We start from the raw sequence: 135,425 nt of genomic DNA, 5'->3' as shown, positions 1-135,425 counted from the left end.
TTTAAAGACAGTCCTTAAGACATCGCTTTATTATAAAGAACCTCAAACCCACCCAGTTTTATTGAGTGGGATGTCTGTCTGCGTGTAAAGTTCAGATGAGAAAAATCACTCCATTTCGAGGAGGGTTCTTTTTTTTTTTTTTAAATTTTATTTATTTATTTATTTATTTATTTATTTATTTATTTATGGCTGTGTTGGGTCTTCGGTTCTGTGCGAGGGCTTTCTCTAGTTGCGGCAAGCGGGGGCCACTCTTCATCGCGATGCGCGGGCCTCTCACTATCGCGGCCTCTCTTGTTGCGGAGCACAGGCTCCAGACGCGCAGGCTCAGCAGTTGTGGCTCACAGGCCTAGTTGCTCCGCGGCATGTGGGATCTTCCCGGACCAGGGCTCGAACCCGTGTCCCCTGCATTGGCAGGCAGACTCTCAACCACTGCGCCACTAGGGAAGCCCTCGAGGAGGGTTCTTAAATGAGAGGAAAGGTTAAATACAGTCGATCCAGTTTTTCTGAGAAGTTAATGCACTCTCCCTATAACCCAGCACGCATGGAGAGGTCCCAGTCTCCCAGGGCCTCCTGCCCGTGTCTCCTGCCCCTACTCCCTGTCGACAGGCAGGCCCGGCGGCCACACCTCCTCCGAGCAGCTGGCGGTCGGATCCGGTGGTGCTGAAGGCCCTGCCGTTTTGATGGACACGCCAGTCTGCACCCACGGAAGTGGCGGCATTTCCCCCTTCCACCAGCATTGCACGTGAGGCCAGTTTCCCACCCTGTCACCCATTCAGTGTGTTGTCAGACTGGATTTTTGCCAGTTTGATGGGTGTGAGATAACAGAAAATTTATATTGGGCTCTGTCCTGGGTTCATGGAACAGAGCTCCTGAAACCCTTGTCAATTCCCCAGTGACAAGAACAACAGGAGCATCTTTTGTCCTAATGAGGTGACTCTGGGTGGCTCCTGGGTGGGGGCAGGTCATCAGAAAGACCAAGCCAGGATGAGGACCTTGGAATTTTCAGGCCTGCCTCCCATCCTCTTGAGGAAGGAGGGGGCTGGAAATGGAGTTAGTAATTGGTTACACCGATGTGAGGAAGGCTCCTAAAATCCCACTAGTGTGGGTTTGGAGAGCTTCCAGTTTGGTGGACACATCCACATAATTGGAGAGTAATGCACCCCAACTCCCCGGGGACAGAAGCCCCTGCACTCAGGACCCTCCCAGACCTCGCCCTGTGTATCTCTTCATCTGGGTTTTCATCTGTGTCCTTTATCATATCCTTTAATAAACTGGTAAATGAAAATAAGTGTTTCCCTGAGTTCTGTGAGCCACTCTAGCAAATTATTTGGACTCAGGAGGGGGTCACGGAAACTTTCAATTGGTGGCCAAGTTGGGCAAAAGCTATGGGTAACCTGAGGAACTACTTCTTACAAACTGGCTTGGGGGTGGTTCATGTCTTCACCTCTTTTTATTGGGTTATTCTTTTTCTTCTTGATTTGTAGGAGCTCTTTATATATTATATATTAGGAAGATTAGCCCTTTATGATATATGTTACCATTTTTTTTCCATCTTGTCTTTTATCTTTTGACTTTGCTTATGATATTTTTTCCCAGGCATATGTTTTTATTTTTACCCAAATTCATCAATCTTTTATTTTTTGGTCTCTGGATTTTGACACATATTAGAAAGGCCTTCTTCACTCCAGGGTCATAAAGAAATTTGCTGTGTTTTCTTCTAGTGATTTCGTGGTTTCACTTTCTACTTGTACATTTTTAAAAATTCATTCATTCATTTTTGGCTGCATTGGTTCTTTGTTGCTGCACACAAGCTTTCTCTAGTTGTGACGAGCGGGGGCTCCTCTTCGTTGCGGTGCACGGGCTTCTCATTGCAGTGGCTTCTCTTGTTGTGGAGCACGGGCTCCAGGCAGGCAGACTTCAGTAGTTGTGGCACACGGGCTCAGTAGTTGTGGCACACGGGCTCAGTAGTTGTGGCTCACGGGCTCTAGAGCACAGGCTCAGTGGTTGTGGCGCGCGGGCTTAGTTGCTCCATGGCATGTGGGATCTTCCCGGACCAGGGATCAAATGGAATCCCTGGTGGATTCTTAACCATTGCACCACCAGGGAAGTCCCTTCTACATGTAAATTTTTTATCTCCCTGAGGCGAGGATTTAATCTGATCTTTTTCTACTTGGGTACTTAGTTGTCCCAACATAATTTATTAAATGTCTGTCTATTTGATGACTCTTTTTCAAATATCTGATAAGCCTCCCAGAAGCTCTATAAGATTGGTATTGATTCCATTTGATAAATAGATCCAAAATGATACAATGGAGATAAGAGCTATTTTATCAGTGGTTGGGATTCAATTAGATACATGTATGTAAATCCCTTAGCACACAGTAATTGCTAATAGATGGTATTTTAAAAAATCACTGCACTCAATGAGAATCACTCTGAGACACAGAATCACAGAATCAGCCCGGGTGGTGTGGTGGCCACAGGGCAGCAGGCAGATAAATGAACAGGAAAGTCTTCTTGCTTGTGTTGTTGCACTAATTCGGCCCCATTGCTGAAAATAGTTATAAAAAGAACAGAAGTACAATCTATACTTCTTTATTCAGTGCCTCTCAATCTCTCCTTATACTTCCAAATGATTTTCATTTAAGTCCATTTTTTTACCTTTTGATTTGAAATTCCAACTTTATCACATACTAAATCCCCATATGTATTTGGGTCTATTTCCGATTTTCTAATTTTGTTGCACCGCTCTGTGGGTAGCACATAGTCCCTTGCACTCGTTTTAGTTATTAAGGCTTCGTGGAATGCTTTACAAGGGTGCTTTAGGGTTTGCTCGTTACTCTTCTTTACAGGGTCTTCCTGGCTGTCCTCTTTTGTTTAGTTTTCATATCATTTTTTTGAAATCAGCTTTTCTAGAAGCAGAGAAACAAGCTTGTTGGTACTTTTAATTATAAGGCTTGCATTAAATTTAGAAGTCAGTTTAGGGAGAATTGGCATATCCACGATGTTGAGTTGTCCCAGCCAAGAGCATGCAAGTCAACTTGGGGTATTTGAGGTTTTTCTCATACATATTTCACACATTCCTTGTTACAGGTATTCACAGATACTTTAACTTTTTTGTTGTTGTTGCTATTGTGAGGTTCTCTCTCCCATATCTTCTATACGGTACACACACACACACACACACACACACAATCTGCCGATCACTATAGACATATATGAAGTCTACTGTATATTAACACAATATTAATTAATTTTAATATATTATTAATTTTAATATATTTTAATTTATTTTGGGGGGGCTTTTCTTTTAACTTGCTCCAGTTTATTTTATTTTATTCTTTTGCCTGCGTTGGGTCTTCGTTGCTGTGCAGGGGCTTCAGTAGTTGTGGCACGTGGGCTCAGTAGTTGTGGCTCGCAGGCTCTAGAGTGCAGGCTCAGTAGTTGTGGCGCACAGGCTTATCCATTCTGCGGCATGTGGGATCTTCCCGGACCCGGGCTCGAACTCATGTCCCCTGCATTGGCAGGTGGACTCTTAACCACTGCACCACCAGGGAAGCCCTTATTTTAATTTTAAAAGAAATCTGCTAAACTCTCTTATTATTCGTGCTCATTTAAAATGGATTCTTTATTGAATCTGATTTCCAAAACAGTGATCGTTTTTATGACTCTAACTTCTTTCTCTTGCCTGATGGCGCTGATGATGGGTATCTAGTTCAGTGTTACGCAGGGGTAATGGTATTGGGGATTCCTGTCTTGTTTCTAACCTTAATGGGAATAAGTCCAGAGTCTCCTCCTTACGTACAGTGCTGAGTTTGGGGCTGGTATTTATATGAGTATAATGTTATACATGTTGCTAACTTAAGGAAGAATCCATCAATTCCTATCTTATGAAGCATTTTTTTTTTAAATTCAAGAATGTTGAATTTGGGAAAAGCTTTTTCTGAATTAATAGAGATAATCATGAGGGTTTTATCCTTAAATCTATTAATATGATGGGTTATATGAATAAATTTTCTAATATTAACTTGCCTTTTCACTTTTGCTTCGAACTCTACTTGGTAATAGATTATTTTTTAAGAGTTGATGGATCGGACTTCCCTGGTAGCAGAGTGGTTACGAGTCTGCCTGCCAATGCAGGGGACACGGGTTCGAACCCTGGTCGGGGAGGATCCCATGTGCCGCGGAGCAACTAAGCCTGTGCGCCACAACTACTGAGCCTGTGCTCTAGAGCCCGCGAGCCACAACTACTGAGCTCGTGCGCCACAACTACTGAAGCCTGCGCACCTAGAGCCTGTGCTCCGCAACAAGAGAAGCCACCACAATGAGAAGCCCATGCACGGCAACGAAGAGTAGCCTCCGCTCGCCACAACTAGAGAAAGCCCGTGAACAGCAACGAAGACCCAACGCAGGCATAAATAAGTTAATTTTATAAAAGAGAGTTGATGGATCCTATTTGCTAATATTTTATTTAAGGGTTTAGCATTGATATTTGTAAGTTACACTGATTTCTAGATTTCTCTTTGTGTGCAGTCTTCATCAGGCTTTGGCATCAATAGTATACTTCTTCAGTTAAAAAAAGTTGTACGTTTTCCTTCTTTGTCTATGTTATGGAGTATTTTAAAGATGGGTAGACTGTCCCTGGGAAACTGTCTGATTGGGTGGGATTTGGGGGTGGGTCTTAAACTACTTTTTCTATTTCCTTTTTGGAAATTATCTGTTTGGTCTTCCTATGTTTATGAATCAACATTTTCCTAGAAAATGAAATTTCATCTTGGTTTAAATTTTATTTTAAACAAATAGTTGCTTAAATTAATTAGTACAAATTAGTCATTTAAATTAAAGACTTTTTTTGTCTCTGTGGTTATTTCTCAACTTGTCATTTTTATTGTGTGTATTTGTACTTTCTCTCCCCTTTTCCTTCACCCAATTAGCTAGTCACTTACTTATTTTTTCCAAAGTGCCAGATTATTTCTTTCTACAGCTTTCTATTCTCTCACCTCTTTTGTCTTTCTTAACTCCTTCCTTTTTTTTTTTAAACATCTTTATTGGAGTATAATTGCTTTACAATGTTGTGTTAGTTTCTGCTGTATAACAAAGTGAATCAGCTATATGTATACATATATCCCCATATCCCCTCCCTCTTGCGTCTCCCTCCCACCCTCCTTATCCCACCCCTCTAGGTGGTCACAAAGCACCGAGCTGATCTCCCTGTGCGATGCAGCTGCTTCCCACTAGCTATCTATTTTACATTTGTGAGTGTATACATGTCAGTGCTACTCTCTCACTTCGTCCCAGCTTCCCCTTCCCCCTCCCTGTGTCAAGTCCATTCTCCACATCAGCATCTTTATTCCTGTCCTGCCCCTAGGTTCATCAGGACCATTTTTTTTAGATTCCATATATATATGTGTTAGCCTACGGTATTTTTCTCTTTCTGACTTACTTCGCTCTGTATGACAGACTCTAGGTCCATCCACCTCACTACAAATAACTCATTTTCGTTCTTTTCTATGGCTGAGTAATATTCCATTGTACATATGTGCCACATCTTCTTTACCCCATTCATCTGTCGATGGACACTTAGGTTGCTTCCATGTCCAGGCTATTGTAAATAGTGCTGCAATGAACATTGTGGTACATGACTCTTTTTGAACTATGGTTTTCTCAGGGTATATGCCCAGTAGTGGGATTGCTGGGTCATATGGTAGTTCTATTTTTAGTTTTTTAAGGAACCTCCATAGTGTTCTCCATAGTGGCTGTATCAATTTACATTCCCACCAACAGTGCAAGACGGTTCCATTTTCTCCACACCCTCTCCAGCATTTATTGTTTGTCGATTTTTTGATGATGGCCATTCTGACCGGTGTGAGGTGATACCTCATTGTAGTTTTGATTTGCATTTCTCTAATGATTAGTGATGTTGAGCATCCTTTCATCTGTTTGTTGGCAATCTGTATATCTTCTTTGGTAACTCCTTCCTTCTCTCCTATCAGTTATTTTTGTTTTTCATTTTCTAATCTTTTAATTCAGTGATGAATTCATTTGTTTTCATTCTTCCTCTTTTAAAAATTGATATATTTGAATTTAAGGCGCTGTGTTTTCCATGAAGCACTGCTCACAGGTCCTAACATGTAGTGCTTTCATTATCTTTGATTTTTAGGAATTGTGCAGTTGGCTTTATATTTGCCCTTTGACCCAAGTTGTTTAGGAAAAAATTTGTAGATTTCCAAGTAGGATGCCTTTTCTGTTTCCTTATTTTGTTATCAATTTCTGGTATTATTGCATTATGATCAGAAAATCTTGTATTTTCCTACAGTTTGGAAAGTTACTGAGGTTTTCTCTGTGGCTAAGTGTACGGTCGGCATTTGTGAATGTTCCAGGGCCACGTGGAGAGGTGGTGCCTGTCCCTTAGCTATGCTGGAAATGCCTCCCTCACGTCCACCTTTCTGATCATCTTGTTGGGCTGTGAATATGGTTGCTTTTGCACTGGTTCTGCCACGGACTAAGAGGCAGAGTCAACGCCCCTCTTACCAACAGAGCCAGCCTTTCTCTGTGTCTCCTGACATGAGGATGTATATTTTTTGGGGGTTTTTTTTGGCCATGCCACGGCATGTGGGATCTTAGTTCCCTGACCAGGGATGGAACCTGTGCCCCCTGGAGTGGAAGCGTGGAGTCTTAACCACTGGACCGCCAGGGAAGTCCCTGAGGTTGTATCTTAAACAACGGTCTACTCCTTTCCTCCATGCAGTAGCCTTGAAGAAAGAACATGCTCTGTCTGAGGTTTCTGGGAGGACAGCGTGTCTTCCTTCCCCCATGCCATCTTATCTGGCTGCCTGGGTCTGTAGAAATCTCTGCAAAGGAAGGGCAGGGGCGAGGAGGAGCCGGGGGTCAGAGGTGGCCGCTGGGCCTGGGGAAGCAGCCCTGGGGCCCAGACAGCAGCAAGGACCCCAGAGACAACAGCGAGCCCCTCACTCAGAAAACCTACCTGGGGCCTCTGTGCCAGCTGCGGCAAGAGCAGGGCAGACAGACACTGGCAAGCTCACCACCGACACTGTGTGGGCCCAGCTCTGTCGCCTTCTGTCACCTTCGTTCTGGAGCTCCTGGCCTGTCCGGTCAGGGACAGCTGACAGAGACGTGAGGGCGGCCAGGCCATGTCAACTGCCAGGCCTCCTTCAGGGCCGTGTTCCTCAAATATTGCTTCCACATTCATTAAAGGATTCAAGGGAAAAAAGGGTTTTCTATTTATTAAGTACTCTTGATGTTCAAAACAAAGCATTTGGGGACTTCCCTGGTGGTCCAGTGGTTAGGACTCCGTGCTTCCACTGCTGCGGGCATGGGTTCGATCCCTGGTCAGGGAACTAAGATCCCACAAGCTGCGTGGCAAGGCCAAAAAAAAATTTTTTTTAAATAAAAATACAAAGCATTTATTACGTGTGATTTTTCTGAGCCAGCCAAGTTCCTGGTCAGCACACTAAACATGTAACATTTAAGTAATCAACGAATCACTGCTTTTCAGTGACCAGGCCATGGATGCGTCTATTTCAGACTTTAGGGCAGCATGCCTCCTTCACGACACGGAACAGGCTGCGTCTTAGGTCGGGTGTGAGCCAGACTTGGCGCAGGTGGGCTTTCTTTGTCGGTGGCCCCAGAAAGAGGAGGAAGAGCATGGGGGAGGGGGAGGGGGGGGCAAGGACCAGGCGCGCGACAGTGACTGTCTTTGAGCTGGCTGTCTCCGTGGGCTCGACCCGCCGCCGGGCCCGCTCGGGAGCTGTGCACCCCACACTGTGAGGTTTGCACATTGATCCCCCAACTCACTGAGGGAGGGCCTGGTGGTGTCAGTTTCCCACCACTTCCTACTCAGCCAGCTCCGGAGGCCCCAGCGGGTCCTGGAGCGGGGACCCTACCCGTGCCAGGGTCGCCCAGCTGCAGTTGAATCAGAGCGACCTGCAGGCATGGGGCCTGGGGCACCCTATGCGTCTGCTGGAGTCTGAGTCACCACGCAGGCCACTGTGACCGGACGATTACGGGGGAAGAGACACACCCGGAGATCTGGGTTAGCTGACCCCGCCCTTCCTGCTTATGCCCATGGAGCTTGGTGCCTTTGGAGGCTGGCATTCTGGGTGGCTCAGCCTTCCCGCCCACCACTCTCTTCTGCCCCTGGCCCCCGATATTAGGTGTGCCAGGAGCTGGCACAAGAGCCACTAGCCCTGCTCCCACAGCGGGCTTCTGCCACCGGGGAAGAGGGCGGCCCCCTGGGCTGGAGAACAGCCCGAGCAGGTGGAGGGAGGACGTGTGGGGACCTCCCGCACGGTGGTGGTTCCCGCCCCTGCCTCCCGTCCGCGTCCGGCAGGGACCCAGGTGAGGGACAGGAGGTTTGGGCACGGAAAGGCCTCTTGGGGGATAACCTCAGCTTGAAAGGAGAGGGCGAGAATCCAGGCTGTCGGAAAGCCAAGAAAGAAGCAACTGAGCTAAAAATAGGAGCATTGAACTGAATGTCCGGAAATGCCACCCACAGTGCCAGGCTGGATTTCATTATCGCTAATTATTTAAGTCGCATTACGCAGAATAAAACCTGGGAAGAGGATACTGTGTCTATACAAACAAATGTGGAAAGTAATGCACGAAGCCAGTAACAGTGAACAGTGAACTGAGCCCATTATTGAGACTAAGAGGAGGGCAGGTGGGCTGGGGCTTCCGCCCGGTTTGTCCCCCAGCTCTGCCCTTTAACCCGCTGTGCCTCGGGTTCCTCCTGTATAAAATGGGATGAGGTGAGGCACCACCTCCCGGAGCCGTGGCTTCCGGGAGCTCCTGAGCGCCACTCACCGTGTTCCCGGAGAGGCCCAGCACCGGGGGCTGTTCTCTGAGCTGCCACCGGGCGAGCACTTCCTCTGTCTGTTCCTCCACTTCCCCATCTGTGAAATGGAGATAGGAATACCTGTCTCAAGGATTTTGAGGGAATTAAGTGCATAGCACACGTTTTGGAGGGGAAAATTCTATCACGATCCCTGCTTTCAGCTGAGAAAATTGAGGCTCAGGAAAAGGGAAGAATGATTTGGAATCCAAGTATCCTGCTCAGAATCAGCTACCTAACCAACGGTGCAGTGCGGCTCTGTTCTTTTTTGTACACAGTTGGGCTCCTTACAGACAAGTGGAAATGCAGATAAGGTGGGAAAAGGGCGAGGAAGTCACTGCCAGGGCAAGGCAGTTTGATGCATTTTTGTCCAATCTCTTTTGAAATAGTTTTTTTCTTTTTTTTTTTTACTTTTATGTGGTGGTGATCATATCACACTTTCATGTTTGTTAAAGACTTTTTTTTTTAAGCTTTTTAAAAGCCAATGTTTATTCCTTTTAAAATGCTCCAGAGACTTCAAAAAGGTCCAAAGGCCTTAAAGATATCCAGGTTTCAGATAAGATAACAGGCAGGCGCTGACTGTTGGTTTCTCTGTTGCTAAAGCCTCAGTTTCAACCTGTTCAATTCTATCCCTCCACGACTCTTCCAGCTGGGGAGTGGCGGATTCCTCCGACTTTCAGCATACGTCATCAAAGGTACCACGCCAATAAGGAGGGGAAATACAGTGCTAGTAGCAATCATCGTCATGGCAAGGGAGAAAGTTTTATGATCCAGGGATCCACTTTAACAGTCAACATTATACGATTTTCCAGACTATCATAAACACCTTCTACACACTATTTTGATGGTGACATAATCGTTCATCAAATAAACACAGCATAATTTATGTAACACAGTCATTTTTATTTATTTTCATTGTTTTCAACGTTTGGCTACTGCCAACAACGCTGCCACGTGTGTTTTTATCCATAAAAGTTTGGGAGAGACTGTTTCCTTAAAGAGATCTAGAAATGGAATTGTTGGGTCAGAGGATGAAAGGGTGCTACTGCTGTTTGAAAAGGTGGCATCTCAGAGAATCCACCGAGGCAGAGAAACCGCTGTCCAGGTGTGCTCGGCTGCTTGCTTTCCCACACCCTCACCTTCCTCAGCCTCCCCCCACCCCCCAAACAAGTTTTTATTAATTTAGTAGAAAAAAAGTTTATATGGCATTTCCTCTATGACTCATGAGGGAGATTATTTCTCCACATAATTATCACTACTCTTATTTCCCTTTTGTGGACTATTTGCTCCCCTGAGGCTACCATTTAGGGAAGGCTTGGTTAAATGTAAGGAAACACCTGCCCCAGAGGGTCAGGACCACTCTGCCTTGCCCAGCCGAGCGCTGCCCGTGGCGATGTTCCTGAACATCTGGTGAGTGAAGGAGGTGGTTAGAGGAGCTGGCACGCTGTGGAATGGTAAAAGCAATACACAGTTCACCTGGTGGATTCTTTGGAAACTCATGTGTTACATCTTGAAAGTCAGTTGAGTTTATCAAACTTCTATTTTGAGACCATGTAGATTCATATGCAGGTGTATGTAGAGCTCCCATGCACCCTTTATGTAATAGGGAAAAACAAATCTGACTTCATACTGGATCTTTCTTTTACTTTAATCTTTATGTTCTATTGCTTTTGTTACAAGTTAATCAGTAAAGGGATGTTGCCTACAACTTAAGGTAAACATAATGGCCCATCTCTGGGAACCCTGCCTCCCATGCGTGAGCTTAAGCTAAAACACCTTTTCTTCAGTTCACCAGAAACACCCTGACCAGGCCCACCTGTAAATGGCTGCAGGAAAGCAGAAATTGACACATCCCCTCCGGGAGTCTGGCTGGAACCAGGAAATATTTGCAACAACTTACGGCCTTTATAACTTTACCTCCTCACCTCCCCCTCTTTGCTCTATAAAAGAAACTAGCATCCAAACCTGGGCAAGACGGTTCTTTGGGACACGAGTCCACCCTCTCCTCTGTCTGCTGACTTTCCCAATAAAGTCGCTCTTCCTGCCCCAACACCTCATCTCTCGATTTATTGGCCTGTGTGCGGCAAGCAGTACGAGCTTGGACTTGGTAACATTTACCCAGTTTCCCCCAGAGGCAGCGTCTTGTAAAACTCTAGCACAATATCACAGCCGGATGCCGACACTGGTGCCGTCCAGACTCACAACATTCCAGGCACACAAGGTCCCTCCTGCTGCCCTTTTACAGCCACATCCACTCCCTTGTTACCCCCACATGCCCCTTAACCCTTGGCAACCAATAAACTGTTCTCCACATCTATAATTTTGTCATTCCAAGGCTGTTCCATAAATGGAATCATATAATATATAACCTTTGGGGGTTAGAGTTTTTTCTTTCTTTTTTCTTCTTTTAAAAAAATTTTTGGCTGCGTTGGGTCTTCGTTGCTGTGCGCGGGCTTTCTCTAGTTGCAGTGAGCGGGGGGCTACTCTTTGTTGTGGTGCACGGGCTTCTCATTGCAGCGGCTTCTCTTGTTGCAGAGCACGGGCTCTAGGTGCGCGGGCTTCGTAGTTGCAGCACGCAGGCTCAGTAGTTGCGGCGTGCGGGTAAGTAGTTGTGGCTCACGGGCTTAGTTGCTCTGCAGCATGTGGGATCTTCCCAGACCAGGGATCGAATCCATGTCCCCTGCATTGGCAGGCGGATTCTTAACCACTGCACCACTAGGGAAGTCCTAGAGTTTTTTCATTCAGCATAATTCTGTCAAGATCCATCCAGGTGGTTGTGTGTATCAATAGTTCAGTCTTTTTTGTTGCCGCGTGGTCTTTCACAGTGCCGATGGACCACACATCGTTTAACCAGTCACCCGTCAAAGGACACCTGGGTGGTTTCCAGTTTCAGCTACCAGTAATAAACCTGCTGTGAACATGTGCTGGCTTACTTTCGGTTTTAGCACAGCCCTCTGTGGAGAGGGCCTGAGCAGTGGGGCAGAGCAAACCCAAGGGGGCCTCCCCTTAGACAAAGCATCTGCAATATCCCAATACATAATTGAACAGGCTCTCTGCAGCCTGAAGACAATGTAATGGGCTACCAGGAAAGACCATTTGGGCTCAAGTTCCAGCAACCTTTAAAAAAACAAATGTTGTCTCAGCAGAAAAGGATCTGAAAGAAAGAAGAATGGACATCGATTAATAGAAATAGCATCATTTTCACCAATATTGAAAGGAATTGCTAAACCAATATGTGTGCTGAATTCAAGCATTTTCTAAATTCCCATGTGAAAAAAAAAAAATCTCTGATAGGTCTGCTCGGGGGAAAAATAGCCCAGGAGTCCCCTTACTGCCTTTGAGCCGGATCGTTGCCTGGTACAGAGCGGAAGAGCTTTGACCTCCCCTTCCCTCCATCCAGAAAGAAAATTCTTCCAAACAAGAGTTGGCCAGTGGGGCCAGGCCACAGCATTGCCGTGAAGGAAGAATTGTTAGTGTCTGTCTTCTCAGAGTCTCTCTGGACTTAGTTCCCTGTTAGAATAGACTAAAGATGTGGAGACCTGGCCTTGGAGTCTACATTTGGTATCTTCTGTTTCATATTTTATTTTCATTTTTGTTATTTGAGTAGACGTGAAGTGATATGTCGTTGTCACTTTAATTTGCGTTTCCCGGGTATCTAATGGATGTTGAGCATCTTTTCATGTGGTAACTGGCCATTCGTGGTGGTCCTCTCTCTCTTTTACCTTTTATTATCTTTTTATTTTGGCCTCACCGCGTGGCATGCGGGATCTAGTTCCCTCACCAGGGATTGAACCCGTGCCCCCTGCATTGGGAGCGTGAAGTCTTAACCACTGGACCGCCAGGGAAGTCCCTCTTTGTAGGTATTCTACTGAGGTTTTCCTGAGTTTCTCGATCTGTAAGTCAAGAATTCAATGCTTTCCATCGAATTTGTGGATTTCTGCCCTCTTCTCACTGTCTTCCTGGTAAGCCCTGTGGAACCTCATCCAGCGAGTGCTGAGCACAGCTGAGGCTGAGCACTTACACTGACCCCACGCAGACTTCTGGCTCCCATCCTTACCTCCTTCTTCTCCGCTGCCCTGCCTCACCGGCTCCAGCTGTCCTAGACCCTGACCTCTGCCTGCTCACCCAGCCTCAAAGCATAGCGCTGCCCTGTGCACACACATTTAGCAGCTGTGTTCACACTCAAACTATTTCACATACATTTACCTTATTTCAATTGCAAAAGTTACCCCAAACCTACTTTCCTTGCATAAGAAACATACATGCAGTTAAAGTAAGGTTTTATCTTGTGGCATTCTCAGAAGGTGCCTACTCCGTGGAAGGCCCTGTGTGGCTGGGTATTGGGGGTGGGGACACAAGTAAAAGGCAGCCCCAAGTTCAAGAATTTTACAGTGTCATGGAGACAGGAAACTAGTGGGAATGCAGAGAAAGGTGGCTGCTTCCAACCGCGGGGCAGAGTCTGTGGGAGTCGGCCTCCCAGGGGCGCCTTGAGGAGGACCGGGGTGCTGGAGAGTCTAGGTTGTACTGAGAAGGTATATAATGTTGTTCTACTTCATGGCAGCAATATTACTTCATAAAACCGATGTAACGAGAAACACAAGACCAAGAGTGTTGCAAGGGGTAACTGCCATTCGGCTCAGTGGTGGGAATTAACCCGGTGTCCTGATTCCCCCGAGGCATCAGGCCTCTGGTAGAAATAACAGTGCTAGGCTATGGGCGGCAGTCCCACACAGGTGAGAAATGGACACGCTCGTGTCCACTTGCTGATGTCGGTGACTCCCGGGGTCCATGTGTCGGTGTCAGCGACCCCCAGGTGGTCCCCGTGTCCGGGTGTCTGAGACCCCCGGGTGGTCCCCGTGTCCGCACGCGGCTGTCAGCGACCCCCGGGTGGTTCCACGGGCCCCCGGTCAGCGACCCCCGGGGCCGTCCTCGACGTCGGGCACTCCTGCGGGCGACGCTTGTGGGCGCCCCGCGGCGAGTCCCGGCTGCCCTCCCCACGCCAGCCCCGTCCGCCCGAGGGCGCCGGCCTGGGGGGCGGCTCCCGGCCGTCCAGTCCATACGGTACGGGCCCCACGCGGCACCCACAGCCGCCCACGTCCGGCCCGCGCGGACTTCGGGCCCGAGGCGTGGAGGATACCTCCGCCGACACTCGCGCAGCCCGGACCGCCTTTCAGTCGGAGGACCGCGTCCGCGCGGCGGAAAGGCCTCCCCTTTAAGGCGCGCGCCCCGGAAGCGGTACCACCGCGCGCCGGCACCGGAAGCGGATGCGGCCGGCGGGCGGCGACGGCGGGCGGCCGGTTCGGGAGCTACCTCGCGCGGCCGGGCGGGCGTCGCTGTCGCGGTTGCGGCGCCGCTTAGGCTCGGGCTGGCCCGGCGCGGCCTCGGGCTGCCCATGGGGCGCAGGAGGCCGGGCCGGTGACGCCGGACGCCCATGGACGCCCCTGAGGAGCCGGTGTCGCCGGTGATCTACACCATGGAGAACAAGCCCATCGTCACCTGTAAGTGCCCGGCGGCGCGGGAGGGGGCAGTAGCCGCGACGTGCAGCCCGGCCCCGGTCGCCGGCCCCTCGGCCCCCGCGGCCCGGCCCCCGCGCTCCCGGCCGGGCCGCTTCCTGGAATGGAGGTGTGGCCGGGGCGGCGGCTGCGGCGGGGCACTGACCCCGCGGGCGACCTCCGACCTCCCCGGGGCCGACCTCGTATCTCTCTCTCCTGGAGGCGATCTCTGATCTCCTCGGGGACGCTCTTCCGGTTGTCCGGCTGCAGTTGGACAGCGCTCGGGGCGCGGGGCGCCCGGGACGGAGGGCGCGCCCCGAGGGGGCCCCGCTGTGCGCCCCGTCCGGCCGCAGGCTCGGCAGCTCGCCCCGCGCGGGCCGGTCCTTCCCGGCGGGGACGGTCTCCTCCAGGCGCACTGTTTCCTCCGGTTCTGCAGAGGGTCTCTCGGCTCTCGGTTGCGAGCGTGGACGAAGTTTGCGTGCGGTTGTCGTGTTTGTTAGGAGATGGGGGTTTGTACTTCAGTAACGTGTTAAGTAGTGTAAGACGCAGGGGACCCGTCGGCCGTGCCCAGCTGCACTTGCCTGGGCACAGCGGCTCTGCCGGGCCGGGACCGCGACCCAGGGCTCTTCCCCGCAGGCCGCTCAGGCACTTCCGAGACGCTGGCACAGAGCAGAAACCCATTTCACAGATGAGGCTGCAAAGGTTCGGTGAGCTCATCCACGCTCTGGACCACTGGACTGGTGCCTCTTCATTTTGAGTGTCGGGTTTTTTTTCTTTTGACGCCACATTTACGCATCCACAAAGGAATTGTTTTTCTGTTACAGAAAATTTTCCTCTAATTTTTACAGCCATAACTTCGGAATTAAATACTTTGAAAAACACTGAGCTTATGGAAAGTGTTGAAATGTTGGCTGACATTTTGATGACTTGCAGACAGTTGTTTCAGACTGTTAGGATTTTTGACCTTTGACAGTGTTCTTATCTTCAGTTAATTTTTTCAGATGGTCTTCCACACTTTGAAAGGAAGCACTCTTTCTACAGCAACATCCGGGCAGGCACTTAGGCCTTAGTAGATGGTTCTGTAGGTCTTAAGCCCTCTCTTGTTTCTTTCTCTTTCTTTTTCATTTTTTTTTTTTTTTCTGATTAATGGATACTCTCTTTGTATGCTTTCTCTTGTCAGATCCCTGAGAAATTGTATATTTAAAGTTGAAGTCTGTTGCTTTATCTTTAGCTGATAAATTTTCTCCGGGAAATGGACGGTGTCACATCTAAATTTGGACACTTGCATAGTTCGAAGCTGTTTTCTCTTTTCACCAGGACAGCTGCAAGTCTTGCTCCAGCCTACACCTTTAGTCGAGAGAACAGGTGTGTGTAGAGCTGATCGGGAGGCCCTGCAGTTAATTCCCAGGTGCTTTCTGTACCCTCAGGGAAGAGGAGCCGGGCTCGGGGTGGGCTTCCTGTTAGGTTTCGGTGTCTTCCAGACCCTGGAGACTCCTCCCCACGTGCCCTGCACACTGTGAGTGCTGGGTCACTATTGCCCGTAGAGACGTTAACAAGTCTAATTATGCCTCATACATGCCCCTTAGCTCTCACCTCGTAGCAGTGCTTCTGTGGGCGTTATGTAAATACACATCTGAAGAGAAAGTTCAACCTTGACTAAACAGGTAAATCGTTATCCTAGTAGTGTTGGAGATATGGGTCTAGTGTTTAGTTTCATACCCGCATGCATGACAGACAGCTAAAGGATAGTTTCCTTTCCTACAGATTTATTGTAAAAGCTATGGTGGTGGAGGTTTTTCCGGTGTTTAAAACTGTTGTCTGTACTGATGGTATCTCTGTTTTAAAAGGCACAACCATTCATTCATTGGAGTCTCAGAAAAGAAAGTGGCTTCAGTAAACTTTCAGAGAAAGTTACCTTGAAAAATAAAGATCCCTTTAAAAGTTAAAGATTTTTTAAGTTTTAGGAAGGCTGACTTCATTTTGGTGTGTCTGGGACTGAAGCTGCGGTAAAAGCACTTGCTGTCCTGGTTTCACGTTATACTTTCTTTATCTTGTTCCATTCTTTCAGCTGTACATGTGTTGAAGGGAGCTGCTAGTGTAAGCAATATAGACAAAGGTAGTAGGAAAGTTGCTTTAAAAAAATCCATCTGGGGCTTCCCTGGTGGCGCAGTGGTTGAGAATCTGCCTGCCAATGCAGGGGACACGGGTTCGAGCCCTGGTCCGGGAAGACCCCACATGCCGCGGAGCAACTGGGCCCGTGAGCCACAACTACTGAGCCTGAGCGTCTGGAGCCTGTGCTCCGCAACAGGAGAGGCCGCGACAGTGAGAGGCCCGCGCACCGCGATGAAGAGTGGCCCCCGCTTGCCGCAACTAGAGAAAGCCCTCGCACAGAAACGAAGACCCAACACAGCCAAAAATAAAAAAAAAATAATAAAAAGGAATTCCTTAAAAAAAAAAAATCCATCTGGAGGCTTTGCTGTTGTGTACATAGCTCCCTTAGTATGCAGCATTTTAGTTTTCTGTCTGTTTAATACTTTTCCAGCCATTGCACCTGAGGAGGTCTGTGTTTGTTCATTGTAAAATGATAGCAGAGTTTGTGCTCGTTTTCAGTTTTTTTCATAGGATTTAGAACGTTTTACTTTGAGTGAAAGCTAATTGTGCATCAGCCTTTCTGAGAAGAATGTAGAATGTTACCAGTTCAGGTAAATTTAGGAACTGTTCATTTGTGGCCATGAGAAGAGTGGAAAGTCTCCAGAGATTAGGGGTAAACAGAATACATCATTCCTTGAAAACCTTGCTAAATTTTTTAAATAATATTCTGAAGCTACCTAAAAGTATTAATGGCCGTTAGTCTGTAATTAAAATTTCCCGCAGCTGCTGCCTGCCTGCCTCTTGGTGCAGAGTGACGGCCTCTGTGGAGGGTCTGCTTAGGCTCCCAGGCCTGGTGAAGCTTCTGAGTACTGGAGGCTGTGTCTGAAATGCACAGGGGTGTCCAGCGAGCAGTCTGCGGCACTAGTGGTGTGATGACGTTGGGCGATAAATCACCTGGTCATAGCAACGTGAATACCTGTAGTATAATTGACTAATCATGGAAGATGCACAGTGAAACTGAAACAAATCCAGCAGATCCATTTGATCTAAATTTAAGTTAGAGCTTAGATTTTTTTTTTTAACCACTGGATCAGTTCTCTGCTTTGGAATAAAGACTGAGGTTTCTGATCCAAGGGTATGTTAGGAAAGAGATGTTCCTTTTCCAGCTATCTCATTTAGTAGACAAAGCTATTGTAATTCCACTGATTTGTGGCTTTTCTTTATTGGCTGTTGGCATCCTACCTAAGATAGCACATAACTATCAACGTGGAATTGTGTAGTATCTGAAAAACAACAGTGTTCATTCGAATGATCTGTTCTCACCCAGTCACATCGGATGGTGCTGCTTTAATTTTTCTCAATCTCTATATTTAGGGTTCCGGATCCGACATTATGTATTTTCAAAGGGGGAAAAAGGCAGCATAACTGAGCAGATCCGTAATGCTTTTTACCTGGTTGGGTTTTGTTTTTTTCCCCCCTGTAGGTTAAAGTTTTTAAATTTGCCCATTGCAATTTTCTATCAAGCGTGAAAGTCTGGTGCTTGTGATTTAACCACTCTCAGTTTCATTGCCGGAAAAGTAACTTAAAATGTCCTCTTTTTAAACTGATACACATAAATGCAGGTCTTGGTCCATATTGAATCCTTAAGCCAGTAGGGAATCAGCTATTGAGAAGTGGGAGAAACATTTCTCCCTAGGAAACCTCGGTTCCATGGGGTGTATTTGGAGGGCAGGGACTGAGGCATTAGTACCTGTACTTCCCTTCATTTAGAAATCACTTCAGACTTCCCTGGTGGTCCAGTGGTTAAGAATCTGTCTGCCAGTTCAGGGGACACGGTTTCGATCCCTGGTCTGGGAAGATCCCACGTGGAGCAGAGCAACTAAGCCCGTGCGCCACAACTACTGAGCCCGTGCTCTAGAGCCCGCAAGCCACAACTACTGAGCCCGCATGCCACAACTACTGAAGCCCGCGTGGTTAGAGCCCATGCTCCGCAACAAGAGAAGCCACCACAGTGAGAAGCCCGCGCACCGCAACAAAGAGTAGCCCCCGCTCGCCGCAACTAGAGAAAGCCTGCGTGTAGCAACGAAGACCCAACACAGCCAAAAATAAAAATAAAAATAAAAAAATAAATATTTAAAAAAAAAAAAGAAGAAGAAGAAATCACTTCTACCTGTGCGTGGTTAGAAACAGGCAAGACTTACTGTGTGTCTACTTACTCATCTGTGAAATAGAGACAGGGATGGTACCAGTCTCAGAGGGTTGATATGGGGATTGAATGAATATGTGTAAAGCACTCAGAAGAGTGATGAATGTGCAAAAAGAATGTTAGCTACTCAGGAGAGACTTCTCGGTTTTCTCTGTTCATGGTGGCCTTAGTGTCTTCAGTAATTTTTTCATGGCACCTCTAGGCTAGAATACTTAGTAATCCTATTTATTAAGTAGTTAGGTTCAAATAATTTTATTAAGTATTATGTCCTAACAGTTACTTGAAAAAAAATACACATAAATTGGAAGAAAATTTTTATTTCATTCTTAGATAACCACAATAACATATTAGGGATGGTTGCACCTGTTGGGCACTGCACAACTTCTCTAACCTGGGAATCAGATTGGACACTGCTGCTTTGTTTATTTGACGGGGGGTGGGGTGGGGGGTGGGGGTGATTCTTGGCCTTTCATTACAGCAGTTACCCTGTTTTGTGATGATAATGATGTCATTGAAAGAACTGTAGCACGATGTAGTATTGAGACTGATTAACTCAGCTGGGGCCTGGGACATCTTCAGTATTGCTCTTTCCCCTCAGAAATTTGGAACATCCTTTGGGCCCTCTCTGGGTTTGCTGGGGTACCCTGAGGCACCTGGGTACACATTTGGGAACCCATGTTACTAGTATGTTAGCCCAACTCTAGGGTGGATTCAGTTGAACCAATAATTCAGAAGTGAAAAGCTTCCTTTTCCACTTGAACGTCAGCTCATGTGCCTGATTTACAAGATGTGTTTCTGAAGAGTTTCTAGTAAAGTTTGGTTTATGCAAATGAGACTCAGGGGTCTGATTTTTTTTTTTTATTTAAGCACTGATGAATCTCTGAAGTAATCAAGCATGGCAGACATAACACATGAGCCGGTCTTTCCCTAGAAAGGAACTGACAGCATGGTGGTTGGTCCACACAACAAGAGGTAGGAAAGGCCACCTTGGTTACCTTTTATTGAAAAGGCCAGTGACTTACGAAAGAATTTTTTGTCTAAAAAAACTTTTTTGCCAGTTGACGGAGTGGAGTGTCTTTTCACATGGATTGCACAACTTGGTGCGTGGTCTCCCAGGGGCTCCCTGTTGATCTCCAGGCCCTCTGCTCTGGCCTGGGGGCTTCGGATCTAGATGACAGACCACGGGGTGGGGACCACGCAGCCTCAGATTCTCCCGATCACCCCTCTCTCTCACAGCCTCCTGGGCTTTCTCTCCTCCCTTTGTATCACCTTTCCTTCTGTCTTTCCTCCCTTCTGTCCTCGCCTTCAGTGAAATTGTTCCTTTGGAACTGCTCTTAACGTGAATTTTAAATGTATTCACAGTATTTTGCACTTAGAGAATATTTGGTTTTTAAATTTAAAATTGATGACCTTGTAGTCATTCCCAACTTCTTTTTTTTCTCTCACAACCGACATTCAGTCTACCAGCAAATAGCATTCTGTCTTTGAATTGATCTAGAATTCAGCCCCTTCTCCCCACCTTCACTGCTGCTCCCCCAAACCCCGGCCCCCTTCATCTCTCCCTGGGACCCCAGCAGCCTCCCAGCTGGCCACCCCATTTCCAGCCTGGCCCTTGAAGCTCATTCTCTCTGGGGTTGAAGGCAGTCTCTCTAAGAGAGAAGTACAACATGTAATTCCTCTGCTCAGGCCCCTCCAGGGGCCACCCACCTTCTCAGCGTAATATTCCCAGACCTTCCCATGGGCTCTGAGACCCTCTGCGGCCTACCGCCCCCTGGCCCCAACACTGGCCTCCTGGCTGTGCCTTTACCACTCGGTCCCTGCAGCCCCTGTTCCCGTGGTGCCCGCATTGCTCTCCTGACCCCCTGGGTGCTTCCCTCCCGCTCCCGGGGCTGCTCATGTGCCACTTCCCAGGCCTGCTTAGGGTTTGGCATCGCTTTGACTTTGTTCAGTCTTATTGGCTCAGCACCCCCATGATAGGACATTTGTTTTTTCATGGTTGATTGTTTCTGTTCACCCCTAACCCAGGCTGCCCGCACACTAGAATGTGAGGTTCAGAATTGCAGGAACTTTATCTGTTACGATCACTGCTGTGTTTCTGGCACCTGAACGGTGCAGAGCACGTCGTTGGTGCTCAGGACGTATTTGTTGAAGAAATCAAATCAATAAGTGAGTAAACATTATTGTAAAGGAAAAACCGTGTTGTATGTCATTGAATGCTTCCATAAGGTAGGCGCTTCTGATGGTGTAAAGTTACTTTCTTTAAATACACGTCTTCATCGAGATCGTTTTGTAGAGTTTGAATCCTGATCGCTCAGACTTGTTTTTAGGTAAACTGCTGTGCCCTTAGTTTGTTTTTTTCTTTTTGATAATGGGACATTCTCTGTTTGGAGTTTTTGAATTGAGGAAATACATGTTAATCCAGTAGAAGAAAAGCTCAGTGGTATGGTAGGGACCATAATCTTTGACATGGTCCTTCTTTTTTTTTTTTTTTTTTAAATAAATTTATTTATTTATTTTTGGCTACTTTGGTTCTTTGTTGCTGTACCCGGCTTTCTCTAGTTGCGGAGAGCAGGGGCTACTCTTTGTTGCGGTACGTGGGCTTCTCATTGCAGTGGCTTCTCCTGTTGCGGAGCACGGGCTCTAGGCGCGCGGGCTCAGCAGTTGTGGCTCACGGGCTCTAGAGCACAGGCTCAGTAGTTGGGGCGCACAGGCTTAGTTGCCCTGTGGCATGTGGGATCTTCCTGGACCAGGGATCGAACCCGTGTCCCCTGCACTGGCAGGCGGATTCTTAACCGTTGTGCCACCAGGGAAGCCCCCGACATGGTCCTTCTGAGTTGTGTTCAGATATGTTTTCTTTACTACAAGTCAGTAGAAATTTAACTATGACCAAAACAAAGCTTTCTCGGGTCGATGATTCAGCTTCTGCTGTGGAACATTTAGGATTGAGGGACTGTCAACCTGGCATTTGGATGAAGCCTTGAAAGAAGATACAGCTGTAACTTTTCGAAATGAAACTTTAACCTTAAATGTGTATAAATAAAAGCAGGAATACATTTTCATTATAAAGAATGGAATCTGGAAGTGTAATTGCTGGGTCAGAAGGGGGGAGCAGTTTAAATTTTGAAACCTGCTCCTGAACCACCCTGTGAAAAAGCTATCCTCTGCCCCACTGGATGGGAGTCATCTTTTTAATTTTTGCCAGTCTGATGGATGACTTTTTCTGAACAGCTTTATTGAGCTCTAATCTACATACTATAAAATTAATATCCATTGTACATGTACAATCCTCTGACTGCTAGTAAATATTCAGAGTTGTGCAGCCATCACCGTAATTCAGTTCTAGAACATTTCCATCACCCCAAGAACTTCTTAGTAGTCAATCTCTGCTCCTATCCCCAGACATAGGCAGCCACTAATTTGCTTTCTGTCCCTATAAATTTGCATTTTCTAGACATTCCAAAGAAGTGAATCACGTAATATGCCGTCTTCTGTCCGGCTTCTTTCACTCTGCAGTGTTTCTGAGGTTCATCCGTGTTGCACCAACTATAATTTGCTCCTTTTTTTATTGCTGACTAGTATTCCACTGTGTGGATGGACCACATCTGGTTTATCCATTCGCCAGTTGATGGACATTAGGATCGTTTCCAACTTTTTGTCATGAGTAATGCTGCTCTGTACATTTGCATGAGTTGTAAGGTTTCGCTATATTTTCTTGATATATGTCCTTTATCAGATATATGATTTGCAAATATTTGGTCCTGATCTTTGGTTGTCTTTCAGTTAATGTGTTTTGAAGTACAAACATTTTAAATTTCGATGAAGTCCAGTTACCTTTTTTTTTTTTTTCTATGGATTGTACTTTCGATATCATACCTGAGAACTCTTTGCCCAGCCCAAGGCCATCAGAGTTGTTTTGGTGTTATATACCTGACAATTAATGAGGTTCTTTTTATGTGTTTATTCGTGCTTGGACCTCTTCTGAATTGCTTGTTCATCTGGGTTTACTTTGACATATGAGAAGTATGGCCAAAAACATACCTAAAAGATGAATTGGTATAGCACTAGGAAAGATGTACATTCTATTTTTGTATTTTATACCATATGTATTAGTTTTCTAGGGCTGCTGTAACAAGTTACCAGAAACTGGATGGCTTAAAACAACAGAAATTTGTTCTCTCACAGTTCTGGAGACCAGAAGTTGAAAATCAGGGTATCAGCAAGGCTGTACTCCCTCCCAAGGCTTTGGGGTGGGGGGAGGCGGGGTGGGAATCCTTTCTTGCCTCTTTCCAGCTCCCAGAAATCCTTGGCATTCCTTGGCTTGTAGCCACATCACTCCAGTCTCTGCCTTGTCTTCACACGGCTTTCTCTCTCCCTGTGTTTTCCCTTCTGTTTCTTATCTGACCTGACAAGTGACCTCTTGTCATTGGATTTAGGTCCCATCTGTATATGATCTGGAATGATCTTATTTGAGAGCCTGAGCTTAATCACATCTGTAAAGACGCTTTTTCCAAATAAGGTTCATTCTCAGGTTCTGGGGGGGTCAAGACGTGGACAGATCTTTTGGGCGCCCCGTTCAGCTCCTTCGTTACAGTGTCTGCATTGGCATTCAGGTGCACATCGGCCGGCATCCATCGTGTGTCTTTGGTTTTGTATCACTTCTTCTGTCCTTGGAGGCTTGTCCTCATTGTGCTCCGGACCAAGGAGCAGTTCCCTGGTATCTGGAATTTTGGGCTTGAGATGTTGATACAAGGTGGGATGATCTCTTAGGAAAAGATGAACCTTTTCTGCAATCTCTCTTTCCCTCTTTTTTCCCCTACGGAAATAAATGCTTTTGTCTTCCTGCACAAGTGTTACATGATGTTTCATTCCTCAATATTATTTTAGGCCTTTGTTTGCAAAATTTTTTAAAAAGTGAGCAGAGAAATTATGAAGAAACTGACAATAGGCTTAGACGTTGGTTTCACCAGGGAGTGGGATATGTTTGGAAGTTTTCTTATTTTTAACAGATCTGTTTAGTGTTTGGAAGTTGTTGCATAAGTTTCAGAGCTGAAGTTTTAGGTAGAACCTTGGAACTAACAATAACCCCTGTGGTAACAATTTTTACTACATCTGTAGCTCACCGTTTGTAGGCACTCTCAGTCTGGCTGGGTCAGCTCAGAAGTTTCTAGGCATTGAGGTGCACAGTGGGAAGGGCCGTCAGGTCATTTTGAGGTTGAAGACTTGAGGGCCAATTTCGCTGTGCCTGACCAGGACCCCTCAGTGTTTGGTGGCGCGGCGAGGACCAGCAGCCAGGTGGCGACTCCTCCTCCACCACGACCTTTCTTCGTGGTCGGGGTGTCAGACACTGTCTGCCCACACGGAAGGGGGGATTGTCCCTAAAGTCACCCCTGGGAGAAAGCCTTTGCCATAGAGTTAAGTAAAATAAAAATATCACTTCCTTTAGTTCAGCAGTCGAAGAACTGAGTAGGGCAGCCGTACTGGAAATTTTTAGTGTAATCTTCCTCATTCTAAAATTAAATTCATACTCTGAGAACTTGACAGCCAGCACCGTCATTGCATCTGCTGTAGGATATCCTGTCCTTTGGGGGCCCTGAATTGTCTAGCGTAGAACGTGAGGGAGTTGGGCTAGATTCGCCATCCGCGAAGGTGTACTCAGCATCTCTTCTGTGCCAGGCGCTGTTGCAGGTGCTTGGGTTACACCTGCGAGCAAAGACCCCAGCCCTCTTAGAGCTTACGTTCCAGCAAGAGGAGATAGACAGTGTACATACATAGTAAATTATGTAATGTAATAGGTGATACGTGCTAGGCAAAAAAGGAGAAAGAGAAAAGGGTAAGAGAAATGGCAGAGTTGTTAACATTTCAAACTTTTTATTACAGAAACTTGCAAATATGTAAAAAGAAATAGATTTGTGTGAAGAAACCCCACAAACCTGTCACTCAACTTCAACAATTGAATGAATGTCAATCTTGCTTCTTTATGCCCCCCATTCCTTCCAATCCTGTTATTTTGAAGCAAATCTCAGGCATCACACATTTATTGGTAAATGTATGTGTTATGGACTGAATATTTGTGTGTCCCGCCCAAATTCATATAGTGAAGCCCAAGCCCCTAATGTGGTGGTATTTGGAGATGCGACCTTCTGGGAGGTCGTCAGGTTTGGCTTGGGTCATGAGGGTGGAACCTTGTGGTGGGGTCACTGGCCTCATAAGAAGAGGAGGAGAGAGTGGAAGGGCGCTTGCACTCTGCAAGTCAGGAAGGAGAGCCCGCCCCGGGGGCGCAGGCAGGCGCCTTGCACTGCAGCCTCCAGAACGAGGAAGACACTTGTGTTGTTTAAGCCGCTCCATCTGGGGTGTTTTGTCACGGCAGCCTCAGCTAAGACAGTATGGATCTCTAAAAGATAAGGACTTCTAAAAAGCATAACTGCAAAACTTTTATGGCATCTAAATAAAACAATTCCTTAGTATCAAATATTCAGCGTTTACATTTCCAACACGTCTGAAATGTCTTTTTTTAAAAAATTCTTTGAATTATGTTTTTAGATAAATGTCTTCAGTCTCTCTTGAAATCTTGATTTCCCCCCCATCCCTCTTTTGTTCCTTGCAGCTTCTTGAAGAGCCCAGGGGGTGTGTCTTGTGGTCCCCTCCCTGGACTGTGCCAGCTGTGTCCTGTGGTGTCCTTGAACACCATCCTCTGTCCTCTGTTTCCTGTAGGGTGTCAGAGCCTGAGTTTGGGTCAGAATGCAGTTTGGGTTTTTCTGGCAAGACTTGCACAGGTGGTGGTGTGTTCTTCCGTCAGCAGGCGCAGTAATGTATGGTGGTCTCTTTGTGATGTTAGCAGATATTTATTCTCACATCATTAATTCCCTAAGGGTTGCAAAACCGTGCTATTTATTCTAATTTTACCGTTTACTATCTGAAAGATTTCTGTAAAGAGTGTGTATTTGTGTACACACACACACACACACACACACACATTTGTTTATGTTACTCGGTTACCCAGTGGTATAGTTTGTATAGGAAAGGCAGACCAAATGCTTGATTCTTCTCCTTTACATAACTTCTCAAAATGAGTTAGTTCACTGGTATTCTTTATTGGTGACCAATTAGGTTTTACTTATTTTTATTTTATTTTATTTTTATAGTATCATTATGAACTTAAGGATGTAAACATACTTGGTTTGTTTCAGTCCATCGCACTTGTTATCCTTACTGATGGGCAGGTTCCCTCTTTGCCAGCGGGCTTGTGAGTGTAGGAATCTTTGTTAGTTTCCTTGCTCTGTGGTATGACGCAATGTTCCAGACTCATTTTATGCATTTCCTGCCCTGGACCTGGAGTAGCCATTCTCCAGGGAGCCCTGATTCCTTCTAGTGGGAGATGGTATTTGGAGACCCCAGTCTGTGTGCTTGGGCTTCAAGTTGCTGCTGGGCTTTTTCAGGGGGCAGAGCTAGGAATTTAAAGGTGGAAGCACCTCCTGAGTTCACTTTGATCTTTTCAATTCAAATTCAGGACTTCAAGGTTTTATTTAACCGCTCTGTCCTCTATATTTGCTTTCTTCCTGCTCTTTTATGTTTTCTTTCTTCCAGTTTTCAGGGATGCTTGGGGATGATAGTGTTAGAGCGAGGTTCTCAGACTGGATCGGAATCCAGTGGAGCGCTCGTTGGAACCTGAGGCCAGGCCCCACCCCAGAGTTTCTGACTGAGCAGGTACGGGGTGGGGCCTGGGAGCCAGCACTTGCAAGAGACACCCGGACGGTGCTGGTGCTGCGGGTCCGGGGAACTGCTTACTCCACCTTCCACAGCCTCTGAATAACACTTTAACTCTGCCATCAACAGTGTGACTAGTGAAGACAGACTTAAAACCTTTTCAGTAGTTCTTTGTGGAATTTGGATATGTTACCCCACTAGGAATGAATAGTCAAATTTCTGCCAACTGCGCATACATTTAATAACCTCATTTGTTTTATTTTTTCCTGATATTTTTAGGGAAAGCTTTTTTAAAATTTGTTTTATAAGTATATAAAATACATGCTTCCAAAGGCAAGTCTACCAACACGATACATTTAAAACAATCTAGCGTATACCCCTGTCCTCTCTACCCTATCCCTGCCCTTACCTAAATAGTCTCCTTCTATAGGAGACGTTCATACATATTTGTATTTCCCTTTCTTACATAAGAGATTACAAACTACACACACATTTGCCCACTTTGCTTTTTTCCCTCAACGTTTCCTGGTGGACATAGTGTGTGGAGATCTTTCCCATTGCTTTTTATAGTCCCCTAGAACTCTGTCGTGTCCGTGTGCCGTGGTTTATTCCACCGGTCTCCCATGGAATTTGAATGGTTTCGTCTCTTGCTGTTTGACATAGTCTTGCATTGAATAGCCTTGCGTGTGCGTCTGTCTTCTCATTTTCCCTGTGTACCTGTCGGGGTAGAGCGCTGCAAGGATTGCTGGGACTGTGGTAAACACTTAGTCTTGCTAGATGTTTTCAAACCCCCTTCATAATGGCGCACCTTTTGAAAACTGCAGTTAGACCACATTGAGAAAGAGAAACAGACCTTAAGGAGGTGAAGGGGAAATCCAGGGAAAGAGCGGTTTGGGAACCCTTCTATCCAAAGCCTCGGGTCAGGGGCGTGCCTGGAGTGAGCAAGAGCTCTTCCTGAACTTGCAAATGCTGTGATTCAAACTGCTACAGTCTTACTGTATTTCCTTTATTTTAAAAATATGTAAACCTTCAAAGGCTGATTCTTCAGTCTTCTCATATTTAGATGCATTTATCCAATCTTTTTTTTTCTGTTGGAACTCTTCAGTTTTAAGTCTAGTGTGGTGTCTGAGTGCTAGAGAAGGTGACTGCTGTCCCCCTGGTTAGAAGTGTGTACTCAGACCTCCTTAACGCTTGGCATGTGTGCTAACTTGTTTCATGTCCAGAAAGAAAGACTTCGGGACTTTCTATCTTGTGAGTGGTCTCTGTGTATTGGTTGTGGTTCCTTTTCTGCAAACTCCCACAGTATGAAACTTGATTAACACTCACACATTGTACTTTGTCCCTTTGGTCACACCTGCGGGGTGGTGACTGTTGCGTAGACTGGGTACCAGGAGTGAGGGACACAGGGTGGGGGAGGGGAGCACGTGTGTCTGTCACAGTCAGGCTCGGGGGAAAGCTGGATGGAACAGCCTAACATGAAAGCTAGTGATGACATGGCAGGGCGTGCTGAGTTGTGATTTAACATCACCGTCATTTTGGAAGGCCTGACGCAGGGGGTCTGTGACAACTGACGACCAAGTGTAGGCGATTCCCATCATGTCGACTGGAGGAATTACTGTTCTTTAAGCTTGGCCTCTGCGGCGCAGAGCTGTGGGAGGGTTCATTTGCTTTTCTTCCCAGTATGCACCTTCCAGTAAAGGCAGCGCAGTGTTTACGCATAGAAATGGGCCATCCGTTGCCTGGTTGTTTTCGGGCATAGGCTGAACCTTACTTTCTATCAGTACTTGCAGAATCTGGATACCATCTGGGTCTTTTTTGTTCTTTCTCATTAGCCTTCACTCCCTGCCCCGCCCCCCCCCAAATGTGAAAGCCTTTCATGTACAGATACGCTGGGAAGACCCCTGGGGAGGGCTTCCGTGTTCCAGGAGTACACATTTGATATTAGTTTTCCCCATGAAAGAGCTACCAATTTGAGGCATTAATTCAATTTTATTACTACATTGACACTACACATAAATTATGGCAAATACGTTTTACATATTATTGAATAGGCTGCAATGACTTCCCAGTTTGTGACTTTGGACATTTTTTTGTCCATTTGAAGGTCTGTTGTACCAGAAGCTGCTGAGGAGAAATTAAGGAATGTACGGTCTGAGGGTGAGCGCACGTGTGCTTAGGGTTAAAGACAGTGCCCTCCTTAACACTTCTTGTTTTCAACTGGGAGTCAGCTGCCTAACTGTGAAGCGTAGCTTTATTTTGTTAACAGCATATTTAAAGAATGGCTGTTTTTATAAACTTTTATATAAAGCAAATGTTAGATAAATTATATATTTCCTCTGATTTTTTTGAAGTAAAATCATAGCATCTCTTGCTTGGAAGGGCCTGAGGTAGGTTACCTAGTCCGAGTCCGGCCACTGCACAGCGGCCCAGTCTCCAGAGACCCAGCTAGGAGATCGTCAGGTGCGGATGAGCCAAAGGCAGACCCTCTGTCGACACCACCCTTCTTCTCGTGGAGCCGCAGTCCACCCACTAGTGCTGTGGGGCCTGTGGAGCCCTAAGGGATAAACCTGACCCTTTGTGTTTAAGGTAAGACGTTGCCCACTAGATAGTTGAGGGCAGCCATCGTATTAACAGACTAAGTGGTCTGGATGTCTTCAACAATTTAAGATAGAACGCGAGATGCATTTTATTAGAAAAGTTACTCTTTCCTTTTACTGAGATTACTTACACTAAAGAATTTGAAGAAGAATTGTACTGTATGAGAGTATCAACAAATATTTAAAATCTTTATTTAAGATCTTTTATCCAACATAAGTCTCCAAATAAAGATACTGATATTGAAAATATGTGGTCGCAGCTGTTTAGGAAAGCTGTACCTCAGCGGCAGATTGGCTGAACACTGGGTTTTATTTGCCACTTTCTCATGGTTGTAATTTCCTGATCCTTTCATACTTCTGTGTTAGGACCTTCACAGTTTGCATGTTTAAGCACTGGTAACAGTGGGATGCCAGTGACAGAAAGGTGCACTCTTGTTGGTGGAAGGTCTTCTGGAACCTATGTTTTCAGCCAAGCGGTGTCAACACAGTCACTGCAGATTCCGTAGGAAACAATAAAATGAGGAGGCAGAGAAGCAGCTCGGAGCGGCAGCCAGGAACGTTGAGTTCAGAGTGGGCTGCCCGGTGCGGCTCGGCCCAGCTCTGGTGCCCGGGAGCCGCTTGACTCAGCCGGGTGGGCAGATGCTGGGTGCCTGGGCCCCCACGTGTGGGGTGGCCCTCGGTCCCGGGGCTGCTGGGAGGGCTCGGGGCGCCTGTGCAGAGTGCTGTCCGCGAATGCACGGTAAACAGACGGGCCCTCTCTTGACTTTCGTTAGCTAGTTCTCACCTGGGGCCAAACCCTCTATAGTTAGCACATCCTCCCGGATCATCAGATCAGATTACATAGTTTTTGGGGGGGGGGCAGGGGGGCGGCAGCGCAAATCAAATGCTTTTATTTTTCCCTTTTAAGTCTGTTATACTCTTTTCATAGTTGTGTCAGTTTTTTGCGGCTACTGTAACAAATTACGTAGACTTTGTGCCTTAAAGTAACACAGAGATATTCTCTCAGAGCTCTGGAGACCAGAAGTCTGACGGTGGGTCTAGTTAGGTTAAAATCAAGATGTGGGCAGGGCTGATCCTTCCCGAGGCTCCAGGGGAGAATCCGTTTCCTGCCTTTTCCGGCTTCTAGAGGTGCCCGCGTCCTTGGCTCTCTGGGCCCCTCCACCTTCAAAGCCAGTGACACCAGTTCAGTCTTTCTCGTGATGCCATCTCTTTGGTTGTGGCTCTTCCGCCTCCCTCTTCCCTACAACAAGTTGTGATGGGCTGTGAAAAGTAGATACTGTACAATAACGTGGAATGGAAGAGATCGTGGGGCAAGCGAAATGAACCACCGCCAACTACACCAAAGGCCGGTCTTCATCCAAAGAAGGTGATGTGTATATGGTGGGGTTGGAAGGGAGTCCTCTATTAAGAGCTCCTTCCGGAAAACCAAATGATTAAGTCCAACAAGTACTGCTCCCAGTTAGACCAGCTAAAAGCAGGCCTTGTTTGTACAATGGGCCTGTCCAGATAATCCAGGATCATCTCTTTAAGGTCAGCTGACTAGCAGCCTTAATTCACCTGCAGCCTCAATTCTCCCTCACTGTGTAATGTAACATGTTCCCAGGCCCCAGGGAGTAGGCCAGTTACGTAGATTTCCGACTGCCCGAAACATGCGTCTGGGAGAGAACCATTGGAAGTAATGATTCTATAAGTATGAAAACCCTGTGTCCTTCCCAAATGAGAGGTGACTTTTTTCAGTTTCCCCCGAGGCATAATTGGTAGCTCTGGAGCATTCAAACCACGTTTGGTAACTTACGCTACTTTTTCTGCAGACTGTTTAGTGCCAAATTCAATCTTATGTCATAACCGAGTCCTAAAATCTTTAAAAAATTATTACATAAACATTATAGGAACATTAGCAACAACGAGTGTATGGCTTTTTGAACATAGATGCAAACATTTTTCTTCTAGATTAAGAGAATATGTGCCTTTATTTTAGTCTAGTTTGGACATCCCACATTCCTGAGATGCAGACTGTGAGCCCCTCTGAAATCTCCTCCCCCTGATGGAACCACTTTGCGCGGTTTGGTTTGGATGTAGACTTTCAGGAGGATGAAGCACTCACTGCTTGCTTGTCTGCGGGAGGCGTTTTCACACCGAGCAGGGCTGTGGACTCAGTCCTCTGCTCTTTACGTATCAACGTTAAGACTGATTCTGTTCTGGTTGCAATTGACTGTTAAGAATTGAAAATCTGAATTTTAAAAATGCTTTGACACTAAGTAACTTTGTGGATTTGCAGTTCTAGTGGACCCTAAAATAAAAGTTTTGTGCGTAAAATGATTGAAAGTTTTCATTGCTCTTTAGGTTGGTGAAGGGTGCAACAGATGATGTGTAACTGACAGTTTGTGCCTGGCCCTGGCCACAGCCGGCCGAGCTGGGTCTGCCGCATCCTCATGCGTCTGTCTGGGCCTGTTACTTAGCTTTGCTTAGACTCTCATCTTAGTGATAGCATCTCGGGTCTAAAAGACTGTCTAGCCTACACATTTCTATTTTTAGGTATAATCGACTTCTTTGAAAATTAGCGTTGTTTCAAAAATAACCAGCTTTTTACTGTCTTAGTGTTGATCATCTAAAATCCAAATAAGGAAATTCCCTGGTGGTCCAGTGGTTAGGACTCGGCACTTTCACTGCTGTGGCCCGGGTTCAATCCCTGGTTGGGGAACTAAGAACCCACAAGCCGCACAGCGTGGCCAGAAATAAACAAACAAATAAATAAAATCTGAATGATACATCTTTATCTGTAGTTATTTATGTTTTGTTGGACATGTGTTAGTGTCTTTTTACGTTGGTAAAAGTTAACTACTTTATAATTGTCCTTCTGTTTTAAAAATTTTAAGAAAATGTTAAGCTGAGTTTGTTGAAATATGACCCATTTATGCTTAAGTCACTGAAAATCATCTTTCTGAATTCTTCCCCCCACCCCGTGTTTAATTAGTTCTTATCTGCTTTTAACATAGAAAGTTTAAAATTACATGATTAATACATGAATGTATGCTTCTAAAAATCTCAGAGCATGCAGTCATAATTCAGGAAATCGTGAAGGTCTGCATCAGTCATCTGATTGCATGGAACAGCAAATCTAATCACAACTGGCGTAAATAAGAAAACAGGTTCAGATAATCAGAAACCCGGGGCTCTGCCCCCCTCTCTTGGGGAGCGTCTGAGCTGGGCTTTCCTCAGCCTTTGGGCTTAGGCCCAAGCCTGGGGTCAGGTGCCAGCAAGCCTGGGCACCATCCAGACGGAGTGCCTGCGTCCCTTTGCAGAGCAAGGCCACTGTCCCTTGATGTTTCCCTTTACATTTGAGTGGCCCCTCTGCCTGTCGTCAGTCATTGCTCCTGCCCGGGTGCTGCCACGCGCCGATGCTGACGGTCTGCAGATGCCCCTGGAGCTGCCTGTGGGTGCCCTGACTTGCCCCAGCCTCATATCCACGTGTCCCCAAGTGAGTGACAAGACACACACACACACAGGGAGAGAGAGATTTATATTGGGTTGGCCGAAAGGTTCGTTCCGTTTTTTCCGTAAGATGGCTCTGGTAGCGCCTAGCTGTCTTTAACTTCATTTGAAACAATTTGGTAGATTGTATTGTGACAGCTGTCATATCAGCGTGCGTTTAAAAAAAAAAATTACCAAAATTGGTGAATTTTTGTGTAGCCATTTTAATATTGAAGGTGGAAGAAAACCAACATTTTCGGCATATTATGCTAGATTATTTCAAGAAAGGTAAAAACGCAACTGAAAACACAAAAAAAGATTTGTGCAGTGTATGGCGAAGGTGCTGTGACTGATCGAACGTGCCAAAAGTGGTTTGCGAAGTTTCGTGCTGGAGATTTCTCACTGGACGATGCTCCACGGTCGGGTAGACCAGTTGAAGCTGATAGCGACCAAATCGAAACAATAATTGAGAAACAATCAACGTTATACCACGCAGGAGATAGCCGACATACTCAAAATATCCAAATCAAGCATTGAAAATCATTTGCACCAGCTTGGTTATGTGAATCGCTTTGGTGTTTGGGTTTCACATAGGCCAAAAAAACCTGGACCATATTTCTGCATGCGATTCTCTACCGAAACATAACGAAAACATTCCGTTTTTAAAACAAGTTGTGATGGGCTGTGAAAAGTAGATACTGTACAATAACGTGGAATGGAAGAGATCGTGGCGCAAGCGAAATGAACCACCGCCAACCACACCAAAGGCCGGTCTTCATCCAAAGAAGGTGATGTGTATATGGTGGGGTTGGAAGGGAGTCCTCTATTAAGAGCTCCTTCCGGAAAACCAAACGATTAAGTCCAACAAGTACTGCTCCCAGTTAGGCCAGCTAAAAGCAGCACTCGACGAAAAGCGTCCAGAATTAGTCAACAGAAAACACATAATCTTCCATCAGGACAACACAAGACTGCATGTTTCTTTCATGACCAGGCAAAAACGGTTACAGCTTGGCTGGGAAGTTCTGATTCATCCGCCATATTCACCAGACATTGCACCTTCAGATTTCCATTTATTTCGGTGTTTACAAAATTCTCTTAATGGAAAAAATTTCCATTCCCTGGAAGACTGTAAAAGGCACCTGGAACAGTTCTTTGCTCAAAAAGATAAAAAGTTTTGGAAAGATGGAATTATGAAATTGCCTGAAAAATGGCAGAAGGTAGTGGGACAAAATAGTGAATACATTATTCAGTAAGTTCTTGGTGAAAATGAAAAATGTCTTTTATTTTTACTTAAAAACTGAAGGAACTTTTTGGCCAACCCAGTATTAATGGGATTGTGCTTCGAATTACTTTTTTTTTTTTTTTATAATTTTTTTAAAATTTTTATTTATTTATTTATGGCTGTGTTGGGTCTTCGTTTCTGTGCGAGGGCTTTCTCTAGTTGTGGCAAGCGGGGGCCACTCTTCATCGCGGTGCGCGGGCCTCTCACTGTCGCGGCCTCTCTTGTTGCGGAGCACAGGCTCCAGACGCGCAGGCTCACGGGCCTAATTGCTCCGCGGCATGTGGGATCTTCCCAGACCAGGGCTCGAACCCGTGTCCCCTGCATTGGCAGGCGGATTCTCAACCACTGCGCCACCAGGGAAGCCCTGAATTACTTTTACAAATTATTTTGATGTCTCCCCTCTCTCACCAAAAAAAAAAAAAAAGAAAGAAAGAAAGAAAGAAATCTTAGTTGTTGAAATAAATAGTCTGAGTTGACTCTTTTAATAGGCCTCTTGGGTAAGAAAAATAAACAGCAGTTTTCTGAACAGGGTTCTCTGAACACATCAATCTTAAGCCTCATTTTTGCTTCTAGTAGCTGTTTTCTAACAACTGAATCCTTATTGGGTTTTCTCATGCCCCTGTTGCCCATGGGATCAAAACGAAGTGGCTCTTACAATTCAGACCTCAGAACTCGAATGGGTTTTCTGCTAGGTGGTTGGGCTATTTTGGGGAGCTACAAAGTATACACTGTTAATTTAATTACCTATCACATAAGCCTAGATTTAATTCTTTTGGGGTTTTACACCTAAGCTCTTTCCTGTCCCTCTCTTTTAGAGCTCTGACTCTCTATAGCTCATTTTCAAAGACATCTCTATTTTTCATAATACTCAATATAAAGACTTAGGAGTATTATCGTTAATAATAGCTATATATTCTGAGAAAATCATGGAGGCTTTTCTTCATGTTCAATCAATGTAGAATTTCAATGGGTGAGAAGAATTTGACCTTCAAATGTAAATCAGGGGTGCTGTATCAGTTGCCTAGGGCTGCCATAGCAAAATACAACAGACTGGGTGGCTTAAACAACAGAAACTTGTTTTCTCACAGCTCTGGTGGCTGGAAGTCCAGATCACAGTGTCGACAGGGTTGGCTTCTGAGGCCTCCCTCCTTGGCTTGGAGGTGGCCAGCCTTCTTCTTGCTGTGTCCTCATGTGGTCTTTTCCCACCCCAGAGTCTGTGTATCCACATTTTCTCTTATAAGGATGCCAATCAGATTGGATCAGGGCCCATTCTAAAGCCCTCATTCTAACTTAATCAGCTTTTCAAGACCTTATCTGCAAATACAGGCACATTCAGAGGTACTGGGGGTTAGGATTTCAACATATGAATTTTGCAGGGACACAGTTTAGCTCCTAACAGGCGCTGAGATCAAATGGTCACTTGTTAAGTCCCCAGTTATTGTCAGATGACGTCTTCGCCCTTGACAGATGTGCTAATTGACCTATAATCTTTTAAAATTAAATTTAGGACACAGATTAAAGATTTATTTCATGATTGAATATAAGAAAAATTGTTACTTTATAGTCCCCACTTAGACAAGTTTTATATCGTATAACAGGATTTCCTGTGGGGGACACTTGGGAGGGGGCGTGTAAGAGGCACTTCATTTGTTTACTCTGTACATAGGTTTTTCTTTTATTTTCTTTTTTCCCTTAACATCTTTATCGGAGTATAATTGCTTTACAACGTTGTGTTAGTTTCTGCTGTATAACAAAGTGAGTCAGCTATACATATACATATATCCCCATATCCCCTCCCTCTTGCGTCTCCCTCCCACCCTCCCTATCCCAACCCTCTAGGTGGTCACACAGCACGGAGCTGATCTCCCTGTGTGATGCAGCTGCTTCCCACTAGCTATCTGTTTTACATGTGGTAGTGTATATATGTCAATGCTACTGTCTCACTTTGTCCCAGCTTACCCTTCCCCCTCCCCGTGTCCTCAAGTCCATTCTCTACGTCTGCATCTTTATTCCTGTCCTGCCCCTGGGTTCATCAGGACCATTTTTTTGTTTTAGATTCCATATATATGTGTTAGCATACGGTATTTGTTTTTCTCTTTCTGACTTACTTCACTCTGTAGGACAGACTCTGGGTCCATCCACCTCACTACAAATAACTCAATTTAGTTTCTTTATATGGCTGAGTAATATTCCATTGTATATATGTGCCACATCTTCTTTATCCATTCATCTGTCGATGGACACTTAGGTTGCTTCCATGTCCTGGCTATTGTAAATAGTGCTGCAATGAACATTGTGGTACATGACTGTTTTTGAATTATGGTTTTCTCAGGGTATATGCCCAGTAGTGAGATTGCTGGGTGGTATGGTAGTTCTATTTTTAGTTTTTTAAGGAACCTCCATAGTGTTCTCCATAGTGGCTGTATCAATTTACATTCCCACCAACAGTGCAAGAGGGTTCCCTTTTCTCCACCCACTCTCCAGGATTTATGGTTTGTAGATTTTTTGATGATGGCCATTCTGACCGGTGTGAGATGATATCTCATTGTAGTTTTGATTTGCATTTCTCTAATGATTAGTGATGCTGAGCAGCTTTTCATGTGCTTCTTGGCTATCTGTATCTCTTCTTTGGAGAAATGTCTATTTAGGTCTTCTGCCTATTTTTGGATAGGGTTGTTTGTTTTTTGGATGTTGAGCTGCATGAGCTGCCTGTATATTTTGGAGATTAATCCTTTGTCAGTTGCTTCGTTTGCAAATATTTTTTCCCATTCTGAGGGTTGTCTTTTCGTCTCGTTTATGGTTTCCTTTGCTGTGCAAAAGCTTTTAAGTTTCATTAGGTCCCATCTGTTTTTTTTTGTTTTGATTTCCATTTCTCTAGGAGGTGGGGCAAAAAGGATCTTGCTGTGATTTATGTCATAGAGTGTTCTGCCTATGTTTTCCTCTAAGAGTTTGATAGTGTCTGGGCTTACATTTAAGTCTTTAATCCATTTTGAGTTTATTTTTGTGTACGGTGTTTGGAAGTGTTCTAATTTCATTCTTTTACGTGTAGCTGTCCAGTTTTCCCAGCACCACTTATTGAAGAAGCTGCCTTTTCTCCATTGTATGTTCTTGCCTTCTTTGTCATAAATTAGGTGCCCATATGTGTGTGGGTTTATCTCTGGGCTTTCAATCCTTTTCCATTGATCTGTATTTCTGTTTTTGTGCCAGTACCATACTGTCTTGATTACTGTAGCTTTGTAGTGTAGTCTGAAGTCCGGGAGCCTGATTCCTCCAGCTCCGTTTTTCTTTCTCGAGATTGCTTTGGCTATTTGGGATCTTTTGTGTTTCCATACAAGTTGTGAAATTTTTTGTTCTAGTTTTGTGAAAAATGCCATTGGTAGTTTGATAGGGATTGCATTGAATCTGTAGATTGCTTTGGGTAGTATAGTCATTTTCACAATGTTGATTCTTCCAATCTAAGAACTCTCTCCATCTGTTTGTATCATCTTTAATTTCTTTCATCAGTGCCTTATAGTTTCCTGCATACAGGTATTTTGTCTCCTTATGTAGGTTTATTCCTAGGTATTTTATTCTTTTTGTTGCAGTGGTAAATGGGAGTGTTTCTTAATTTCTCTTTCAGATTTTTCGTCATTAGTGTATAGGAATGGAAAAGATTTCTGTGCATTAAATTTGTATCCTGCTACTTTACCGAATTCATTGATTAGCTCTAGTAGTTTTCTGGTAGCATCTTTAGGATTCTCTGTGTATAGTATCACATTATCTGCAAAGAGTGACAGCTTTACTTTATCTTTTCTGATTTGAATTCCCTTTATTTCTTTTTCTTCTCTGATTGCTGTGGCTAAAACTTCCAAAACTATGTTGAATGATAGTGGTGAGAGTGGACAACCTTGTCTTGTTCCTGATATTAGAGGAAATGGTTTCAGTTTTTCACCATTGAGAACAATGTTGGCTGTGGGTTTGTCATATATGGCCTTTATTATGTTGAGGTGAGTTCCCCCTATGCCTACTTTTTGGAGGGTTTTTATCATAAATGGGTGTTGAATTTTGTCAAAAGCTTTTTCTGTATCTATTGAGATTTTCATATGATTTTTTATCCTTCAATTTGTTAATATGGTGTATCACATGGATTGGTTTGTGTATATTGAAGAATCCTTGCATTCCTGGGATAAACCCCACTTGATCATGGTGTATGATCCTTTTAATGTGCTGTTGGATTCTGTTTGCTAGTATTTTGTTGAGGATTTTTGCATCTGTGTTCATCAGAGATATCTTTTTTTGTGACATCTTTGTCTGGTTTTGGTATCAGGGTGATGGTGGCCTCGTAGAATGAGCTTAGGAGTGTTCCTCCCTTTGCTGTATTTTGGAAGAGTTTGAGAAGGATAGCTGTTAGCTCTTTTCTAAATGTTTGATAGAATTTGCCTGTGAAGTCATCTGGTCCTGGGCTTTTGTTTCTTGGAAGATTTTTAAATCACAGATTCAATTTCAGTGCTTGTGATTGGTCTGCTTATATTTTCTATTTCTTCCTGGTTCGGCCTCGGAAGGTTGTGCTTTTCTAAGAATTTGTCCATTTCTTCCAGGTTGTCCATTTTATTGGCATGTAGTTGCTTGTAGTAATCTCTCATGATCCTTTGTATTTCTGCAGTGTCAGTTGTTACTTCTTTTTCATTTCTAATTCTGTTGATTTGAGTCTTCTCCCTTTTTTTTCTTGATGCGTCTGGCTATGGTTTATCAATTTTGTTTATCTTCTCAAAGAACCAGACTTTAGTTTTATTGATCTTTGCTATTGTTTTCTTTATTTCTTTTTCATTTATTTCTGATCTGATCTTTATGATTTCTTTCCTTCTGCTAACTTGGGGTTTTTTTTGTTCTTCTTTCTCTAATTGCTTTAGGTGTAAGGTTAGGTTGTTTATTTGAGATTTTTCTTGTTTCTTGAGGTAGGATTGTACTGCTATAACCTTCCCTCTTAGAACTGCTTTTGCTGCATCCCATAGGTTTTAGGTCATTGTGTTTTTTTATTGTCATTTCTTTCTAGGTATTTTTTGATTTCCTCTTTGACTTCTTCAGTGATCTCTTGGTTATTTAGTAAGGTATTGTTTAGCCTCCATGTGTTTGTATTTTTTACAGTTTTTTTCCTGTAACTGGTATCTAGTCTCATAGTGTTGTGGTCAGAAAAGATACCTGATACGATTTCAATTTTCTTAAATTTACCAAGGGTTGATGTGTGACCCAAGATATGATCTATCCTGGAGAATGTTCCATGAGCACTTGAGAAGAAAGTGTATTCTGTTGTTTTTGGTTGGAATGTCCTATGAATATCAATTAAGTCCATCTTGTTTAATGTATCATTTAAAGCTTGTGTTTCCTTATTTATTTTCATTTTGGATGATCTGCCCATTGGTGAAAGTGGGGTGTTAAAGTCCCCTACTATGATTGTGTAACTGTCGATTTCCCCTTTTATGGCTGCTAGCATTTTCCATATGTATTGAGGTGCTCCTATGTTGAGTGCGTAGATATTCACAGTTGTTATATCTTCTTCTTGGATTGATCCCTTGATCATTATGTAGTGTCCTTCTTTGTCTCTTGTAATAGTCTTTATTTTAAAGTCTGTTTTGTCTGATATGAGAATTGCTACTCCAGCTTTCTTTTGATTTCCATTTGTGTGGAGTATGTTTTTCCATTTCCTCACTTTCAGTCTGTATGTGTCCCGAGGTCTGAAGTCGGTCTCTTGTAGACAACATATATATGGGTCTTGTTTTTGTATCCATTCAGCCAGTCTATGTCTTTTTTTGTTGGAGCATTTAATCCATTTACATTCAAGGTAATTATTGATATGTATGTTCCTATTACCATTTTCTTAGTTGTTTTGGGTTTGTTTTTGTGGGTCTTTTCCTTCTTTTGTGTTTCCTGCCTAGAGAAGTTCCTTTAGCATTTGTTGTAAAGCTGATTTGGTGGTGGTGAATTCCCTTATCTTTTGCTTGTCTGTAAAGGTTTTAATTTCTACATCGAATCTGAATGAGATTCTTGCTGGGTAGAGTAATCTTGGCTGTAGGTTTTTCCCTTTCATCACTTTAATTAAATATGTCCTGCCACTCCCTTCTGGCTTGCAGAGTTTCTGCTGAAAGATCAGCTGTTAACCTTATAGGGATTCCCTTGTATGTTATTTGTTGCTTTTCCCTTGCTGCTTTTAATATGTTTTCTTTGTATTTAATTTTTGATAGTTTGATTAATATGTGTCTCGGTGTGTTTCTCTTTGGGTTTATCCTGTATGGTACTCTCTGCGCTTCCTGGACTTGATTGACTGTTTCCTTTCCCATGTTAGGGAAGTTTTCGACTATAATCTCTTCAAATATTTTCTCAGTCCCTTTCTTTTTCTCTTCTTCTGGGACCCCTATAATTTGAATGTTGGTGCGTTTAATGTTGTCCCAGAGGTCTCTGAGACTGTCCTCAGTTCCTTTCATTCTTTTTTCTTTATTCTGCTCCCTGGCAGTTATTTCTACTATTTTATCTTCCATCTCACTTATCCGTTCTTCCACCTCAGTTATTCTGTTTTTGATTCCTTCTAGAGTATTTTTAATTTCGTTTATTGTGTTGTTCATCACTGTTTGTTTGCTCTAGTTCTTCTAGGTCCTTGTTAAATGTTTCTTGTATTTTTCTCCATTCTGTTTCAAGATTTTGGATCATCTTTACTATCATTACTCTGAATTCATTTTTAGGTAGGTTGCCTGTTTTGTCTTCATTTATTTGGTCTTGAGGTTTTTACCTTGCACCTTCATCTGTAACTTTTTTTTGTTGTTTCTTTTTTTTTTTTTTTGATGGGTGGTGCTGTATTCCTGTCTTACTGGTTGTTTGGACTGAGACGTCAAGCACTGGAGTTTGTAGGCAGTTGGATAGAGCTGGGACTTGGTGCTGAGATGAGGACCTCCAGGAGGCCTCACTCCAGTTAATATTCCCTGGGGTCTGAGGTTCTCTGTCAGTCCAGTGGTTTGGACTCAGAGCTCTCACCACAGGAGCTCAGGCCTGATCTCTGGCCCGGGAACCAAGATCTCGCAAGCTTTGTGGCACTGTGAAAAAAAGAAAGAAAGAAAGAAAGAAAAGGTGCAATACAATATCAAAGAATAAAAAAATAAAATTGGAAAGATAAAAGATATATTAGGAAAAATAAAACTATAATTGAAACAACTGCCACAAGGTAAAATAAAGCCACAACAGAAAAAAGAAAAAAAAAAAAAAGAAAGAAAAGGGGGGTCGAACAAGCCAAAAGGAGAGATCACTAACAAAGTATAAAGAATAAAATAAAATTAGAAAAATAAAAGATTTATTAGGAAAAATAAAATTCTAAAAGAATTAACAACAGTGAATCAACAAGGTGAAACAGAACCCCAGTCTAAAAGAGGGAAAAACAACAACAACAAAAAGAAGCCTTGGCTATGAGGGCGGAGTTCAGGTGGGGGTGGAACTTAGGCAGGGGTGGGGTTTAGGGTGGGGCGGGACCTAGGCGGGTGGGGGGGTGACGTTTGAGCGTGGGGCGGGACCTCTGCTTAGGGCGGAAGGGGAGAGGCAGCACGTGGAAGGAGGGCCTCTGGAGTGTGGAGCTCCGGAGTCTGGAGGTAGGGCCCTGAGTGGGGGTGTGTGGGCGGGGCTTGGTCCCAGTGCCTTGGAGGGGGTTTCAGAGGGGGTCTCCGAGTGTAGGGGGGGGGGCTTGGGCTCTGCGCAGCAGGAGGGAGGCTGGGAGGGCAGAGGATTAGGCCCGGGAGCCCAACAGGCTCCCTGGTGCCTAAGTGGACAGGGCAAGTACTGGCCCCGTTCCCATCCGTTCCTTCGCACCCCTCGCCACCATCTCTCCCAGGATCTCCCCTGTCGCTGCTGGACCCCTAACCGTGGGTGGGTCCCGCTGGGTGTAGGAACTCCTCCCCTCCCCCAGCCGCCCTTCAGGGGTGCAGGCCCCGGAGGTCCGGCCTTTACTTTTGCTCCCCCTTCCCTCCCTCCCATTCCCTCAGGACCCTCGTGGCTGAAGGAGGCCTCGGTGGGCACAGGATTGGGCCTGGGATCTCAGCAGGCTCCCGGGCAGGGGCAACCTGGCCACGCTCCCTTTTGATCCTCTGCCCTCCCAGTGGTCCCCCAATTTCCCCCTTCAGGCGTGGGATCCCTTCCCCTCCCCCAGCCGCCCCTCAGGGACGCCAGTCCCCTCCCGCCTCCACTTCTCCTCCCCCTTCACTCCCCCCATGCCCACGTCCTACCTGGTTGTTGGGGGTTCCTCTCGTCCCCTTAGGTGTCTGTGGTCCCCCACTGGTGCCTGGTAGGTGCCCTAGTTGTGTGGAGACACGAATTCCGCGTCCTCCTAGTACGCCATCTTGACTCCGCCCTCTGTACCTTTATGTGAGACTTTATTGCAAGGACCATATATATATATATATATATATATATATATAAAACCAAGTGAAAGAGGAGAAAGCTTCTATGTGTTTGCCCTAATTTCTATTTAGCAAAGTGTAGTGATTTTTATATGTTAATCTTAGAACCTTTAAAAGAGACAGCAGGGGTTGGCACTCAAAGATAAGAAATCTGAAGCTAACTGAAGGTTTTCTTACTTTGATTTCTAAGACAACTACCAAATAAATGAACATGATGAAAAATGATGAGTTAAAACATAAAAGTTGTTTTTATGTCAACAATAAATTATTAATAGGAACCCTTATTAAGGATTTACTTTGTGTCAGGCCTTGTTCAAGGATTTTTGTGTTGACTCACTCAGTCTCACCACAGCCCCGTTGGAGGCTGTGCTTATTTTCCCATTTCACAGGTGGTCCCCGAGGCACAGAAAGGCTCGGTGGTCTCCCCGTGCGTCCGCAGCTGGTAGGTGGTGGAGCTCAGGTGGGAGCCAGGCCATCAGCCTTTCGGCGTCTGTGTCCAGTCACCGTGCCCCACTGCCTCTCGGATAAGCAGCTCAGCTGCCCAGAAACACCGTTCCTCTCAGCAGTCACTTGACAGTGTTATGTGGTTTGGGGATCGTTTCGTTTTGTTTTGGTTTGGTTTTTTTGGGGGGCTCATGATAGCAAAATAAGCAAACGTGTTAATGGCCCACATCAATTCCCAATGATTTCTTTCTTTAAGATCAATACAAAAGCAAATGGAAAATGGTTTTGCTTAAAGTTAGAGGATCCTCTGAGTATAAGAATTTGAGTCATCTACTGAAAGGTTCTTTTTTTTTTTTTTTTTTTTAATTATTTATTTATTTATTTATGGCTGTGTTGGGTCTTCGTTTCTGTGCGAGGGCTTTCTCTAGTTGCGGCAAGCGGGGGCCGCTCTTCATCGCGGTGCGCGGGCCTCTCACTATCACGGCCTCTCTTGTTGCGGAGCACGGGCTCCAGACACGCAGGCTCAGTAATTGTGGCTCACGGGCCTAGTTGCTCCGCGGCATGTGGGATCTTCCCAGACCAGGGCTCGAACCCGTGTCCCTTGCATTGGCAGGCAGATTCGCAACCACTGCGCCACCAGGGAAGCCCTGAAAGGTTCTTTTTAAGCCTAAGTACGATATGGTTATGCTATCATTTTATGAGAGCTAAGTGGATTTTTCAGTTCCATCAAAGCTAGGATGAAAGAGCTGAATTCACAGCTTAGCATGCGAAGTCAGACACTCCTGGGTTCCTCACTGGTCTCCGCAGCCAGCCAGCTTCGTGCTCCCCCTCCTCGGCCGTGAGGTCGGGTCTGCCTCCAGGACTTCCTGTGTAGACTGGACGAGAGCAGGCGTGTCCGGTGTCCTGGGTGGCATGGGCACAGAGAGCGTATTGTACGTCTCGGATCCTAGTGGCATTTGGATGCGTATCGAACTTATTTTGGTGAAGAAACTCATGTTCACTTGTCCGGGTTTCCTACTCTGCCTGGAGTTTCATGGCTGTTTTGTCCAAGTTGAAGAGAGCAGCGGCTGTGTGAGCTGACACAGAGGCGAGGCTGGCTGGAGCTGGGCCCGCTCCGCCTCTCCTTAGCTTTCAGACCCCAGGCAGGTGACTCCACTTTCCTGATCCTCCTCCTCCTCCTCCTCGTGGGGAGAATCATACCCACCTCAGAGAGGCCAGGCGAGGGTTAGTTAGATCACATGTCAAGTGCTGGTTTTCTTGAGACCACTTATTTAAAGATATGAAAAAATCTTGTTTTGTGATGTCATTCTGCTAAATTATTAAGTTGCCTAAAAATACCAATTCATAAATTTTAGAGCCATTTTTCCTATATTTACCTAAAAATGCCATTTTTATTCCTGTTGTAGGTGCTGGAGATCAGAATTTATTTACCTCTATTTATCCGACGCTCTCCCAGCAGCTTCCAAGAGAACCGATGGAATGGAGAAGGTATGGCGCCTCTGGTTTTTGCTGCATCTCCCTCGTTTTGTAGGCATTTGTGTGAGCAAGTGAAGTAGTAAGAGTTAAAGGCTAAGTTCTCAGGAAACTGAGTGGAGCCACGTAATCGTGGGCCTTCTTCTCTAAGGAATGTGTTGATTTTCTTGACAAGTCATAGGACGGTAGAAATGGGACACTTCTTCTGAGCTGAAGGCCCACTTTTATAGGAATGGCTTCTGATCCCTCATGGCATTTTGGAAAGGAGACGCACACTCCGATTCCACATTAGAGCAGGTGCCTCTGTCTGCTGTCTTATGAGGCCTTCTCTCTGCCCTGAGCTCCTGGCTCTTCTCTTAAGGATGAGAAAGTGTACAGAAAGATGTTACTTAAAAATTAGGAAGGAGGGGCTTCCCTGGTGGCACAGTGGTTAAGAATCCGCCTGCCAATGTAGGGGACATGGGCTCGAGCCCTGGCCCGGGAAGATCCCACATGCTGCAGAGCAGCTAAGCCCGTGCGCCACAACTACTGAGCCTGTGTGCCACAACTACTGAGCCTGCGTGCCACAACTACTGAAGTCCGCACACCTAGAGCCCTTGCTCCGCAACAAGAGAAGCCACTGCAATGAGAAGCCCGCACACTGCAACGAAGAGTAGCCCCTGCTCGCCGCAACTAGAGAAAGCCTGCGCACAGCAATGAAGACTCAACACAGCCAAAAATAAAAATTAAAAATACATAAATTTATTAAAAAAAAATTAGGAGGGAAACCAGATCAATCCTCCCGTTTGCCCTATTGTTTGTAATTGTTCCTCTAATGACTTGTTCTGAGGAAATAATTGACTTTGAATTATCTTACTGGAAGACTAATTTCTGGTAAGATTAGATATTATTTGTAGAAAATGTTTGGATTGTGACTTGTTAATACCGGTAATCTGATTTTAACCAAGGCATATGAAGAATTTCTTGTTGTTACTTATGTTCGTGTAATTCTGATTCTTGCTGTGTTATTCCTTTCTGATCACCAGTTTGTAATCTACTAACGTGAAGAGTTAACATTCTAGGTGACTTATCCAGGCTCTCTAATGAATCTAGTCTAATTTTTGTGCCCGATTATAGTGTTACAAGGAATGTATTTAATTACCTACATGTAATATGAAGAATGTACAGAATGTGGGAGAATTCTCTTACAGAAAAATTATTCAACATCTCAAGAGGCACAGTGCTGTGAACGAGAGAAAACAGTCCAGCAAACGGAAGAGTTTTAATACCTGAAGAAATGGAGTAATCTGTAGAGGGTTTCCAATAGTATACGTTATTTAAACATTCAGAAAGATAGAAGAAACAGGAAAGGGGGTTATGAGGAAAAAAATGAAATAGAGACACTGCATAGATTTAATACGTATTTTCATCTCTTCACCTTCTTGAAAACTAAATGAGAAAAAAGAACGAGAAATGTTCAAGGGCAGAGAAGGGCAGAAGTGGCGGCAGCAGAGACGTGGACGCCTCTTTGGGAGAAGGAGGATGGACAGAGGAATAGGAGGGAAAGCTGAGCCCATGTGTCTGCAGAGGTGGCTCCCTGAGAAGCAGGCGAGTCCCTGACAGGTGACAGGGCCCAGGGCCCAGGACCTTGGTAGGCGAGGGGTAGAAAGGGGTGATAGAAGGACTGGGCAGGGTTCCTTCTGCCGTGTGTGTGTGTGTGTGTGTGTGTGTGTGTGTGTGTGTGTGTGTGTGTGTGTGTGTGTGTGTGTGTGTGTATAAAGCTCTTTAGTACTATTTGACATATTAAAGTGTATATATATTACTTTGATGAAATTTTAAGTTAATTGATTAGATCTTCGGGGAAAAAAATTGAAGCAGAAACTTTACTTGATGCAGTGAACTGCTGTGTAGCTGAAAAGCAAAGTAGTGAGTTGGGAGATTGCGCTTGGAAACTCTGGAGTTGAATGCTGAGAGCTGGAGTTGGAGGTGTGAAAGGAAAGCTGAGCCGTGAAGGCCAAGTCCAGAAGTTTCAATGTCCCTGTAGAAGCTGTTTCAGAAGGAGAGTATAGAGAGGGTGGAGGACAGGTGATACTTGAAGAACTGGCATCAAGATTTTCCCAGCAGTGAGTTCGGAGATTGCAGGGGCCGCTGAATGTCAAGCAGAATGGAAACAAAACAAAGCAAACAAAAAGCCATGCCAAGCAACAAGGAGAAAAGAAAAACCAAATTTGCAGTCTCTTAACAGCATTTAGAATGTAGCATAAAATATAGCATTTAAGAAGAGTCTTGAGGGCAAGTACTTCTGAATCTAGAGTTCTGTATTATTCACACTCATACAAGCAGGAAGACTGCCTCAGCCTCCCCCGGGCCTTGGGAGAGACAGGATGCCAGCTGGGCCCAGGATGGCCGGGGGCCCTGATCTGCCACTCTGGCCGCACGGCACCACACGTGTTCTCTCCAGAGTGCTGTTCACATCTTATATTTGCTGCTTGCCACTGGATGGAGATCGTTGGGAAACATTTTCAGACATGTATGATCAGAAACTGTACTACTCTCTGTGAAATAATTAAGGAATGTATCTCAAGAAAAAGGGAAATGAACCATGAATTCACAGGATAAAGGAAGCAGCTGCCAGCAAGCAAGTCATAAATACTGTGCTATGTTATGGTGTCAATGCTTTTAAGAATTAAAAAATCTAAAATTTCAGATTGTGGAGGAAAGCAGAGAGAAGACAGTGTACTATCTTTGTCTTGTTCAAGGAGAGGTAGACATTTACTGCAGTCTTTGAGAGGGAAATTTAAGTTTATGCATATTAAAAACTAAAATGTAACCAACAGCAGAAAAGAAATAGATGGTTAAGCTTTCAAACTAACAGAGAAGAAGGATGGAAAAAGAAAACTTGATTAATCTCTCAAAGGACAGAAAAAAATAGAGAGCCTGAAATAGAAAATCCACAAGTTCAAGCATAATCACATTAAATTTGGTTGGTTTCAGCTTATTAATCACCAAGACTCCTTAGATTGGATAAAAAGTACAAAATCCAGCTATAGATATTTAAAAGAGATACAGCTAGTAGAGGTGGAAAATAGAGGTATGGAAAAAAGATGTATGTAGCATAATTTATTTTTATAAGTATAATAAAACAGCATCCATACCCTCTGATAGCCATAGATTAGATGAGTGCAGCTTGTGGGATTTCTCTATGTGTCCTTTGTTCTTGGGTTGAGAAAAAATGGAGGAGGGTGGTTACCACTATTTTATTTATGCTATGTGAACGAAACCTGTTCTTTTTCACCAGACAGTTCTCTTTTTTGGATAATACGGGTTGTCACAAAAGTATTAGAGCAGTTTAAAGCTTTGATAGCTTCACACAGCACTTTTGACAATTGGGAAACTCTTTTCTTCTTTAAAAGTGACTGTAGGTTAACGTCCGTTTTTCTTAGAAGTCTGTGTTGCAGGCAAAGTAAAGCCGACAGATTTATGGGGAGCCTTGACGTGTCCACGTGGGCTGTGTTTAAACTAAGTTACAGCGTCTTTTCGGGTAGCATATGTAATCGCTACAGTTCAGGCTTAGTGCCCTATGTGTACTTCTGAACTCATAGATAGGATTAAATTGTTGTTGTCGTTTCCTCCTTTTCTTTCTGCTAAACATTCTCATTTTTCTCAGTGACTTGTTAAAAATTGTTTATAGGTCCTATGGCCGAGCTCCAAAGATGATTCACCTAGAATCTAACTTTGTTCAATTCAAAGAGGAGCTGCTGCCCAAAGAAGGAAACAAAGCTCTGCTCACGTTCCCCTTTCTTCATATTTATTGGACGGAATGCTGTGTAAGTATTCATTTAAAGGGAAAAGTTACAAGAACGTGTCTTGGAATGGGGTTAAGATTCAGAGGTCTGGGTTTTGCTAAGACAGCTATACTTTTTGAAATTTACTTTTTCATTTTAATTTTTTGGTAGTCTTCTCTTTTATCCATCCTTCAGCCAAGCGTGTGGCTTTGCCGTGGCCTATTTTCTGCTCTGGCCCAGCGCGGGGCACTCGTGGTGATCACCAAATATAGTCTTACTTGTGTTTCCAGTTCTTGTGAGCCATCTCACTGTGGCCTAGTGGGCACTAGGTATTTTTAATATTTACTTTGAGCTTTGTTTTCATAACACCCTGTACTCACCATCATGACAGTTACTGTACTTGCGAATCCTTGTTTGTCTCTGGTTCTGGTTTGCGGGCTCTCTGGGGGCAGGGGACTGTGTCTTCTAACTCACGATCTGTGTCTGGTGCAGGAGGCGCTCTGGGATGCCCATTGAGGGAGGGGACGCTGCAGCTGCGGGCACTGTGGCCTTTACTCGTACTTGGCAGTTCTGTATTCGTGAACCCATTCTTGACGGAATTCTTCTTTCATGAACGAATAGAAAATTCTGTGGGTCATTTCTTCCTGTCTGTTTGACTCTAATAAAACAAGCATTTAGCAGTATACAAAATATATAAATCGTTACATATTGTGACATTTTAACCTGAAACTGAGGATGCAGAAGTAGTTTTTGTAGTTTTAATGAGAAAGGACTTGAAGCTCACGCCTGTTCTCCCCTTCACACCGTGCACCTGTTGCCCTTGCTGACTTTGCTTTGTAGCCTTTCCCAGTGGAGTCACGTGGGATGTGCTTCCTCCCGAGAACAAGTGTGATAGCACATGTGAGATGCGGTCCACCAGGGGAGCTCGTTGGGGACTTGGCGCCCAGGGTTTTTATTGGGCCAGGCACATAGGCAGCCTCCGCCTGGCACACAGCAAAACTCCAGGGGTGGCTAGACTCCCGGGGGAATGCAGATGTTCAGCATAAGCCGTGTTGTTTGCACGGTTTACGCCCAGGGAGGCTCCCCTATCGCACAGTGACGGGAACCCCTCCAAAATCCAGACTAGATTTAGCCCCCAGTGATGATTCTTCCTGCACCAGTCATTACCAAGGCTTGCACATACCACTTCCCCAAATTTATCAGTCAGCGCTCTACTCTAGGGAAGAGCCTGTGTGGGCTTCTGTTTTATTTAGTGCTTTATAGTCAATTACCCTTACTTATTTTGATGTTCAAGTTGTCCCAGATTTGGCCAGTGAGAGTCACTTCAATCTGGCTCCTGTGTCCTTTGGAGCACTTTCTAACTTTCCGGCACAACAAGGTATTCTGGGTTCTTGTCCCTTTGCTACTCTTGTGCTGGCATCAGCCATTTTTTCACGGAGCCCTGGTTCCCTTGGCACTGTGGGAGTGTCCCCGCTTCTATGCCTTTTGGCTACACAGGGCTAGGGAAGCATGCGTCTTAGAAATCATGAGTTGATGCTGACGCCTCTGATTTTAGCCTAACCCCACAGGGCTCTTTCTTGCCCTACCCTGTTCCGTGTTTGTATCTACCCTGGCTCTGACGCGTCAACACGTTCACTCACCTGCTCAGTCCTCCAGTATGCATGGGATAGTTTCAGAATGGCTACACCTGTGCTACAGCCGGGGACAAACCTGCTGTGAAGAGTTCAGAGTTTGTGTGCAGTTTGTGCTTTCCCTAGACTGACAGTCCACATCCGTACCTGCTCGGGCTGGTCCTCTCTCAGGGGTCATGCTCTTCAGTGTTTGCCTAGTTGCTCTGGCATGTTTGTTTTTCCACATGGATTTTAGTATCAAATTACTTTTCTAAGTATTTTACTTTTTAGTTGCTATTGTCAACGGGGTTTTCTCTCCCATTATATCTTCTAGTTGGTTATTTTTTTTGTATATGAAGACATTGATTTTTTTCATGTTAACCTTGCTGAATTCTTTTATTGCTTGAGTTAGTTTTATCATTGGTTCTCTAGGCCCCAAAGTCTAGGGTTTTCCAGATATCCTATCCTGTCACCTGCAGAGAGTCTTATTTCTTCCTTTTCAGTTCTTATGCCTCAAATTGCTTTTCCTGTTGTAAGACATTGTCTAGTAGCAGTGGAGACAGTGGGTATCTTTTCCTTGTTCCTGACTTCAGTGGGAATGCCTGTGGTGTCTCCCCACAGTAGGGTGCTGGCTATGGGAATAAGGTAAATTTGAGCGAGTGTGTGAAGGAACTTCCATCCGTTCCTATTTTCTCGAGGGTTTTTATTAGGAATACACTGTTGAATCCTATTAAAGGCTTTCTCATACCTGGTGGAGATAATCATATGATTTTTCCCACTTATGTCTACTAATGCGTTGAATTACATTAATGGGTTTCTTATTATTGAACCATACTTGCATTCCTGGTATATTCCACTTGGTCAAAGTATTATTTTCTTAATGTGGTATTGGTTCACATTATTTAGGATTTTTTGCATCTATCAATATATTCACAAGTGATTGGTCTATAACTTTTTTTTCTGCTGTGTTTATCAGGTTTAGGTATCAATGTTATACTTGATTCATGAAAATAACTTGGAAGTTTTTGTTTGTTTTCTATATCTGAAACAATTTATGTAGCACTAGTACTGTCTGGTCTCTAGGGTTTGATGGAGTTCTCCTGAGAAACCATCTGGGCCTGGTACTTTCTTGTGGGATAGTTCCTTGATCACTTTCTGTATCCCTTCCATGGAAATTGGTCTGTTTCAGCCATTTGTCAATTTTGATAAACTGTATTTTTCTTAGAAATTATACATTTCAGTTTTAAAATTTCTTTTCATTGAGGTGTATGAAGTGGTCTTTTTTCAACTTTTAAAATATGCTCTGTGTCAATAGATATTTCCCCATCATTATTTCTTTGTATATTTGTGTTTTCTTCCTTTCTTCCTTGATTAAATTAGCTAGTTGTTTCTTTCCCCCCCAGAGAAACAGGAGTTTTATTTATTAATCTGATATACTAGTAGCATGTTTTCTATCTCATTAATTTCTGCTTCCATTTTTATTATTTCCTTCCTTTTGTTTTCTTATAGTTTACTTTGTTCTTTTCCTAGTTTTTTTAAGTTGGGATTGCATTTATTTTCATTCTTAAATTTTTAGTGATATAGGTCTTTAAAGATGTGAATTTAAATATATCCCCGTGTTCTGTTACTATTTTTCAGAAATTCTCTATTTTCTGTTTGTATCGCCCCTTACACTCAATAGTTTAACAGAAAGTTTTTTAATCTCCAGAAGGAAGTTTAAAAATATTTTCACTTTAACATTTCTAATTTTATTGCATTGTGATTAGAGTAGTGTTTTCAATATTTTCTGCTATTAGGAAAATTTTTTTTCTTTGTGACCTAATAAAGTGTTTGTGGATGTTCCATGTGTACTTGAGAATGTATTTTCTTTGTTTTTAGATTGTAATATTAAATATGTACCCATAAGAGCTATTGTACTGATTATGTTGTTGAGGTCGTTTATATTTTGTTTTGTCCACTTGATCTATCTTTAACTGACAGTGGTATGTTAAAGTCTTCTATTATTAGAATGTTTCTATTTCTCCTGCATCTTCTGTAGTTTCTGTTTCATATAGGTAGTTGATATATTATTTAGTGCATGGATATTAATAACTATTATAATCTTTATGGAATGAAATATGTCATTAAAAACATGGTTTCTGAGTAGTGTTTCATGTTTAGGAAGGCCTTGTCTATCTGAAGATAATAAGTGATTTTCTCCTATATTTTCTTTTAATATTTTTATAATTTGTGTTTTATATTTGGATCTGTATAGCTTCAAGTTATTTTTGTATATGGTAGGAGCAGTGTGGGTTCAGTGTCTAATTTGTAGTCTAAATGGGGAGCAACTTGACCCAATATCATTTCATAATCTACCTTTTCCCCACTTATTGAAAATGTCACCTTTATTTAATTTATTTATTTATTTATTTATTTATTTATTTTTATTTATTTATATTTTTTGGCTGCATTGGGTCTTCGTTGCTGCGCGCGGGCTTTCTCTAGTTGCGGCGAGCAGGGGCTACTCTTCGTTGTGGTACACTGGCTTCTCATTGTGGTGGCTTCTCTTGTTGCGGAGCATGGGCTTTAGGCACGCTGGCTCAGTAGTTGTGGCACACGGGCTTAATTGCTCCGCTGCATGTGAGATCTTCCCGGACCAGGGATCAAGCCCATGTCCCCTGCATGGGGGATGGCAGGCGGATTCTTAACCACTGCGCCACCAGGGAAGTCCCGTCACCTTTATTTTAAAGCAGTGTCCTTTATGCACAATATTCTGGACACATCAGTTCTATTAATCATTGTCTGTTCTATGCCTGGACCAGACATTTAATTACATTTAATTACATTTTTATAATATGTATTGATATCTGTTCTTTTAAAATAAATCTCTTGGCTAGCATGCATTTTCTCTTTCATATGAATTTTAGAATCCGATTGTTAGGTGTACAGATTTTATTTTCCAAAAATGTCTGTACGAGTATCTCCCATCCCACGTGTTCTTCTCTGCACGGCAGTGACATTCCTGCCATGAGAGCCTGGGTCTGTGTTTCCTCCAATTGAATCTGGGTGGGTCTGACTGGCAGAAGGGAAGCTGTGACTCTTGAGACTGTCCTAAAAGGGAATATATCTTCTGCTGCATCCTCTTGGGATGCTTGCTGTCAGATCCCGGCCACCATTCTCAGAGGAAGTCAGTGCCCCTGTGGGAAGGCCCTCTGGAGGTGTGCACTGCCAGCCCTGGCAGATCCTGTCAACAAGCTAGCGTCCACCAGCAGACGTCATTGCCTTCGCGCTCCCAGCCTTCCAGTGCCACAGATGACACCATGTGGGGCACACGAGCTGTCCACCAAATCTCCAGGGTGCAGGTCTGTGAGCAAATCTTCTGGACCACTGCGTATTGTAGTGGTTCGTTACAAAGCCATAGGTAACTGGAACAGTGACTGAAAAGAAAACAACAAAAGACTGAGGTGTTTTGATTGGGATTGTTTTGAAAGAGTTACACGTTCATCTGAGAAGAATTTTAATGATCATGAATCTTCTCCTCTGGGAACCTGGTTTGTTTCTCCATTCTTTATGGCTTTTATATGTTTTCATAACATGTCATAATGTTTTTCATAGAAGTCTTGAATTTTTTTGCTAGGTGTAGTTTTTGTGGGCATTATGGATGATTTTTTTTTTTTTTTCCTTAAACTTGTTTTCTAGTAGGGAGCCTGTGGGGTTTTTTTGTTTTGTTTTAGTTTTTTTGTTTTGTTTTATTGATAGTCTTTTAAAATTTTAATTTAATTTTAATTACTTACTTAATTTTTTTGGCCGGGTTGGGTATTTGTTACTGTGCACAAACTTTCTCTAGTTGCGGGAGTGAGGGCTACTCTTCGTTGCGGTGTGCGGGCTTCAGTAGTTGTGGGACGCGGGCTCAGTAGTTGTGGCTCGAGAGCTCTAGAGTGCAGGCTCAGTAGTTGTGGCACACGGGCTTAGTTGCTCCGTGGCACGTGGGATCTTCCCGGACCAGGGCTCGAAGGTGAATTCTTAACCACTGCGCCACCTGGGAAGTTCCTATTGATAGTTTTGATTACCATCTGTTAAGAAAATTTTTTGGAGCAAGTTGACAATGTTTAGGAGTTTAGATTTAAAAGTAAAACTCTTTGTTATTTCACTAGTTGCTTTAGGGTTTATAGCAGCGGCCCCCAGCCTTTTTGGCACCAGGGACCGGTTTCATTGAAGACAGTTTTTCCAAGGATGGGGGTGGGGTGGGGGGATGGTCCAGGTGGTGATGCCAGTGATGGGGAGCGATGGAGAGCAACAAACGAAGCTTCGCTCGCTCGCCCGCCGCTCACCTCCTGCTGTGTGGCCCGGTTCTTAATAGGCGTGGACCGGTACCAGTCCTTGGCCCGGGGGGTTGGGGAACTCTGGTTTACAGTATGCACTGGAAGTTACACCTCTTTCCTCCAAGTCATATTATACTACTTGAGACATAGTTCCTTCCCTTTCCATCCTTGTGAGTCCCCCTTCTCCGGCTTGGAGAAGCCAGGCACTCATTATCGTCTGTAGGTTTGCTTATTGGAATCATCGCTGCCTGTGAACCTTTTCCCGTCACTGCCGTCCTGCTGCCCTGTGGCGTGGGGGCCCCCCCCACCCCCGGCTCCGGGGCTGACGCTCTGCTGGATCACCCCCTCCCCACCTCATGTGACCCATGACCCCCCTCGGAGGCCCTGTTTGCCCTACTTGGCCTGGGACACCCCAAGCCAGCCCCCAGTCCTTCGTCATCTGCTCTGTGATGCCCTCCTCACCTGGCTTGGCTCTGGCACCGGGGCGGCTGCTCCCCACTAGGACCCCCTCGTCCCCCTTCCTTCCCTGTGATGGCGTCTTCCTCTCTTCGCTGTGGTTTCCTGAGAGACCCTTAACCTCAGTGGCTCAGCTTGGGTTCCTCTTCTGCAGAGTCAGCGAGTCTTTTTAGGAACGTTCACTGTTTGCTCACCGTCGTGAGTGATGGACTGGGTTCTTTCCTCCCGATTCCGCCAGAACTTTGGGGGACTCTGTCCAGCCGGCTGCTCAGCGAGACCTCTTCCCGAGAGTCCCCACAAGCTGCCACAGGATGTCCCCAGGAGAGGGGCTGGTGTCCCCTTGGGGTGCGGCCACCTCTCCTCAGTGTGGATTCTGGTGAAGGGCGCCCTGAGCTGGCCCCGGGACGGCCTTGGAGCTTGTCAGGGTTCCTCACCGCCCCTTGTCCGCCCTGTGATTTGTGTCTGCGCCTTGATTTTAAAGCTGCCGGGGTCTGTGGCTGCAGCCCCCTGGCCTTTTGGTTTCACTTTCCAGGCGTCATGCATCTGGGTTCCGACAGAACACCAGCATTGTAAAATCTAAGCTTCCAGTCCTAAGCACTGCCATTGTATGGAAAATATGCAGTATATGTGTATGTTACTGTTGGATATTAATTCACAGAAATTAGATTTTTGCAGGATGGTTTTCCTTTTAATTTTTAACCAAAAGATCTTTTTCAGATTGTACTTATTTCAAATTTAAACTGAGGACATAGCAGTTCTTAAAATTTTTAAGTACTGCCTTTTGGAGCTTTTCACTTATTAATTAAACGAAAGGAGGGACTTGATACAGAATTTGAGATTTAACTCATTCATGGATCAATCACATGAGTGTTACTCGATAGAGACTAAAAAATCCGGAGAAAATATAGGCAGGATAGTAAGGAATCTTTCTATTAAAAGAGGGGAAAGCATATATTTAGACAGTAGCTATTAATTATAGTTTCCAAAGGTTTTCAAGTGCCTGATATTGACATGAGTTAAGCATCTTGGTTTTTTCACTCTGAATCTGCTAAGTGGATTGATGGAGCATAACGTCAGTTGTAAACAGTTACAAAGCAAGGAGGACTTCTGTTTCCCTGCTTCTCCCTGGAAGAGAACCGAGGCTCGCCTCGTTGGCGTTCGTGCAGGCGGGGGGCGCTCTTTAGCAGGCTGGGGTGTGGTGCTCTGAGTCAGGAGCAGCTTTGACTTTTAGGCCCAGGCCGGCTCCCCTATCGAGCCACGTGAATGAGAACAACTTTCAAAAGCCCTAGAGTGTCCTCTTTACTCGGGTTCGCCTCTGAAGCTGCCTTGCCCCTGACGTGGCCTGCACGTGGCCTTGAGGTTGGAGTGGTTCTGGGGGCTCCCAGAGTGCTGAGGGGCTGCAGAGGAACCATGGGGAGGCCGCCCCCCCCCCCGCCCCGGGATGGCAGCTGGCCTGAAGTGGGACGAGCCACTCGCCTCTCCCATCAAGGCGGGGCTGTGACTGTGTTGGGACCCTGTTGTGCTTGGGCCCAGGGCCTCTGGCCCTGCAGACCTGGGGGGCCTTTTAAAGTCCCAGCTTACTTAGCAGACTGTGTCGCTGTGGGCAGCTTGCTCGGCCTTCTGCCTCTCCACCTCTTCCTCTGTAGCGCTGGAAGACCTCCCCTCGGCGTCCCGGTCTGGGGGACGGTGCACACGTGGGGCGTGGGGCTGAGCCTGCCCGGAGCGCCAGCAGCCGGGACCAGCGCCGGGCTTCCGTGCTGTCTCCCCGTCCCGGAGCAGAAAGGCACGCTGTCTTCTGTTCTCGGACACGTTTGGCATGTAAACTAAAGGATATTAATTAACCTGCTTTCACAGTGAATTGTTTATTTTCAGGATACTGAAGTGTATAAAGCTACAGTAAAAGACGACCTCACCAAGTGGCAGAATGTTCTGAAAGCTCACAGCTCCGTGGACTGGTTAATAGTGGTAGTTGAAAATGATGCCAAGAAAAAAAACAAAACCAATATCCTTCCCCGAACTTCTATTGTGGACAAAATAAGAAACGATTTTTGTAATAAACAGAGTGACAGGTAAGTGTATGTTTCATTTTACCTCTTTGGGCTGATGTCTGGATGACATAGTTCACTGGCTTCCAGGTAGTAGTAAGTATTTGCTCTGTGAGCATGTGTCCTATGCCTGACACTTGAGCATGTGATGGGTGCTGAAGAGAAGACCAGGTCCCTCTCCTCGTGGAGTTCCTGGCTGGCTGGCGAGAAACTCTGAACAGTCATCTGCAGCGGGTTGCCTGGCAGGGGAGGCCCCGAGGCCTGGTGACCGTGGGAGAGACCACAGTGGGTCCCCTTGGAAGGCCGGTGATGGGTGTTAGCACAGGAAGGGCTCTGAGACGTCTGCAGCCTGTGTACAGCAGGGCTCCTTGGGCGTTCCTTGGTGCTGGGACCCTGTGTTTTGTTTACCTTAACACCTAGTAAGAGTTCCTTAAGCCAGAAGTTATAAAATGCTGGTTTAATCTAATTCAGAAACTTTAAAAGGGAACCTGAGACGTTGGTGGCTGCTTCAGTGCCTGGACTGACTTTCCCCTCTTGCTCAGCCGTGTCTGGGCCCTGTTCTCTCCTGCTGGTAGCTCACTTCCCGCCTCTCCAGTGAGTCCACGCCTAGCCGTGCCGGCCAGTGCCTCTCTTAACACCCGGCCAGTTTAGCGCTTGAGGTGCTGGGGCTGCAGTGGTGAGCCTCGTCCCTGCTCTGGTACTGCGTGGTCTAGTGGCAGAGGCGGGCATTACTTCACACCCAAGTCATCACACCTGTGGTCACCACAGTGGCAAATGCTCAGACAGAAGGTTCCAGAGTGCGGCAAGAGCTGGGAGTAGGGGAGCTGGCCTGCTCTGGGGGCTAAGAAATGAAGGACGTGCGAGGAGTTAAGGGAAGAGATCCTGGGTGTGTGCGGCCAGGAGTCCCAACCAGAGCCTGCCACGTGGCTGCCACGTGACCGCATCCTGTGTCAGGGCCACCTGATGAGCTGACAGTTCTTCGGGGAGGGAGCCATGTGTGGGCTTCCTTTCTATGTTCCACACAATACTGGGTACACAGTAATGTTCACACTTGCTTTATTTAAAGTTTGAATTAGGGCTTCCCTGGTGGCGCAGTGGTTGAGAATCTGCCTGCCAATGCAGGGGACGCGGGTTCGAGCCCTGGTCTGGGAAGATCCCACATGCCACGGAGCGGCTAGGCCTGTGAGCCACAGTTACTGAGCCTGCGCGTCTGGAGCCTGTGCTCCGCAATGAGAGGCTGCGATAATGAGAGGCCCGCACACCGCGATGAAGAGTGGCCCCCGCTTGCCGCAACTAGAGAAAGCCCTCGCACAGAAACGAAGACCCAACACAGCCATAAATAAAATAAATAAACAAACAAAAAAAGTAAAAAAAAAAAAAAAAAGTTTGAATTAGATGGTTGAGCTTACAGTTTATCTTAGGGAAATCTCACTCAATCTGGACTTCTGGGGATTTTTTTTCTGAGGTCTGTTATTCATACGTTAGTTATCTCAAAGGAATCAGTTTAACATTCTGCTAGATGCTCCATTACTGAGTGTCCTTTTCCTCTCTGTGGTTAGGTGTACTAACATTTTTGTTCTGAAAGAAGAGTGGACGGCCGTAAGGCCTGGAGGGAAGAGAGCAGCTTTACCATCTGAGGGGAAGTGGGCCACAGGGAATGCTGAGATGGGGGAGCCCAAAGTCAAACCCGAACGGCCTCTGAGTGGTGTTGTTTTGTGTTGTTTTGTTTTGTTTTTTAATTAATTAACTTATTTATTTTTTGGCTGCATTGGGTCTGCGTAGCTGCATGCAGGCTTTCTCTAGTTGCGGCGAGCAGGGGCTACTCTTTGTTGCATTGTGCGGGCTTCTCATTGCGGTGGCTTCTCTTGTTGCGGAGCACGGGCTCTAGGTGTGCGGGCTCAGTAGTTGTGGCATGTGGGCTTAGTTGCTCCGTGGCATGTGGGATCTTCCCAGACCAGGGCTCGAACCCATTTCCCCTGCATTGGCAGGAGGATTCTTAACCATCGCGCCACCAGGGAAGTCCTTGAGTGGTTTTTAATATAACAAAAGAAATCATATTTGTTTGGGATTTTGTTAAGTAAATAAATTGCTACTAATGGGGTGTGTTAGTCTAAACTTATGAAGAGTTCAAATTGTGTAATAATTTTTCTGAAGTGCTTATTGATTACTTTTGTCTACGTTATAATTTTATCTAATTTCCAAAAGTATGTTTCTGCTAGGCTCATTTAAAACTAACTTGCTTTTAATGACTATTCTTTGTACGAAAAATTTAACTTACTAAAATTTTTAACATTTCATCTTCAGTATTTAGAGATGCCTTCTAACATTTTGATTTTCATGAATTTGCAAAGCCACCTTTGACAAATCTGTACTCTTAAAGTATAGATTTCACTTAATACAAAATGTTTTCTCTGAACAGTAACTGTGTTTCTACGCTATTATTGTTAGTTAGTATAGAGTAGTCCATAGTATTAAAGCACTATAAGTTATTTATACAGTCCTCTGCTGGACTTATAAGTTATTGCTTACTTATTATTATAAAATTACAAACATCATTCTAGCTCAGATGTTATCTACATCCTTAATTATTTCCTTAGGATAACTCCCTAAAAGGAAAATTGCTTGGTGAAAGTTTTGTGCGTTTTCAGGCTTTTGGTAAGCGATGCTGAGGCAGAGGGTCGTGTGCTCCTTGTCTGTGCCAGCAGCGTCCCCGTGGCTGGCGGAGACCCCGGCCTGGAGCTCCCCGGCCTGGAGCTCCCCGCCGTGCAGCCACGCGCCCTGTGGGCGCTGCTCTACGCCAGGTCGGACTCCGCCAGCCCTGACTGGAGGGGCTGTTGTGGGTTCTCCCTTTCTCAGTTAACGACGCTCGATGTGAATTTCTGAAGCATAGTTTGTTGTGTTAATTGATAAGAGAAGAAGAAGATGTAGTAGAAACAGTAAATGTTGAAGGGCATAATAAGGGATGGAGAGTGTAATGAATATATTTTCTGATGGATAAGCTCCAGGTCACTGCAGGAAAATATCGTTTTGGTGATTGGTGTTTGCGTCAGTTTCCTTTTTCATCTACCCCTTGTAGGTATAGAGAACTCTGTCTGGTCAGGAATAAACATGGATTATAATCCTTGAGAATGCCTTAAGGAGAAACTACTGAGCTGATAGACCCTCGCAGCTCATATAGTGAATAAATACACGTTAGTCCTTTGAGGGAGGAGGCTTAGGAGTGAGCTGACTGGACCCCTTTATCTTTCAGGGGAAGAAACAGAATCTAGTGGGGATGGAATGACTGGATTAAAGCCAGCCACCGACTTAAAAATTTTCTTCTTGGTACTGATTACTCACCTGGTGGACCGCCTAGACTATGGCTGTTTCACCCTTTGTCCACTGATTTATAATCCATAGCTTTAGTCCTCCCTCCAAGAGGTATGATGGGGCCCAGAGAAAATGAAACTTAGAATCTGTTCATTTTGCTACTTGCTGGTAGTTCAGGTAAAATATTTACAGAGGAGGAATGTTGAAACTCATAGCATCAATATTTAAAAGTTATTTCTGTGTTCAGATGTATTCATCTTTCTGAATTATTGTTATCAAGGATAAAGAAAGTTACCTCTTCCAATCTCCCGGATGAATGTGTTGCCTTTTCCAAATCCATTGGAAACACTTGTAATTTTATGCCTGTGATATTTTTACACCATGCATACAAAGTCTTTTTGTAGTGAAATTGTATTATACCTACAAGTTAAGCAATATCTTTCTAAGCCTTTATTTATCAAGTATTTATTAACGCTGCTCTCGAGGAGCTCACAGTCTGGTGGGAGAAACAGACCAGCAAAGAGAGATGGTGTTTCCAGGGCACACTGACTGCTGTGGTCGTGGAATCGTGGAATCGCAGTGGGGCCAAGCGCAGAGCCGCGGGGGCGGGGCTGGGGGAGAGGTTCAGTGAGGGTGTGTCGGCTGAGCAGGGCTGTGCGGGGAAGGTGCTGGGTAAAAAGATGGGAGAGCATGAGAAGCTGAGTGGGCTTGAGCTGGAGATAGTAGGAACCAAAGCTGGACAGCTGGGTTGGTCCGTGTTGTCATGGGCCTCGTGTGCCATGTTAAAACATCTAAAGTTTAGTCTGTCAGTTACAAGGAACCAAAAGGTTTTTGAAGGGGGGCAGGGCAAATGGGGTTTGGGAACTGAGTGAGATACAATCACCTTATTTTACAGAGAGCCCTGGAGACAGGATCTAAGACTCAAGACTCATCATAAATCCCTCTCCCCCTTTCCAGTCCATTCTACAGCAACACTCTTGGGAACAGCACCGACTGCTCATGTGGCATTAGACCAGTTCACGATGAAGCCTTTTCCTAATCTGATTTCTCACCACCTGCCTAATGTTTTTTACCCGTTAAAGAAGGAAGAAAGGAAGGGGAGGGAGGAAGCCAACCTGCAGCCCAGGGAAGTGGTGGCCGTGGGGCAGCGGTTCTGTGCTTTGCGGTGGCTTCTCCACAGTCCGTCCATCTCGCCACAGGTGTGCCGTGCTCTCCGACCCCTTGAAGGACTCCTCCCGAACTCAGGAATCCTGGAATGCTTTCCTGACCAAACTCAGGACGTTGCTTCTTATGTCTTTTACCAAGAACCTGGGCAAGTTTGAGGATGACATGAGAACCTTGAGGGAGAAGAGAACTGAGCCAGGCTGGAGCTTCTGTGACTACTTCATGGTGCAGGTACGTGGCTGATTATATAGAACTAGGCTGTCTCCTTCTTCTCTCGTTCCCTCTTTCATTCTTCATGACTAAGGCAGCTCTCTTTTGGTAATTCATATTGACATAGTTTTTAAAACCAAAAGACAATACAGTAGGTAACAAATGATGCTTCATTCTCTTGGCTTCTTAAGCAGAGGATCAGAGATGGTCTGCTGAGTAATCATTCTGTCAGCTGCCCTGCTGCTTCACAGCTTGGCATCTAGCCTTTTATGAAGTGGCCTTGTCCTCAGAGTAATTCTGGTTTTGTTAGTGTCTCGGGCCTCCTGGGGCGTCTACCGTGGACATGGCTTAGGCAGAGGAGCCCCAGCAGTGGTGATGATCCTGATGATAAAGACGTCCACTCCCTGCCTGGCGCTGTGATTAAATTGTGACTTCCCAAGAACGTTTCCTCTGTAGTTTTGTTTTATAACCTTGGGTTCCAATAAAAGATTGTCTTTAGCTGGTTTCTTTACTCTAGTTTACAGAAGTATGGTCTGTAATCAACTCTTTCTCTCTTTTTAAAAAAAAATTATTTATTTATTTATTATTATTATTATTTTTGGCTGCGTTGGGTGTTCATTGCTGTGTGCGGGCTTTCTCTAGTTGTGTCGAGCAGGGGCTATTCTTAGTTGCGGTGCACGGGCTTCTCATTGCGGTGGCTTCTCTTGTTGCAGAGCACGGGCCCTAGGTGCGCGGGCTTCAGTAGTTGTGGCTCGTGGGCTCAGTAGTTGTGGCTCACGGGCTCTAGAGCACGGGCTCAGTAGTTGTGGCGCACAGGCTTAGTTGCTCCACGGCATGTGGGATCTTCCTGGATCAGGGATCGAACCCGTGTACCCTGCATTGGCAGGCGGATTCTTAACCACTGTGCCACCAGGGAAGTCCCAACTCTTTCTCTTTTAAGAAGAAAAGTCTTAAGAGAACAAAGGGATGTGTAATAGAGTAGTTTGGGGGAGGAGACCTTCTTAATACTGCAGAGTGATAAGAATGTTGCTCTTAGGGTTCCTTGTTCTTGTTCACCGTGTTTTGACTGAAAAAGTGTAATTTTCATATTTAAACATCACTTGTATATTAATCATTGAAGAAATAATGCACTTTGAATAAGTAAAAAACCAATTCTCATTAGAAATTTTGAAGTTTATCTCTTATTCTGATGCTTCTGTCTTAGTGGTATTTGGATGATTTTGGGCACATAAGGGAATTTGAATGTGTTCATAATTCCCTGTATGATTGACCAATGACAGATCTTTCAGATTTCCCTGTCTCTTTACCCTTCAAGCTTATTAAGCTTATTTTTTAAGAGTAACAAACCAGGAAAGAGGGAGTCTAAATGAACCCAGTGGTGCTGGTTTAGAATCAGTGTGAACCCATGGTTGGATGGCTGCTGGCTAGATAGATTCACAAATACAGAGGTATGTGTAGGTGAGGGTTAATACATATACATATATTTCCTTGCTTTCTCCTCTGATGGGGCCTAGAAAAAAATGACACCTCAGTAGCAATGAACACACTCAGTGCCAAGTTCTTGGTTTCTAAACTGCATTCTCCAATAAAAGGTGCCAGGGCTCCTGTGGAAGTGGTTGATTGCAGGGCTGGTGTAGGGAAAATACAGTATCGTGTAGAACCAGAAAGTTAAGAGGTGCACAAGAAAGGTGGAGGTCTGTCAAAAGAAGATATGCACCACCTCCAGGAGCCCCCTCAATGGCCAAAGCGGGAACAGTTTGTGCAACAAAATAAGTACTAACAGACTTCGGTTTTAACCCGTGGGGTAAAATTCATATCCATGAGTCTATATAGATATAAATAAATAGGTAAATGGAGGAGAAAATTCTGCTCTTCCATATAGCAGAATTCTAATGAAAAAGTGTGTGTCTGGGGTCCAGGGAAATACTGAGGACGAGAGGCTGACCAGTCAGGCCCCGTCTGCTGGTAGGTCACGCAGAGACTCGGGGGATCATGTTGGCCGTTCCCTGCTTCTTTCTAGTCTTCTCTCTGTGTGTGCATAAATGTTGACATGTGGGGTCATTAAATTGATCTTTTCTTGGTATAGCACAAGCGTTATTCATTATGCTGCATGCTTTTCTCTGTTGTAATCTTTCATAGCTACTTGTTTCAAAACACTGATTTATATTTTTGCTTTTTTTTTTTTAACTTTTTTTGGGTAAATAGGAGGAACTTGCCTTTGTTTTTGAGATGCTGCAGCAGTTTGAAGATGCCCTGGTGCAGTACGATGAGCTGGATGCTCTGTTTTCTCAGTATGTTGTCAACTTTGGTGCTGGGGGTGAGTAATGAAATTTTAGAAACAAATTCTTTTCTCAATATAGCTTTCCCCACTTTTGAATAGTATGGAAGCTGCTGTTTATTTACCTAATGATTAAATCATCTTTTGTTGTTGTTTTTTAAAAAACATTAAATACAATATATTCGCATGGTTCCTATAGGAAATGAAATGAGAATTAAGAATTAGTCACTTACACTTGTAGAAGACTCTTGAGTAATGAAAGTGTTTAAGAAGTTGTTTTTTAGATATAAAGTGTCATTTCTACAACCTACAGCTGGCTAGTGAGGCTTCTGATTCTGTGTCTCCTTGCTAGCATAAGAGTGGGAATCTTTTTCTTCTGTTGAGAGGTTGTCTTTATAATATTTGAGAGTTCATTACAGTGAGTCCTACATGACACCATTGTAAAGGGTGTTCATCTTTCTTTTAAACTTTTAAATGATGTCTTAAAGTCTTCTAAAAATACAGAACTAGCACAGTGACCCATATACAAAGAAAAAGTTTATAATTGTGCTCACTTTTCTTTGCTTGATGTTTATTTTGAAAGAAATGGCATCATATTATCATGACCTTTGTCTGTAGCTTGTTGTTCTTACTAACAGTCCATCACAGGCATCTCTTCAAGCTAACAGATCAGGTTCTAAGCTATTTCTGATAATAGCTGCAGAGTGCTTCACGGTGTGGATTCGTTAGACTTTATTCAGCCCACTGGTGTTGGACATTTGGGTTGTTTCCGCTCTTGCTACCACAAGCAGCGCTGTGATAGACATCTTTGTTGGGGGTTCTTTTGAGAAGCTTTGTCACAGTGTCTGAAGAAAGGCATGATTCCAAGGAGCCACCGTAGTGTCTGCTAGGAGACCTGTAGGGAGTGAGGTGCTGGGACAGTCAGCGTGGGCTGTGGGCACTGCCCTTGTTCTGGGAGTGATGAAATGTCACCCGTTGAGTCCCACTCCAAAACAGTTTTTATGCAGTTCAGGTTTGGATCTCCTTACTTTGCTGAGACACAAACATAAGCATATAACCAAAGCAAAGTATTTACCAATTAAGTTTTAAAAATTTAGAAGAGGTAAAATTCCATTTCTTATATCTTACATATCCATATTATACATATATATCTCAAATAGCTCACATGTTTCTTACATTGTATTTCACATAATTTCTTTGTTCTCTCAGTTTTAAAATAAACCTGGAGCAATTTAAAATCCAAAAGTAAGCCTGGACCAACTTTAGCAGCTAAATAATATTGTTCATTTTTGTTCATTCATACAACAGATACTTCCTGAGAGCCCACTCTGTGCCAGGCCCTGTTCTAAATACAGTAGGGAACAAAACAAAATTCCTTCTTTTATGGAGTTTACGTGAAGGGGAAACAGAAACAGAAAAACAAAAGTGTGACTTAAAGTCAGGTAGTGAGACTAGTAAGTGTGGCCTGCAGAAGAGGACATAGGTGCAGAGGTAGGGTGACGGTAGGTGCTGTTCAGTGTTAGACAGATGGCCTGGGAGGCTCTCTGAGGAGAGGCCTGACTGAAATGTGGGGGGAGCCAGGAGAGTGCTGGGGATGGGGGCCCCGGCAGAGGGACCTGCTGGGGAGGGGACCCTGATGGGTGGGGGACACCTCACTTAGTGGGCACTGAATCAGCTGAGTCTAAGTTCAGATCAGTAAAGGATGCTCTGCTGTATTTGGCACTTCAGACATATAGTAACGTCAGTGTGCCAGTGTTGAGTCACTTCCTGAAGAGAACATAGAATTAGATGGCTGTGACACCTCTCTTTTGGAGTGAGAAGGGTAGATTAAAAAATTTTTCATAAAGATTGAGTGACTTGTTATTGTAGATTCTTATATTTATTTTAAGATCACATTTGAGTCTTAGGGCTGTAAGTTAAAATCGAGGAGTCTTATTGGAAATTTTTGACAGTTAAAGAATTTTTCTCCTCTGCTTCCTGCTACTACGTCTTCCTTGTGCCTGCCGTCCCTTCCTCTAGGAGCGTGACTCAGGTATTGACATGGTTGAGCTGAGGCAGGCACGAGGCTTAAATAAGTCAGGCAGAGTGTGGAAATGAAGGAAGATGAGCCGCACAGCACGCTCAGCCTGCTCCCGCCCGGGCCTCGCCCCTCCTCCTGGGGCCGACCGACCGCAGAGCCTGAGGTGTCCCTGACCCTCGGCCTGGCAGCCTCTGGTTGCATCCTGACCTGCTCAGGACCTTCTGGGCCTGGTACGGCGTTGTGCCCCGTGGCCGACGTCCTGTCCCCCAGTGCTCGTCACCAGGTGCCAGGTACCCAGTGGGTGTTCTTGCGGTCACCACCCTGTCCCGCATCCCTAGACGGGGTCCCCACAGACAGAGGGGTGGGCCGGCGCTTCGGGCCTATCCAGTAGCTGAGCCGCCTGTCGGTACACGAGGGCTCACGGTCCTGCGCAGTGAGGTGGAGGAATCTGCGGTCAGCGCCTTTCACGATGTGTGTTTGTTTAGATGGTGCCAACTGGCTGACTTTTTTCTGCCAGCCGGTGAAGAGCTGGAATGGATTGATCCTCCGAAAGCCCATAGATATGGAGAAGCGCGGATTGATACAGAGGCAAGAAGCCACCCTGTTAGATCTGCGCAGTTACCTGTTCTCTCGCCAGTGCACCCTGCTCCTCTTCCTGCAGAGGCCGTGGGAGGTGGCTCAGCGCGCCCTAGAGCTGCTGCACAGCTGTGTGCAGGAGCTGAAGCTCTTGGAAGTGAGTGGTCTCTTTTCCCCATTTACCCGCTTCCCGACTGTTGGCGTAGAAAACGCGGAACCTTCGATCCCAGGCATTGAACTGTATGTGCTTAGGAAAGAGTTTTCTTTTTGTCAATGTCCTTAATTTTTACTATATTATTTGCATACTTACTCTTTACACTGATTAACTAATTGCTCGAAAATGTAATTTCTGCTCTCAACACGGTGGAGCTCACTCACCTTGGCCCAAAGCGAGCCTCTTAGATCACTTTCTTTTTAAGGTAACTTTGGCTTATTCTGTGGAAGCTGGTCTTCACCGATAAAGATTACTTACCTGGTGGACACACAGAATTAGGTTTTGTAGGTAGACGTTTGTTTTATTTCAGAACTGTCTTTTCAGATAAATGATTTTGCACATGAGCATGCCGGTAACAATGCGAGTGATACACAGCAAGTTGTGCCATGTTAATTAGTAGCACGAAGTTTCATGGATGTACGTTATGAGTACGTGTGTGCATGTCTGTAGGAAAGAAACCAGTTAGCGAGGGCTTAAGTTGTTTATTTATGGTGAAATACTTGTCTTTATAGACTAATATCCTCCAGGGCTACTGAACTCTTTTCTTGCCCATAGCATCATAAACATTTTAGTGAGGTAAGGGAACTTTAATGACTGTCCAGTCTGAGGGTTCTCACCTTTTTTGTTTCAGTGACCTCTTTACACGGAAAAATGCACATATGCACATACAAAATGTTACACATAATTTCAGAGGATTCATAGGCACCCCCATTCCCTGGTTAAGAACTAAGTGGATGGTCTAATTCCATCTTGTAAATGAGGAAGGTGGGTCTGGAAGTGGTTCGATGACCTGTAGGTAACATAGCTAGGCACAGAATCAGATCCTCCCAGCCAGGCCGCTGTCCTTTCTGTCGTGCTCCACACCAGGGCTCGCAGGGGCTCAGTTACAGAAGACCCAGGGTAGCCGGCGGTAGGGGTAGTTTTCATGTTATAGTAATTTCTGTTTTGTGTTCCCTAGAAAACTAAATAGCTGGCTCAACACTTAGTTTGAAATGACCTTAAGGGGTCTGCACGTTTTTTTTTAAAACCCAAATGAAGAGACACTGTTTTAGTTAATTTCTAAGGAAGAGATGCCTAGCCTAGCTGAGTCACAAACTTGAGAATTTAAGACTTTTTATCAAATTATTTTTTTTCCTTGGACATCTAATCAAGCGTATGAGGAAAAATAACATTTTCAACCTTGAGATGATATTCTTGTGGCTGCCTGTCACCGAGTGGATTTCGATAATCTGCTTTGGCTACTCCTGTGTAGCTGTACAGACTGGGGTGGGCGGGGGCTTTGCTTCATTTAATGGGGCAGGGCCGCCTGTGTTCATGGGTGCCTAGAGAGCTTACTGACTTAGAGATTTTGTCTTGTTACTGGATTGGGGAAAAACATGGGATGTGTATTAGAGTCCAAGCAGTTCAGCCGTGGCGCTTTCAAATTGGGGTCACCCCAGGAGGGACTTTCAGGACGTGCACGGATGTGGGCAGGTGTGGGAAGCCACGGACGGTGGTCGGAGCCAGCCTGTTCAGTGCTGGGCCCAGCCGGTCACAAACTATCTTTTTCAAATTCTTTTTCTTGCCTTAGACAGTTGACTAGTCAGTCAACTGCCAGGCTGCAGAGAGCAGAGGGAGCGTCGGGGGGCCTGTGGCCCTGCAGGAAGGAGCAGGGTGCCGCCCACACTTCTTTCTCCTCCCCTCCAGGCCTTCTGGAAGCTGGAAGGCAGGGCGCCCGGGGACGGGGTACACTCAGCTCCCAGGCAGGCGGCCGGGACAGCCAGTGTGGAGCGGATGCCACTAGCATCTTTGCCCGCCGCGTGTGGGGACGGTGTCCTACTCACTTGCTGTGCGGTGGGTCCCCTGGCTTGGCCTGTGTCCCGAGTTCTGTAGAAGTCGCTGGAACGGGTCAGTTTTTACCCTCTTGGCTGGAAAGAGAACTGAGTGAGTGGTGGCGGGCGGCGTGAGCCGGGGCGGGGGCAGCGGCCGGGACGCCTGTCCTCCAGGGCGGCTGCTGCTGGGCCTGGGTGCTCCCTGCAGCTCCCGCCCCGGCTGGCGCTCTTCCCTTTCCCCAGCGAGCGGGTGGTCGCTCCCTGCGTGAAGGCGCTCCCCCCGCTCTTGGCGCTTGTCTGCTGCTGCTGCAGAGCGAGCTGGGTGCTGAAGTCGGGGAGGGAGCCGCACTGTGGTCCCCTCCTCCCCGAGGACACGGCTTCCCGTTCCCTGTCCCCCTCGTGCTGTGTGACCGTGCCCCGCTTGGTGTCCCCTGGTGTCAGGGCAGCAGACGGGGCGGCCGGGCCCGTTGAGGTGCCTCAGCCACCGTCGCTGGTCCCGGCGGGCGCCTGGCATGCCCCGGGCGCAGCGCTCCTGTGGGGCCGCCTGTCCTGTCTGCTGTGCTTCAGAGGTGCCTTCCGCTCTCGCCCCAAGCGTGGCTCCTGTCCTGAGTCAGGCACCCTTCGTGAGGGGCAAGCTGCAGGGCGACAGTGCAGCTCGGAGGCCAGCAGCGTGGGCCCCGAGCAGCCCACCTGCACGGGACGCCCCCCGCCTTCCCGCTCGGCCCTGTGGATGGGCGCCCAGCAGTGGCTGCCTGTGGGTCGGGGACCCACGAGGTGATGTGAGTTCAGGGTGGTCAGCCCGTTGTCATCCTTCAGGCAAGTGAGGACACTCCTTACTGGCGTCTTCTTGGCTCTTTCTTTGAAAAGATGACACTGCAGAGGGCATGCAGGACTTCACACACAGAATTCTTCTCTCAACTTTCTCAACTGAGATTCTTTCTCTAGGTAGTTTGGGGGCAGGGGGTTGTTACAGCTTAAGCTTTGCAGTTGGCAGTTAACCCGAAAAGTTTATTCTTAGAGTTTCTTTAAATTTTTATGGAAACAATGAAAATTCAAGACTCAGAATTGTTTACTTTTTCTGTACATTTGATTGTACCCTCCAAACTAGACTCATTTCCTGTGTCTGGCTAGCTTTCTGGTGACTATTGTTCACAGTCACGTCCACGGCCAGAGGCCGGCATGGAGCCTTGGGTTCTGCTGCACAGGGCCTGGCGGAGCCGCGCGGGCACAGAGGCCAGGGCGTCAGGCAACGCGCAGGCTGAGCCGGTACGTGGTTCTTCTAGGGTTAGGCCACGCTTGTTCATCCTCTTAAAGCCAAAAGCCTAAGTATTGCAGCCGTCTTGTGCATTTCTCATTGTAGCATTTCTTCTGCAGAAAATGCTGTGTGTGTTTGCTCTTGTGGCTTGTAAATCATGCCCTGGTAACTTCCTGGTTGGCTTATCAGTTGATTTAAAGTATCTTCTCTGAGTAGGAGGCACTGTGGTGGCCAGATGCCAGCTCCGGGGGGGGGGGGGGGCCTGGAGTCACACCCCAGGGGTGCTACCTAAGGCCTGGGGCCAGCTCCCCGATTGCAAATGTGTGAACATGGAAATTGTACCTACCCCGTACAGCTGCTGGGGTCAAGGAGTAACACCCGGAAAGTTATGTCAGTTCTGTGTGAGCTCCAGTGACTCCATTACAGAGTATTTCTTTTTTGTCTACAACGTTTAAAAGATTTCCTCCCCTTTACCAAAAGTTGAGTATATTTTCTGTATAAATTTGGAAAATACAGACAAATATACAGAAGAAAATGTCATTGCTTATTCTAAAGCAAGAGGTTCCCTTTTTGGTCTGTGGCCTTTCTGTCTGGAGAAGAGCTGCTGTTTGTTTAATTGGTCCTGTTTCGGATGTTTGGATTGTTCAGCAGTGTCTGCAGTTGCAGGAGTGTGTATCCTTGTATGTCATCTTTATGCAGTGCATTCATACAAGTAGAATGGCCAGTTCAAGGATGCATATGTCTTTAACGCTTTTAGTGTACATCGCCAAATTGCCTTCCAGAAAGATCTTCCCATTTTTAAGTTACACTAGCAGTGCTATTTTCCTGCATCTATGGTAAGAAAGAAAGTAATGTGTGTGTATATTTTAATCTTTACCAGATTGGTAAACGAGAACAATATAAGGAAGATATTTTCTAGAAGGCCGTTTTATTTTTGTCACAATGACTGCCCAGAGGATTTCTGTTTTAATGTGTCCGCCTCAGCTCTGACTTGTCTGTTATCAGCTTCGGTTCTGCGTATGTTCACAGGCAGGGCGGGCCAAGAGGGATCAGCACTCTTCAGGGTCTAGAGACAGGCCGGTGCCGTGTGTGCGCGGGGCCGTGTGGGGCAGGCCCTCCAGGCTGACCCGGAGGGGGAAGGCGAGCCACCCAGGCCTGCCAGCTGGCATCGCTCTTCCAAGGTCCAGGCCCCGCAGAGGACAAAAGCAGAGGTGTGGCCGAGGAGTGCACCTCGGGGTCGTCGAGTGCTTGCTGTGTACCAGCCACTCTGCTGGGCTCCTCCCCACGTGGATAGGTGGGGGTCGTTGTGTGACCTTGAGCCTTGCGGCCCTGAACTGGGAGAGCAGTAGGGGCGGACAGGAGGAGGTAGCCGTGAAAGGTGTCGACACCGGTGAAAGCCAGTGGTTCCCAGGAAAAGGGAAAAAGCGTTCGAGGGGGAACTGCCCAGTACCGTTCAAGAAACAGTTGATTACCTGCTGGGCACTGTGGTAAACACGGTGGTGAGGGAGAGGGCCCGCAAACGCGCAAGAAATGGGTCCCACCTACCCTCAAGAGACCCGCAGCGGGGCGCGCGGGGCCAGCAGGTGAGCAGGCCGGCAGCGCCCGGGGCCGCCAGGCCGTGAGAGCGGGATGTCCGGGAGGTGTCGGGGTGCCAAGCAGGGAGGGGCAGCTTGCGTGGGCGCGTCGCAGCGCCTGACTTGTGCCGGGGAAGGTCTGCAGAGGTGGTCTTGTGTGAGCTAGGTTTTAAAAGATTCATTCATTCGGCAGTTATTCGTTGAGCACCTGTTTTGTGCCAAGCAAGCATTTATTCTAGGCACTGTGTTTTTAGCAGAGAGCAAGACAGACCAACCCCTGCCCTGTGGAGGAGCTTTGGTTTTCACGGGCTGAGTCAGGATCCACAGGTGGACGTGGCTTGGGTGGCAGGTGCAGAGAGAGTAGAGTGCGTTTCAGGCAGATAAAATTCACTGTTATTTAAAGAACTCTAAAGGAGCTTAGTCTTGCTAGAACTTAAGGGGTGAGGCAGGGCTTGGAGGTGAGGCTCCAGAGGTACTGGAAGCCAGGTTTTGAAAGTGTACGTCATCTGGAGGGTTGGATTTTATTCTGTAGCTGTTGGGAAGCCCTTGTTGGGTTTGAAGCTGGGGTGCCGTGCAAGGTGTTAGGACCTGGAGGTGGAGGTGGAGAGAAGCGAAGGGTTAGGAGGAGGCGTGGAGAAGAGTCCGAGGTGCAGCGGAGTCCGAGGAGAAGCTGAGGCCTGAGCCCAGGCGCTGGGGTAGAGTCTGAGTACATGAGGTAAAACTTATTCAATGAATACACGGTTCCGAGTCAGCTGAGTCTCACACCAGCCACGAGTGATTATTATTTTATGAAAGATAAAACAACAAAGCTTCTGCAAGATAATATGGGAGAGCATCTTTACGTCCTTGAGGTTACCAGGTGGTTCTTAAACAGGACACGAAGGCACTGGCCAGAAGGGAAGTGCATGGAAGTCAGAGCTGCTCTTCATCAGTCAGCACCACGGGGGGGGGGGTGACGGGGTGACGGGGTGACGGGGTGATGGTGACGGTGACGGGGTGACGGGGTGACGGGGGTGACGGGGTGACGGGAGTGACGGGGTGACGGGGGTGACGGGGTGACGGTGACGGGGTGACGGGGTGACGGGGTGACGGTGACGGGGGTGACGGGGTGACGGGGTGACGGGGTGACGGGGGTGACTGACGGGGTGACGGGGGTGACTGACGGGGGTGACGGGGGTGACGGGGGGTGACGGGGGGTGACGGGGTGACTGACAGGGGTGACGGGGGGTGACGGGGGTGACTGACGGGGGTGACTGACGGGGGTGACGGGGGTGACTGACGGGGGTGACGGGGGTGACGGGGGTGACGGGGGGTGGCGGGGGGTGACGGGCCGCAAGCTGTGCGGTCAGGAAGGGCTCTTACCCAGGGTATGGGAGGAGCTCCTACAGACCAGCTTAAAAGACTGACAATAGAAAATAGGCAAATGAAGCTATCCAGATGGCCAGTAGGCATATGAAAAGGTGCTCAATCTCATTAATTATAGTGAAATGCAAACTACCACCACAGTGAAGCCCCCCCAGTGGCTGAAGTAGAAAGACCTGACAAGTGTTAGTGACGGGGGAGGAGCCGGAATTCCCTCCTTGACGAGGAGAGTGGGAGTTGGCGCCACAACTTTGGAAAACGGTTCGGCGGTGTCTGCTGGAGCCAAACCTGCGCGTGCCCTGTGAGCCGGCAGTCTCCCCCACGTCTGCACGGGAGGGTGTTCACAGGTGTCCAGGAGACAGTGCCGGGATGCTCGTGGTGGCGTCATTCGTGGCTGCTAGAACCGGAAATAACCCAAATGTCCATCACGTACGAGGGAAACGGTGACTGCCGTCTGTTCAGACAGCAGACTGGCGTCTGGCAGTGGGAACGAATGAACCTGGAGTCTCATGAACGTAAAGTTTAGCTGGAGTGGTCAGACGCCGAAGAATACCTGCCTGTTGATTTCGTGTACAGGTGCAAGAGGAAGCACAGATGTTGTGTCGGGAAGCGTGTGGCGGCCGCGGCCCTCCAGCGGGGCGGCCCCGTCAGGGTTCACGTTAGGATGCTGGGTTTTTCAGTATTTGGGTTATATTAAAAAAGGTAGTTTTAGCAAAAGAGAATGAAAAGAATGCCTTTAATCATATGCTTGGAAAATGGTAAAGCGGCTCTTGCCGTTACCAGTAACACTGATAGCAGAAGAAGAGAGAGGCTCGGAGAAAACTAAAGGGTGCATGTTAAGGAGTCAGTTTTAAAAAGTCTGTTGTTCACGAAGGAAGTTGTCCAGAGGGACCCGGAGCCCACGGAAAGGCGCCCGCACCCTTCCTGTTAGGGCGTGTGAGCTGTGAGACGCCGCAGGGTTCCGGCCGGGGCTTGGCCCTCGCGCGGGGGCAGGGCTTGCTCTTTGCCAGGTGCAGGCAACGTGGGTGCTGGGGTGGGCGGCCTTCAAAGGGACACGGGCTGCTGCCATCTGTAGACGTGTGGCTCCTGGGTGAGAACCTTGTGGGCCGTTGGCACCCCTCGTGTGTTTGTTGGAGTGCGTGCGCCCACCTCGGCTGTGCGCCCTGCGGAGCTCGCCCAGTTCGATTGTGGGGAGGCACGTGCTCTGTCCAGGGTCCCCGAGCTGCATCCTACCGACCAGCGCTCTGTGCGTCCCTTTGAGGGTGCTCCACTCTGGGCAAGGGAGTCAGTTGTACCACTTTATGGAAGTTGCTTCTGGTCATGTAATTTTTTTTCTGTACTGATTTTTTTCAAAGGATCTAAGCAGTTTGTCTCATTTTTCAAAGACTGGGTAATTTAGCGTTTGTAGGAACGTTAGATAGCATCCTCTGTTCTCTCCGGTTGGTGCCACGTCCTTTTGCTTGTGCTCAGGGTGTGTTGAGGGAGTCCTTCTTACATGAGTCAGTTTCATCAGCTTATGCGGCTCTTCCCTTGTCACCTGATGCAGCAGCACCTCTTACTTTCCCACTTTGAATAGGACTAATTAGCGTCTCACCAAAGCTAGGACACCAGTTGTAAGATACCTCATGATATTAGTGCCACCAAGAAGACAGTCTACTCTGCCAAGTGTGAGTGTTAAGATGCCCTTGACTGTGAGGCATTCCTATGTCAAAAACACTGAAACGCAGAAAAAAAGTCCATCTGAGAATCAATCACATATGGTAGATGCTTTTGAATTTCTGATGACATTTTATTGTATCTCTAAGCAACAGGTGCTCTTTTTTACAAACATAATTACACCTAAAAAATTAATAGCAATTTCTAAATATCATCCAATATTTACTTAATGTTTAGATTTCTAGCGTTGAATGTGATCTTCTGAAATGTGATCAAGTGGTCATCTGAGGTCTTAGCTTCCCACCTTCACCTTATATGCTCTTTAAACTGAGAGGTGACCAGTGTTCAAACGTAGACTAAGTGATGACAGTCGGCCTTTTTGTAGGCTTCTTTTGTTAATAAGCTTTTAAAGTACATTATTGCAAGTTATATCCCTGCCAAGTCACTCAGTATCATCAGAAATATGACACCAAATAGAGTATCTGGACACAGATCACTCCTTTCCTCCCGTAGGTGGACTGCTGTACAGGTCCCGTTTCTCTTTGCTGTAGTTTTGCAGAGACTGGGTAGCTGCTTGGAGGGGCAAAGGAGGGCGAGCGGGCGCAGGTGCTTCCCCCAGCGCTCTCCTCACGCGCCCGCGCCTGTGCCCCCAGGTCTCCGTGCCACCCGGTGCCCTGGATTGCTGGGTGTTCCTGAGCTGCTTGGAGGTGCTGCAGAGGATAGAAGGGTGTTGCGACCGTGCACAGATAGACTCAAACATCGCCCACACCGTGGGTCTGTGGAGCTACGCCACAGAGAAGGTAACTGCCCCAGTTCAGATGTGAGCCTCGGCCGAGGCTCTTCCTGCGGGGCTGGGGGACGGAGTTAGCTGTTTGGAGAAGTGCTGCTCACTTAGTCCCTGCACAGGCGGCTCTGGCTACTTCAGGGTGCGTCTGGAGCAGCGTGGATGCAGTCGTTCCCTGCCGGTATCACTGTATCAGGCAGACATCAGACACCCCCTGCGCTCGTGCTAAAGGCATGCTAAAGGCGGGCTTCTGCTCCAGGAATGGGTGGGGGGACGAAGCAGGGTGAGCGTGCAGCCAGGTGCAGAAGTGCAGAAAATGACAGTAGTCCCGAGCGTGCATCAGGAAGGCCTGCCGCGGGAGGGGTTGAGGTGGGGCAGGCGCAGTGGGAGACCTTGCAAGCTTGGGAGAGCGTGGTGAACAGCACAGGCTGGGAATGACCAGCGTCAGAGCCACTCTGAGGATGATTACGTAGAAGGTTTGAGTTTGCAATGATCCCAGTAAGATATATTTTCATATCCAGATGAGAATCATTTGGATAGGAAAGCTAAATTTCTTCTAGTATTTAGATGGTTTTAACTTTATATTTAAATTTGTAAATTCTCTGCTGACTCTTACGGCAAATTAATTGAAATTTGGGGTTTATCTCAACAGCTAAAGTCCTTGGGCTATCTGTGTGGACTTGTGTCAGAGCAGGGACCTAACTCAGAAGACCTCAACAGGACGGTTGATCTTTTGGCGGGCTTGGGAGCTGAACGGCCTGAAACAGGTACTTTTTGAGATGTGCCCGTACACGTGGTGGAAAGCAACGAGAATGTCGGCTGTAACTGGCACATATAATTTGGGTTCCGTGATATAATTACTCACCATTTGGGAAATTACACTCGTTATTAGCTGACCAGATTAATACATAGGATATTTTACCTTTTAATAGCATAAAGAAATGTCAGAAATAGTTTAAGAAATTGTGGGACTTGCCTGGCGGTCTGGTGGTTAGGACTCTGCGCTTCCACTGCAGGGGGCGCGGGTTCCATCCGTGGTCAGGGAACTGAGATCCCACACGCTGTGCGGTGTGGCCAAAGAAAAAAAAAAGAAAAAAAGAAATTGTAACGATTCTTAAAAATGTGTCTTGAGTTTCTTGTAGGCTTAAATGAGCTGATCATGACTTTTTACAGCTCACGGTGAAGTTTAAATGCACCAATCTTCCTCTGAATTACAGATGATTATTTTTCTAACGATATGGCCCGACAAATCCTTTTATTGAGTAAATTACCCCTAGGTAGTAAAGCACTTTGAAAGGAACGTTACTAATTCTTTTAGGTACGAACACAGTGATGAGTATGATTTAGCAAAACTGTTGCTGAAGTAGAGCATACCTAATGGCCTGAGAGGCCTCTTGCTGGATTGAATCAGTTTGTCAGGGAAAATGCGTTATGTGTATATTACACTGTTTCCATCTGAGACCACATCAGATCATTTCGGAAGTAATTTAATTCATTGTAGGATTTGTAACACATACTTAAAAAATTCTAGTCTCTATTAAAGATAAAAGTATTACTTGAAAGGTTTAGACTATTTCATGAGTATATTAATTAGACAAGAATGTAAGTGATAACGTAGTTTCAGTCGGCGTGGGCTGTTTGTGATTTCCATAAGCATCAGACAAAGTCCTTTAGCTGTGACATGTGAGGTGGAGTGTAAGCTCACATGACTGGACACGGTGAAGATGAATAAGGGCTCTTACTTCCTTCTGTTTAAGCCAACGCTGCTCAGAGTCCGTACAAGAAGCTCAAAGAAGCGTTATCATCAGTAGAAGCTTTTGAAAAACACTACTTAGTAAGTATTACAAATCCTCCCTGTCTACCCATGGCAGAAAGCCCGCCTCTACTAGACTTTACTACTTTGTGACCTCTTGAGTTGGGAATGAGCTGGTATTTGGAACCTCCTTCTTGTTGGCCTTTGAAGTTTCTGTGGTACCCTAGGGAGTTGTGCATGAAACCTGGAATAGTTGGTTTATTAGTATCCATGGTGCCATAATTAGGCATAAAAGCATCTTTAGGTATTTATAATTTTGTTCACAATGGTATTGCTCATTCAGTAGAACAGAAATTGTAAGAAAGGATAGTGAATGGTTTTCTGTGTACAAAGGAACAATTTGAACCTGAACAGAGCTATTGTACTTGATTTTAAAGGACTTAAATTTGGACAGCCTTAGAAAGCAGTGCAGTAGAAGCTCGGTGGACCGTCTGCCTTCCCGAGTCACGGTTAATTCAACAGCATTTGACAGTAGTCTATAATACTGTCTCTGTCATCCAAAATGTGAGAAAGATATTAAAAATGTTACCCACAGATGGAAAATACTTCGAAAAAAACTATTCTGTGCCTGCTGAGTTCACGTTTCTTTTATTATTATGCTTTATAGTTTATGTACAAGTTAATGACTTTGTATAAATCACTATTACATAAAAACTCAAATAACACAAAAAGAGATACAAAGTAAAAAATTATCTTTTATTAATAAGGAAGTCTTTTGCTTCAGCCTTGGGTAAATAAATGTAGGATTTGTCTAACATTAAAGATAAAGTATAGAATTATTTGGTTCTTTGCTTTTCCGCAGGACTTGTCCCATGCCACCATTGAAATGTATACGAGTATTGGGAGAATTCGATCCGCTAAGTTCGTTGGAAAGGATCTGGCGGAGTTTTACATGTAATTGATTTTGAACTTTTCTTTGAATTTCAGACATCTCACGTGTAGTAAGAGGTTTGTTATGTAGGAGTTAATATGAAGTGTACATAACTTTGTAGAACAAAAAATGTAAACTGTTAACCAATCATCATTTCTTAAGAGAATTTCTTTGAAAACCAGAGTGAGTTCAGCTTATTACCCTTAATAATTGTTACTGATCTTTGTGTTTCCTTCATTTAATTAATTTAATGAACTTACATGTAAATATTATATACGTGTAGATAATATATATACTATTATATGCAATACATAGTATGTGTTCTGTAGCATTTTCTCTAGTTGCTGTTAAGTGCCTCCTCAGAGGATTGAAAGCCTCGAGGTCAGTGACGTGAAGCACGTGATGTGTCAGGTCCGTGAGAGAGGGCTGAGCCGTGAGTGCTTGTGAGCTGGGGTGTGCAAACACTGTGAGCATTTCTAGTCTGGCTCCAGCTTTGGAGTGGATTCCAGAGAAAAGACTAAAAACGTGGCATATTTCTCACGTGTTTGATAAAGAACCCCTGCTGCCAGTGTAACTGCTAGTTCAAAGCACTGGGAAGAGATACAGATTATGAGGGAAAAGATGTTTACATTTTCTCAAAAGAAATGTGTGTTTGAAATGGTATCTTGAAATCTATAGTTAGTCATTTCGTTAGATGAAACAAGAAAGAATAATTTACTTTAACTGATTGCAGGGCTCCGAAGGGATTTGTAGATCATCTAAGTGAACTTCCTAGTGTTTCAGGTGTGATTGGAGCAGGGAGTCAGTTGCACAGCTGAGTAATGCTGGAGCTGGAGGTCGGCTCTCCTGAGTCTCCAGCTAGTGTATCTCATGACTGAATCAGTAGCCATGTCCTCAGGTGCTGTGAGCTGAGGCTTGGAGCTGCAGTGGGGTGATGCTGGCCTGCTAACTGGAGACTTGGGTCCTGGTTCTGGCCTGACCATGGACTAGCCAGGTGACCCTCGGCCTGGGTCTCCGGGGACTGGATGACAGATGGTCTCCCTTCCGGTGTAAGTGTAAGAATCTTTGGCTGGAGATAGTAACTGAAGAAGTATATAGAAGGTTCTGACCCCTTTAAAAAATGGGGGAGGACTTCCCTGGTGGCGCAGTGGTTAAGAATCCGTCTGCCAATGCAGGGGACACGGGTTCGAGCCCTGGTCTGGGAAGATCCCACATGCCGCGGAGCAGCTAAGCCCGTGCGCCACAACTACTGAGCCTGTGCTCTAGAGCCCGCGAGCCACAACTACTGAGCCTGCGCTCTAGAGCCCATGAGCCACAACTACTGAGCCCGCGAGCCACAACTACTGAAGCCTGCGCACCTAGAGCCCGTGCTCCACAACAAGAGAAGCCACCGCAATGAGAAGCCCGTGCACCGCAACGAAGAACAGCCCCCGTTCGCCACAACTAGAGAAAGCCCACGCACAACAACGAAGCCTCAATGCAGCCAAAAATAAATAAATTTATTTTTAAAATTAAATAAATAAAATAAAATAAAAAATGGGGGAGGGGACCATAAAAGTCTAGAGAAACCGACACATGTAATTGATAGGTTTAAAATTTGTTTGAGAATTTGGGAACTCTCCTTGCTTCCGAGGTAAGCCTGGGATGTTGCCCCAGGATGCTTAGAGAGCGAGTGCTTGTTCGGTGCTGGCCTTCGCCCCGTGAAGTCAGTAACCCCAGCCCTCCGGGAAAGGCCAGGGCATCCACGCTGTCACTGGAGCTCTGGCACGCTCTCATTAATTGGGGTTTAAACTTTGTTATATTCTGAACGTCTCGAGGGTTTACATTTGGGTGATAAGTGTTGATATTTAAATTCCTCATAGTTCTCTGTAAATCTTCGAAACCTGCTCATTGCTTTTGCCTGAGTGTCCGACTTGAGTCAAGCTCCCCTGTCGGCTGGCCTGTGTAGACCCTCTGTGCTGGCCTGTCTTCAGCAGGTAGTGTGGCCCCGAGCCCAGGTTTCGAAGCTTCCTCCATAACTAGTTGTGTGCCTGTAGACAGAGCCTTCCGCTTTCTTCACGCTTGGTGTTCTTATGTCAGCTTAAAATCGTGAATGGTGCCCTCACGTTCTTATCCAGAGATTCAACTCTGAAGGCTCTTTGGCTGGTGTAGGATGCTGGGCAAACAGCGTGTGTGGGATTCTCAGCCTGAGCGCATTTCTCTGGTCCTGTTAGGTGTTCCTGATTTCTTGTTCTTTCTCGTATGGGGGGTGGTCAGAGAAGGACTGTCTGCAGGTGGCACCAGTTTCATGGTGTGGGGTTGTCACGGGTGGAGAGCAGGCCATGAAAGGTTATGTCTGAGTTTGTTGATTATCACGACCCATAATGAAAGCTTCTGTTTGTTGATTTGCAAGGAGGAAGAAGTCTCCCCAGAAGGCAGAAATCTATCTTCAAGGAGCCTTGAAGAATTACCTGGCTGAGGGCTGGGCACTGCCTATCACACACACAAGGAAGCAACTAGCTGAATGTCAGAAACACCTTGGACAAATTGAAAAGTATCCTTTAAGTTGAATACGTTCATGAAGTAGGAGGATTGCTTTCTCTTTGTACGGCAGCAGTGCCCACCATTGAGGGTTTAATGAGTACCTGATAACTGGGGAGAAAAGCCTGCCTTGACACGCGTACCGTGTTGGATAGAAGCTGGTGCCTGGTCAGCGTATCTGACCTCTGCTTGAGTTCCTAATACCCTAGAGAAAGGGGAACCGCCGTCGGGATGCACCCTCTGGGGACTGGAGGGGCTGTGGGTGCAGCGCCCCAGCGTGCGGTCCTCTGAGGCCCCTTGACTCTGCACTCAGCTACCTTCAGACCAGCAGCCTCCTGGCCAGCGACCGGCACCTGACTGAGAGCGAGCGGGAGCACTTCTGCAGAGAGATTCTCAGCTTCGCCAGCCGGCAGGCAGACAGCCCAGGTAAGGCTTGTTTTCAGACATTACTATGAAAAATTTCAAATGTCACAGAAAAGCAAAAATGATAATACAGCGTGTGTACTCTATACTGACCACCTAGATTCAGCAGTTGTTAACATTTTGCCATGTAGCAAACGTGTGTCTCTATCTTTCTTTTGTCTTTTTGCTGAACTTCAGAGCAGCTCCAGACCCTGGAACAGTGTAGCATCTTCTGAAAACAGAGGTGATCCCCTCACCACCCTGCCCACAGCTGGACAGGGTTCTAAGTCGGGCTACCAAGTTAGCCCCTCTTCAGGTCTCCCCCATTGTCGTGAAAAGTGTTCTTACAAATTATTTTATATGCAAAATAATTGGACTCGACTAGTCCACTCAGGGGTCACACACTGCATTTGATTGTTGTATCTCAGTTCTCCTTTAACTTAGAACAGTCTTTATCTCGTTTTCTTCCTCTTTTCCGGACACTGACCTTTTAAAATACAACAGCTTTATTGAGATAGGATTCACAACGTGCAGTATACGACTCTGTGGCTTTTGGTGTTGTCACAGACACGTGCACCCATCCCACAGTCAGTGTTAGAGCATTTTTATCACCTGAAAGAAACCCCACACTTATTTCCTCCCAACCTCCTACCACCCGCCATCCCCCGCAAGTCCCCGGGAACCACTAATCCACTTTCTGTCTCTGAAGATACGTGTTCTGGATATTTCACATAAATGGAATCATACAATATGTGTTTTGTTGTGACCGGCTTATTTCACTCAGCACAATGTTTTCAGGATTCAACTATGTTGTAGCGTGTGTCAGCATTTCATTCCTTTTTGTGACTGAATAATATTCCATGGTACGGATGGACCACACTGCGTTCATCCCTTCAGCGGTTGTTTGACAACAGGGTTGTACGGCACTGACTTTTTAAAGACATCGAGCCACTTGTCTCATAGACTGTCTCACCGTCTGAAGTTTCTTGAGTATTTCCTTATGGTAATGTCCAACAGCAAGGTAGATCTCAAAGCCTTAGGTTCAGGCTAAATGTTTTGGCAAATATACTTTAAGAATTGCTGTGTAGTAAGATTAAATTTATTGTAATAGTTAGCTTCTCATGTTCAGTTTATCAAGAAGAGTATTTATTTAAAATAGTCACTGTCTTAGCTCGAGCTGCCATGACAAAATGCCACAGACTGGACGCTTCGGCAGCGGGTGTTTATTTTCTCACAGTTCTGGAGACTGACATCTGAGGTCAAGATGCCAGCAGGGTGGGTTTCTGATGAGGCCCCTCTTCCTGGCTTGTCCCTTCATGGCAAGGGGTGGGGGTGTGGTGGAAGAGAGGTGGAGAGAGAGAGACTCAGAGAGAGGGAGGGAGTGGGAAGGGAGGTGCAGGGAGAGATGGGGGAGAAATGGAGAGACTCAGAGAGAGGGAGTGGGGAAGGGAGGTGGGGGGAGAGACGGAGAGGGCTCTCTGGTGCGTCCTCCTACAAGGGCATGCATCCCTCATGACCTCATCAAACCCTAACTGTCTCCCAGAGGGCCCACTGGGGGGTAGGGCTTCCACTTAAGAATTTTGGCGGGACCGCATTCAGTCCATAGCGGTTGCTAACTGCTTGAAAGCCAGTGTTTCCAGAGGTTTTGGCTTCGGGTTGCTGTGGTCGTTGCCTGCTGGGGTGCGCGTCACGCACGTCGAGCCATCTGCATGGGTCTCTCAGGGGCAGCGTGGCACTGATTTGTGTTTTAGAGCCTTTAATTTGCCCAGACTGGTCATTGTAGAGCTGTGTGCTGAATCTGCTGTGTGTGGCACGTGCGTGAGACTGTGCAGTTACGCTTTTCCTGCCAACTTTCCGTGGCGTCTCTGTGAAGAAAATATTCTGTGATTGTCCTCCTTGTGATTTTATGGCATCAGTCTCGGCACCGCCTCCCTTACCGGTCAGTCCAGTGGCCTTGTGGATGTTCTGGACACACCAGTGCTTGTGGAAAGGAAATTGGAGGATGCAGTGGGTTCCCCCGTGATGGCGCCTGTGGGGCTGGGGACCTGCTGCCCTCCTGGCTCCTCACTTCACTGGCTGACCTCACAGGGTGGCACACACCTGGGTTTATCTCCAGATGTACAGGGGATTTGGGCATCTTTACTGGAGAATCTTTATGTGCGTGGGAAGGTGGTGGAATTCCCTGAAACAGCTCTAGGAATTGGACTTTACAAATCTTGTTTTGAAATTGAGGAGTTAGTTGACCTGTATTTCTCTTGGGTTTGCCAAAACAGGAGTTAGAAACGTTAATTTCTTCAGGTGTTATGATTTCCAGGAGTTATCTAGGCATGTGTTTCTGTTCTCTTTTTGACAGAATAACTCTTTTTGGTGTGTGAAGAAGGCACAAGGTTGGGAGGGTCTGAACCATCTCTTTTGCACGTCATTGCTTCCTGCGGGCCCGATAGTGGCCCAGTCCTGCAGTCTCTGTAGCATCTGGAAGTGTGACTTAGGAAGTAAAACATGGTACTGTGTATTTACAGGTCACAAAATAGTACTCCCTATGCATTCTTTTGCACAACTGAGAGATCTCCATTTTACCCCTTCCAATGCCGTGGTCCATGTGGGTGGTGCCTTGTCCGTGGAGATAACCGTGTGCAGTCAGATGCCCGTGCCTGTCCACGTGGAGCAGATTGCCATCAACGTCCACTTCAGCATCGAGAAAAACAACTACCGGAAGACTGCCGAGTGGCTCACCAAGCACAAGACGGCCAATGGGATTGTCAGCTTCCCGGCAGAGACCGCGCCTTTCCCCACATCCCAGAACAGCCTGCCCGCGCTGGAGCTGTGCGAGATGTTCGAGAGAAGTCCTTCCGACAATTCCTTGCACACAACAGGGATTATCTGCAAAAACGTCCACATGCTCCTAAGGAAGCAGGAGAGTGGCGCGTCCCTGGAAGCGCCCTCGGGTGCCGCTCTGGAGGCTGGGGCCCACGTGCTGAAGTGCGCCGCTGTGACCCTGGAGCCAGGGCCCAACACGATCACGTTCAGGACGCAGGTATGTGTTGGGCTGGGGAGTTGGCTTCAAGGGTGGTCGGGAGCGGGTGGCACTTGCGAGAACCCTCTGAAGAAGCTGAGAAGCCAGTAGACGCCTCTGTTCTGTTAACCTGACTTTGACTTTTATCCTTAAAGAAAAACAGACTGATGTTTTTGAAAAAATCTTTTGTACTTATATAATTTTAAGGCAGTTGATAAATTTTGAATGAAGTTCTTGACATAGGTAATTATTTGTGTTCTCACGGGATTTAGTTAGACTTTTTCCCTTTGTATTAGAATACACCCTCATTTGCTAAAATGAGGAAGTTTCAGAGAAGATGGCGCTTTCATGTTAAACTCTCTTTTCCTTTCGTGGCTGCATGGATGGATGTCAAAACAGTTGCTTCTGCCCCGCTGCGATACAGATCTTCCTCCAGTGCAGCGGGTTCTGTTAGTTCCGCTGACCCAAGAGGCCAGTGGAAAGTACAGTTATTTGCCACGTGTGTTTTTAGTCTGGTCTTAGAGCAGGTCTTAAATTTCATGCTCCCTGTCTCCATTAAATACCTTTTCCAGAAGAGAAAGCCACAGATAAAGCTTATTAAATTGAGAATGCATTATTAAGCGTAAAGTCAAACCTAAGCATCAGTTACTCAGAAAATCCTCCATTGAGAGATGCTGAGGGATCTTTTGAACAGCCCGCGTGTAGACGTGTTAGCACAGAGCAGCAGGATAAAGAGGGTAAGAAAAACGGTCACTTCAGAGATTCTGGCTCAGCCTCCCCTTGAGAAGCTCGTCATTGCAGGAACGGGGACACTGGGACGGCTGTGCGAATGCTCGGTTTTGCCCCCAGGCCAAGGAGCCGGGAACCTACACGCTGCGGCAGCTGTGCGCCTCGGTGGGCCCGGTGTGGTTCGTCCTTCCTCACATGTACCCGCTGGTGCAGTACGAAGTGTACTCGCAGGAGCCGCAGCTGCACGTGGAGCCGCTGGCCGGTGAGTGGGCCGCGGGGCTCCGCGGGTTCTGCGCCGCACTTGGCTCCTTTACTCTCAGGCAGCACGTGGAAGGAGGGCTTTCTGCAGCGTCGCGCTTGCGGCCCTCTGTAGCCGTGTCCCTCTGTAAGAGACACTTCGGGGAGCCTCGTGGAGATTTTGCCGGGGAGCTGGCTGTGGCTCTTTTGTTCATCTGAATATTTGCTTTTCTGTAATTGCTGCTTTCATGTTTACTAAACATTAGCTGAGAAAAATGAGCTAAATCTCCGCTGATGTCTGCTGCAGAGAATTTAATAAGTAAATACAATTTCCTGCTTAGAGTTCCATTTCAGAGGCTGAATGCTAGATTAGTTATGGTCTATGCTCTGATCAAAAGTCTTTTCCTTTGAAAGTGTTGATTAACCTTGACACCCCCTTCCCCCCTCCCCCGCCCCCCCCCCCCCCCCCCCCCCCCGCATGGCATTTCAGAAATTCAGTGCTGCTGTCCTTTTTGTTAAGTCCTACAATTAGGAGGAGTTGGTGTAAACAAATTATTGAAGACCACATGGCACTTCAGTAAAACACTAATGAGTGAGTGTCTCTGTGGTTTAGGCTAGAAACAATGTATTTATTTGCTTGCTTCTTCCATTTGGGAAAAAAAAAAATCAAGGAAAGCTTTTTTTTTTCTATTTAATCTCTCTAAACTACCTATTTTTATGCTTTTAAACTTCTCCCCTGGCTACCTGGAAAGGCCCTCGGGTGTGGAACACAGCAGTCTCTCAGTGGTTCTTCCCTCAGAGAACCTCTTGTGAGAAAGGCTGAGCCCTGCGGTGGGAGAGCCTGGGAGGTGCTGGCTCACGCCTCCGCCCTGCCCCGGCCCGCACTCCCTTTCTCACCTCCCGGCTCTCCTCTCTCTCTCCCTCTTGTCTGTTATTCCTTCTCCTTGTGTCTTGTCTCTTGCCTTCTTCCTTCTGCCTTCCCTGGAACCGATTCTTAGAAACCTCAGCCCATTCCCGCCCTCCATTTCCATCCAGGAGAAAGTGTACCGTATCTTCTATCGAGCTGCTCTGAACCAGAGATCTGGAAGAGGCCTAACCTGGAAAGGCCAGAGGAAAATCTGAATAGCAGCAGCACATGCGGTTTCATTCGTTTTTTCTTTAGTGTCGTTATCTGAGTTTCTCTCAATAACTGGCTAGCGGGTAAATTTTGAGACCCTCATAGACACGGTTGCCACCACGATCCCTGACTCTCTAAACGGAAGTGGTGATAAGGTCCCTGAGGCTCTCAGATTCTCCTGTGCCTAGCGAGGACCCCCTCAGCGCTGCAGACCGCGTAACTGAGATGAGCAGTCAGGGTGGGCGCTGAGCGACTTTGTGGATATGTACAGTGAGCAGGTCTCTCCAGTAGAAGACACAGCGCGCCTCTGACCCACAGGAGGCCTTCCGCTGGTGCTCTTGGTTGGGAGGGGTGCTCATGGCTGTCTTCTTCCCTTTAGATAGCCTTTTGGCTGGTATTCCTCAGAAGGTCAAGTTCACTGTCACTACTGGCCATTACACAGTAAAACACGGGGACAGCCTTCAGCTCAGCAATGTGGAAGCCATGCTTATCCTGTGTCATGAAGAGAGCAGAGCGGTGATCTATTCCAACATGAGAGGTAAGGCAGCAGTCACCTGGAGCAGGTGGACTCTTGGCGTTGTCATGCACCGTGAGGATGAGGAGCTTGTCGTCCCCGCCATCCTCAGGTGGCATCTGAGGACCGCTTCTCCTTGCAACTCTTTCATGGTCACGTTCCACCTGTAGGGGGACCGTAGCCCTTCCCCTCGGTGGGGCGTTACATTTGAAGGGAAGAGGCTTAGAGCCGTGCACATGCCCAGTGGCCAGGTGGTGCTGACCTTGCTGTGGTCTTGTGATGCAGCGTTACTGCCTGGGCTCATGCTCCGTGGTGGTGCCCTGCTGGCCTCCAGCCTCCTTCCACCCTCCTCAGCTTTCCTCAGCAGAAAGAAAAAGCAAACCAGCCTTTTAAGACACTGGTTGGAAGCCCTAAAAAAGTCCCGTCTCCCACAGTCCCCAGCCACGAGGTACGGAGAGGGAAGGATGCAGCCCTCTTTCTGAGTGGGAGCATGTCCTGTGGGGACACGCGCAGTCTCGGGTGGGCTGTGTGAAGAGCGTCTCTTTCCTGTCTTCAGACTGAGCACGGTGGCGGTTCTCTGAGCCGAGCTCAGCTGGACAGCTTTCACGCGGTGCTGCTACCTCTTCGGGGTTCTGCCCCTGATTCTCCTGCCTCCCCCCTCTGTCATCCTTCCCGGTTACACTCCTGCGTGTGTGTACGGGCAGCAGGAGCTGGGCTGGAGCTTCACTCCTGGGCCCTCACCTACGACAGGAGAAGGAGCACGGAAACAGGGGGGCTGTGTTACAGGTGACCTCTTCTGTCTCCCCTAGAAAAGGCTTCTGACGCTCCGCTCCGGGTTCAGTCGTCCGACAAGGTCACGAGCATCAGCCTGCCGGCTGCGCCTGCATACCACGTGATTGAATTTGAACTGGAAGTTCTCTCTTTACCTTCAGCTCCAGCAACTGGAGGGGAGAGCACCATGCTGGGGATGACAGAGCCCCACGGGAAGCATAAGGACACACACAAAGCTGGCCACTGCATGGCTACCGTGGACCACAAAGTAAGGAGGGGCCGGGACGGCGCAGCCCTGGGGGCAGCCTCTGCGCGTCCTGCTTGCTTTGAAAGACAGTACACACAAGAGGACTTCTGTGGGGGTGGCAGGTTTCCAGTCCCTGTACCACAAGCTCGGGTTGGGTTTAACATTTACGGCTGTGAATCACCCCTTCTTGGATAAGGGGTGCATCTTGCAAAGACAAAGACAGACCGGCTCTTAACTTTTCTGTCTCAACTCGAGGAAGGATGGTTTATTGTAAGAGATACAGTTTTTGCTTAGAGGGCAGTGACTTTGCCTCTGTGGTCCATTTGTCCTGGTGATTAGGCTAGAGGAAGTTCTGTGTCTTGGTGTGCTTTACTTTCTGTTCCCTGAAACACCACATCATACTTAGCAAGGAAGAAGTGCTAAGATTTTATGCTTTGGTGCTGGTATGTATTGACAGTTATTTGAGAGATCCATGACTTTGATCCTAAATCCACAGTCTGTCAGCTCACAGAACCAGTCACTAGCATCATGCTTTTTCTGAGTTTGTCCATGTCTTATAATACAGATATCAGTTCTGAGGGCTTTTGAACAACCCAAGTGTAGAAGTGTGTGCTTGTGGTCCCATGGGACTGTATTTTTTGCATACTGTTAAAAGCTGCTCCCTGAGGGTCTGGCTTCCAAACAGCCTGAAGGTAGTTGCTGAGACCCTCCCCTCTGGGACACTGACAGGTCTTGGCACACCCTCAACTCCTGGGAACCACTAGAAATATAACAGGCTGCTTAGACGAGCACAAAGGTTTGAGAGACAACCAAGAGCTGGGGCAAAGTTGAACAACAAGGTTTATCTCCTACACGAGGCCACTCCTTGAAGACTGGAAGAGGTGGTCGTTTCCTCTACTGTACGGAAAGTGACACAGACAAGCAAAATGAAGAAACAGAGGAGCATGTTCCCAAATGAAAGCACAAGATGAAACCTCAGGAAATAACCTTAATGAAACAGAGATATGTAATTTCCCTGGTGAAGAGTTCAGAGTAATGTTCATAAAGACGCTCATCGGACTGGGGGGGAAAATGGAGGAAGACCGTGAGAACTTCAACAAAGAGATAGAAACTTATAAGAAAGTACCAAATAGAAGTCTCAGAGCTGAAGAGCACAATAACCGAACTGAAAGATATGCGAGAGGGGTTCAACAGCAGACTAGATGAAGCAAAGGAAGGACCAGTCAACTCGAAGACAAGGCAGGGGGATTTGTCCAATCAGAGGAGAGAAAAGATTGGAAAAAATGGAAGATGGTTTACGGGACAACATCAAACAGACAAACATTCACATCATAGGGGTCCCAGAAGGAGAAGAGAGAGAGCGAAAGGGGCAGAAATTTTATTTGAGGAAATAAATGGCTAAAAACTTCCCTACCCTGGGGAAGGAGAGAGACATTCAGATCCAGGAAGCCCAGAGAGTTTCAAACAAGATGAACCCAAAGAGACTCACACAAAGACACATTATAGGTAAAATGTCAAAAGTTAAAGACAAGGAAAGAATCTGTTATGTGCAAGAGAACCCCATAAAACTATCAGCAGATTTTCAGCAGAAACTTTGCAGGCCAGAAGGGAGTGGCACAATATATTAAGCTTGCTGGGGGAGGGGGTGGGGGACAAACAACTTCCAACCAAGAATACTCTGTGTGGCAAAGTTATCCTTCAGAATTGAAGGAAAGATAAAGAGTTTTCCAGACAAGTAAAAACTAAAGTTTATCACCACTAAGCCAGCCCTATAAGAAATGTTAGAGACTTCTTTAAGACGAAAAGAAACGGTGCTAATTAGTAACAGAAATACATGAAAGAATAAATCTCATTGGAAAGGTAACTGATAAATGTAGTGGATTGATCACTTATAAAGCTGGTATGAAGGTGAAAAAAAGCAGTAAAAATAGCTATGATTACAGTAGTTAGTTAAGGGATACACAAGATAAAAAGATGTAAAATGTGACATCTCAAAAACAAAATGTTGGAGGGGGGAGTTACAATGCTGAGTTTTAGAATGGGATCAAACTTAAGTTGTTATCAACTTAAAATAGGCTGTTATAGATGTAAGTTACTACATATAAGCCTCATGGTAACCACAAAGCAAAACCTATAGTAAATACACAAAAGATAAAGGAATATAAACATACCACTAAAGAAAGTCATCAAACCACAAGGAAGAGAGCAAGAGAAGGAGATAGGAACAGAGAGGAACTTTAAAAACAGCCAGAAAACAATTAAGAAAATGATAATAAGCACACACCTATCAATAATTACTTTACATTTAAATGGCTAAATACTCCACTCAAAAGACAAAGTGACTGAATGGATAAAAAAATCAAGACCCATCTATAAACTGCCTACAAGAGACTCACTTTAGATGTAAGGACACACAAACCGAAAGTAAAGGAATGGAAAAAGATATTCCATGCAAATGGAAACGAAAAAAAGCTGGAGTAGCTACACTTATATCAGACTAAATAGACTTTAAATCAGAGACTGTGGTAAGAGACAAAGATGGGTGTTATGTAATGATAAAGGGGTCAATCCAATAACAAAATGTAATGTTCATAAGTATTTATACACCCAACATATGGAGCACCTAAAATACAAAGCAAATATTAACATATCTAAAGGGAGAATAGCAGTGTAATAATAGTATGGGTTTTAATACTCCACTTACATAAATGGATAGAACCTCCAGACAGAAAATGAATAAGGACACATCGGCCTTAAATATGTTAAACTAGATGGATTTAACAGATATTTACAGAATATACTGTCCAAAAACAACAGAATACAGATTCTTCTCAAGTACACATGGAATATTTTTCAAGATAGATCATATGTTAGGCTGCAAAACAAGTCTTAATAAACTTAAGAGGATTGAAATCATATCAAGCATCTTTTCCAACCACAAAGGTATGAAACTAGAAATTAATTACATGAAGAAAACTGCAAACTGCACAAATATGTGGAGATTAAACAACATGCTGTTGAAGAACCAATGGGTCAAAAAAGAAACCAAAAGAGAAATAAAAAACTACCTTGAAACAAATGAACGTGGAAATGTAACATATCAAAATTTATGGGATGCAGTGAAAGCAGTTCTAAGAGGGAAGTTCATGGCAATAAATGCCTTCCTCAAGAAACAAGAAATGTCTCAAACAAACAACCTAATTTTACACCTCAAGGAACTAGAAAAAGAACAAAGCTCAAAGTTAGTGGAAGGAAGGAAATAACATGATCAGAGGAGAAACAAATGAAATAGAGACTGAAAAGACAATAGAAAAGATTGGGCTTCCCTGGTGGCGCAGTGGTTGAGATTCTGCCTGCCAATGCAGGGGACACGGGTTTGGGCCCTGGTCTGGGAGGATCCCACATGCCGTGGGGCGGCTGGGCCCGTGAGCCACAACTACTGAGCCTGTGCATCTGGAGCCTGCGCCCCGCAGCAGGAGAGGCCGCGATAGTGAGAGGCCCGCGCACCGCGATGAGGAGTGGCCCCCGCTTGCCGCAACTGGAGAAGGCCCTCGCGTAGAGACGACGACCCAACACAGCCAAAAATAAAAAAAAATTAAAAAAAAAAAGATAATAGAAAAGATCAATGAAACTAAGAGCTGGTTCTTTGAAAAGATAAAATTGACAAACCTTTAGCTAGACTCACCAAGAAAAAAAGAGAGAGGACTCAAAATCAGAAATGAAAGAGATGTTACAAGTGACACCACAGAAATACAAAGTGTCATAAGAGACTAGTACTATGAACAATTACATGCCAATAAATTGGATGACCTAGAAGAAATGGATAAATTCCTAGAAACATACAACCTACCAAGACTGAGTCATGATGAAATAGAACATCTAAACAGACTGATTACTAGTAAGGACATTGAATCAGTTTTCAAAAACCTCCCAACTAACAAAAGTCCAGGACCAGATGGCTTCACTGGTGATTCTACCAAACATTCAGAGAATTAATACCAGTCCTTCTCAACCTCTTCCAAAAAATAGAAGAGGAAGGAACTCTCCCAAACTTGTTTTACAGGCCTGCATTACCCAGATACCAAAACCGGACAAGGATGCCACAAGAAAAGAAAATTACAGGCCAGTATCTCTGATAAACATAGGTACAAAAATCCTCAACAAAATATTAGCAAACCAAATTCAACAAAACATGAAAAGGATTACACACGATGATCAGGTGGGATTTACTCCAGGATTGCAAGGATGGTTCAATATCCACAAATTAATGTGATACACTACATTAACAGAATGAAGGATTAGAAATCATGTGATCTTGTCAATAGATGCAGACAAAGCATTTGACAAAATTCAACATCCATTTATGATAAAAATTCTCAACAAAGCCAGAATAGAGGGAACATACCTCAACATAATAAAGGCCATATATGGCAAGCCCACAGCCAACATCGTAATCAACGGTGAAAAGCTGAAAGCTTTTCTTCTGAGATCAGGAATAAGACAAGGATGCCCACCACTTTTATTTAACATAGTATTGGAAGTCTTAGGGCAATTAGGCAATAAAAATAAATAAAAGTCATCCAAATTGGAAAGGAAGAAGTAAAACTGTCACTATTTGAAGATGATATGATATTATATAGAGAAAAATCTAAAGACTCCAACACAAAAAACTGTTAGGACTAGTAAGGAAATTCAGTAGTTACAGGATACAAAACCAATACACAAAAATCTGTTGCATTTCTTTACACTAATAATGAACTGTCAGAAAGAGAAATTAAGAAAACAATCCCATTTTCAATTGCATCAAAAAATAAAATACCTAGGAGTAAATTTAACCCTGAAGGTAAAAGACTTGTTTATTGAAACCCAGAAGACATTAATGAAAGAAATAGAAGAAGACATAGATAAATGGAAAGATAGTCTATGCTCATGGGTTGGAAGAATTAATATTGTAAAATGTCCATACTACCCAAGGCAGTCTGCAGATTCAGTGCAGTCCCTGTCAAAAGTCCAATGGGATTTTTCACAGAAATAGAAGAAACAATCCTAAAGTTTGTGTGGAACCACAGAAGACCCCAAATAGCCAGAGCAGTCTTTTTTTTTTTTTTTTTTTTGACTGCGTTGGGTCTTTGTTGCTGCCCGCAGGCTTTCTCTAGTTGCGGTGAGCGGGGGCTACTCTTTGTTGCAGTGAACGGGCTTCTCATTGCGGTGGCTTCTCTTGTTGTGGAGCATGGGCTCAGTAGTTGTGGCACACAGGCCCTAGAGTGCATGGGCTTCAGTAGTTGTGGCATGCAGGCTCTAGGGCATGCAGGCTTCAGTAGTTGTGGCGTGTGGGCTCTAGAGCACAGGCTCAGTAGTTGTGGCACACAGGCTTAGTTGCTCCACAGTATGTGGGATCTTCCCAGACCACGGGTTGAACCTGTGTCCCCTGCATTGGCAGGCGGATTCTTAACCACTGCACCACCAGGGAAGTCCCCAAAGCAATCTTGACAAAGAAGTACAAAGCTGGAGGTATTATGCTCCCTGATTTCAAACTATTAATATATTACAAACCTGTAGTAATTAAAACAGTATGGTACTGGCATGAAAACAGACACATAGATCGATGGAACAGAATAGAGAGCCCAGAAATAAATCTACACATGTATGGTCAATTAATTTATGAAGGATCCAAGAATGTGTAATGAGGAAAGGACATTCAGTAAAAGGTGTTGGGAAGACTGGAGAGTCACATACAAAGGAATGAAACTGGACTTTACACTGTACACATAAATGAACTAAAAATGGATTAAAGACTTGAAAGTAAGACCTGAAACCATAAAAATCCTAGAAGAAAACACAGGTATTAAGTTCTTGACGTGGGCCTTGATGTTGATTTTTTCAATCTGACACCAAAAGCAAAAGCAATAAAAGCAAGAATAAACAGATGGGACTCCGTCAAACTAAAAAGCTTCTACACAGCAAAGAAACTATCAACAAAATGAAAAGGCAACCTACTGAATGGAAGAAATATTTCCAAATTGTATGGCTGATAAGTGGCTAATAAACAAAATGTATAAAGAACTCAACTCAATAGCAACAACTCAGTAGCAAAAAAACCAAGCAATCCAATTTAAAAATGGGCAGAAGATCTGAACAGACATTTTTCCAAAGAAGATATACAGAAGGCCAACAGGTACATGAAAAGATGCTCAACATCACTTAATCGTCAGGGAAATGTAATCAAAACCACAATAGATAATCATCTCACACCTGTCAGAATGGCTATTATCAAAAAGACAACAAATAATAAGTGTCGGCAGAAAGGGAGCCCTCATGTATTATTGGTGGGGATGTAAAGTGGTGCAGCCGCTGTAGAAAACAATATGGAGGTTCCTCAAAAAATTAAAAATAGATCTATCATACAATTTAGCAATTCCACTTCTGGGTATTTTTCTGAAGAAAACAAAAACACTAACTCCAAAAGATATCTGCACCCCCGTGTTCACTGCAGCATTATTTATAATAGCCAAGATATGGAAGCAACCTAAGCATCCCACCATGGATGAATGAATAAAGATGAGTGTACACACACACACACACACACACACACACAGAGACAGAGGAATATTATTCAGCCATAAAGAAGAATAAGTCTTGTCATTTGCAACAACATGGATGGATCTAGAGGGCATTATGCTAAGTGAAATAAGACAAAGACAAATACCATGTGATCTAACTTATATGTGGAATCTAAAAAGTAAAAATAAAGACCAAGCTCATAGATAAGGAGGACGTATTGGTGGCTGCCCGAGGCGTGGAGTAGGCGTTGAGAGAAATGGATGAATTGTTTTTTTGTTCTTTTGTTTTTGTGTTTTAGTTTAAATAAATTGAATAATTTAAAAAAAAGAAGTGAATGCGCAAAAGCAGTAGGATAAAAGGCTAATAAATGCAGTCATTTCAAAGGGATTATGGCATAGAATACCAGACAAGGCAGGATCTCAAAAATAATGTCTTAATTTTCAGTCCTTGGAATTTCTTCTCTCCTTATCTGATACAGAGTTCAGGAGGCAGAGATGATACTTACAGCAATAAGCGCATGTTCTGTACTCAGTGTATTCCTTTGTCCCGTGGGGGGAAATAAAATACAAGTTTGGGAACTGGTTTCTGCCCTTAAGGAAGTTAATAGTTTGGTCCACACGACAGCCCCAGATTGGTTTTCAGTTATGTATTCAGTGTCTTGTGGATTGAGAGTTTGGGTAATTCACTTGATTTGTAATAGTTAATGATTGAATAGTATCATCTGCACATGAGTGACTAAAAGCACTTTGTCATAACCTCCTGCACATTAAAAACGCATTTGGCGTGGTGGCCACACGCCCGTGAGAATAGCGGGGTAGGGTCTGCGCTGCGGGCTGCGGCGTCTGCTCGGAGCCATTGATACCGTGCTGATGGCTCATTTTTCTCTCGTTTGTTTGTGTGTATGTTTAACGGGGTTTATCTCTCTGGATAAGAAATGGTAAAGACATCAAACGTCTAGGAAATTGGCAGCCACCACAGATCTGGATGGATGGTGGTGGCAGTGCCTGTCCCAGGTGATGAGGGGTCTGAACACCTGTCCCCCACCCCCGGTCTCTCCTCAGGTGTCCATCGATTGCCCGTGGTCCATCTACTCCACTGTCATCGCGCTGACGTTCAGCATGCCCTTCGGGACCACGCACTCCCTGTTGTCATCCGGGACACGGTAAAGGACCCCAGGCCCCTTTCCCAGGCTCCGCTACCTGCAGGCCCTACTGTTCAGAGCTTGGCCTTGGTGACACTGAGCATGTTTTCTCATAGCCATGATGCCACTGTCCACCTGTTAAAATTCGCAGTATTTCCCTGGGTCCCATAGCGCCCAGCCCATACTCAGATTTGGTTTGTAGGATGTGGGATTCAAACACGGTCCCCTCTGTTTCTGAGATCCCTTCTTATCCCTCCTCCCCCTGTTTTCAAGCCATTGGCCCTTTGCTAGACTTGGGTCAGTTGCCATTCTGGATTCCCCTGGTCACGTTCTCGTGGGTTTGTGTAAGTAGCTCCCTGTCAGCTGCTGTCTGTCACCTCTAGAGGGGGCTTGCAGTCTCAGCACTCCCGACGCTCGGTCAGATCCCTGTGTTGTGGCTGTTTGGCAGCACCCCTGGCCCCCCGCTTTCTGCCAGGGGCACTCCTCGCCCTCCGCACCCTTAGTGTGAGCCACAGATGTCTCCAGACATTGCCCCAGTTGAGATCTGCTGCTTTAGAGGCTTGACTAGGTTCAGATTCAGTTTTTGGACCAGGAAGTCTACAGGTGTCATCCTGTGCTTCACCTGTCCCCACATCAGGAGACTCAGTGTGTGGTGGTTAAAAACACAGCAGCTCTACGGAGAATCTGGGTTGCTGTATTTGAGCCTGGCTTTTCAAAACCCCTCTTTACGTGTAACAGAAATTCAAGTGAATTCTGTACTGACCTTGTTTCTCAGTGAGTATGTTACTTCTATAGATGAAGAGTAATTGTTACTCTTTCTTCCATGACTCATTGCAAGCTATTGTATGTTTAGGAAAATCAGTTACAGTCGTGTAATAATGTATCCAAAATAGAGTATTCTTTGACCCATTTTTCCTAAGAGATAGCTTGCTTAGAAAGATTTGTCTTTTTCTGACACTTTTACATGTGAAATTAAAAGTAGAAATACATGTTAACAACTGGTTCTTATTTTCCTGTGTCACTTTTTTGATTCCTTACAGAGCATCTTCTTAATACAGCCAAAATATATTTAATAAAGTTCTTAAATGGCAAAATCTTATTATTTTCCTCCTTTAGGAAATATGTTCAAGTGTGTGTCCAGAATTTGTCAGAACTTGACTTTCAGCTGTCAGATAGTCATCTTGTGGATACTGGTGATAGTACCGACCTGCGACTAATACCGCTGAACACGGAATCCGAACAGGTGACCGTTTCCTAGAACCCAGCACGAACCTCTCAGCAGAACACAGAGGAGAACGAGAGTGTAGTGATGTTGATGGGAGTGACCGTGTGCTTCAGCTGAGCCTTTCCGTGTAGGGAACGACCTTGCTGCTGGTCAGTGGGGAGCACGCCCTGCCATGCAGCTGCGTTGCTGCCCTGTGCACGTTTGCGGTCCGCTGTGGGCCGGGTGGCACAGCACATGGAGTAGGAAATAGGTTGATATTTGTATTTTTAGAAAAGTTAAATCTTACATTTGTCAGACTCCACACACAGATTTATTCCAAGCTTGTCCTGATCAGTCTCACGCTGAGCGCGTGGACGCCGTCACCCCCAGAAACAGTGGCTGCTGCGTACGTGCCTGCCTTGCCCAGCGACGGGCTCTCAGGTGTCGGGGTCGCTCTGTAAAGGAGTCACGTTCATGTTCACACTGCCTGGCTGAATCCTGGCCCTGTTTTTTCTGTTCATTGGTTGCGTGTGTTTTTAGACAGACAGTGCTGAGTATTTAGAAGATCAAAGATTTTCTTAATGGACATCTGATCTTTAGCATTTTCAAGGGATTTTCCCCAACATTTGACCCATTTCGAATGCTTCCCGGGTCTGTCACTGTGCTTACAGGTACGGACTTGTTGCCTGAGGTGGTGCCAGTTCCCTTCCTCACTTAACTTAGTGGCAAATACACAGTAGTTGGCGTGGGTGTAAGGATGTCCCTTTAACTGTTTGATGACATTTCTCACTTCGGGAATGTGTGGGATGCTGAATACTAGTAACTGTTCTTTATGCTTTTTAGAATAATCCCCTGTGCTGTAGAGCTTACGGAATCACAAAGGCTGAAACCCTTTTGCCCAGCTCGGGGCAGCTGAGGGCAGTGCTGGGGAGGCGGGCGCGGCAGTGCAGGCGGCCTGTGGGGAAGGGGCCCTGGGGGACCGCCCCCCCGCCCCTCCCGCCCCCCGGGCCTGAGCGCCTGGGTTGCGCGCGCGCAGTGACGGCCGACTCTCTTGCAGCGCGTCCACAGCAAGCAGGCGGTGTTCTTTGTCTGGGAGCTGAAGTGGACGCAGGAGCCTCCCCCCTCCCTGCACTGCCGGTTCTCCGTCGGATTCTCCCCAGCTTCTGAGGAGCGGCTGTCTGTCTCCTTAAAGCCCTATACCTACGAATTTCAAGTGGACAATTTTTTGGTATGTATTGCCTTATTTTCTGGTGGGGTTGTGTGCTGGCAAGATGGAAGAAGGCATCGTATTCTTTACCTTCTGTAAATCAGACAAAAGCTTTCAATATAACGAAGCAACCAGTCGCAGAAAAGAGCCAGCACTTGGGGCGTGGAGGCCCTGCCTGGCTAGTTAGAGCCCGCGGTCCGGTCAGGTGGCGTGTCCGACACTCGTGCCCCCCTGCGCGGCTCGCGCTGGGCGCGATCATCTCCAGAGGCAGGACCCCCGCCTCTCTGCCTCACGCTGACTCAGTCGTGTCCTGCACCCGTTTCTTAGAGTCCTTTTATCTTGAGCATTAGCTGCTACGTCTCTAGTTTTTTAGAAGAAAAACTGAAAGTATTATGGAAACTTACTTAAAGCAGATTTTCTTTAACCTGCACATTGGGTGTGGAGCTAAAAGCAGCCTAGACCTAGGTGAGTAAAGGCAATAGTTGTGTTTTGTTTCTTCAGTGAGATGATTGGGTTTGGTGTTAGGTAAATCAAAATATGGATACACAACTTTGTGGTGTTCCCTTTTCTTCTCTTTACGACTGAGATTGTCAAACACTTTATTTGAAAAGGTGTTTGTATAGCTCTTGACGTTAGCAATTTTTTCAACACCTCCTTCCAACCAAAAGACCATTTGTTTCGACCCTCCTGTTTCCTTGAGCTCTCCTTATTAGCTTTAGAGTTAAACATAATCACTAGCATAGTTCCTCTTTTTGTTGGGTGAACAGATGCCTTTTTGATGTGTTAATAGCAGCAGAACATTAAATTATTCATATGGTAAAGAGTCTGCATAAATTCAATCTGGTTTCCTTACTGCAGATGATGATTAACACTAGTTAGTGGTTTCCTCTATTTTCTGTCTTTCTTGCTTCCTTTTCAAATTGAGCATAGGAAAAACTTTCCTTTAGAACTGAACAAGCTTAGTTAAAGGCCAGAGAAAAATACTTGGTGGATTGCTCTCTTCAAAACCAGTATTCTGAGGATGAGAAATACAGATACCACTTTTCTTTTTTGGCTGCGTTGGGTCTTCGTTGCTGCGCGTGCGCTTTCTCTAGCTGCGGCGAGCGGGGGCTGCTCTTCGTTGCTGCTCATGGGCTTCTCATTGCGGTGGCTTCTCTTGCTGCTGAGCACGCGCTCTAGGCATGTGGGCTTCAGTAGTTGTGGCTCGCGGACTTTAGAGCGCAGGCTCAGTAGTTGGGCGCATGAGCTTAGTTGCTCTGCGGCGTGTGGGATCTTCCCAGACCAGGCAGGGCTCGAACCCGTGTCCCCTGCATTGGCAGGCAGATTCTGAACCACTGCGCCACCAGGGAAGTCCCCAGATACCACGTTTTTTAAAAAGCTTCATTGAGATTTAATTTCTATACCATGAAGTTCACCCATTTGGAGTGTGCACGTCAGTGAAGTTAGCGTGTTGACAGAGCTGTGCTACCGGCACCATGATCGTGTTTTAGCACACTTTCATCCTCCCAAGAAGAAGCCTGTGCCCCGTTCACACTCACCCCCTCTCCTTCCTCTTCTCACCCTGGGCCACCCGTGATCCAGAGGCAAGTGTGCCTGTGCTTTGCCTGTTCAGGTGCAGTCGTGTTATGTGTGATCCTCTCCAGACTGGCTGCTTTCACGTGACAGGATGTTTCCAAAGCTCATTCATTTCGCAGCATGTTCAGGACTCCATTCTTTGTTGTGGGTGAATAATATTCCATTGTGTGGATAGGCCACGTTTTGTTTTCCGTTTACCTGTGGCTGGACATCTGGGTTGTTTCCACCTTGGGACTGTTATGAATAATAATGCTGTGAAAATCCTTGTGGAGGTTTTTATGTGTATGTATGTGTTCCATTCTCTTAGGTAAATTCCTCGGTGGAGTTGCTGGGTCATATGGTAGCTCTATGTTTAACTTTTTGAGAAGCTGTTAAACTGTTTTTTAAAGAAACATCACTGTATATTCTCTCGGGCAACCTGTGAGGGTTCCAGTTTCCACATTCACACCAACACTTGTTCTTGCTGCCCCTTGATCACTGGCATCCCAGTGGGCATGAGCTGGTCTCTCATGATGGCCCATGATGTTCAGTACCTTTCCTGTGCTTTTTGGCCGTTTGTGTGTCTTCTTGGAGAGATGTCTATTCATATCCTTTTCCCGTTTTTTAGTAGGGTTGTCCTTTTATTGAGTTGTAAGTGTTTCTTTGTATGTTCAGTCCCTTATCATACATATGATTTGCAGATATTTTCTCCCATTCTGTGGTTGTGTTTTCACTTTCTTGATGGTGTCCTCTGAAGCACAAAAGTTTTTAATTTTGGTGAAGTCCAACCTTAGTCTCTTATTTCTTGTACTTTTGGTGTAGGATCTAAGAAATCATTGTTTATTCCAAGTTCAGTAAGATTTCCTCCCATGTTTTCTTCTAAGAGTTTTATAGTTTTAGCTTTTACATTTCAGTCTGCGATCTACTTTGAGGTAACTTTATGTATGGTGACAGGTGGCGGTCCAGATTCATTCTTTCCATGTGGTGCCCCTATACCGTTCATTGAAAAGACCCTTCTTTCCCCATTGGATGGTCCTGGCACCCTTGTTGAAAATCTGCCGAGTTGATTTCTGGGGAGCTTACTTCTAGGCGCTTGTACCCGCAGCCTCCGCGGCTGCTGTCAGCAGGCCCCTTGCTGCTGACTGAGGCTCAGCCGCCCCTCCTTGCCGAGCGCAGCCAGAAAGCCGTGTGCGAGGACACACACCTAGGAGCGCAGCTGCCTCGTTGCTCTGTCCCTTGGAGCTGCCTCTCCAGCTCTCAGCACAGTCGTGCTCGTCCGGCTGCCCTCGCAGCCCTTGCGGACCGTGCGGGCTCCGGCCGTGAGCTTCTCGGGCCAGGGCCTCTTCCATCGGCCCCTTTGGTGTTGCCGTTCTCTCCTTCAGAATGGGGGCAGCCGCGTGTGGGGGGCCCGGGCTGTGATCCCTCGTGCGGGCTTGGGGCCTTTGTCCCGGGTGGTGGGCAAGTGTGAACACGTGTGACTACCAGGCAGGTCACGGAGAAAGAAGCATTATGGAGAAGGTTCATTATGGCCCTTGCCAAGGAACTCCCGTTAATTTTGCTAGTTGTGATAATGGCATTGTGTTTTGTTAAGAAAACGTCCGTACTGTTTAGTAACGCATCCTGAAATATATATGGGTGAAGTGACAGGTCTGGAATCTGCTTTAAAGTAGCCCGGCAGATAAATCAATGTGGATCGATGAGTAGCGGAGGCTCGTGAAGCAGGATCTGACCCTGACTGTGGGTGACAGGCCCACGCAGAGTCGCGGGCTGTCCTGCCTCCTCCTGAGGTGCTTGGACGCGTTCTCGTTAGGAAGAGAGTGTAAGGCTCTCGCGGCGGGGCTTCCCGAGGGCACCGTCTGTGCAGGGGGGGGTCAGCGGCCAGGGGGCGCGGGCGCACGGCTCCTGCTCTGGTCCGTTCTCTCTCGAGTGTGCGGGCGGCGCCGTGGTGGCCCCAAGCCGCATTTCTTCAGGTGGCTTACGTGTCTCCTTGGCCCTTCTCTCTCCTTTCTTGCGCAGACCTTGTACAGCGTGAGGGCGGAGATATCGCCCCCGCCGGGCGCGGAGCTCTGTAGGACGGGCTCCCTCTGCTGCTTGGAGGTGTCGGTCACGCGGCTCTCGGGCCTCTCGGAGGCGGACAAGGACGAGGCGCTGACAGAACGCGCCGAGTACTTTTCAACGAAGCTTATGTATGAAGGTGGGTCTGGACGCTTCTTTCCACTGGCTCTTGTGCGCATCCCCGCCGTCCACAGGGTGTGGTGTTCCTCGTCTGGAGAGAGAGCGTTCTAGAATTGAAAGAGCACGTCTGAATGTTCCCGTGTATGACCTGGTCCTGGGCCCGCAGGATGCTGAGCCTGCTTACTGTGGAGTCGTTCTGCTAACAGGCACTCGAACAGCCGTGGGGCTCGGGGCTGAGCACACAGCGGCGCCTAGAGCTGCGCGGTCCTCTCTCCCCGGGAGTGAAGCCCGTCCCCCCGAAGCAGAGCCCAGACCCCGTCGCTTAGCAGGCCGGGCGCCCTGTGGTCATGCTCCTACCCTTTCCCTCCAGCCTCCTTCCACTCCCTTTCCCCGCACCCCGACCCGGACCCCGACATGCCCGGCCCTCCTCCCTCCCCAGTCTCTGCCAGACACCCCTTTGCAGCCCCCCTCCTCCTGGGCATGGGCCTCTTCAGTAGCGGTTCTCAGGTTTGGGCGTCAGGCCATTAATGCTCTAAAAGTAATTAAGGAGGCCAATATTTATTTACTTATTTTAAAATAATAGGGGAGCCATTACCTGATAATACTCTTGAAAAAGAACTATTTTCCAGAACAGTAAATAGAGCGAGAAGACTGGCGTTTTGCAGCCTTTCAAATCTCTTTAATGTCTGGCTCATGGCAGGTACTGAATTTTCCTGTCTGCTGCATTCAGTCTGGTGATGTCCTGTACTGGTTAAGGTAGATGAGGAAACTCCAGTCTCGCACAGATTTGTACTTGGTGAAGGGAGCTCTCTTAACAGCCTTCAGATACCTGTGGACGTTCCCTGATGCTCCACCAAAACTCAGCAAGCGGTGGTTTTTGACAGGCTGGTTACAACGTGGAATCTGAAATCACATGAGTGAGCGTTTCGTGCTGTTTCATTCAGTCCTGTCATCTGCCTTGCATTTTGGAAGGATCTTTTACCCGGGCACATTTTGTAGCCCCACACCTCCGTCATTTGTGAAACACGGTTCCTGAGTTGTGCAGCCCCTTTCTTTGTTCAGGGCCACAAACTCGTGCTGGTCTCAGGCTCACGCTGGGCCCATCACGAGAGTCTTGGAGTGCCGGGACCCTGCCAAGCTCACAGTGGCAAAGGCAGGTTTTCCAAAATGCTAACTTTTGATCAGAGTTTCGAACTGTATCATGGGCAACTTCTTTGAAGTGCCAGGCTCGTGCCATTCATTTATAAGCAGGCGTCTGCCGGATGCCTGAGGCTGACAAGCTTGCTGGTGAGGCCCCAGCGAGCTCAGGGGCCTGGCGGCCTGTGCTGTGCCCAGGCCCGCTTCCCTGTTACGGGAAGCAGGGTGACGGGTGCACGGACCTCTCTCTACAATTCTGCAAGTTCTTGTGAGTCTCTGATCATCTCAAAATTAAAGTTAAAAAAAGAGATGTGTACGAAAGGGTTGAATTAATAAAATTAAATTGATTTTGACTGCTTCATGAGGGCATCCTTAACTAAAACTGGCAGTCTTTTCCTGCAAGTTTGTGGTGGCGAAGAACACAGTGCCTTGACTCTGAGTGCACGTGGGGCCCCGGCTCACGCTCCGGCCCTCACGTTTCCCACCAGAGGGCGTGCCAACACTGTGAGGAAGGCAGGAATGTGCCCTCGCGGGTGCCCTGAGGACCAGCTCCGAGAGCCGCTGCCCCGTGTGCCCCTCCCTGACGCTGCTTTGGCTTCTGCCCGTCCTCGAAGGCCCCCCGGCCGCACCTGTGGGAAGTTGGTCCTCTGCCACCCCTTCTTTGCTCGTGGAGCGTCTAGTCACGTGCTCCTGGGCTCGTGCTTTGTGTCCCATGGCAGGGGTGCTCTGACCTCTGTGCAAGGTCATCCGCTGCTCGAGGACAAGCAGCACCTGTCCTGCTTAACTTCTGCGTGACTGCTGGGTTAGGCGTTTGAATCGCGCTGCATTACATCCCGGTCGTGGTTTAAGTTAGCGCTCGTAATAGCACCTGCCATATAGTAAGCCTCTCCGAGGTGCGCGTGGAGGAACTGAGTGCTTTACCTGCATCTTTTCTTCCCGTCCCATCAGAGGCTTCTTTGAGTGGCAGAGTTGGGGTCAGACCCACCCCCAGAGGAGCCAGCTCCCTGCCCCGCCCCCATTCTGCAGCCGGAGCGACCGTGCTCTTGAAGCATCACACGGTGCTTTCAAGGGGATTTGAATGCAGAATTGAATCACTGCTCATTTATTAACTTGAGGAGGAAAAAGTGATTTTTCCCTGTGCACCCAACCTGTATCTTGCTTATTAAATCAGATGTGTTTTACTTTGAGGTGCAGTTACAAGGCGTCGAGATACAGAGTATACGCTCCGGTTCTGGACTTCACATTGTGGAGTGTGAGACTGCTGATGTCTCTTATTTTGGTGTGAACGCTGAAGGTCCTTTTCTGGGGTAACAACGGTGCTTTCCCTCCTTGTTTCAGTTGTCGACAACAGCAGCAATTGGGCAGTGTGCGGGAAGAGTTCCGGGGTCATCTCCATGCCTGTGGCTGCTCGGGCCACTCACAGAGTCCACATGGAGGTGATGCCCCTCTTTGCGGGTTACCTGCCCCTCCCCGACGTCAGGCTGTTTAAATACCTGCCCCATCACTCTGCGCACTCGTCACAGCTGGATGCTGGTAAGGACTCTGCGGTGAAGGCACCGTCCGTGCGGAGCGGCCACAGACGAGCATGGGGACAGGCTTGCTGCTTAACAGCCCGGGTCCAGGGCCAAACACTAGTCAGGGTTACGCGTCCTGGGCCCTGGTCTGGAGAGCAATCCGCCCAGGACCCAGGCGCTAGATTCTCTTCAAAGGCGAGGCCGCCGTTGACATCCTTGTGCCCTGAAGGGCGACTCGGGAGGCTGGCGGCTCCCCGGGGTGGGGAGAGGTCGGCGCGGGTCGGCCTCCGTCTCACTTCCTGTGCGCTTTGCAGATAGCTGGATAGAAAACGACAGCCTCTCGGTGGACAAGCACGTGGACGACCAGTTGGACAGCGGCAGCGTCCAGAGCAGGGGCAGCATGCGCTCGGTGGCCAGCAGCGAGCACAAGGGCCTGCCCATGCCCCGGCTCCGGGCGCTGCCCCCCGGCCAGGCCTTCAACGCCAGCGCGGGCACGCAGGTCCTGGTCATCCCCAGCCAAGACGACCATGTTCTCGAAGTCAGCGTCACGTGACCACGCCCAGGGCTCACACAGTCCCCAGACCGGGCGTGCGCGTGTGCGGGCATGCGCACGCTTGAAGGGATCCTGCCTCAATTGTAACTTTCTCGCTCTAACCAGACTTTTGGTGATTCTGCCTGGCCGTGGACGCATCAGAGAATTTCAGTGTACAGCTGGTCAGCTGAGTTGCATCGTTATTTGTGTGCTGTCTGGGGTGTAAGATGCCTTGTTGTTTTCTCATCTCCCCGTCCCTGTGCTGCTGTCCTCCCGTGTTTGCCCAGAGCCCCGCTTTTTCCCTCACCCTCTGCTCAGGAAGGAGCTTCTAGTGCTCTCACCTGAGCAGCCTGCCACCTGCTGGTTCTCTGTGGAAGCCCAGGGGTCTTCCAGGTAGACTCACAGCAGGCCTTGCAGGCTTATTAGTGACGTGTGTGCCTTTCTGGTCACACGGCTGCCCGATTTCTGGACCAGGTGGATTTGTATGTCTTCTAAGGGGTAAAACACAGTTCTTTACCCCAGATCATCTAGTTGTGCTTTTCTAGAATAACACCCTTTCTGGGCAGGGGGATGGCGCTGGGGGGTGGGTGGGGAAAGAACAAAACCCCTTCTGTGCCTTGGGATGTCAAACTGGGTGGACCTGGAGCATTCATCAGCTGGAGCCATTTTAAAGGTACTTTAAGACTAGACCAGGGCATGAGAAAGAACTCAGTATTGAAATAATTTGGAAATAAATGTTTCTGGAACCCTTTCTCCCTTCTCCCCCGATGTTGATTAGGTATTATATGCACATGGAATTAAATATATATTTATTTTAATTGTAATTGTGTCTGTGGGGGTTAGTACGTTGTTTTTCTCTCACCTTTAAACTTAGTCTTTACATGTAACTGAAACTGTATAATGAATATTTTTCTTTTGCACCTTAAGTCTCAGAAATTAAGAGGTTCCATTTAAATGACGATTAGAGGGGTCTTCTCAGTGTATTTCCAGTCTGGTTGTAGGAAGGACGAAAGTCTTGGACTGTTATTCTCTGCTCTCCACTACATTGCAGTCATACCATGCAAATGGATTAATTTGCTCTAGGTTGTAAATTTAATTGTACATATGGTCGATTTATTATTTTTAAAAGTACAAACTAACTGATGTAATGTTTAAGTTGCACCAAAAATCAAGGACAAAATAAACGTGTGTTTGTTTTTATTGGTGTGAAAGTCACAGCTTGTAAATAAGTATTGTATGTATTAAACCTTTTCCAGCTCTCCAAAGCGATGTATTTTTGTACATAAGAAATAGAGAACTCTTAATTCACTGGGAAAGTGTGGTTGGAATTGAACTTGACCAGATTAATGCGAGTGTAGCCGGTCCAGCAGAGGGTGGGGCCTCATGAATAACCTCAAGCGTGTGAGTGGTAGGGAAGAAGGAGCCTTCTGCAGCAGCTGCCACTGTCCTGGCATGCCATTTGCTGGTGGTGTGGGGCAAGAAGGCACAGGGCAAAGTGAATGTAGAGCAGAGCAGTTGCTTCCTGTGCGTGGTCTTTGGCTCGCTTAACAAATAAAGGTGGTGATCCCCGCCCCGCCCCACATGGTTTTCATTTGTAGAAATTGGAGAAGTGTACAAAGAAGATAAATGCTTGTATGTTTAATTAAACTTTTCAGAAATTTACCTTCCTTATGTGCAGTTTAAAACTAATAAACTAGGCAAATTAGTAGTTCACAATCTAATGATAGTTTAGGGTTTCTAACATAAGTTTTGTTTTATTGTAAAAATTGATGATTGCCCTACAGATCCACCAAGCCTTGTGAATGAAGAGATCTTTGATATCTGATTCTGTCAGAAAAGCCTCTCATCCACGTGGTGAGCCTCGGAGCCCAGAGAAGGCGCCCTTGCTTCGTGTGTAATGTAGCGTTCCCTCTCACCTTCTGGAGGGGGAATGTGAGTCAGTGCTTCCCTGATTTTTGGTTGACTTTTGTGCTGGGTTCTGATCCCAGGATGAAATTCTGTAACTACTTACATATTTAGAGGAGAAAAGAATGGAGGGGAAATCCAAAATGTTTATGGTAGTTTCTTATGTCTGGAAATTGAATGAAGTCAAATTTATCACAGGTTTGTTTTTTACCCCCTAATTACCCAAAAGATCTTTTGCAATCTAAGTTACATGGGTGCCTCTGTTGTTGTTGTTGTTGTTTTTAACACAAATGAAGAATGTCACCTAAAACTTCGTCTTTTTTTTTTTTTTTTCCAACTGAAAGGCTGTAATTGGATTTTTGTTTTGTTTAAAATAAGACTTATGTGTTTGAGACAAGCTAAGCTGGTTTTGTTGGTAAAGGTGTAGCAGCTGTTAAACAATTGTGAAGCCAGATACTGAATGTGCATCAAGAAGCAGAATATGCAGCCATTTTACAAATATCTGTGGAAGATGTAAATACTAGCAAATGAAAAAGAAAATAAGTTATAATTTTGGTGAATTTCATAGGGTCTCCTATGATTGGAAAAATTATAACTCTTCTGATTGTAATGTGGAAATTGTATTTAATCTGAAAATGACTTCTACCTACAGTTCCATTGTCAGCCCAGCCTGTAGTGGGTCGGGTTCCCATATTCGTCTTAGTTGATGGGGCTGGGGTATCCCATAAAGGGTTAGTGGAGAAAAGACACACAGGCTTCTAGTCAATTTTTCTTTAGTGTTTAAAATAGAGTTATAAAATGAAATTAAACACTCCAGGTGTGTACATAAAATGAAAACTTATACAACTTCTAATAAAAGAACAAACTAGGCTGATCAAAGTGTTTTATTGTCAACTGTGATCTTTAAAAGAAGTCTCCTATGTGATTTTAAAATTTGATTTTTCATGAAAATGCCCCTTTCTCTAAATGTATTCATCCTGTGCGTCAGGCTGTAAGACCCAAAAGCATTGTTGATATGGTTTGCTGGGATTCTGTGGCTGGAAAAGGTGACAAGTTGGTGACTTTGATACTGCAGGTATTAACTCCATTTTCATGGTTTACTATGAACGTCATTTTTCACATTCTGTAATATATTGTTAGACTAAAGCCATTGTATTAAGACTGTTTAAAATGTAAGCATTATAATTCTGAAAATACACATTTTAAGAAGAAACTTGCTGCTGTGAACTTCATTCTTTTGCTGTGGAGTGTGAAAATTGAGTGTCTAAAGTTAAAGAACTTTCTTGTTTTCTTTCCCTAATCCTTGTTCTTGACTCTAAGCATAGATTATTTACTTTTGGGGGAGCATTAGGGATTTTTTCACAACATATTACCCAGTAGCTCACTAGAAGTAAGACATTTCAGTGTTCAGAGTTCTCGAGTTTTTTGTAGACCTATTTGCCAGCCTGAAGTTTGACAAGGTAAAACTGCCTCTGTCATGTTTGGTAGCATCGCTAATACAATTTCTTTTCTTCGGAAAAGGTTTTCAGTTTATTCAGTCTCGTTGTTTTGGTCCCCACTTCATAATCGAGAGCTTTCGAACGAATAAGCGTGGGGTTGGACCTTCTCACCCTCCTTGGTGCCTGAATGGCTCGTCAGGGCCCGGCCCAAGCCCTTAAAGATCCAAGACTGGACTGCGGTGGGCGGTGCGGGCGGGCTGGGGTTCCGCCTCGGGGGCGGGGCCACGCCTCGGGGGCGGGGCCGGCGGGCTGGGGCCCAGCCTCCGGCGGCGCAGCTCTTCCGGGCCCCGGGGGGGCGCTGTGGTGCGTTGGTGCGTTGGTGCGGGACCGCTCTCCTGCCCCGGAAGTGCTTGTTGCAGGCCGGGAGGCGGGGCGCAGAGGCTGCAAGCAACACACGTGTGGCAGCCGCGATGAAGTTCGCGTACCGGGTGAGCGCGGGCCGGGGGTGGTGGTGGGGGTCCTTAGCCCGGGGTCCCGGTGGGGTCGCTGCTCGAGACTGCTCCTTCGGGGCCAGGGAGCCGGGCCTGGGTGGGCTGGGTCCGGCAGCACCGGTCGGTCCCTTACCATGCAGCCTGAGACAGGCCGGGCGAGGGGCCGCAGCGCCCTGGACTGGGACGGAGCGGCGGGCGTGGGCGGGAGGAGCAGGAGCGCTGCGGGAGGGTCCGGCTGAGCTCCGAGAGGGCAGCGAAAACCAGCCCGGACGGAAGTCCTGGTTCCCGGAGCCCGCAGCGCGCGACGTGGGGAGCACGAGGGGACAGAGGGCGGGGGGACAGGCGCCGAGCCCACTGGAGCGCTTCTGCATCTTCCCCACCTCTCGGGACCCTTGGCACAGTGGGCCATCCGCGGGTTTGGAGCTCTGGGCGTTTGCGCGGCCCCGCCCGCTGCTGCCACTCCCTTGAAGGCTGTTCCTCCGCAGGGCCGCCGCCTCTGGCCTTTCCCCCTCCGTCGGGTCTCAGCTCCTTACAGGCTTGGTCTGGCCCTGGCCACAGCGCGGGCCTCCAGCAGCTCCACCCCACACCCACGCTGCCCCCACCCAACCTGGTCTTCCCGCTCAGACTGCTTCCCCACTGTGACCCAAACCTCCCGCTGACCAGCTCCTCTCGGGCCTGATTTCATCCACGCTCTCCATTCCTTGGATCATCTCCCCAGTTCCGACACCATTGTCTTCTGTGTGGAATGGCACCAAAGGCTCACCGACTCCCTGCATCTCCTCTGGCTCCCGGGGTCACTTAGCATGACCTTCGAAAAAGGGGATCGATCATGGTTCACCTCTGCTTAAAACATTGGCTGACCGGACTCTCCTTGTGGCCTCCTTGGGGTTCTCAGGGCCCTGCCCGCCTGCAGCTCCAGATGCTCCTTGTCATCTGGGTTCCAGCTCAGGTGGCCCCTCTGAGGGTCCTTCCCTGACCACCCTCTGAAGTTCCTCTCCTGCCGACGGGGTTGGCTGTCTGTGCCGCATGGCGCCCTTGCAATCACAGCTCTGTCTCCATCGCCCGCCTGCCCGACGTGGAACCTGAGGGCGGCTGATGGTTGAATGAATGATTGAATGGATGGGCTGCAGCAGATTACCCTGTTCAGGAAGCCTTGAACCCAGGCTGCACTTGGGACGCTGTTCCGTTGTCACAGCTGTTCTCTTCCTGCACCGTGGGTGCTGTCCTGTCCTCCACCCGGCAGACACCCTGTCTAGAGGCTTCCCTGCGCTCACCGTGCCCCTTACCCACCCCAGCAGGAGCTCTGGGCCCCTGGGGACTGGGCTCACTTCCTCCTCTCTCTTGCTCAGGGCCTGGCCTTGTAGGTGCCCAGGAAGTGTCCCGGGGGGTGGGGGGTGGCTAGCGGGACCCCAGGAATGATCAGGGAGCCTGCGGGGGGGTCTCTGCGCCATCTCTTTGACCGGAGACCTCGCTTAGCCCTTTCCCGGAGTTGTATTTTCTTTGTGTTAAGACAGCTTTGTTTTCTTTTCAGTTTTCAAATTTGCTGGGGACAGTCTATCGGTGTGGAAACTTAAATTTTACGTGTGATGGAAATTCAGTTATCAGTCCCGTGGGAAACAGAGTCACTGTGTTTGACCTAAAAAAGTAAGTTCACTAAAATGACGTTAACAGCTGTGATCATTGTAGTCAGCAGGTAGAAACACAGTGTTTTCCTCATCTCTCTATTTAATAGCACACCTGTTACTATTAAACAGGCGATGGAGACAGAGCCGCCTGATAGGGGGCTACGGGATTTACATAGTGCCGATGGGTCAGCAGTGGGACTGGCTGTAGGGATCCCGGTTTCTCCCTTCTAGTCTCTCAGCTGAACCCGATGTGATGAGGTTGTTGATCTTCCCTTCAGGGTAGTAGCTGCGTGTCACTTGGCTGAAACGTTTGGGAGGGGGTGCCTGGGGCATGGGAGCCGCCCTGGACTGCCGTCCGGCCGGCGTGCTCGCCGGGACCAGCTCTGTGTGCTCAGGTTCACCCTGTCTCCTGCTGAGCAAGCACGTGGCTCCGTTTCTGTCTTCTCGGGGGGAGGCTGTCACCCCTTTGCAGACATGTGTGGCCTGGGTGAGACCCTCCTGTTGCAGAGGCTGCCTGGGTCTCTGCAGGCCTCCGTTTCCGAGTCTGTAAGATGGGGCCGTAGTACTTGCCTTGCTTGCGAGTTGTTTCCTGAAGTGCAGGTTGCACCCAGGGCCAGCTGCTGGCGGGGTCATCACTGGTGTCGATGGTGACGGGGCTATCTAGAGGAATGACCACGTGGTGGCACTATATAATAAAGAACAAAATTAGGATGTAATCCGGTGGTTGTTTATTTTTACTTAGCTTTCCATTTTTCTGTGTTTTTGCATTTCTGCAAAAAGCTTTACCGGGCATGCTGTCCCTGAGCTCACCCTCCCGTTGGACAGCTGGATTGTTTCTGGTTTCCTGACTATATGTTTCCAGGGTCCTCTCAGGATGAGGTCCTGGAAGCAAAATTGACACGTTCGAAACCCCCTTTTAAGGATTTTACATGCTTAGCGAAATTTTCTCCAGGGCGTTGTCTAATTTCTTCTCCCTCTCGAGGGAGGGGCGGTTGAGGAGTCCGGGGCTCTGGCAGGCCTGGGGGGCGGGGAGACAGGTGCAGGGTGGGTGCTGCTGGTCCAGGCTGGCCCGGTCCCCCACCCCCGCCCGATGACACCAGAGCAGCAGCGCAGCTCTGGTTTTTTGTCTCCCAGCAACAAGTCCGACACTCTGCCTCTGGCCACTCGGTACAACATCAAGTGTGTGGGGCTGTCCCCGGACGGCCGCCTCGCCATCATTGTCGATGAAGGTAACCGCCCTCGGCCGAGAGGTGGCGACGGCATGGGGTGGTGACTGCGGGGCGGGTGGGGCGGGTGTCCAGCTGACCCGAGGCCGACACTAAGACCCCTGGGGGTCCAGGCCCTCATGGTCCCCTCGCCTCCCTCGGTTGCTTCCGTGTCTGGGGCCCCGGTGGGCCTCGGGCGGGCACGCGGGGTGTCCTCCCTGGTCGTGTGCCGCCGGCACCGCGGGGCCGGGCCTCACGACCTGATGCCTGCGTGCGACGTGCGGGGCCTCGCTCTGCTCTCCCTTCCCGCAGGGGGCGACGCGCTGCTCGCCAGCCTGGTCTGCAGGGCCGTGCTGCACCGCTTCCACTTCAAGGGCGCTGTGCACAGCGTCTCCTTCTCCCCCGATGGCAGGTACGCAGCTGCGGGCGGGGCGGGAGCTGTCGAGCTGCAGGCTCCCTCGCGCCTGGTGGGCTCGGACGTCACCGCGGCGGCCACAGGCAGTCCCTGAGCCCGCGCCCCTCTGGGTCCCCCTCTGGATCCAGGCTGCACAGGCCCCTCCTCTCCTCCCCGGGGCTGGTGCTCACACCTCGAGTGGGAGGTTCTGCAGGTTCTTGTCCAAAACCGTCTCCAGGGAAGCTGTGCCCCCAGACAGCGGGGTCATGAAGGAGCCCTGGTGCTGAGCCGCACCGACCCTGGCCTTGACCCCCGCTGGCAGGAGGACGTGGCGAGTCCCGGGCCTGCTCTGGGCTCCAGGGCTGTGGGAAGGGGGGCTGTCCCGGCTGCTCACGCCCACGCTGGCCGGCTGTGCCGTGGAAGGGGCGGCTCCAGCAGTCAGCCGTGAGCCCCGCCCCACGTCCACCCTCAGGGATCCCGGAGAAGGCGTCCTGGGCAGGGACCGCGCCCGGGTCCTGTCACAGGGCCTGTCTGTGTCTTGCGTTCGGTTCCACCCAGGGCTGTCTGAGCTTGGCCTGGCCTTCGTGACCGCCCCCTGGGCCGACGGGAACACCTGAGGGGGCTCTGCTCCGGGGCAGAGGTGTGGCAGGGCCCGGGGTCTGTCCACTTCTTCCCTGACTCTGTCCGCCCGGAGAAGGGGGGACTCGGGGCCCGTGAGAGGCAGGGTTAGGGCCCCAGGTTTGCCGCCTGTAGGGCTGGCCTCGGAGCAGGAGAGCGGCCCTCTCTGGAGCTCTGCGCTGGGCTCGGGGCCCTCACTGGCGTTGGATGTTGATGGCACCCGTTTCTGCGGCAGGAAATTTGTTGTCACCAAAGGCAACCTTGCTCAGATGTACCACGCCCCTGGGAGGAAGCGGGAATTCAACGCGTTTGTTCTGGACAAAACCTACTTTGGGCCGTACGATGAGACCACATGCATTGATTGGACAGACGACTCCCGGTGAGGCCTGGTTGGGGTGGGGCTGGGCATAGGAGGGGCCTGAGGGGAACCTGTAAACAGCACCTTGTTGGGGAACTCGGGGTGACTTGTCGCATCCCCGTCTTGTTTTCAAATGGTCTCTCACACGCCTCGTGTGGCACAGGGTGCAGGCCTGGCTCCTGGGTCTGAGTCAGGTCTGTCTGGCCCTTGTCACCGGAAACCAGAGCAGAGCGCGGCCCTGGATGAGGACCGCGACAAGCCAGCATGCGGTGGCCCAGCTTCCAGGGCAGCTGCGGGCAGGAGGGGAGCTGGCGGGCGCCGCCCAGCCGTCCCTGAGAGGGGCTGGCTGCGTCCCCGCTGCCTGGGTTCTGTGTGCCGGGAGCGGGAGGGGAGGCTGGTGGCGGCTGCCACTTCATGCACCAGGCGGGCTGTTCGCACGTGGTTGGCCACAGTGCGGGGCGCGCAGCCCCCAGGCGCGCAGTGCGTCCGCTGGAGACGCGGGTGGGCTCCTCGGGGGTGGGTCTGCGGGGAGGACCGGGCGCCCCGTAGCCAAGCCTTCCTGCCCTTCCACGGGTCCTGGGATCGAGGGTGGGTCAGGGAGGCGTGAAGAGCAGGGTCCCCAGGCAGCCCCCCACGGGCTCAGTGGTCGGTTCTCAGGCTCCCATGGGCTGCCCCCCAAGAGACTGCTTTGCTCGGAGGGATGGTGACACACGTGCAGTGAGGCTCCTGGTCCCGGGAGAAGCACAGGTGGAGGCAGCAGACCAGAGCTGTCCCCGCCTGGAGCCTTGGGCGTCTCCCCTGTGCCCGGGGACCCCCCGGGGAGGCTGACACCTGCACGCCCGAGGCTGAGCTGTGACTCCCCGTCCCCCAGGTGCTTTGCGGTCGGGAGCAAAGACATGTCCACGTGGGTGTTTGGGGCCGAGCGGTGGGACAACCTCATCTACTACGCGCTGGGGGGACACAAGGACGCCATCGTGGGCTGCTTCTTCGAGTCCAGCAGCCTGGACGTACGTCCCCGGTCACAGCCTCGAGTGGGCGCTGGGCCCTCCCCTGAGGCTGCTCCCGGCTCCCTGGGGAGGCTGGGGCCGCGGTAGCCGGGGCAGGCTTGGGAGGTGCCTGTGCAGCCTGGGCCGCCGTGGGCTGGGGGTCAGGGCGACCCAGGCTCTCGCGTCTCCCCCCGCAGCTGTACACACTCAGCCAGGACGGCGCCCTGTGCGTGTGGCAGTGTGACACCTCCCCTGAGGGCCTGAGGCTGAAAGCCCCCGCGGGCTGGAAGGCGGACCTGCTGCAGAGGGAGGGCGCGGACGAGGACGAGGACGAGGACGAGGACGGGGCGGAGAGGGAGACCACCATCCGCGGGAAGGCCGCCCCGGCTGCCGAGGAGCAGCGGGGGAAAGTGCAGTACTCGCGGGTGGCCAAGTAGGTCTCCCGCCTGCACGGGGTGGGCCTTGCGCCCTCTGGGGCGCGTTGTGATTCCTGCCCCGGGGCCCCAGGCGGGGGTGGGCGGGTGAGGAGTCGGGGGTACGTGGGGAAGTGCGGTCCCAGGCAGACCAAGGGTCAGGAGCTGGGAGCGCAGAGCTGCGAGTGTGAGGACGTGGTGGGTCGTCCTCAGGATGAGGGCAGCGCTGTGAGGCTGCCCTCTCTCTGCGTGCCCTGGGGGTCGGGGTGGGGCTGTGGGACCAGCTGAGCTCTCTGGTCCTCTTCCCACAGTTCTTGTGTTCCTGCCTGCTTAGGTACTTCTTCAATAAAGAAGGGGATTTCAACCATCTGACAGCTGCAGCGTATCACAAGAAGGTCCACCTCTTGGTCACTGGTTTTGCTTCCGGAATCTTCCACCTTCACGAGCTCCCGGAGTTCAACCTCATCCACTCCCTGAGGTCAGCGACTCTGCTCTGTGTGGTCACGTGTGTGCATGCGTGTGTGTGTGTGTGCGCGCGCGCGCTCTCTCTCAGTCCGCCGGCGGGCAGTGGGGGAAGGTGGAAGCCGTGCTGTGCCCGTCTGGACCGAGGGCCGTGGAGTGGCCAGGAGGCCCGTCCAGCCACACGGATGGCTTCCCAGGACACTTGCCCCTTCCTCTGTCCTGGATTAGAGAGATTGGGGACGCTGCTGCCCTGCCCCCATCTCAGACGTGCAGCCCCCTGGGCCCCATCCACCCCCCAGTCAGAGGGAGCTTTGGTTCCACGTGTAGATCACATTGTTTTTATTTCCTGTTCTCATTTTTCTTCTCTTGCATCTTTGGAACGTTGAGAAAACTAAAAGTACTGGTTTCCCGAAGTCACGCAGCTTCGAGGTTTTGAACGCGGGGCAAGAAAACTCTGGGTTTTCTGATGCACTCAGTGAAGTGAATCGTCTGTGTCTAGTAAACGGGTGGGGAGGAAGTGGGTGCTGCTAGCAGGGAGACCTGGCCCTGTCCTCCCTCGCACGGCCACCCCGGGGAAGGGATGGGGGCCCTTGCTGTGCTGACCGAGCCCCGCGTTTCTCCGCAGCGTCTCAGATCAGAGGGTCTCGTCCATCGCCATCAACGGCTCTGGGGACTGGATCGCCTTCGGGTGCTCAGGTTGGTACCTGGGTTTGTGAGGACAGGAGCGGGACTCTTCCTCCAGGAAGCCTGCCGGCCATCCCGCCTCCCCCCAAGGTGCCGCGCCAGGCCAGCAGCCAGGTGGCTCACTACGAAGGAGCAGCCGCTGAAACTTCCTGCACAAAGGCTCCTCTGAGTCCTGAGTCCCGTTGCCGCCTGAATCCTGGCCTCCCTCGGCAGCACCTGGCCTGTCGCCTTGGCCTCTGGCGGGTGACGCGGGAGGTTGGCGTCTCCGTGCTGGGGCCCCTCGTTCAGGTGGAGGCTGACGGCACCTGCCTCAGGCCGAGACGGGCGAGCGGTGTCACGAGCAGTCCCCGTGTGCCCCGCAGGCCTGGGCCAGCTGCTGGTGTGGGAGTGGCAGAGCGAGTCCTACGTGCTCAAGCAGCAGGGCCACTTCAACAGCATGGTGTCCCTGGCCTACTCCCCCGACGGGCAGTACATTGTGACCGGCGGGGACGACAGCAAGGTGGGCCGCGGGGGTGGCGAGGGGGAGCCGGAGGGGTCCTGTCCCCGTTCTGCTGGTCTGGCTGAGGCGGGGTGCAGCACCGTGGCCAGGCCCTGACTTGGGTTCAGCCTGGAGCTCTAGAGCCCACCGGCCTCATCTGGCTTCCCGGGAAGCCGTTTGCAGACTTGCCCGGTCTGAGTGGAGAGGCTTTGGGCGTCTGTTTCCCCCTTTTTGGCTCGGTTTTCTGGGCGCGTCTAAGGGGTCCATGGTGCCAGCAGCTGCTCTCTGATGTGGGAGGCTGCCCCCCCGCAGCCCCCCAGTCCTCGCTCGCAGGGGCACCCCCGTGGGGTGTCCTGAGCCGTGGCGCTACCCGCCACAGGTCAAGGTGTGGAACACCCTCAGTGGCTTCTGCTTCATCACTTTCACGGAGCACTCGAGTGGGGTCACCGGCGTGACCTTCACCACCACTGGCTACGTCATCGTGACCTCTTCCATGGACGGGACCGTGCGCGCCTTTGACCTTCACAGGTGACCTTCCTGCGGGGATGCCTGCCCCGCAGCCTCTCCCCGTGTGCTGGGCTGTGAGAGCGAGGCTGAGGGTTCTGGGCTCGTCGGTCAGACACAGAGTGAGGCCCACGAGAGCTCGTGGGCCCCGGAACCGTCCCGACCGGGCTGTCCTCCCGCAGGTACCGCAACTTCCGCACCTTCACGTCCCCGCACCCCACCCAGTTCTCCTGTGTGGCCGTGGACTCGAGCGGGGACATCGTCTCTGCTGGGGCCCAGGACTCTTTTGAGATCCTCATCTGGTCCATGCAGACAGGCAGGCTCCTTGACGTAAGGGCCGCGAGTCCAGGAGCTGCGCTCTTGGCCAGGGGCTGGGGTGGGGAGGGGGCCTGGCTGACCTGAGAGGAGTGGGGGACAGAGTCACATCCCAGGCACGGGCAGCACCGTTTACACACGTTTCCTGGGTGGGCTCCCCTTCCTGGCCCACACCGCAGCCCAGCGGCCACAGCCTGTGCAACCCGGGGTGGCCCGCTGGGCGTCTGTCGTCCTCAGAGCTCTTTTCTGAACGGCCGTAGGTTTTGTCTGGCCACGAGGGGCCCATCAGTGGTCTGTGTTTTAACCCAATGAAGTCGGTCTTGGCCAGCGCCTCCTGGGACAGGACGGTACGTCTGTGGGACATGGCGGACAGCTGGAGGACCACAGAGACGCTGGCCCTCACCTCCGACGGTAAGCGGCACCCGGGCACTGGGGGGAAGGCCCGGTCTCGGGCGCGTGGTTGGATAAACCCAGGGCTCCAAGCACCGTGGGCTGTTAGGGTTGGCGGCCTGGTTTTGTCACTTGGCATCGGGCTCCCCCAGGGGAGCAAGCCGGGAGCCCTGCTGTAGCAGCTTCCTGCTGCTTCCTGGGCGCGAGGCCCTGTCCTGGAGCCCCACTGCCCGCGCTCGGGGGCAAAGCGTCCTGGTGCGCAGCCCGCCGGGCTGCAGAGCTGACGGGTCATGGCGAAGACCGAGCTGCCCGTGTCTGGCCCTCACGGAACCCGGTCGTTGGCCCCGGGGCTTGTGGTCTCTGTGGTGGTCTCTACTTCCTGCCACCCGACCCGGCTCTGATTCAGGCTTTTAGCCACTGGCCCCCTGCGTCTTCTGGGGGCCTCTGTACCACCCCCGCCTCCAGCTAGTCTGTCTCTAGCCTGCCCGTGACCTCCATGTGACGCCTCCCGCCCAGAGCCCTCCACTTGGCCGCCCCTGCTCGGTTATGCCTTGTGCACGTCCTGCGGCCCCCAGGCACTCAGGGTGCCGGGATGAGGGCAGCTCAGTGTGGCCCATCGCCCGGAGCCCAGGGTCTTCCTCGGCCCTAATTCCGCGCCTCTTCTCAGCTCTGGCCGTGACCTTTCGCCCTGACGGTGCCGAGCTGGCTGTGGCCACGCTGAACTCGCAGATCACCTTTTGGGACCCCGAAAGCGCGGTGCAGACGGGCTCCATCGAGGGCAGGCACGACCTCAAGACGGGAAGGAAGGAGCTGGACAAAATCACTGCCAAGCACTCGGCCAAGGGGAAGTGCGTGCTCGGTGGGGCTGTCCCGGAGCCCAGGAGCTCCTCAGCGGGGGCCCCTCCCGGAGGGAGCAGGGTGTTGGCGGGGTCCGTGTGGATGAACAGGCTTCTGCATCCTCCCACCCCGAGGACCAGAATCTGGGGGCCCGTTTTCAGTTCTCTCGGGTGCATCCCTGCCAGTGTCATTGCCGGGCCCACCGGTGACTCTGTTTCACCTTTTGAGGAACCCCCCCGCCAGACTGTTTTGCAAGGAGCCCGCACAGTTTACATCCCCCCAGGGCAGGGGCTTCCGCTGTCCCCACATTATTAGCAATGCTCCTTCCTGCCTGTTTTTAAAAATCCCAGCTGTCCTGGTGGGTGTGAGCTGGTGCCTCATGGTTTTGGTTTGCGTTTCCCTGAGCAATGAAGTTCTTGGCATCTTTTCACATGCCGGTGGACCATTTGTGTGTGGGCTTTGGGGAACTTTTCTTCAGAGCATCTGCCTGTTCTAATGGGCTGTCTGTCTGTGTTGCTGAGTTGTAAGAGCTCTTTGTGTACTTGAGACATGAGACCCTCATCAGATATAAACTTTGCAAGTATCTTCATCTTCTTCCTCCTGTGGCTCGTCTCCACTTTCTCGAAGGTGTTGTTTGAAGCACGTTTTTAATTGTGACAAAGGCCCACTTGTATATTTTTTCCCTTGTCACTTGTGCTCTCGGTGTTGTATCTAAGAATCCTCTGCCCAATCCAAGGTCACCGTCTCGAGTCCTGTGAGCCAGCAGGGCAGTGAGCGCCGCTGTGAGCGGGGCGGGTGGGCCCCCCCTCCCCCTCCCCCTCCCCCTCCCCGCGGCCCTTCTGGGAGCCACCCTGCCTCTCGGAAGCTGCAGCGTTGCCCCTCCTCCAGGCGCCGTGCTGCCCGGAAGGAGCCTGGTGACTGGGCCACGGGTTCTGACCCCGCAGGGTTTAGGCCAGAGCCCTGGAGGATGGCGGGGAGGGTGCTGTTCGCCTCTGGGTGGCAGCTGAGTCCACGTCCCCTCTGCGCAGGGCCTTCACCACTCTGTGCTACTCTGCGGACGGCCAGAGTATCCTGGCGGGAGGGATGTCCAAGTTTGTGTGCATCTATCACGTCAAGGAGCAGATTCTCAGGAAGAAGTTCGAGATCTCCTGCAACCTCTCTCTGGACGCCATGGAGGTGAGCGAGTGCTGCAAGGCCGCAGAGCAGGGCCCGGGGGGCTGCACGGGACCCCTGTGTGGTCCCTGCTGCGAACGTCCGGGGCTGCCCGGCCTCGCCCATGGCCCTGCTCACGCCCCGGCTCCACGGGGACCTGGGGGGGGGGCCTCTGGACAGGTGCGCCTGCCCGGGTTCACCTGCTCTGGCTCCCCTGCCGGGCGAGGGGCATCTGCGTGCGGCTGTAAGCCCGCCCGCCTGGGTGTTCCGGGGTGGGCTGTCCTCGTCATGTCCCCGGCGACGCGCGGCAGGACGGGCTGTGGCAGGTGGCAGCAGACGCCACCCCACGTGCGGCTTCCTCGCAGGCTCACGCGCGCCCTTCGTTCGGCTGTCGGGTTAGAGAATCCGCCCACCACGGGGCGGGCCGCGGGAGCCCGGGGGAGGCGCTGCCCTGTCCTGTCTCAGGCTCCGTGTGCCCCGTGGGGTTGCAGGCAGGGCTGGCCGCCCCCCAGCCTGTGCTGGCGGCACAGGAGGGAGGTGGGGCAGACGAGCGTACCCTCCCTGCACCTCCCGCAGTGAGATGTCCGGGTTTCGCCCTTTAGGAATTTTTGAACCGAAGGAAAATGACAGAGTTTGGCAACTTGGCGCTCATTGACCAAGACGCCACGGAGGAGGGCGGGGTCACGATACCGTTGCCGGGCGTAAAGAAGGGTGAGCAGAGGGTCCTCTTGTGTCCCCCGGGCCAGGGCGCGGCAGGCCGCCCTGCTCACCACCTGCTTTTCCTGGGGGATGGCGGGCGGTGTCGCTCTCGTCGGGGCTGCAGCGATTGACGTCCAGGAACTCTGGCGCTGGTGGCCAGGGCGCGGGGTCCCCCCTGCGAGTGGCTGGGCATCTGGCCGGTGCCCAGCCCTGTGCCTTGCACCTGCCCCCGGGGGGGCTTCAGGGCGAGCCCAGTGTCGGGCTGGCAGCCTCCCCGGCCTGAGGGCCCTGAGGGGCTGGAACCACCTGCCTCGCAGCCTGGGCTGGGCAGGGCTTTTCTCCGGAACAGACACGCCGGCTGCTGGCCAGGCCGGAGCCCAGAGAGCGGCCGCCCTGAGGGCTCGTCTGTGGAGGCCGGCAGCGCCCACGAAGCAGCACCTGAGGCCCTGACACGGGGCTGCTGCTCCCGCTGGGTCCGCAGGGCGGGCCTCCCTTTGTGGGGCGAGTGGTGAGGGACGTGCTGCCCTGTGACGGGCGGTGCCTCTGTTCCCAGGTGACATGAGCTCCCGGCACTTCAAACCTGAGATCAGGGTGACTTCGCTCCGCTTCTCTCCCACCGGTGCGCACTGGCTGTCGGGTCACTGATGTGGGAGGGGTGGGCTTGGTCCCGATGGCCTTCCGGGCCTGCGGTGTGCACAGTGGGCCTGTCAGCCCGCTCCCGGGGCGAGGGCAGCATGGAGCCTCTGGCCGGCTCTGGGCACCGCCGACCCCCGGGGGTAAGACGTGGCCATCTTTGTCCCCGCTGGCGGACGGCCATGGAAGCTGTGGCTTCAGACACGCCCAGCTTCCAAGCGGGGAGGTAGGCACCTGCCCTGAGCGCCCTGCCCGTGTGCCTGTCGGCGGACCCAGGAGTGTCGGGCAGGGGAGGGAGCAGGACGGGGCTGCAGCGGGCTGATCCTCACGGGGCGCTCCTTCCCAAGGGGCCGGCGTCCCCCAGGCTCCCTCCCCCCTGTTGCACTCAGGACCCCGGGGACGTATTCAGTACCTGTTCTTCAAAAAATGGGGAAAAGCGGAAATAAGCGTTCAGGAAGCCTTTGTTAAGTCTGCTTGATTTCCCAGGGCGCTGCTGGGCGGCCACCACCACCGAGGGGCTCCTTATCTACTCCCTGGACGCCCGGATGCTCTTTGACCCATTTGAGCTGGACACCAGCGTCACGCCTGCGCAGATCCGGGCGGCGCTGTGCCAGCGGGACTTCACCAGGGCCATCCTCATGGCCTTCCGGCTCAACGAGAGGAAGCTGCTGCAGGAGGCCCTGGAGTCGGTGCCCTGGGACGAGAGTGAGCCCGGGCCAGGGCTGGGGAGGCCCGCGGGGCCGAGGGGGCCCTGCGGCCACACGCGACGGCCGGGTCTCTGCACGTGCAGAGCTGTGAGCGCGTCTCTCCTGACAGGTTCTTCGCGGGCTGAGTGGGACTTTCCTCCTTCTCTTCCAGTTGGGGTCATCAGCTCCTCCCTGCCTGACTTGTACGTGGAGAAGGTGCTGGAATTTTTAGCTTCATCCTTCGAAGAGTCTCGCCATCTAGAATTCTACCTCATATGGACTCAGAAACTGCTTATGGTCCACGGACAGCAGCTCAAGTCCAGGTACGACCCGCCCGCCCCCTTGGCCACCTGTCACTGGGCCAGCTGTCTGTGTGGATGCGCAGACCAGGGGAGGCTTTCACAAGCGCACAGCGCGGAGCAGGTCCGGGTGGCCTGGTGGTGGCCGCCACGCTGAGGGACGTCTCCTTTCCAGAGTGGGGACACTGCTGCCGGCAGTTCAGTTCCTGCAGAAGAGCATCCAGCGCCACTGGGACGACGTCTCCAAACTGTACGTGTCTCAGGAGTGGCTGATGGGCAGGGCGGGGCTTTCACTGGCACCAGCAGGTTCCAGTTGGTTCCACGCCAGGGCTGCTCCCTGTGTTGTCTGATGTGGGGACAGAAGGCCTCAGCGTCGGTCTTACTGATGTGAGTCCCGTGTGCCCTCGGCAGCTGCGACTGGAACCGCTACAATATGCAGTACGCTCTGGCCGTTTCTAAGCAGCGGGGCCTGAAGCGGCCCTCGGAACCACCGGGCAGCGAGGAGGAAGCAGATGCATCCGAGGACGATGACAGCAGCCTGCACCTGCTCAGGAGAGGACCTGGGGATGGAGACGGGCCGCTGGCCTAGGGCCGGCCGCCTGCAGCCCTGCTGGCTTCGGTTGGGATGTTGGGCAAGGTGGGACCTCCACCGCAGGGGGCAGCCGGGACGCAAGGGCACTGTCACCAGGACTCGCTCTTCTGCAAGAACCACACGCGGCCACGGGGTCAGTGTGTGAGCTGACGGGTCCCTGGCAGGCACGGGCTTGGCACCCAGGGCCCAGGAGTGTCTGCCACCAAAAGCACCCTGCAGAGAGGTGAATGGGCTCACGTGTATAGACTCAAACTTTGTATGAGTTTTTATGTTTTTAATATAAAGTTTTGATAATTTTAGAGAGGAAAAAGATGTGTATTTCTACAATGTAGGTATTAAGTCTGATCTCTGAATTTGAAATGTTTGTAATGTATGATTGTCATGCTGGGGGATCAGGGCCACCTGCCTTGCTGGCACCTCTGTGCCAGGGAACAGGTGAGCAGGGCAGGTGGCTCGCCCTCACGGCCCCAGCCTAGGCTGCCAGCCCCGTCGTCCCTGCACAGGGTCTGGCAGGGAACATCTGCTTGACTCTGACCTTGGAGAGGGGCCTGGGGCTGGGCCTGGGCAGGCTTTCCAGGGAGACCCATCAGACCTGCTGGCCAGCTCTGAGAGGAAGACTCCATCCTGTGACGCCCCTTGGGAAGGGTCACTGTGAGGGCAGCCTAGATCACAGCCAGGCCCCTGGTCCCTTGGTAGCTACGGCCTCCAGGGTCAGGACACAGGCCCTAGCCTGCAGGTCACCAGAGGTGCGGCCACGAGTCACTGGACCATTATTAGGATGGATGGCAGGCAGGTTCTTGCTAGTCTGGTGGGGCTGTGTGCTCTTCTATCTGCTTATGAAACGCATGTGCTATCTCGGGATGGAGTCATTTCCTTTGTAAATATGATGATGTCTATCAGAGCCTCTTCTCTTCTTGGGTATTAAGGTAGAAAATAAATACATTGATAGTCTTGTATTTTCAGATGCAAATAACTCACCTGTAAACTATCCCCGTGGTCCTGAAAGGAACTGGGATGGACCCTGTTTTTCTCCTCCTCCCATCTTCCTGCCAGGGGTTGTCACACACCGAGCTTGAGACACAAACACTGACTCACCTCTCAAAAGCCACTGCAGCAGGGGGTGAAAGGCAGTGGGGTCTGTCATCCTAACCCCCAGTTGCGGAAAGATACACTCAGCCCTGCCAGCCCTCTCCCAGGCTCCCCCACTAATGATTAAAGGAGGACTAAATAATATAACCTTGACGTTCTTCTAGAGGCTACCCTAATACCCACTCCCGAAGCAAAATTCTCGTGTAATTTGACCTCCCTTTGCACCCTTTAGAGTTCACTTAACGATGTACTTAAATGCTTCCCTACAGAGCTCGGACCACCGTTCATCCACAAGCCAGGACACCCTAGCAAGTGGGAGCCACTGAAAACTATAACCTTCCAACTTGTAACTATTCTGTGGAGAAATCTAAAATGAGCCAGAAGAGGAACTGACCCAAACCAAAGATGGTCAAGCCTTCCAAGGATACTCCCAACTTGCCTGGAGGGCCTTAGAACACACTGCCTACCAAGAGCCCATCAAATGGCAAAAATGGGTTCAAGCACACCAAAATAAGAGTTGGTGTAATAGGCTCCCAAACAAAGAAGCCTGCAGCTCACCAGACCCTACAAGCTGGCCCCATTCTCACGTCACTCACGTGCCACTAACTCATCTTTGGCCCCAGCTCGCTGGCCTCTGCAGAAACACACATGGATGACGATGTGGACGTCAGGAGGATGTGTGTTCCTCTGTGGGGCCCAGAGAGCCAAAACCTAAAGGAAATGTCCCCAGCAAAGCCCACTGGGGTCCCCGGGAAAAACAGGATGGAATCCAGGTGATACCGTCCAACCTCTTTTGTGTTTATTCTACTTTTACTTGCCTGTAGGGGGCCTCGTGCAGAGGCTTCCCACCTAACATGTCGGATTAGTGTTCCCAGTGCAAAGCGGCTCTGCCTGACAGCCCGACTGGGTGAGCCGTGCGCAGAAGTGCTGCACCCGCCTGACCCACAATGACTCCACCCCTCCCTCTGCCAGAACCCTATAAAGCAGCACCGCCCCTGGGCCTTTCAGGGGAGACCCCGTGCTATAGAGCAAGCTCCCATCTCTCCATTCTTTGATCAAAGAATACAGCTTTCCTTTGCTTCTCAACTGAACTTGGTCTCTGTCTACTGGTGCGAGTGACACTGGGCAGAAGGATGCTTATTGGTGCCCGACTCAAAAGGGTCGGTAACACGTCCACCCCAGGAGAGCAGACAAAAGGGAGGCGGCCTCAGACTTAATAGTCACGGGCACGGGCTTAGCACCAGGATGAGCAGCCCCACGGGGACGGGGGTGCCTGTCACGAGGCCACCCTTCAAAATCTACCTGCCTCAGTGGAGGAACTGGCCAAAACGCCAGCCTCTAGCTAGACTGACTGACGATCATGGTGAGTTCCATAGCCAAGGTAGTAATGGATAACCGAACAGCCTTCGGTTACCCCGTGGCAGAACAAGGCGGCGTCTGTGTGGCTGCAACACCTGCTGGTGCGTGTGGACAAATACCACATACCACCCAGTGTAAAGGAAATAACACCAACAGGCCAGCTGGCGACACAGCATTGGTAATCGCGCCCCGGAGGCATGGAATTCTAATAAAGGGCTTTCTCCCCAGTAAGTCGGCCATTTACTCCATCCACTGACACTTCCTTGAGTCACAGCGCTACTGATTCTTCTGTTGGGCCTATAATTCTTAACTTCCATGTCAAGTTTGTCTCTCAAAGACTGCAGGCCACCAGATTATGCCTCTGTCGTGTCAACCCTGAATTGGGGGCATACCAACACCTCCAATAGTCCAGTTTGAATACCCTAGAATGTGTACAGCTAGACGCCAAACTGTTTCATTCCTCAAGCCCCTGCTGGGCCTTCATCCTTAGCAGCAGAAAGCAGCTAGAGCGGTGGTCACCCCTCATCCCTCAAGATTGAGGAAGGATCCAAAGACAGGCATGGACTGAAATCTCCACTTGTGAGTTATACGGCCCACGAGGTAGAAACAAAATGACACAGAGAACACCAAGCTCCTTCTGCAGAGGACCAGGGAAACAAACTTGCTGACAGCCCCGCCGACTGAGCACTGCGCAGCCACACTGAAGGACTAGACCGAGGGACTACAATAGTGACCTTTTGACGTCACGGGCCAAAACCCCACTGCATGTTACACCCGGGACCGCCAATTTGCACCCGCGACCAGTCAGAGGCTTAACAAGCAGCCCCAGCGCCTGCGCAGGAGAGCTCTTGATACTGACACTGAAACTTACACTTACTTTCCACCAATCATATCCGAGCCCCCTCCCCTTCTTGCTCCCTACTTCCTGATAAATACCCCCTCAGCAGCCCTCGGGGACACAGATGTGAGCTTTGCATCGGACCTCTACGTCCGTTCTTGCTTGGGCCCCCCCCCCCCCCCCATGATAAACCTCTTTCTCTGCAAAGACCTGGCCTCATACCTGGCCTTTCCTCTCCACAACCAGCTGGGTTACAAAAGGACCCACGTCAATAGAAACGCGAAGAGCAGCAGGGGTAGGGGCGCCGGACCGCTGCAGTGGGAGGGCCTCACTCCGGCCCGGACTCAGCGGCCGGGAAAGGGGGGCGCAGATGAGAACTGGACACTTGGGCGCCGGCCACTCGGTGTCGCGGAGTCACGTTGAGGCCTCATGACGACACTGAAGTTAACTTTCCAGAGCCCGTATCTCAGCGCAGCGCTTCTCGGCAACCGCGACCCTGCGCGCCACCCGGCGACGCCCCCGCGGGGCGGGACGTGGACGGTATCCGAAGCCGCGCGGACCCACTGCAGAGGCACGCGCCCTTGCCGGGCTGAGCGCGAGCCACGGGCGACTGCGCAGGTGCGGCCCCGCCCACCGGCGCGCTCGCGGGCAGGGCGGCGGCTGTGCGCAGGCGCGCTCCCGTTCACCGTGACCCTGCGACCCCGGTGTCCTCGCGAAGGATGGCGGCCATCCGGGCTCTGGTGGCGTCCAGGCTGGCGTTGACTCCCGCCTTCGCGCCGCGCCCCGGCCTGCGTCCGCTGCCGTTCGGCGGACCGGCGCCGTCTCCGCGCGCGGCCCTCCACGCCTCCGCGCCGCGCCCCGTGGCCAGGGTCGCAGTGGTGAGCGGACGGGCGGGGCGTGGGGACGAGGGGCGGGTCGCCGAGGTCGGCCTTCCCACCTTCCCGGTGCCCGCGGGCGGCCCCTCCGCCGCCCACCGCCTCCCTGGCGCTGACCTCCCTCCCCTCCAGGTCGGCCCCTCCCCCCCGCTGGAGGCGGTCGGCCCGCACGGTGGACCGCGTGACCCCCGTGACCGGCCCTCCATCCCCGCAGGTGCTGTCCGGATGCGGGGTCTACGACGGGACGGAGCTCCACGAGGCCTCATCGTAAGCCCCTGGGGGGCTCGCCCGCGGGAGGGGCGGTCCCCCTTTTCCTGAACCGTTCGGAGAAGCCTTCTTGCTGGTTAGGGAGGCAGAGAGGCCTGCTGGACGAGACTCAGGGAGGCGCGAAGGACAACGTTTAAACTCAATGCGTGTGACGTACAGGGAGACACAAAATGAGCTTTTTAGTATCATCTGTGATGCTGTCACACAGTGGTAGCCACTTACATCTACTCTGCTGTTTTTCCACACCCACGTGTTGTAAACATTGGCATCACACGGTCCTGCGTGTTGGAAATCAGAGAGAGCTCTTTTTCGTCTTTACGGCATGATTTTTAAGGGCTGTGCAGTGACCTCGCTGTAGACAGATGTCATTGGGGTAGCCTGTCACCTGTTGCCGAGTGGTCTGTCCTTTGACTGATTTATTTTAAAAGTTCCTGCGAGCAGGACTGTAGGGGCTGTCAGGTTCAGAGTTAGTGGAAGGGGAGGGTTAGGTAGTGGTTGGGGAGCACGCCCCTCCCAAGCGCGGGGAGGAGCCTGAGGCTGGGGGCTGGGGGTGGCCGCTGGGCGTGGCCAGCGTCTGCTGGCGGTGGCCGGACAGAGAGGGAACTTCGGAGCGTGCTGGGCTGGTGGGTGGAGAGGGCCAGGAGTTTCCTGAGGGGGGCTGAGCGGGGTGGGGCAGGAGAGAGGAGGAGGCGAGGAATAGCCAGCAGCTTGAAACCTCCTGGGCAGAGCGAGGAGTTGTAGGTCGAGTGCCCGCGAGGTTCTGAGGAGCTGAACCCAAGTCCAGGGGTCCCGGCCCTGCCAGGGAACGGCTGTGATCTGTCTTGGGGTCTCGTGTCTCCTCCCTCTCTGGAAGTGGGTAGTGACAGCACTGCCAGGGACAGATTTTGTGCCGGTGTTTGGACTCGGACCTGCCGCAGAGCAACCCTTGGTAGATGCTGGCATCGTCAGAAGCCCCCAGGGTCGCCTGCGTGTCTCACACCCCCATGAGGGGAAGGTTGGGGAGACCAGGAACTGAACTTACTTTGGAGACCAAAAGCCCTCCTCAACCCCTCGAGGCCATTGTCAGTTGGCCCATGGGAGGCAGAACCCCCAGAACGAGCCTGGGAATGCAGACATCCAGGCTGTGATAGTTGCCGGGTCACCCATCCCTACAGCCTGGTTTGTAAAGGGAGCTTGGGGAGGCTAGCTGGTCTCCACAGGCCAGTTCAGTGACAGCAAACTCAAATAGAGGGCATTTGGGTCGTTAGCAAGCCAATCGTGACTTTTTGCAAAGCAAGGAGGTTGTTAACCTATGTGAGAAGTGTATACCTGTCAGTCACCTAAAACCCTGTTTTTAAACACCCGGTGGCAGGTAAAGTTGGGCCAGGCACGTGTCAGAGTCTGGCCTGATTCCCTCCTGTGCAGGATACTGGTTCATCTGAGCCGTGCGGGGGCCGAGGTCCAGATCTTTGCTCCTGACATCCCTCAGATGCATGTGATTGACCACACCAAGGGGCAGCCTTCTGAGGGCGAAACCAGGTACGGGCCCCTCCTCCTCGTCCTTGAACGTGGACGGGTTGAAACTCCCCGAGAATCTGCGCGCGGTTGCTTCATCTTAGCTGGGAGCCGAGTCCACGTTTAAGTGGACTTCACAGCAGTGGTCCTGAGGCTGTGCTGGACCTCAGGACGTTCCTCACCGTCCAGCACTGTTGGAGCAGTGGAGGAAGGTTCCCCCCGAGTGAGCTCCTCGTACCTTCATTCTGACCGAAAGCATGTGCGTTCGTTTGGTCTGAAACCTCATCCACCCGTTTGGACCCACGTATCTGTGAGCAACTCCCACCAGCATTTCTGTTCCTGAGGGGAGTGCGGCCCTGGCCTCGCGTCCGCTGAGACCCACCTCCCCGCTCCGGCCTGGCCCAGACTGCAGGGCTATGACCCCTGGGGGCTGTGGTTCCCAGGTGCCCTCCAGCGGGTGCAGACAGTGAGAGATGGGACGGTGGGAAGGAGCCGCGGTGCCGTCTCCTGGGACTGCGGCCCAGTCAGGACCCTGGCCCTGGGCCGCGCAGCCGGGGCTAGGAGGAGCTCCCTCTGCGGCCGGTCCTGGGGCTGCCTCACTCGTCCCTCGAAGTTGCTTCTTAACGCTCCCCCCGCGGTTCCATCACCATCCATTCCCAGCACTAAGTGCTGCCTGGTGGCCCTGCCTGACGCAGGAGTCCGGGTGACTAGGCGTGGTGGTTTGGAAGCGCCCGTCGGAAAGGGCTCCAGAGGGCGTTTCGAGCACAGACCCGCTGTGGTCACTGTTGCTGTGTCGCCTTTTCTAGGGAGCGACCCGCACTGCCTGTGAGCCGGGAGGGCAGGTCCTCTTGTCTCGTGGAGGCGCCTTCCTGCCCCGTTCTCCCATCTGTGCACACACTGAACCTTCTGGGGGCCTCTCTCCGCCCTTCCCCAGGAACGTTCTGACTGAGTCTGCGAGGATCGCCCGCGGCAAGATCACCGACCTGGCCAAACTCAGCGCTGCTGACCACGACGCGGCCGTCTTCCCCGGGGGCTTCGGAGCCGCCAAAAACCTGTACGTGTATCGGCTCGGGGCTCTCCTGCTTTTCCCCTGGACCGTTAGATGGGGACGCGGTGGTGATGGGAGCAGCTGTTGGGGGGTCTGGCCCAGCGACGACGCAGCTGCCCCATGACAGGGAACCCAGGTGGGAGGAGGCTCCTGGGACCTGGCCATCCAGGTGCGGTGCTGGGGGTCTCGTCATGTCAGAACCCGTCCCTGTACGTGTTCCCCGCAGACACCTGCTCTCCTGTGGACCTTGCAGCGCGGAAAGGTGCCTTTCCGGTTGGGCCATTTGGAGGACGGTCCTGACCAGAGAAAGGGAGATCTTTCTTTTTTTTGGTCTTTGGGTTGTTGCCACGGTAACCGGACCTCAAGCCTGGGAGGCCGTCACACCGCAGCCGTGATGTGCTTTGGGTTTCAGGTTCTCTCTTTGTTCTCTCGTTCCTTTCTTTCTTCTCCGCGTTTCATAGAAATTCTCTTGCGCTGGCCTTGCTGGCCCAGCACATCCCTTCCGACATGGCGCGGGGCTGCTGCTCCCGTGACGGAGGGGGCTCGAGGGCTGCGGGAAAGCACCCAGCAGCTGCGCCCCGTGGCTTTGGGGCTTTAAACACGGTGCAGCGTGCGTCACAGCCCGGACTACATGCGTTTTGGTCAGTTGACGGCTTGATCATTGAGGTTCCCGCAGCAGCGCGAGGGCCTCCCAGCTGGCGCTCTGTCTGTCCAGGCGCCGTGCACCCAGGAGCGGGGGCAGAGGCGGTTACGTTCCCTGAGGTCCACCTCTGCTCTCGGTCCTTCCGCATCCTGACATCTTGAGGCTCCTTTCTGCTTGCGGGTGTCACCAGAGCACCTCTTTTCTCCACGTTCCCACCGGTTTTCCCACAGTCCTTCCTCCCGCCCGGACCCCTGCCCCGCCTCGTGTCCACTCCCTCTCCCAGAGCCAGCCTGGGAGTGCTTTTCCCTGCATCGCCATCCTCCTGAGCCCCCTGCGGGAGATGGCGGATCACAGTCTGTGTCGGCTGGGCTTGTCCTTCTTACGGGACCGGGTTTCTTTCTCTGAAAGATGAGCTGGATTCACAGACCTTGTGCCTTCCCTCAGCCCTTAGACCTCGCCTGGCGTGAGGGTAGCTTGGGGGTTCATTGGGGTTATGTCCCTGACGAGGCTGACAACATGCCTTGGGTGACTTAGTGGTGGTGCGTCTCGGTGCACAAGGAAGCAGGGCCTTGGGTCAGCGTCCATGTCTGTGGCCTCCCAGACCCCTGGGGGAAGCTGTGATTTCTGGCCGCTGGTCCCAGCCTTCCTGACCTTTCCAGAGGAAAGGCCGGCTCCACATCAGCGGTCTGTGCGGTGCACAGGGGGCAGCAGGCAGGGTCAGTGTGACATATTCACTGTGGAAACCCAGTTCTTCCTGCTTGGGACCCCAGGATCACCTCCGGCAACGCTGCCAGCTTTTCATTTTCCGAGAGATTCTCGTATATGTCTGCGTTAAAAATCCAACCAGATGGTAGCCTCTTGTTCTGCACTTTGTGTCTCTCACTTAACGCTGAGGCTTGTCCCTTAAATGTCTGACAGCCACACACGCAGATCCCGTTGCGTAGGCGACCCAGTGCTGATGGGACTCCGGGACTTCCCGTTCTCTCTTTTGTCTCGATAGCTTTTGGAGGTACGACTGATGTACATGTATTTGAAGCATATGATCTGACCTGTTTGAGACGCTTGCGCACCCTGAGAAAGCACTCCAGGGTGGCCGGCATCCCTCACGCCCACAGGTTGTCCCGTCGTGCACGCGACGCCCCGGGTGCCCGGGGTAGAGGCATCGACCACGTGAACGAGGCCGAGGAAGCCCGGGATGGGGCTCCTGGCAGAGAGGCGTGGCCTTTGAAATTTGATGGGTCTGAGTTTGCCTTCCAAAGAGATGGTACTGGTGTGAGCCCACTGACTGGGAGGGAGACCGTTCCAGACGCCCCAGCGGTCTTGCTCTGGTGAAGAAGACGGGGTCTTGTTTGATTCGGGTTTCTTGTCCTTGTTAGTGAAGTGCAGGATCTGTCACTGGTTTTGGGCCAGTGGCACGTCCTGCTGTTCCTGGGTGGGCTGAGCTCACTGCCCGAGCGCTTGCGTGTCAGCTTCCTTTCGCCTCTGCTGGTCTCCCTGCCTTCACCCTCCCATGCCGCTTTATGTTTCAAAAAACAGAGAAAAATACACACGTCTACGTGTAATTACATGAAAGGCCGTGTACATGTACCTGCACACACGTGTTACTCTCTGCAGTTGCTAAGAAGTTTGCGGAGCACACAGGATCCCGGGGGGTGGGGAGTGGGGCTGGGGGCTCCCCAGGCAAGCAGATGTTGAGCCCTGCGGTCTAAGGAAGCCTCTTCTCGTGGCAGGAGCACGTTCGCCGTAGACGGGGGCGACTGCAAGGTGAATAAAGACGTGGAGCGCGTCCTGAAGGAGTTCCACCAGGCCGGGAAGCCCATCGGGTACGTGCGGCCCAGCGGGCCCGGCAGTGGCGGACGGAGGGCGGTGGCGGAGCCTGTGGCCGAGGCCATGGCTCACAGCCAGGAGATGGCGCCTGGAGCTGTGTGGTCTTGGAGACTCTCAGCCCTTTTCCTTGTTATAACTGAGGGGGTTTCGTGTGAGCTCACAGGTGCCTTCCAGCTCTGAAAATTCTGTGGTCGTGTGGTTACGTTAATTTCTCCTGATGACTTAGTGAGGAGGGGAGGGGATGATCCTCTCAGGGTCTAGAAGGCTCTCCAGTTCTTCCGTGGCCCCCAGCCGTTGCCAGTCCTCTCCCGATGCCTGGCCTCCGCCTTCCCGTCCTGGCTTGGAGCAGCCCCTCGGCTAGCTGGCCCCTGTCCTTCCTCGTGCCACGGCTGCTGTGAGCACCATTCCCGACCCCTGTCGCTCTCAGCTGCCCTTCTTTGGGGACTGGATCCTGCGGTGGCCACGCCCTGTGCCCACACTCACGGGCCCAGCCACTGCTCACAGCCCGGCCCGGGGTCCTCGGCCTGGCAGACAGGCGAGGCCAGTCATAACCCACACCAGGAGGCGCTTGCGGACAAGTGACGGCGACCCCATCGTCAGACCTGCTTGTCAGGCTGCCCTTCCCACGAGCGTCCTGGGGGAGGGCTCCTCGGTGCTGCTTTGCCGTGGGCGTCGGCGCACGACGCCGGTGCTGGAGCGTGTGGGTCGCACGCTTTGGAGTCGTCCCTGGCCGGGGAAGTCGTCCCAGGAGCACAGCGGTGCACAGATGCGCTAAAAACAAAATCCGCCAGGCTCTCCATCAGATGGCTACTCGCCGCCTCCTGTTGGAAGCTGGAGAAGAATGAGGATGTTAGAGCACTGGGTCTGAACGGGGCACAGAGGCTGCAGCGGACAGTCTGCCAGGGGCAGCGTCCTTCCCAGACCTGCGGCCACTCACTGGAGGCCCTGCCCGCTCAGCGTCCTGGGCACCCCCCACCAGCGGCCGTAGCCCAGGAGCATGCCTGCCCTCGCAGTGCCCAGCCCATCACCTCCCGGGGGCCCCGCCAGGGCAGCACCGGTGTGTGGGGGCGAGCGCCCGGGGCGGGGACCCAGCTCCCTTTCTCTAGAAAGTCAGCACGACAAACGGGACAGAAGCCCAGCAGCTCGGCCACCTCACGGCGGGCACCGTGTCCTCTTGAGTGAACAGACGCTTCTCAGCTGAGCTGGAGAAGAACCCGGCCCGCCCTGGGGTGGGGGGGTGCAGGATGGCGACACGGTCCTGTTCCGGCCGCCGTGTCACCGTGGGCAGCTCCATTCAGCCCCTCGTGCAGCAGGCCACTTGTCTGTCTCCAAAAGCAGCAGTGTCGTCTGGCCACGTGCGAAACGCCCTTTCCGGGCCAGGGCACCTCTCACCCCCCTTCTGGGCCGCCCTGTCACTCCTTGACCTGCTCGTCAGAAGCACGGACAGAACGAGGGGTCTGGCCGGCTCTGCCGCCGGGCCCGTGCTTCCCTCCCCACCGTGCGGGAGCCCCCGGCAGCCTGTGTCGGCGTCCCCGGCCAAGGACGGGCAGGCAGCCTGGCCTTTGTCTCGGGCGTCGCCCGCAGAGTCAGGTGCTTGGGGACCTGGTGACGTGACAGATTCCCGAGATGGCCATCCCGATGACGCTCACCTGCTCGGGGCTGAGGGGGTTTGTCTCGTGGTCCCTGAACAGGGGTTGTGGCGGTTGTCTCGGCATTGCACGAGCGTGTAGGTGTGTTCTCACCACATTGTGTTGCGTCAGCTCAGAGGACCAGCTGAGCAGACGGGGAGGTGGGGCACAGCCCAGAGGGGTGTGGACCCCGGGGGAGTGGGGACCCGCCCGGCTGGAGCAGCTGTGGCAGGTGTCATGCGTGTTCTCGCTGGGGGCAGGGCACTGGTGAGGCCTGGCTGCTGGAGGCCTCCGTGTTGGCTGATCCAGGGGCTCAGGAGCTGCCGGTTGGGGGGCCCCCTGGTGAAGAGCAGGACCTCGGAGGAGCCCCGAGGGCAGGCGTCCCGCGTGAACCTGCAGGGCTCGGACGCCTCTGGGGACAGCCTGCTCACGGGGGGTCGGGGAGCGTTCGGCACGCTGCTAGGACGGGGCCCTTGGCTCCGCACCGACGGGTCAGGCGAGGCTGCTGCTTGGACCGTGTACCCTGGTCTCCTGCGCCCCCTCCAGAGAAGGGGTCTGGGCCTCAGCCGGTCAGTACAGCTGGGCTTCTCAGTGGCTGTGCGACAAACCACCCTAAAGCTTGGGCCGAAGACAGCGCCGCCGTCTGTGGCCTTCTCTCCGGGTGGACCTTTGCACCCTGGGCGCCGTGTCAGGTGCCTGGTGCGTGTCCGGCAGCCGGGGCTCAGCTGGCTGCCCTCCGCCGCTCTCCAGCCTGGCGCCGGGTGCCTGGAGGCTCCGCCATGCTCCACCGGTCACAGCCGCCACGGGCAGCCCGGGGGCAGGGGCCGGCTCCAGCCCGCGGAGCTGGCAGAGGCTCTGGCCTGGGTCCTCCGTCCCCGCAGCACTGGTGTCTGTGCCCCTTTCTGAGGCTGACCGCGTTCTCTGAGCATGCCTTGCTGGGCCCCCGGCCTGGCGGCCACACGCACAGCCCCGAGCTGACCCTCCTTTCCTCGCCTTTCAGCTTGTGCTGCATCGCTCCCGTCCTCGCCGCCAAAGTGCTCAGAAGTGTCGAGGTCACCGTGGGCCACGAGCAGGAGGAAGGCGGCAAGTGGCCGCATGCCGGGACCGCGCAGGTCATCAAAGCCCTGGGTGCCAAGCACTGTGTGACGGGAGTGACCATATCCTTTCAGCAGCGGGGGCGACGTGGGAAACCCCCCTCTGGCCCCTCGGGGCCGCCCTGGGGTGCTGCACAGCCGGGGTGCCCAGGGCATGTGCGTGGAGGGGTGTAGCGCCCGAGGCTGTGACCCCTCCGCCGTCCAGTGGCCACGTTCCCAAGTCCCCGCAGTGACGCTGGCTGAGCTCAGCACACCCCAGGCCCCGGGCTCGGTGGGTCGGGTGAGGAGACGGCGTGGGCTCGCGGGGGGTGGGGTAGGGCGCTGCCTGTGGCGGAGGGAGAGTGAGTACCCGGTGTTGGGTCAGAGGCTGGGGTGGAAGGCGAGGGGGCTGCACGTCTTTATCTGGTGGCAGTCCCCTGGGTGGCACAGATGGAGAGTCGCCTCCATTCCTCCCGCAAGCGGGTCCTCTGTGTCCTGAGGTCACCAGGGTGCGCTGCGGGTGTAGAGGCCTCAGGCCACAGGCTGCCCGCCCTCCAGCTCTGTGCCTGGACCCGAGGGTCTCCGTGGGGGCCGGAGTCAGGAGCAGAAGAGCGTGGGGCCCCAGGCGGCGCAGGAGACCAGCCCGTTATCCTCTGGCGTCTGTCCTGGCCGGGGCGCGCGCTCCTCAGTGTGTCTCTACTTGCAGGCAGTTTCAGGTGTGAATGTCCCTCCCCGTCCAGCACAGAGCGGCCAGCCCCGGGCCTGGGGCTTGGCGTTGGCCCAGGAAGCAGGTCTCAGGGAGGCGGTGAGGCGCCTCTGTGCGGAGGCTGGGGCCCGGGTCCGGTTGCCGCGTGCTCACAGCGGGCATTCGGACAAGCCTCTAATGCAGTCTCTCGATGCGAAGGATGGCGGTGCTGCCGCTGCCTTCAGGGAGGCCCCGGGGTCCCGGCCGGTGCTCGGGTGTCCGGCCCGCGTCCGCAGCCGTGGGTCCCGTGAGGCCCGCTGCTGGGACGTGTGTTAGGAAGCGGCCCGTGGGGTCAGGTTCCAGGGTCTTCAGTTAAAGTAGCGCAGGGGGTGCAGAAAGCCCCTTCCAGGTGCCGTTGGGGTGGGGGTGGGATGCGCACCTGGGAGGGGGTGGGCGGTGCTTGACGCCACGTGCGCTCTGCTCCAGGCCGTGCGGTGTTCTTCCATAACCTGTGTGCACGAGGCCCATGTGGACCAGAAGAACAAGGTGGTCACCACCCCGGCCTTCATGTGTGACACCGCCTTCCACCACGTTCACGACGGGCTCGGGGCCATGGTGCGGAAGGTGCTGGAACTCGCCAGCACGTGAGGCCCTCGGTGCCGGGGCTGCTGCCTGTCAGCTTGGAACCGGGCAGGAACTGATTTCTTCGCTTAAACCTGCAGGCATTGTCTTTGTAAGGAGGGCGCTCGCGACACGCTCGGGGTCGGGGTAGACTCCCTCTCAAGGAGTGAGGCCAGGGCGGCAGGGCCCACCCTCTGAGAGGGGCGCTGGCACCTGGACGCGTGTGCAGCTTCAAGCTTACGATCAAGTCTGCTTTTCTGCGCCAGCAGCAGGGAGAGAGAGGACCGCAGTCCTAGGCCACACTCGCTTCAGAGCACCTTACTTAGTGTTTGGAAGGAAACATTCTTTAAGTTTGCAAATCTAATCAGGAAACCAGAATACCATCTCATTGACAATTAAAGCTTCTCTAACCTGGAGTGAGCACGTATTAATTAGAACACTCAGCGGCTTTCTAGAACAGGCAGGCCCTTTGGCTGGGGAGGGGAAACTTCTTTCTGAAACAGACATGGGCAGCTCCGTTCCAGGCCCCCTGAGCCCAGCAGGTGAGGGGCACACACGAGGCTCCGTACCTTAGACTCAGGTCTCCTTGTTTCAGGAAGGGAGGGTGCAGGTGCTCAGCCTGTGTGTGGACCTGCAGGAGGAGCAATAAAGTGTGAGCCGGCAGGCTGGCTGGCGCCTTTCCGGGGGCGTGTGGTTTCTGTCCTGGGACGCTTCGCTGGGGGCTTCGCCCGTCACAGCACAGCCCCGCCGGCCTGTCCTCCGTGACCCAGGATGGCGCCCCGGGTGCTCGGTGCCGCCGCGTCCTCATCTGGCCCTGCGAAAGCTGCCGGGGCCGACGCCGCGGGCTGTTTAGTCGGGTTCAGCGGACGCTGAGCTGTGTCCTGGTGGCCTGGGGGTGGAGTGCAGTCACAGGTCGCCCACGCCGCCCCTCACCCCGCTCCACCGCCACATCAGGTGAAACGACGGACGCGCCTCTAGCAGCTTTCCAGGGTCTCGGGGAGCTCGGGGAGGGCTGGGCCTGTGGAAGGAGCCGTAGAGCCTGAGACCACGCCCACCTGATCCGCTTAGCTCCCTTGGTATCTCATGTCAGGCAGTCTTCCCTGCATGGGAACTCTGTTCTCTGGTGGCCTGTCCTTCTCCCAC

At 49.6% G+C, this 135,425-nt stretch overlaps 3 protein-coding genes across 10 annotated transcripts; all 3 read left to right on the top strand.

The window, feature by feature from the left end:
• Positions 1–14,099: 14,099 nt before the first annotated feature.
• TRAPPC10 (trafficking protein particle complex subunit 10) lies at positions 14,100–106,788 on the top strand. Of its 6 annotated transcripts, none has more exons than XM_082393492.1 (24): positions 14,100–14,349; positions 43,956–44,037; positions 47,693–47,828; positions 56,026–56,222; positions 58,847–59,053; positions 60,707–60,902; positions 63,087–63,198; positions 65,665–65,912; positions 74,281–74,427; positions 75,064–75,178; positions 76,169–76,245; positions 77,027–77,118; positions 79,488–79,628; positions 79,929–80,041; positions 82,537–83,051; positions 83,880–84,021; positions 85,493–85,651; positions 86,437–86,666; positions 94,268–94,368; positions 95,464–95,590; positions 96,609–96,779; positions 100,329–100,506; positions 102,963–103,157; positions 103,453–106,788. In XM_082393492.1, the coding sequence occupies exons 1-24, from the start codon at positions 14,283–14,285 to the stop codon at positions 103,689–103,691; spliced, it is 3,987 nt and encodes a 1,328-aa protein (XP_082249618.1). In that variant the 5' UTR covers positions 14,100–14,282; the 3' UTR covers positions 103,692–106,788. The 6 variants fall into 6 exon arrangements, with proteins under 6 accessions (XP_082249618.1, XP_082249616.1, XP_082249614.1 ...); XM_082393490.1 differs by lacking the exon at positions 58,847–59,053 and adding an exon at positions 19,508–19,612; XM_082393488.1 differs by lacking the exon at positions 58,847–59,053 and adding an exon at positions 19,508–19,612 and having other exon boundaries at positions 47,669–47,828.
• Positions 106,789–107,358: 570 nt separating this feature from the next.
• Positions 107,359–121,791, top strand: PWP2 (PWP2 small subunit processome component). 3 transcript variants are annotated; one of them, XM_082393494.1, is made up of 21 exons: positions 107,359–107,502; positions 109,037–109,149; positions 110,265–110,359; positions 110,648–110,747; positions 111,583–111,726; positions 112,577–112,712; positions 112,889–113,124; positions 113,439–113,582; positions 114,192–114,262; positions 114,613–114,749; positions 115,108–115,256; positions 115,415–115,562; positions 115,808–115,958; positions 116,605–116,785; positions 117,803–117,950; positions 118,529–118,637; positions 119,179–119,244; positions 119,745–119,963; positions 120,117–120,267; positions 120,419–120,493; positions 120,655–121,791. In XM_082393494.1, exons 1-21 carry the CDS (start codon positions 107,485–107,487, stop codon positions 120,830–120,832), a joined length of 2,769 nt encoding a protein of 922 aa, XP_082249620.1. In that variant the 5' UTR covers positions 107,359–107,484; the 3' UTR covers positions 120,833–121,791. The 3 variants fall into 3 exon arrangements, with proteins under 3 accessions (XP_082249620.1, XP_082249619.1, XP_082249621.1); XM_082393493.1 differs by having other exon boundaries at positions 120,075–120,267; XM_082393495.1 differs by lacking the exon at positions 119,179–119,244 and having other exon boundaries at positions 120,075–120,267.
• A 2,958-nt stretch (positions 121,792–124,749) lies between these two features.
• GATD3 (glutamine amidotransferase class 1 domain containing 3) lies at positions 124,750–134,698 on the top strand. The gene is made up of 7 exons (XM_082393527.1): positions 124,750–124,999; positions 125,211–125,263; positions 126,668–126,781; positions 127,692–127,811; positions 130,179–130,271; positions 132,904–133,060; positions 134,181–134,698. The coding sequence occupies exons 1-7, from the start codon at positions 124,841–124,843 to the stop codon at positions 134,307–134,309; spliced, it is 825 nt and encodes a 274-aa protein (XP_082249653.1). The 5' UTR covers positions 124,750–124,840; the 3' UTR covers positions 134,310–134,698.
• The last annotated feature ends 727 nt before the right edge of the window (positions 134,699–135,425 follow it).

Source organism: Balaenoptera borealis, assembly GCF_965194805.1.
Source record: "Balaenoptera borealis genome assembly, chromosome: 5".
NCBI lineage: Eukaryota > Metazoa > Chordata > Mammalia > Artiodactyla > Balaenopteridae > Balaenoptera > Balaenoptera borealis.
The sequence above is the reverse complement of the archived record's forward strand: the minus strand, read 5'-3'. Positions and strand labels throughout refer to the sequence as shown.

What these genes read in the sequence shown, in the direction of transcription:
- GATD3 (XM_082393527.1), top strand. Translation starts at nt 124,841, where the DNA reads ATGGCGGCCATCCGGGCTCTGGTGGCGTCCAGGCTGGCGTTGACTCCC. An exon ending in CAGGCCGGGAAGCCCATCGG is followed by an intron (nt 130,272 to 132,903) that starts GTACGTGCGGCC and finishes CTCGCCTTTCAG; the next exon opens with CTTGTGCTGCATCGCTCCCG. An exon ending in ACTGTGTGACGGGAGTGACC is followed by an intron (nt 133,061 to 134,180) that starts ATATCCTTTCAG and finishes ACCTGTGTGCAC; the next exon opens with GAGGCCCATGTGGACCAGAA.
- PWP2 (XM_082393493.1), top strand. An exon ending in TCTCTCTGGACGCCATGGAG is followed by an intron (nt 117,951 to 118,528) that starts GTGAGCGAGTGC and finishes TTCGCCCTTTAG; the next exon opens with GAATTTTTGAACCGAAGGAA. An exon ending in GGACAGCAGCTCAAGTCCAG is followed by an intron (nt 120,268 to 120,418) that starts GTACGACCCGCC and finishes TCTCCTTTCCAG; the next exon opens with AGTGGGGACACTGCTGCCGG.
- TRAPPC10 (XM_082393492.1), top strand. Translation starts at nt 14,283, where the DNA reads ATGGACGCCCCTGAGGAGCCGGTGTCGCCGGTGATCTACACCATGGAG. An exon ending in TGTAATAAACAGAGTGACAG is followed by an intron (nt 56,223 to 58,846) that starts GTAAGTGTATGT and finishes GTGCGTTTTCAG; the next exon opens with GCTTTTGGTAAGCGATGCTG. An exon ending in CCGGCAGGCAGACAGCCCAG is followed by an intron (nt 80,042 to 82,536) that starts GTAAGGCTTGTT and finishes GTGTATTTACAG; the next exon opens with GTCACAAAATAGTACTCCCT.